At 45.6% G+C, this 132,184-nt stretch overlaps 1 protein-coding gene and 1 pseudogene across 2 annotated transcripts; one reads left to right on the top strand and one right to left on the bottom strand.

Annotated features, from left to right (window-relative positions):
• Positions 1 to 24,158: 24,158 nt before the first annotated feature.
• Positions 24,159 to 122,844, bottom strand: GRIK5 (glutamate ionotropic receptor kainate type subunit 5). Of its 2 annotated transcripts, XM_061596459.1 has the most exons (21): positions 122,825 to 122,844; positions 120,485 to 120,631; positions 83,628 to 83,763; positions 78,133 to 78,297; positions 75,588 to 75,685; positions 73,694 to 73,859; positions 71,467 to 71,645; positions 69,183 to 69,236; positions 59,976 to 60,137; positions 55,300 to 55,452; positions 53,777 to 53,881; positions 52,979 to 53,086; positions 49,536 to 49,739; positions 47,469 to 47,582; positions 45,735 to 45,844; positions 42,258 to 42,431; positions 40,106 to 40,271; positions 36,063 to 36,288; positions 33,962 to 34,090; positions 28,176 to 28,297; positions 24,159 to 25,767 (listed from the first exon to the last, which is right to left on the bottom strand). In XM_061596459.1, exons 3-21 carry the CDS (start codon positions 83,710 to 83,712, stop codon positions 25,411 to 25,413), a joined length of 2,877 nt encoding a protein of 958 aa, XP_061452443.1. In that variant the 5' UTR covers positions 83,713 to 83,763; positions 120,485 to 120,631; positions 122,825 to 122,844; the 3' UTR covers positions 24,159 to 25,410. The 2 variants fall into 2 exon arrangements, with proteins under 2 accessions (XP_061452443.1, XP_061452442.1); XM_061596458.1 differs by lacking the exon at positions 122,825 to 122,844 and having other exon boundaries at positions 120,485 to 120,695.
• On the top strand, positions 109,822 to 109,940 carry LOC133371082 (5S ribosomal RNA; annotated as a pseudogene).
• Positions 122,845 to 132,184: the final 9,340 nt, after the last annotated feature.

Below are 132,184 nucleotides of genomic sequence, written 5' to 3'. Positions count from 1 at the left end.
AGTGTAGTTTGAGAAGGGTGCTGACAGTTGTTAGGAGCCCTATTCCCCTCACAGAGCTCCAATCACCAGAATTCTCTGGAAAGAGGGGCTGACTGTTAAATCACTCTGGCTACTTCCCAGGATTCTTTGGGGAAGCCAGACTGTTTCAAGTGGAATAAATGTCTGGCGTGGGTATGGCCCTGATTAGCCAATCCAAACAGCTGTTAGTCTGGCTTTTAGAACACTGACAGTTGGTTCTTACTGAGCATGCCTGCACTATCATAGACTCCAATGTTATTTTTCTTAAAATAATTAAAAATTAGCCATGCATTTTTTAAACTTTTAAACTGCAGAAGATTAAGGTCAGAGTATGGAGTAAGGTCAGTAATAGGATTACATGTATTCTGTGAACATGGCTGATTTTTAATTAATTTCAACAAATTAAGAGACCACTCACTGAAAAAAGTCCAAGAGGGGTCTGGATTATGTTACTCTACTTTTAGACTTCCTGTATTCTCTCTGAGTGTTTTCTGTATTGCCATGAAAACTTAGAGGCTTGTTAAGCAACTGTTTCTGAATTCAGGACTATAGGATTTGTAAGATTTTGTTTTGGAAAGAACTTATGCGAAGCAGCAGAATGGCAGGGGGGTATTTTCAATTTAACATGGCAGAGTGTGAAAAATCCATGCTGGCTATTGTACACAGCCACTGTTGCGGCTGTATAATTAATATTCCACTGTAACTCATACATTTGGTGTATCTCAGCCCATTTTGTTTTACTGCTGCATTATTATATTATTACTTATGATTCATATTTTTATCATAGTTTATGCTATGAAGGAGCATCTGTTCTGTGATGTTCTCATCCCTAACTTTGTGAGACTTTGGAGGCTGCCTTATGCCAAGGCAAATATTGGTCCTCCTAGCTCAGTATGGTCTAAACCAGCCTTTCCCAACCTTTGGGTCCCCAGATGTTGCTGAACTACAGTTCCCATAATTCCTGACCATTGGCCATGCTGGGTGGGGCTGATGGGAGTTGTTGTCCAGCAACATCTGGGGGCCCAAAGGTTGGGAAAGGCTGGTCTAAACTGATTGGCAGTGACTCTCCAGAATTTCAGGGAGCAGTCTTTCCTAGCCCAAAGTAGAGATGCCAGGAGTCGAACTTGGGCCTTTCTGTATGCAAAGCAAGTGTTCTACCACTGAGCTGTAGTCCTTCATCTAAAGAGGAAGCAAAATTCTAGTTGCCATGGTTCCAAATAAACAATTGATATAAACAAGAAGCTGCCTTACACTGAGTCACACCATTGGTCCATCTAGCTCAATTTTGTCTTCTCAATATTAACCAGCAGCCATTCTTTAGGGTTTCAGAGAAAGGTCTTTCAGATAAAGCTCCACCTGGAGATGCTGGGGAATGGACCTGGGACCTTCTGCATCCAAAGAAGGTGCTCTGCTGGTGAGCGGTCTCATCTTCTGGGAAGAACGGGTTCTGCATGCCACCCTCTTGGATTGTTCAGATTCTGGCGGCAAGGCCTAGGAGGGCCTTCTCAGTAGTCAGACCCTCACTCTGGAATTTTCTCCCTAGGGCAACTCACCGGGCAGCTTCCTTCCCGTTTTAAATCAAGCTGGTTATAACAATTTCTGCTATTGTGCTGTTTGTTGACTGTTTTTTTTAAACTGTTGATGCTGTAAGATTTCACTGAACATTTATATATGTTTATGTTTACCGAGAGCTTTATGTGAACCTCCTTGAGCAAGTAAAATGTTTTAGAATGAATGAATACACATATTTATAATAAAATATTGATGGAGAACCTCAGGCCTGAGAGCCAAATGTGCTCTTCCAGGTCTCTCTGTCTCTCTCTTAGGACTCTCCCCAAGGCATACCCCCTCCCCAGGCCTTACCCCTTACTGGCCGTGCTCTGCCCCCTCCTGAGTGTTTTTGCCTGACTGGAGTGCATCTTTGAACTCTGACAATGCTTCTTGCCTGACAGAGAAGTATGTGGGAGAAACTAGCCTACTGCACAAAGATAAAAGTTGTGTGAGTTGCTCTACCCACTTTTCCTGACCACCACTGCCATGTGCCCCCCAGAAGGTTGCCTAGAAGCGAATGTGGCCCTCTGTCTGAAATTTTTCCCCCACCCCTGTAATAAGCAAGCAAACAGAAGATGAAAAGCCTAGATTGGCTCTAGTGGGGTTCTCAGTGGTCTTCATTTCCACTCCAACCCCTCCTCCCCCCATACAATGGGTGTTCCCAAACCATTCACTTTGCTGTAATGAGATCAGACTACAGTGAGTCAGTTCACAGTTCTCCATCAAACCATCACCCCATCAGTGGAATCCAGGGTAAACATCTCCTATAAAAGAAATGGAGAGAGGTGACAGTGGTTATTTGTTTGCTTGTCTCAAGGCAATGCACCAAATACAATAACAGCTTTTTTAAAAACCACTTTAAATAATACAGAAAACAGCAGCAGACAGAAACTGGAAACTGATAGCTGCCTGGTAACAGTTTACTAGCCCTTTTCAGAGCAAGGAGGGTCCTACTCCCCAAAGGATTAGTGCCAGCTCCATCCTAAACAAGAGCCAGGATTAAGAGCTTCTAGGCCCCAGCATCACTTTTCAGACTCCATCATCCCTCATTTGATCTCCATGGCGACTGGGCAAGGGGGAGGAGTCCATGTGACCCAGAGTCACTGTGGCAACAGAAGGAAGGGGTTTCCATGGCAGCAAGAAAAATGCGATCACTTCCCAATGGGAGGAGGGGCTTGCCCTGGTGCACAATGCCACAGGTTCAGCTGACCTGATATGTGGGAGGATATCCTTTAGACACCCTACATCTGTGAAACACTTGAGGAGGACAGGGGCAGTGGGGATTTCTGAATCCTTCCTCTGTCTCCTAACATATCTAGCATTTCCCCCATCCAGAGCATCAAGGGGGTAAACTAACTCATTTTAGCTTAGGAATCAGCAAGTGTCTAGGAACAAACCCATAACTTTGCACTAGAAAAATGCATGGAGGATAAGGCTATCAGTGGCTACTAGTCACAATGGCTATGCTCTGCCTTCACAGTTGGAGGCAGGATGCTTCTGAATACCAGTTGCAGGGAACTGCAGGAGGAGAGAGAGCTCTTCCACTCAGGTCCTGCTTGCAGACCTCCCAGAAGTTGGCCTCCGTGAGAACAGGATGCTGGACTAGATGGGTCCCCTTGGGCCTGATCCAGCAAGCTCTTCTTATGTACTTATGCCTTTCACAACGCTCCCTTGGCTAGCGTGCAACTGCATTTGATCACATTTAGTCCTTGTTACCCCTAATCCTTGCCGTTCCTGTTCCTCTGTTCTTTCGCCTGTAAGCTCCTGGGGGCAGAGATCTGACTCCCCCCCCCTTTCCTGTTTTGCTGACTCAGTGCTTTACCAGAAATATTAATAGTGACTCTCCGTGGCGCAGAGTGGTAAGCGGCGGTAACGCAGCCGAAGCTCTGCTCACGGCCGGAGTTCGATTCCAACGGAAGGAGGAAGTCGAATCTCCAGTAAAAGGGGTCAAGGTCCACTCAGCCTTCCATCCATCTGTGGTTGGTAAAATGAGTACCCGGCATATGCTGGGGGGTAAAGAAAGGCCAGGGAAGGAACTGGCAATCCCACCCCATATATATGGTCTGCCTAGTAAACGTTGCAAGACGTCACCCTAAGAGTCGGAAACGACTCGCACTACAAGTGCAGGGACACCTTTACCTTTTTTAAATACCACACATGCCATGCATGTTAAGCACATGACTTTCCCCAAAGGATCCTAGGAACAGTCCTGGGAATTGTAACTCTGTGAAGGGTAAACTACAATTCCCAGCACCTTTGGGGGAAGTCATATGCTTTAAATATGCTTTAAATGTGTGGTGTGTATACACAGCCATTGTTGCTTTCAGACAGGAAGAAATAAATAGCTGCATCAACCAATGAAAGGAGTTAGTGGAAATAGCAAAATCATGACAACTGATATAGCCTCTGCCAAATGGACAAGGAAGAATTCGAATCTCTTCTCAGCCATGAATTCACTACTGCCTTTGGGCAAGCTGTGTCACAGCTTCAAATCCCCACTGACAGAGTCGGGGCCGGATTTCAGGGGACCCTCAGCACTGTGCTGTGGATAGGATTCCCACACACATGCGCACATCCCCCGAGCAGCCACACTTTTTTCTTCTGTCAACACTGCTATAGATCTATGGGCTGGGCATTACCTTTTGGGTAAATTCAAATGCCCGCCAGCCCCCACGGATGGGACCCAACTTGGGCTGCTGGTTAAAAGTGTCACAGCCAGCTGCCCACCACGAAAATAGCCATCTGGGGACCTGGCAAAGAGGGTAGTAATTGAGACCAGTGAGCAGCCCTTCTGAGCTGCTGGGGCCTTTGGCCAGTACCTGATCTAGCTGCCCTCTGCATCCAGGCCTGCTCATCACTCCCATTTGCAATATGATGATAATAAAATGGACCTCCCATAGGATTTCTAATCTATGTGAAGTACTTTTGACACTCAATAAAGTACTATGGGCAGTAGTACAGATAGGTAATTTTGGACCCTGCTCTTGATGGCCTTAGTTGTTTCTTCTCCTCTAGATGGCTATGTGTGCTACGTCAGTTGTGAAGCACAAAATTAACATTTCTTTTCTCCCCCCCCCCCGCCATTCTATTTTTTTGGAACAGCCACAACATTCCTGATATGTTAAGAGCAAAACAAACAAAAAGTTTGTCAACTCTGGTGTTTTTTTTTTAAAAAAAACAAATACTCTGAGCATGTGCTGTTTTACAGTTTAAATAATAGCACCATCATAAAAATAAAATAAAAGGGGGCTTCTTTCTGCTGTTCTAATGCTAAACATATTTACTTGAGAATAAGCACCATTTTGTTGTAGAAAAGGATAGGGTTTTTTTCAAGTTAAAATAATAAAATGAGGATCTTTAGCCACATACATGCCTGGCCAGCCCCTGACTATCAAATGTTTTTTAAAAAGAAAGAATAGAAGCCTGCAGCAGCCAGTGTCAGCCCTGGTGGGTCCTGGCATACTCATTTTACCAGCTCCAGTGCTGAGGCCGAACATGTTTGTTGCTGCCCCCCTCATCTGCTGCTGTATGGGTGGTCATTTTGGGTCCCCTGGACTTTGGCCCCAAGATCCAGTCTCAGTTGCACCACTGGCTATGGACACTATTCAGCCAAGGAATCCCACTGGTTTCAATGGGAGAGATTTAAGCATGTGCTTAACTCTGCTGTGGAACTCCCTGGGATTTAAAAGTGCTGAGCTCTGGCTGGATTGTGTCCAATACAGCAACCAGACTTTGACCTTGACCTGCCACCCAACTTTCCTGAAAAGAACTTGCATGCCTTATTCTATGCTGCTGCCCGAAATCCACAGGAATTATATACGCTGCTTCACTGCCTGCACATTGACTTGTAACCAAGCATTCTGTATTTGAGAACTACATTTGATGATGATGATGATGAAGAAGAAGAAGAAGAAGAATCATTTGCAGGACCGTTTGGATACAGTGACATCCCTTTCCTTCTGTTCTCTTGAAGATTGCAGAAGAGATCCATCATGTCTACAGGCGTTCGGCAATGCTCAGGTATCATGCCAAGACAATCTCTTCCCAGTTCAATTTCATTGACATTTGCTGCTTGCTTTCTCCCTTGTGCCTTCCTGTACTCTGGCTCCTCAGTTCTGACCACAGGGCCCAACCATTTCGTTCTTGCCCATTCTTATATTCATTATTTATTATATGAATTTGTAACTGTCCTTCAATAGAAATTCTCTGGGCAATTGCCTATAGCTCCCCCCCCTTCTTCTTCATTTCAGTTCTTCTCAAAGGGACACTTTGCCAAGAACTTCCCATCACAACATCCTCTTCTGGAGTCTGATTGGCTGTGAGCTGCAAACTGCGGGCTCTTCATCTCTATAGCCAAGCCCTCAGCGGACCTTGTCGACGGTGCTGAATTGGACAGCTCCTTGTACAGCTCCATTTATGTTTGAGCAAGCAGGCTGTTCTCCCATTTCTCTCAGAGCACACACAAACATATCCCAACAGGCAAAACCCACACCTTCCAAATATTTATGTGCATCCTGAGGATGGAGCACCATGGACCAACATATATCAGCCCTTCTGATGATGTGACCAGCTTAATTCAGGTACGTGGGGAAACTTTTTCCATCCAAGGCAGTGATGGCTAATGGCTCCATGTCAGTGGGCCAGTGGAATCTGCTCTGGGTTTTAGTCGGAATTTTCAAGGAGCACCTTGGACAGCTCCTGAAAGTTCAGACTAAATCCCGGAGCAGATTCCACTGACCCACTGACATGGAGCCACCAGCCACCTCTGGTCCAAGGACCACATTTCTTCATGGGAAACCTTCTGAGGGCCACATGCCAGTGGTGAGTGGGAACAGAGGAGAAAGTGGGTGGGGCAAAAGATGCTAGTCTTACCCTTGACAGCAGGCTACATTCCAGCCGTGCAAAAGTCATTAAATCTTTCCATTCCCCATGCAGACAAGCAAGGGGCATTATCATCATTCAAGGACATGTTCCGGTCAGGCAAAAGCACTTCAGGAGGGCATGGAGCAATCTGGATAGGGGTGTGGCTTAGGATGGGGCATGGCCTGGGGAGAGTCCCAAAGGCTGGCTAGAGGGCGGTATTTGCCCCCACCCCCCAGGCCTGAGGAAGGAAAACAGGTGCCCTTGTACTAGCAAAACTGGCCTAAGGGCTACTTCACAGAGGATGAAGTTTCCTGCATTAAAGATGTGTGACCACAGGTACTTGGATGTATGCCACACATCCATTGCTGTCTGTGATAAATGCACACCTGCCTATTTCGCTGTTGGACAGTGAAAAAAGCGGATAAGAGAAAAATCAAGTCATTTGAAATGTGGTGTTGGAGGAGAGCTTTGCACATCCCGTGGATTGGGAAAAAGACAAATAATTGGGTGTTAGAACAAATTAAACCAGAACACTAGAAGCTAAAATGATGAAACTGAGGTTATCGTACTTTGGACACATCATGAGAAGACATGATTCACTAGGAAAGGCAATAATGCTGGGAAAAACAGAAAGGGGTAGAAAAAGAGGAAGGCCAACCAAGAGATGGATTGATTCCATAATGGAAGACACAGACCTGAACTTACAAGATCCGGTGGTTTATAACAGATGCTATTGGAGGTCACTGATTCATAGGGTCACCATAAGTCAAAATTGTCTTGAAGGCACATAACAACAACAACATGTGTTGGAGGGAGTCACAGCTGGTCGCATCTTCCCACAACACGTCCCACACAGAATAAAACTGAGACAGAGGAATATTCATCCAAGGAGAAGTTCACACATGCGTGTTCATCAAGAGGCTGACTTGCATGTGTGAAAGAGCCATTGCCTATCAAACCTCTCCAAACTTTAACTTTCCAATAATTGTAGTTCAGGCAATCAAAAATGGGACATTCAGTGATATCAAGCAATGGGCACATGCCAGCCCAGACGTGAGGAGTTGCGTGTCTGATTTGTGTCACTTCTTTACAGGAGAATGATCTGAGGAGGAAATTTGTCTTCTGGGAACAAACTCTGAAGGTCAGGCTAGACTTTATTCTCATAAAATTTGGGCCTGCCCATGGGACTGGGGGAAGGGACAGCTGGCACTACCTTCATAAAAAGACACATCTCTCCAATTTCTGGAATGTAAGAAGAAAAGAAGAGCCCTGCTACATCTGACCATGGCTCCATCTCATTCAGTATCCTGCCTCCAACAGTGGACAGCTAGGTACATTCAGGAAGCCTCCCAACAGGGAATAAAAGCAACCACACTCTCTCACTAATTCTCCTAGTAAGTGGTATTCAGATTGCCCTGCAACCTGGAGGTTCCGCTGAGATATTATGACTAAAGCTGCTGATAGAATAACACACAGCAACTAAAGCTCTCCTCCCAGTCCCACTAAGTGGTAGAACACATGCTTTGCAAGCAAAATATCGCAGGTTCAATCACCATCATCTCCTAGTAGGCCTGGGAAAAGACCCCATCTGTGAATGCCTAGAAAGCTGCTGCCAGTCAATGGAGAGACAATACTGAGCAAGATGGATCAATGGCCTGACTCAGTATAAGGCAGTTTACAATTTAAATCAATCCTTTCTTCAGAACCATGAGGACCAGAATCTTACTTTACGGGAAGGACCATAGCTGAATGGTAGAGCACATGCTTTGCAGGCAGTAGGTTCAGTCCCTGGCATCTCCGGTTAGAGTTAGGAAATACTCCACGCCCCCCCCTTTGTGAATCCCTGGAGAGCCCCTGAGCCAATGGAGAATCAATACTGAGCTAGACGGACCAGTGGTCTGTCTCTGTATGAGACATCTTCTTATGTTCCTTAGCTTGATATTGTCTGCATGGACTGGCAGTGGTTTTCCAAGGTTTCACGCAGGAGTCTTTTCCAGTGGTCAGGTGTAGCATAAGGCAGCATAACCAATGTTTGTGCATGCTCATTTTGCAGAGGTGTCAGCACTGCTGGTGTTGCAGCTGCAAGATTTTGCAATTCTGAAGGCAGGTGGTTTCAGAGGGCACGGGCAAGAGGTGGGGATTTCCCCCATCAGTCCCAAGAAGAAGGATGGAGAGACCAGTTCCTCATTAAGGGATGGAGAGGGCTCACTTTGACAAAGAAAAATGATGATGATGATGATGATGAAACAGGCCCAGACAGAATCTCGTGTGTGTGTGTGTATGTATGATTACTATGCATGGGGAGTCCTATGCATGTGTCCCCCCCCATTAGCACCCCTCTTGCTGTGTGTGTGTGTCTTCCACCAGGGTCTGTGGGTCTGGCTCGGTTTTCCATTCTCCCTCTTTTCCCTCAGTCTGGGTGCTCTTCTGCCTTCACCTTGATTCAACCTTCCCTCCCTCCTGTGGTTGCAAAGCAAAAACCAGGTGGCCAGCCAGAATGCCAGCCCCTCCTGGCTGGAGAGAGGCAGAAGGAAAACCAAACCTCTCCAAGGCACAACTCCCTCCCACCCCCAAACCATCAGCCCTCTGAAAAGTGCACATTGTGAGTTTCCAGCCAGATTCCCTTGGGACTTTGCTTTCAGCTCTGCAAACAGATTGGGTTGGTGATGAGAGGGGAAGTCTACTCTGCAGACCCAAGGCTCCTGGGTTCTGCTGGCAGCTTTGGGAAGGCAATGGCACTAACAGGAAGCCACGTGCATGAGCCAATATTCATACCAGCTATTGAACTGGGAATGGGGCAAGGGTGGGGCAGATCTGAGGACCTGGACTCTTGGGTTTGATCCCCATTTTTAGGTTGCAAGTGGGAAGGAGTGTCTGTCAAGTTGGAGGAGATCTGGACCAGAACCTCTAGGTTAGAGCTCTCGCACTCTCTCAGCAGCCTAAACTACTTCTCAGGGGTGTTGTGATCAGTTGCACCACCAGGGCAGGACTTTGTGGCCGAGGTCCAGGGTCCTATTCAGCAGAAAGAGCAGGAGGGCTGGCTTACCACAAATAAATGAAGGCTTCACATTGCCATCAAAAGGAGGAGGTCATAAGACCATTAAGGTCAGGGTCTCATGATACCTAATTCTACCACCAGTTGCAATGATAACAAGGGGAGAAAGAACCTTGAGTGGTATTCAGCTAAGCAGTGGCGGCTGGTGGCTCCATGTCAGTGGGGCAGTGGAATCCACTCTGGGTTTTAGTCCAAACTTCTTGTTTTTGTTATTGTTGTTGTTGTTACTACTACTACTACCAAGAACAAGAACAACAACAATACTTTTGTTATCCGTCTCTCACCTGCAATGCTGGTCCCGAGGCGGATTACATAGATTTAAAAACAAAGCATACAAAGAACCATATATAAACAAATCCATAAAATCCTTAAAAACATCAGTACGAAGAGATAAAAATTTAACCAAACGCTTGAATAAAAAGGTGGGTCTTCAGCAGTGGTCTAAAAGTAGGAGGAGATGGGGCTGATCTTACCTCACAGGGAAGGACATTCCATAGTCTAGGGGCCATGACAGAGAAGGCTCTGTTGCAAGTATTCACCAACTGGGCTTCAGATGTAGTAGGTATTCACAACAGGCCCTCTTCCCTAGCTCTCGTGCAATGGGCATGACTAATGAGGGAACAACAGGCAGACAGATACCTAGGTCCCAAACAGTTTAGGGCTTTAAAGATCAAAAGCAGCATCTTGAATTGTACTTGGAAGCAAACTGGGAGCCAACATAGCTCTTTAAGCACAGGTGTTATGTGCTCAAAGCAGCTCTTTCTTGTTAGCATTCCGGCAGCCGCATTTTGAACTAGCGGAAGTTTCTGAGTAGTCTTCAAAGGCAGCCCCATGTAAAGCGCATTACAGTAGCCCAAGCTGACTAGGGCATGGGTGAGGGTGGTCAGATCTGAGCGTCCAAGATAGAGTCAGAGCTGGTGCAAGTTGGATCCAGGAGGACTCCCAGATTGCGGACCCCTCTTTCATAGAGAGTGCAATCCCATCTAGAGTGGGCCAACAACCCCAATCCTGGTTAGCATTTCTGCTAACCAACAACATCTCTGTCTTGTCGGGATTTAATTTCAGCTTATTCATCCACGTGCCAAGGGGGTGTCCTAAGTTAGTCTTTAACATGACTGCAGATCCACACCACACATTTAAAGCACATGACTTCCCCAAGAATCTTGGGAACTGTGTTTTCCCCCTCAGAATTACTAATTCCAAGTATCCTTAACAAACCACAGTCCCCATAATTCTTTTAGGGCTTGATCCTGGCAAGCTTGAAAGATAGTCCTGCTAACCTCGGATGGGGGAGACTGGATTTGCCTAGGGCTGAAAGGCACTTTACACATGCTCAAGAGCATTTGTCATTACTTTTTATTCTAAGGGGCTTTCAGACTCTGCCCTGCCCCTGCCGCAGGTTAATGAGGGCTTGGGAATGAGAGGGTTAAAACCACCCCCATCCCCACAGCTCAGTAATGCATGAAAGATTGTGAAACATGTGTTTGAATGTCTGTGAGTGCAGCAAAACTAGAGGCTGCACTCGAAAAATCCAGTCAGACCATTATATTGAAGATTGGCCAACATGTCACAAAATAGCGAGCTGGTTTTGAGTTCTCCAGAATTCTCCATCCTAGGAACATAAGAAGAGGCCCGCTGGATCAAGGGAAAGCCCATCCAGTCCACCCCTTTGTTATCACAGCCAGAGGCCTGTGGGAAGCCCAAAAGCACGGCCAGAGTGCAATAGCCCTCTCCCCACTGGTGATTCCCAACAGCTGGCATGCGGAGGCATACTGCCCCCGACAGAGGAGATGGAACCTCACGCTGGATGTTATGCAAAGCAAAGGGAAGAAAAATTGGCTCCAAGTTGCACAGCCATCAGATCTGCATCTAGAGACTCAAGATGGAGACTGCAGGCTTGATTTGAATCAGTCTCTGTTTGGTGCCAGGCCTGTAGCCAGCCTGAAAGTTCAGGGAGGGGCACCAAAAAAAGTAGCAGGGAGATGTCTTTCTCTGTAATAAATTTAATTGTGGGGTGAGGAATCTATTGGTTGCTTGGGCATGCTTTATGTATTTTCTGAACACCACTGTAGGTTTCTCCCCCCAAAGCATTAAGGAATATCCAGTCTGTGCTGCGATCATGAGGACAAATCCTAAAGGGTGGATAAAGATGGAAAGTGTAAAGGGCAGCTTTAATCTGTATAATTGATTACAAGAATACAGGATGGCTTCTACTTCAAATTACAGAGTGAGATCTCACAAATGCCTCTGATCCTCAAATCGCAGATGGCAAACTGTGATCTCTCTCTCTCTCTCTCTCTCTCTCACACACACACACACACACACACGCACACACACTCCCCCCCCAAAATTAATCACCTTTCCGGAATACCCATCTCTCCTGAATCCTGTACTTGCAAAGAATTTCCCTTTTGTCTCTCGTAAACATGGAAAAGATCACTCCCTTTTTACTGCTCTTCAGTCACTCTGGGGCAGTTAAAGGGAGTCAAGCAGTAACCAATCCCATTAGCTGGTTACATGCTTTGCAAGCAAAGGGTCCCAGGTTCAATCCCAGGGAGGGCTGGAAAGGGTGTCTGTCTGAATCATAGAATAGTAGAGTTGGAAGGGGCCTATAAGGCCATCAAGTCCAACCCCCTGCTCAATGCAGGAATCCAAATCAAAGCATCCTTGAGGAGCCATTGCTGAGTGTAGATGGAAAGATTGGATTTAGCATAAGGCACCTTCCTGTGTTCTTAGTCCCCAGACCCGTATTTGAAAGTTCAAAACAGAGCTGCACGACAGCTTCAGTAAGGGAACAGAAGCTTATATGTCCTTGTACCAAAAATAAGTTGTGGGCTACCAACACTCAACAACCAAGGGACTGTCTCAAGATCTCCAGTCTCTGGTTTGGGGCACCTCTTTGAGATGTACAGATGTTAAAGTTCTATTGAATGGTGTTCCGGTCCTTTGGAACCTGACAGAGGGATAATTTAACTGGCTCCTAACAACATTCATGGTAGCTAAACATCTATTGGAAGGAAAGGTCTATTCCCCCCTCCCCATTGTACAGCAAACAGAAAACATGGCTTAGCTGGCAATCTATGAGAAGATGACCTTCCATAAACTCAAGAAAGATAGGAAGTTCTCAGATAATATTGTATGCAATGGCAAGTGGTGGCTCCATGTCAGTGGAGCAGTGAAATCTGCTACGGGTTTTAGTATGGACTTTCAAGGTGCTTCAGCACCTTGGACAGTTCCTTGAACATTCAGACTAAAACCTGGATTCCACTGTCCCACTAACACAGAGCCACCAGCCGCCACTGAATATATGGACTCCTTATACAGATTTGCTTAAACGTCTGTGCACTGGGTGTCATGAACACCAGCCACTCCCACTTCCCCACTTCCCCTCTCCCCCTCTTAAATGAACACGTCGGTTTTGATTGATTGTGGTTTATTTTGTATTGTTTGACTGTATTTGTTTGGACTTCTTTTTGGAAAATTCAATACAAAACTGTTAACATTTTTTAAGACCTCCAGTCTCTCTCCAATTAAAACAATTGCTTTGTACAACATGCTTTAACCCACAATGACCCCAGATGACACAAATAAGTTAGTGGTGTGTGCACCCCAAACTAAGTGTTGGGATACCACAAAACACACACACACTTACAGGAGAGTGTCCTCTGTGAGATGCCCTAGCTGGCTCTACTTCCAGCCAAATATTTCATCAGCACACAGGACTATCAAGCACATGAGCCCCACGCCAATCACAGTGTGTGCAGAAATGAATAAGGAGCTGGGGTTGCAAACCTCACAGTAAGCTTTGGTCTTCACCAAATCATGCACTGAATCAACCAGGAGATTTTCACCTTCGAGATGCCCTAGATTGGTGTAAGACTGTGCCAAGTATACTGACTCTATGCCATTTTTAAATACTCTGGAATGGATTCCTTAATCTGGAAGAAATGTCACACTCCTGGTTCTGTACCCATGATCATCACCACCAATGAGAACCTTTCCTTTTAATGTGGGGGACCATAGATTTATTTTCATTTTTTTCCTCCAGAGAACTAAAAAGGCATCCCAAACCAGCCATGAAAGAGGGGTCACAGCTCGTGATGGAAATATTTATCCCAGTTCCCCCCCCTCCCCCAGTGAACAGGTTTGATTGGTTTAGGTAGTTTAGGTTTCAAAAGTCTGCCAGACCTGTTTGATCAGCAGAGACAGTGAGACGAAAGATGAGTGTACAGGGCAAGAGTCATAGCTCAGTGGTACAGCACATGCTTTGCATGCAGAAGGTCCCAGGTTCAATCCCCGGCATCTCCAGTTAAAATGATCAGGTACCAAGAGATGTGGAAGACCTCTGCCTAGATCCAAATAGTTGATGCTCAGATATGCGGGTAAACAGCCTGGTGTGGTACACAACAGCATCTTCCTGTGTTCCACCACGGGAAGTGTTGCCTCGCTGCTTCAGCACTCTCAAAAGCCATGATGTGTCTCCAGCCTTTCCAAAGGCCCCAAAAGGAGGAGGGGATGACAGTCTCCATTCTCTTAACTTCTCTGGCCTAGTTGACCGAAGAGGAAACTAGTCTGCTTTCGTGTCGAGATGATGCCTTCTACTGGGGTTCCCCCAGCTAATCCCATCCTCTGTGCCCTTGTCCCATTGATAGCTGAAGGTCACTTGCTCGACATCTGATTTCCATGGCAACCATTGATTGGCAGGCAAGGTTTCAGGCCATCCAGGGTTCTCATACGCAACAGACCACGCCGATGACAGATGAGGCTTTTGGGAAATTTCGCTCGCCAGGCAGGTCACGGAAAGAGAAACACCAGAAAAGGCCATGATGGTGGTGGTGGTGGAACATCGGGACAAGCTCCTGGGTTTCTGTGATGTCTTCCCCCAGCACCAAGATGCCTGAGGCCGTCTCTTTTCTGGAACACGTGCTGTGGGACAAAGAACCTATGCAATCCCCTGTCTCCCACCCTCTTGTCTTCTGTCCTAGATAGAAGGTAGGCTGGGGGAGAAGGGAGAAGGGTGGAGGGAGATCCCAGAGACTGGCTGCTTCAGTAGCTAACACAAGCCTGAAGAGTAGGGATGCTCATTTCTCTCTCCTGGCAACAGCTCAGCATGAGTGGGGGAGGGGAGAAGAGAGGAGGAGGAGGAGCAGCATGGGTGCAGAAAGGGACAAATGGTAGTGGGCAGTCAGCTATTTCTGGAAAGAGACAAAGAGTCGTGACAGTAACCTTTTTTAAAAAAATCCATACATGCAATCTCATATCTAGCTGTCTCATAGGCCCTGGATTATGACATTCCCCCCCACACACACCCCATATCCCTTCCTCAGATTCCCTCTAACTATCCCTTTGCCCTTCAGTCTTGAGCCATATGGTTTATTCTGCCCCCCCCAATCACTACTCCTATTGGGCTCTCTTTCATCATTCTGCCACCAGGTAAAGGTTGGGGCACCATTGGGTTTTGCTTCATAAATAATTGCATGAAAATCTTTGCCCTAGTAGGGCAAATCAGAAAGAAAAAAATGATTTTATGTGGCGGAGAAGAGGCAGGGCTTGGGAAGGATTCAAGCCACCCCAGCCCAATCCTGGGACCGCTGGGTCAACTGCCAACTAACCAGAAAAACTCGGTCTGACATGCTCTTGTGCCTTTAACAGGAGCTTGTTCATACAGAAAAAGTGGGGGAGCCTTTTCCCCACAGCACAGGATCTATACCATCTTCTGCTAATGTGTTCAGATCAAGCTGCTACTGAAGGCACAGCTGCAGCAGCTGGGTGAAAAAATTGGCAACCCCATCTAAGCACACCCATCCTCCCCCAGGGAAAGGTAAGCTAACTCCTTTGGGAGGAAAGGCAGGATATAAATTCAATATACAAATAAAATACTAATGGTCCGAATGGGCAGACTTTTCCCTCTTCCTCTAAGGACTCTGCATTCGTCACACTGAACCTCCATGCCCACCAACAAAGCACATTCAAAGCACATCCCCCCCTTAAAAGAATCCTGAGAGTTGTAGTCTGTTGTGGGAGCTGGAAATTGTAGCTTTGTGAACGGTAAACTACAGTTCCCAGGATTCTAGTGGAGGGGGGAATATACTTTGAATGTGCTTTAAATATTTGGGGTGCAGACAGCATGAGATGCCCTTTCGCCTTCCTAACTCCTGGGCCCCAATTGGTGGGAGGGGAATGTGGTCTAGAGGTATACAGAATTCTCTCTCTCCCTGAGAAGGAGCGTGGGCTGTTAGAGGGAGATGCCCTTTCCCTTTCCCCCCTCCGCCCCCCCCACAGCAGCTGTCCCATTCTTTCCCTGCACGTGTCTCGTCTTGTCCACCCTTAACAGCCAGGAGGCTCCGGTTACATAAGCCTCATACTGGACGTCGCCTCGCTTTTTCCATTTCATGCCAAGAACTCCCGTGACGAAGGGGAGGGAGAGGAGAGGACGCAGGCAGGCAGCTGGTCGATGGGGAAGCCCTCCTCCTGCCCCCCACCTCACAATATCAGATATACCATCACTTCCTCTCTAAACCATGTATGATTGGGGGGGGCGCGGATATCACACACAGGGTGTGCCTTGCCAGGAGCGGGGATGCGGCTGCCGGGGCCGCCATCTGCCCATCGCTCCTCCGCACACGGAATCGCTGGGCCTCTATGGGGTGGGCGGCTTGTGAACATAGAAGGAGCGAGGATGGGGGGGGTACGTTTCTGGGGCCACATCATCGGAAATAAATCGCAGCTTGATCGCAAAAAGGTATAAAAAGGAGAGATTACGGACTTCCTTACCTCTCTGGGGACCTTACAGAGATCTATCGCTCAAGCTTATAGTCCTCTTGTCTCCTCGTGTCCCAGGGGCAAGACCCCTCTTGATGAGTCATAGGAAAATTTGAGTCCCATGATTCAGCAGTTAGAAATGCTGACTGGGCCACCACTGATGAGGCCAGATAACTAGATGGTCCTGCCCTTCCCACCTCCAGGCTATCTCCGCCCTGCCCGGCCCTTCCTCAGTATTCCCCAGTAGGTCCCGACCCCGTCCCCATGATCTCCAGATGTCGGGGTGCTCACCCACACCCCGAAAAATGAGACTCCTAATTAGGATCCCCCCTCCACCAGTACCGTTGGTGTTCTGTCTCCCCATATCTATACAGGCCTTTCCTTCCAACTCCTCCCTGTACGCAAGCGCGCATGTATGTGTAAATGTCTCCGTCCCCGCACAGCCACTTTCATTCTGCCCCCTTTCTTGTATTAAAAGACCAGTGATAGGAGCAGAATTCGACTCGCGCCTGCCCCCGTGTGTTCATCATGAAGATGACCTCGGTCCTTTAAGAGGTCTGGCTTCGTTTCGGTTTTGTTTTGTTTTGTTTTGTTCCCCTTTGCCTCTGAGGAATAAAATAACAACAACAACAACAGTTTATTGTACGATCCATAGACCTCCGCAAAGTCAGCGATATTCATCATTAATATTACAAAAATATAATTTAATATAATACATTAAAATCATGCCTCTGAGGAATAAAATAGAATTTCAGGGAAAGTGCTTCTTCCTTTTAGTTAGTGGATTAGTGCCTTAAGTCATGGGACTTTAGAGTCATCCAGTAATTATTTGGATTTTGTCATCATTACCAGAGGAACATGAAAGGTCAGCCCCCAGTTCCTCAAAAAGGATGATAGGTTGGCCAAAATTTTTCCTCATGGACAAACTAGAAAATTGCTGAAAGTCTTGACTCTTGATGGCCCAATTAATTATTTTTCTGCCTGTTGCAGCAATTCTGCTGTGCTTTGCTAGACGCTGTACGGTTTTTCATTGCATTTCCACTGCTCCTTTTATTTCTTATATATTTTATTTTACTGTATTACAATTTGAATTCCACAGGAATTCATAGTCCCTCTATTTGGCACTGGTTTGGCCTCATCTTGAGTACTGCGTCCAGTTCTGGACACCACACTTTAAGAAGGATGCAGACAAACTGGAACAGGTTCAGAGGAGGGCAATGAAGATGATCAGGGAACTGGAAACAAAGCCCTATGATGAGAGGCTGAAAGAACTGGGCATGTTTAGCCTTGAGAAGAGAAAACAGAGGAGATATGATAGCACTCTTCAAGTACTTGAAAGGCTGCCACACAGAGGAGGGCCAAGATCTCTTCTCGATCATCCCAGAGATCAGGACACGGAATAATGGGCTTAAGTTGCAGGAAGCCAGTTTTCAACTGAACATCAGGAAAAACTTCCTAACTGTTAGAGCAGTATGACAATGGAATCAATGACCTAAGGAGATGGTGGGCTCTCCAACACAGGAGGCCTTCAAGAGGCAGCTGGGCAGCTACCTGTCGGGTATGCTTTAATTTGGATTCCTGCACTGAGCAGGGGGTTGGACTCGATGGCCTTATAGGCCTCTCCTGATTCTATGATTCTATGAAACACAATGTAAGAAATAAAAGGAGCAATAAAATGCAATTACATTCAATATGAGTATTTAGTGCGATGGATGTGCCATCTCCCATCTTCAACCACAAATCTACAAACAGGCCACGGACCACCTGAATGAAGCTTTTGGAGCCTCAGAGTTTGGGAATCCCTGCGCTACACTATCCCAAGACTATAGGAACATCAAGAGAGTCCTGCTGGATCTGACCCAGGCCAAGGCCTGCTCTAACCCTCCATTCTAATTCCCACAGTGGCTAACTAGATGCCTCTTTGAGGAAGCCCACATGAAGACAATGGGTCTACTCATACTTTCACTCCTCAGCCACTGGCATTCAGTGGTATACTGCCTCTGGAATTGGAGGTAATATAGCCATCATGGTTAGTAGCTGTCAATAGCTTTGTCCTCCATGGATTTATCTAATCCTCTTTTAAAGCCATCTAAGATGGTGGCCATCATTGCATCTTGTGAGAGCCAATTCCATAGTTCAATGAGGCACCTTGGTAAAGGAGTTCTTCCTTTTCTCTGTCCTGAATCTCCCACTATTCAGCTTCATTGGATGACTTCATTAGGTCCTTGCAACGTGAGAGGAGTGGTGGGGATGACTTCATTTTATCATAACACTGCTGGCCCTGTCTTAATGAAGGATGTTCATATTTGTATTTATTTATTTATTTATTATGAGATTTGTTAGTCGCATTTGTATAGCACTTTCAAGTATCCAAAGATCTCATGGGCATAATCTGCGTGATCCTCAAAACAACCCTGTAAGTTTGGTCAGTACAGCTTGGGAGGTTGAAAGACAATGGCTTACCTCTGGCCACCTAGTGAATATACGTCAAAGAGATTTTCCTGCTTCACAGCTCTGCCATTACACTAGACTGGAGGAGTCAGTGCCACAGCTCCCCTAAAATGAATGGCAGGAAACTTTCTTTAAACAGGAAAAGAATGGATACTTTTAAGATGGTGTGGTTCAGTAAGATCATCTGTCCTCTGTTCTAATCCAGGGCCAAAAAAAAGAACACAGAGGGGAATTTTGACAGATGCTGCTTCTCCCATCGTAGGGCTACAGAGCGGGGGGGGGAAATGCACCCATTCCCCTTTACTATTTTTGGCAGATTCATGAAGAAAAAGGTTATCAATAGCTATGAAGTACTTCACACAGCGCATAGTTAAACTACAGGATTTGCTCCCACAAGAGGCAGTGATGGCCACCAACTTGGATGACTTTAAAAGAAGATTAGACAAATTCATGGAGGATAAGGCTATCAGCGGCTACAAGCCATGATGGCTCTGCTCTGCTCCCACAGTCGGAGGCAGTTTTATTTATTTTACTATTTTATTTATACCCCGCCCTTCCTTCCAGCAGGAGCCCAGGGCGGCAGTTCTGAATACCAATTGCTGAAAACTGCAGGAGGAGAAAGTGCTCTTGAGCTTAGGTGCTACTTGTGGGCTTCCTGTTGGGGGAATCTGGTTGGCCACTGTGAGAACAGGATGCTGGACTAGATGGGCCACTGACCTGATCCAGCAGGCTCTCCTGATGTTCTTATGAGGGCCATACAGAGCCTCCATATTCAGCATGCCTCTGAATCCCAGTTACTGGAGAACCACAGAGAAGAGCTATTGACTCAGCATCCTGCTTGTGGGTTTCCTATTGGCACCTGGTTGGCCACGGCTGGAAACAGGATGTTGGACTACATGGACCTTTGCTCTGATCCAGCAGCCAGGCTCAGCTTATGTGCTTCCATTCTTACTGTTGATCTTCCTAGGGTGTTGCTGTTGTATTATTGAAGGTCAGCAAGCGTGGATGTGGATGAGTGCCCAGGCAGAAGACCAAGAGGGGCACTTGCATAAGCTGCTGGCACCTTTTTGAAGAAAAAGCATAAATAAATGTGCTCTTGGAGGTGTTTCCCTCACTTCTGAGGCCTCTGAGCAATTTTCTCTAGGTCCTGGCAGTCCTACCTACCAAATCTTTATCAAGATGTAGTAAAAAGGACTGTCCAGGTTACACCTATAAAGAAAATATTTTTTCAGGTTTTAAGAAATAGAGATATCCTATATCACATCTTCCCTTTCGCGCAAACATGTATGTAATATTTTCCAGAGGGAAATATTTCCAGAAATGTTGAAAGGGTGGCAGTAAGAAACAGCAAAGAGCCTTGTAGTACTTTAGAGCATAACAAATTTGTTGTAGCACTTATGCCAAGTCTTTAAGGGGCCACAAGACTCCTGATGTTATGTATGTAATGTTACATGTGGACTCACTTTAGGCTTTAGGCTCAGGGAGTAAAAGGGAATTCTCAGCACCCTTGGCATACTACCAATTTCCAGAGTTGGTTACAAGAAGGTGTGAAAGGTAAACCAGCTTTAAAGTGATAGCTTAAATGGCAAAATAGCTGCAGCTTCCGGACCAACCTCAACTGCAGCCCCACATAGAGCACATTACAGTAACCCAGCCTGGAGGTTACCATTGCATGGACAATAGTAGTCAGGCTCGCTTGTGTGAGTCACCTCTGTGAATGATTTACTAAATGTACCTGCTTCCTACATGCAGGATGCCATGATGTCAATCTGTGAAGGGCTGATAGCGGGTGGTCCATCCTCACAGAATAACACCAGATGCTCACTGCTATCAGATATACGGACAGCCTCTTACCAAATCAGACCAGCTGTTTCAAAGCAGGCAATGGAAGGTAGACCTGCTTAACTGGGAAAGTTGCTACAGCTGAGCCAGAAAGATGGGAGGGCACTCTCTCTGTCCCCGCCCCCTTATAAATGTAAAAACGACATGCTTGGAAACTTGATCCTACTATTGAACTGATTGGGCAGGACTGCAAACCTTCCAGCCTTTGAAGCTATTGCCAATTCCTATTATGCAGTAATCAGAAGAGGATGCCACCTGCTGTTAAAAAGTGGGCACTGCAGAGCTGTCCTCTCTAAAGAATTTGAGAAACCAAATTCTACTGTGCAAAACAGTAAAAGCAAATTATTTTTAACATCTTTTTACAGTTTTGTTCAAAGAATGACCTCAGAAAAATGCATTTCTCTTTTTAAAACAAAGACAGCTCCTAATATTTTATCACACTTGAGCGTGACTAAGAGACAGAACCCAGGATGAGGTTACCCGCCCCTTGAAATCTTGATTTTTAATGGCTGGGTTTAGCCATAGGAGGAGCAGGTTTAGACCCCTCCCCAGTGGTTACTATTCACCCCATGTGGAGGGTAGGTGGAAAGTAGACAATGTCCAAGGTGCTGGGTAAGGATGGGATGTTCTGTCAATTTCGGTTCTTTCAGTTTCTCACTTTTCTAATCTTAAATTCAGTTCTCCACATTTCTACAGCAATTTGCAATTTTTTTAAAAAAATGCTCGTGAAACTTCTTTAGCATTTTAGTGCTAATTTCTCCTATACATTTTTGTAAGCAGTTTTGACTAATGTACACATTTTTGCAAGCAATTTGTCCTAATATAATACATTTTTGTATGTTGTTTTCACCAATATATTCATTTTGTGCACCCTTTCCCCTAATCTATGCATTTTTGTAAACATTGTTTGGTTGGCAAACTGCATCACAAAATTCATGTAAGTGCAAATTTTGAAGGATGGCTGTGTTTCGCTTCCCTTATTGTTTCGGGCAGTGCGAATTTGATAGATTTGGATTTAAATGCAAACTGAATCGAATTTCTTCTCCATCCCTAGTGCTGGGTTAGTCATGTATGCTGTATACACTTCCTTATGGGAATAAATCATATATTTAGTTACATTCCCTTCAAAGTAAGGCACGGAATGATGTACTCTTATCTTGCATAGCAGCATTATTTAACTGCAGATCAACATGATTTAATGGCTGTGCCAATCAATAAGAAGTGTCAAACCATAAAAATGTTCCTCTCCATGGTAAAGAACAGAAATGGGAGCTGGCAAGCTGACTAAAATCAATGGTTTAAATTAAGGATTTCTTCTAGATGATTGAAATCTCAGGCAAGATGTTTTGTTTGAAAGGCCCCCAAAATGGTGAGGTTTCCCTATCATCAGAGTTTGGACATTCTCCCATGAAACTATTCTCCACTACACAGATAATTTCATGAGAAAAGGAGGCTGCGGACCCACTGCACAGAGACCTTACTGGCAGTGAGTTTTTAACAGAGTTTATCTATTTTGGACCGGTAGGAGTGAAGTTTCCAACGCTGACTAGCTGAGCTCAACTGCTGGCACGGAATACTCATGAACATTCTAGCTGCTCAAGAAACAAACCTATAATAATGTTTCCAGTTTCTGTGGGAGAAGGAAAAGTCTGTCTGTCTGGGATTCTTTTTTATTTTAAGAAAGTCTCAAGGTCCCTACTGACAGGAGCAGCATCATGGAGCAGGCCAACTCCTAGGAAAAGTCTTGGAAGTTGGGAATACAGGACAGAGAGCACAGAGGAAAGAAGCTGAGTAAGTCTGAAAACTAGGGTCTTAAGGAGAGGATGTGTGAAGGATGAACTGGCTTGAGAAGGGTCAGAGAAAACTAGGAAGTGAGGCAAAGAAGAAGTAATGAAAGGGGAATTTGTAGGAATATTCCTGTGCTAAAAGTCAGCAGGGCTCACGCCTCAGGGTAAAGAGGCAGACAGGAGAATGAGGGAAAGGAACAACTGAGTTGAAGAACAAGGACCAGGGGACATATTGACCCCTGAAAAGAAGACTCCAACTTCCATCACCTCTGACCACAGGCCATACCAGCTTGAGCTGATGGGAGTTGGAGTTCAAAGCATCTGGAGGTCACCAGATTAGGGAAGGCCAGCACATTTTATATTGGGCATATCCTCTAGCAGTCAGATTTGCGTGCAGAATAGAAGCTTTAAAACACTGGATCTGTTTTTCCCTTGATCAGAAAAACTAACTATATCCTCAGTTTCTCTTGATGCACTCGGGATGAGACCGTTCATGTTTTGTATACAAAAAGAGAAAGTTTCTATCTATATGTTTTCTGTACACGGAGGTAAATCAGCCTCTTTTTGATTAGCAGTGCAGCCCTGTACATGTCCATTCAAAAGGAAACCCCACTAAGAATCAATCAGACAACTGTTGGAAGTATAATTCAAAGCTCAATGTTCTCATTTCTGGAATCTAACAACATATGAAGCCACAGAAAGAGAATGACCTTCCCCTGCCCACTGCCATGGTGGTAAAAATACCAGTAATACGTTAAAATAATTGAACATTTGCTGTCTTTTATTAGAACCTTAAAATCAGCTCCCCGAGGTGGCCTCTTTTCTCTTGCCTGCCTAATGGTGGGGCCGGTTCCATTTGAAATGCCTGTAATGTGTTCACATCAATTACCTCTCCTTTTCTTTTTAATATTTTAAATCAGATTCTGTTACAATTGCCCTATGGATCAGAGCAGGAGGATACACTCTGTATTTAATTTCTATGAGTATGATGAATTGGTTAGATTTAGAATAATTCTGTATTACTTTCAGTTTTTCCCTGTGAAACATGTTTGAAACACGATGGAAAATTTGAAAGACCAGTTTGTCAATACACCTTTGTGCACCCACTGGCTTGTATACAACTACATTTTACTCAGAGTAAACCCACTGAAATTAATGGACCTAACTTAGACTGAGCACAATAGTCATCTATAGCAAAGCATTTCCATTGGCCACACCTGGAGGGGGAATGGGTTGCTCTGCCAATCAGCTGCGAAATCTCTTTGAAGCAATTTTTTTAAAAAAAAACACTCAAGGTGATCGCACCAGGTTTTACAGTAAAAAGGGGCAGGGTCTGACTAGTGTCGTGTGTCCCCTTTTTCAGAAAAGAGAGGTTGAGACGCACTGTAACCAGCAGAACAGGGAGTGAGTCTCTACCCTTAGTCATGCTCATTAATTTCAGTGGACAGTATTCAACTAAACTGTTGTGCTAGCACAAGGATTAGTCCTAGTACAAGCAGATTCCCCACCTTTCCTCCCCTGTGCATATGCCATGCATTCTCCCAATCGTCTCCAAAGGGATAAGGGAACCCTCAGAACAGATAGGGGCCATACAGGAGGGGAGCCAGTAAGAATGTTCTCCTTAGCACTATGTTGAATACAACCCAACTCTGATTAGGATTAGCATTGGATACCACTCTCTGCCTTTGCTTTCTCACCCTTCCCTTCACGAGTTCTTGTTCAAGCTTAGGGCAAGTAAAAATTGTGATGGCCTATGGAGCGGATGGCATGTTTAAGTTTGCATGCCCGAGTCCCCACGATCAGTACAAAACAAAATAAGCCTCTCCCATCACTCGCATAAAAGAATCAAGTATTTTCATGTTTATTTGTCTTTTGGGGTTGCCACTAAAGTCTCCAGTTTTTGGCTTCTATAGAAATTTCTCCAAAAAAAAAGAAAAAAGAATGAAACAAAAATTAAAAAAAGACAGACAACACGTCGTGGGGAGTGGGCCCCACAGACCCAGCCTCGCTCCTCACTATTTTCTCCTTCCAGGATCCTGTGCGGTTCGCTTCCCTCCCCCACCCACACCAAAGTTGGGTTTCTTTGTTATCTCTGTTAGGGGTTGTTTTCTCCCCAATTGCCCCCTTCAGATCTTGGTCCGGTATTCCTCCAGGTTGCTTTGTTAAAAAGGTGGGATCCAACCGGCAGTGGGGGGACCCACGATTCCTCCTCAGAAGGTGGCTTAGTTGACCCTGAGTTCAGTCTCAATCGCCAACGTATGGTTTGCTCACACACACCCCGCCGCCTCCTCACTCATCTTAGGATGGGTTGGGGTCTCCTCACCACCACTAGCCAGTTTTTCCAACAGGGATTCCAACCTTCCCCTCATCACACACGCATATAAAGAAGGCAAACTGTCCCATTCCAGCAAGTGGCCGGAAGTTTCGTTTCCCAGCAAGTCCGTGGAGGGGCAGTGCGGGATTGTCTCCCCCGTTGGGCGCGTCTGCTTGAGCAACTCCCTCAACGGAGTGAAGGAATGGGGGGGGAACAGCACAAAGGGGTCTCCAGGGGGGTAGGGGGTGCAGCTATACTGTGGAAGGGCTAGGAGGAGCTGGAGGGGGCACGGCCCATGTAAGAAGAGGGAGTCTGTGGGGCGGGGGAGATATCTGCAGGGCAGCTTCTCCCAGAAAAGTGGATATTGGTTTATTATCTTTCTCGGTAAGAAAGTCTGGAGTCCGTCTTGCTACAGCGTCTGAGACAGGTGCCCACAGAGCTATCATCCCAAGGACAAGACTTGCCTGGGGTGTGTATGTCTCTTCCCCACAGGAAGTGGGGATTAGAAAAGGACTCTCCCCCTTGGTTTTAGGGAAGAGGTGTGGGCATCCCTCTCCAGAGCACTCGGGGTGGGACTGCAAGGATTTTCCACACTCTACCCCTAGGGCAAGGGACTCTGTGCTGGGGTGAGGGGAGGGGGGTCCCCTCAGGCCTGGGTTCCCAAGTCAGGGCATACGCACAGCGTACATGTCTAACAGCAGGCGCCTCCGCAAGGGAGCGAAGGCCGGGCCAAGGTAGGGAAGGAGCAACAAGCAAGTGAGGGGGTGTCACTCCTGCCCGCTTTGTTCGCGGGGGGTTCCCCGGTGTGGAGTGCCCTCCTTAGAGGGCGGGGCCCCCCGAGGAGGTGGGGGGGCTCCCCGAAGAGTCTGGATGCGCCGGCACTCATGGCAGATGCGGACGTGGGTGCAAGGCCGGGGGGGCTCTTCCAAGAGGCGCTGAGGGCCCGGCTCCGACACAAGAGTCCCCGAATAGAGCTTGCCATTGCTGAGGCGCATCTCACGGACAGAGCGCAGCGACAGCGCTCCTCGGGTGGTGTAGTGGCGGCGGCGGCGGCGGGACCGGGTTGGCTTGCGGCAAGAAACAGCATGGCGCAGCTCCCGCAGCATCTCCTGGCACACCGAGATCTGCAAGTGCAGTCAAAGGAGAGAGAAGAAGCCATGAGAAGATGAATTGGCCAGTAATTGGCCCGCAATAAACTTCCGATTCTGTCAGGCTCCACTCACAACCCCAATGAGATTCTACCTCAGCCCCTTCCCTCACGTTTCCGATGCCCGCAGGTTCTGCTCTGACTAAACTCCCTTATGCCCACCCAGCAGAACAGTATTTTTGAAATTAAAAAGTTGTTGGCAAACCTAGCCTTAAAACCACTGAGCCAGAAACTACAACTCACTTAAATTGTCACTAGATGAAAATACATGTTTTAAAGTCTTCAGTCTAGCTTTAAAACACAAGAGTTAAGGTTATTAAAAATGCCAGTCCTGAGTGGGATCACAGATCCACCTCTGCATTGCGAATGCCCCAGAGAAATGTACAGGGAAAGGTAGTAACATCTGATCCCACTCCTGTTGGATTCCCCTAGCATCTGATAACCATGGGTAGACAACTTCTGAACCTCGGGGTTTGACTTTGATATCCTTTAATAGACCTAAGCTGGATTCATTTAATTCTTTAAAAATATAATTTCTGCAGAAGGCCATCATAACAAACTGTGGCAACGTATTCCCTAAGTTAATCAGCCACTCCTTGAAGAAATCCTTCTGTCCATTCTGAGCCTACCACCTACCAGTTTCAGTTAAATATAGGCACCAATGCCGTTTAAGAAGTATCAGCCATCTTGTGACATTACAGCATGGCAGCCATTTTGGAAATGGTCCCCACTTGGGTAACATGGGGAAACCCTCAAAACTTGTAGCAACCTAAAAGTCTATTTTTAAAAAGACACAAGTGTACACAAAAGGCTTCTGAGGGGTGCTTATCCCCAATCCCACCCATTGCCAACCCAAAGGGAACAGGCCTGGGGGGGTGCAATTGGCCCTGAGCCTGAGATTCCTCAGCTCTGGGTTAGAGAGTGTTGGACTAGGGCTGAGGAAACCTGGGATCAAATCTCCACTCAGCCATGAAGCTGGGTGACCTTATCTCAGACAGTAACTCTCTCTCACTCTCTCAGCCGAATCTACCTCACAGGGTTGTTGCAAGGAAGAACTATGTACACTACCCTGAACTTCTCGAAAGACTTGGATATAAATAGCAATTAATAACACACTGATAACTATGAATGATTAATGGTGTATTTAAAGCACGGATGGGGAATCTATGACCTTCCAGATATTGCTGGACTACAGTTTTTAAATTGTTTTTAAGGATGCATTTAAACTTTGTTACCCACCCTGGGAAATCAGGGTGAAAGGCAAGTAAGTTAAAATAACATTTTTCTAATTATTACTACAACTACAGCTCCCATCATCCCTGACTGGTTATGCTGGCTGGGCTGATGGGAATTGGAGATCAGCAACACTGAAAGGGCCACAGGTTCCCCTTGTCCAATTTAAAGGGTATCAGTAAGAGAAACAGGAGCCAGGGTAACTTGCGTTTAGATTAACCCTTTGACATTTGTTAGATATTAGAGAATCGTGGCATTCTAATCCTCATGATTGCAAAGAAATTGTTCAAGAACTGATGGCTAGAATAATCAAACAATTCATTTGGAACAAACAGCAGGCAGCAACTTCTGGGTGCACGTGCAACCAATAAATTACCACAGAAATGAAGTTTGCATCAACTCACAAACAGCAAGGAGACTGCGCTTTTCTATCACTGGACAGCTTCAAACATCAAGCCCTCAGAAGAGGCCGTGCTCAGTGGCAGAGCATCTGCTTTGTATGCAGAAGGTCCCAGGTTCAATCCCAGGTACGGCTGGGAGACAGCCCTTTCTGAAACCCCGGAGAGCTGCTGCCAGTCAGTGTGGATAATACTGTCTAAGTGCCTTCACCATTTCTTGGCTGGCACATCGGACAGGCATACTGACAGACACCTTGCCATTGTGGCTGGGAACAAGGAGCTCCGTCGCTCTAGCCCCCCGCCCTCCCCAAACCAGCAGTCACGTGCATTGCACGGACTAGCTGCCACCTTGCCTCTTCACCTGACGCATCCAGCATCAGATGCAGTGTGGCCACAGCTGCATGGGCATACTCTCAGAAGGAAGAGCAGTGGCCTGTGCTGCTGCCTCATCTCCTCACTGCCTCCACCCTGTTCTTGACCTGAGGCAGATGAGGTCACTGTTCCTGCTCAGAAAGGAGTGGCAGATCTCCACTCCCCCCCCCCCGGCTACACACACACACTTGCCATCCTGGCTCCACTACCCACCTGATTCTTTTGTCCCTTTCCTACTCTCCTTGTGGCTGATTGACCATTTTAGTGCCCTGATGCTTACTAACTCCATCTTACGCTTTCTGAGGGGCTGACAGTTGTTCCCTTATCCTCAGCCGGCCTTTCCTCCACCCATGCAGGGACTCTCCCCCCCCCCCATCCTCACCTCTTCGTGTTCAGCAGAGTGGCGCGTGGCCCATACAAACTCCATGATAGCAACGAAGACTGCAATGATGAGCCCACAAATCAGCACCACAAAGATGCCTCCAATGTTCTCCATGCCCAGCCCTGGAGAGGGATGAGAAAAAAAAAGAATGATGGGAGCCAGCAAGGCAAGGGCAGAGCAGACACTGCTCCAAGGCTGTGTACACACATAGCACAAGGGTCATTTTTTTTCACAACACACTTTTGAATACAGCAGTTTGCAATTGTACACACCTTCACACGGTAACATCATCTAAAGTGGTAGCTACTACCCGCGTTGTCTGTACATGCAAGTGGGTGCGTTTCCAAACTCCCCTGCCCCTCAATTAGTGTTTCTACAAACCTTTTTTAATTTAATTATATTTTTCACAGTCTTCCAAAAGAGAGGGGCTGGAAACTGGTGTGTTGATATACAGGGATATGTAACGGTATATCCTGAGGTTGGGAAGTTACTATCCTGCTTCCTACTTTGCCTATTTCGGCCATAGACAAGTTATGCATGGTGAGGGGGAGTAGCACAGATCCCTGCAGCACCAGTAGGTCTGCCCCAATAGGAGGTGGCCTGAGAAAGCGCTCTTTGCATGCACACATATATGCAGTGCATTCAAAGCACAAAATGGATTACAACCATTCCGGCAGAATGTGCTTCAGATTGACAAATAGTGTGGGAGAGGGACAATGTGGGGATAATGTCATGTGAACAGCACTCCAAAAAGGTGTATGCATCAAGCACTGAATGCACAATCACCACACAGTGTGTACATGCCCCAAGTTGCCCTGCACCAGCCACTTTTAAGACACTTGACAGCACTCCCAACGAAATACTCCAGACTTGGCTTACTTGCCTAGCAGGCCCTTCTGCCCCAACGTCAGAAGCAGATTGGGATGCATTTGCCTAGAGCAGCACTGAATGTTTGCTTGCAAATATTTTCACCTCAAATACAGCCATTTTGGGGATCCCAAAATCCCACCCAAGGGGAACCCCCCCCCTCAAATGTACAGTTTTGCAAATTAGTTAGAGGATGTTCACAGGCACTAAGTTTCCCTGTCTGCTATTTCCTTGGTACTATTTTTCAGCTCTTCTTCCTCAGAACATGGTTCCAGACTATCAGGGATCAGGTTGTAAATGGTTCGATGTCATAGCATCCCACAGGCAATCAGACGTGACTACACTGCAAAGACAACACTGATGTCAGGTGTGGAGCAGATAAAGATGCATCTCCCTGCCAAAAGCAGGGTGTGTACTCTAGGGATGGGATCCATTGGCCAGTGCAGGTTCAAAAGCATTCTGTCGACCTAACAGGCTGGTATCAATCCAAGAAGATTTATGTAACTTTAAAGTTGACAATGAGGACACTGAACTTGTCAAGGATTATCATTACCTTGGCACAGTCATTAACCAAAATGGAGACAACAGTCAAGAAATCAGAAGAAAGTTAGGACTGGGGACAGCAGCTATGAGAGAACTAGAGAAGGTCCTCAAATGCAAAGATGTATCACTGAACACTAAAGTCAGGATCATTCAGACATGGTATTCCCAATCTCTATGTATGAATGTGAAAGTTGGACAGTGAAAAAAGCGGATAAGGGAAAAATCAAGTCATTTGAAATGTGGTGTTGAAGGACTTCCGGGAAGGTTGACTTCGCTTGTGCCTGCTTTTGAGACGGGCTCCCGCCTCAGAAGAAGCTTATTCAGATATAAATCAGTCAGAACATTTTTTTTTTGACTGACGAAATTTCTCCTGGGCAGGGAGAAACGTAGAGATCAACCTCAAAAGCCTGTTTTTGTTGGGAGGACTGGATTTCATTAATTTATGAGAAAAGGTCCAGCCAGCAATGCCGGACGGACTTCCGAACAAGCTCTATCTGATTAATGCGACACGTTTATCTTTTCTTCAAAGAGAAAACGGACTAACAGGCAAGCACCCTTCTTTCTATTCTTTTTTTTACTTGGTTTAAATTGTTGCAGCAAAAAGAGATTTGTCAAATGAATCAGCTTTAAAGAACTTCTGGGTGAGCTATAACTCTTCTCTGTTATTCACGAAATTAACAGCTTATCTCTGTTTCTATTGCAAAAAGCTGTCCTGGAAGTGCATTCTAAAGATATAAACAGAAGAGGGATTTCTATTCCGAGGAGAAAAAAATAAAAAATATGAACTTTGGAACATTATATTGTCTGGGACTATTCTCTTTTTGGTCTATTTTATTTTGACGAATCTGCTTCTTCACGACGCCACTAACTGTTTTGATGCTGGGAACTAAATTTGTTTTGTATTCTTGAACATAAGGCAGAGATAAGGCAGGCTGCTCTGTTTATACTGTGATGTCATCAAGCCTGGAATATTAACCCAATTGTTGCTGAAATAAGAAGTGGTTCTTCTTTATTTTTGTTTTGTTTTCGTGGTTTTAAAAATGGCAATCAAGAAAGTGGCTGAGAATCTGGAAGTAATTATGTTTCAGAAAATAATGGATGAGATTGAGATAACGAAACAAACCCTGCGACAGGGCAGTAAGGAGCTGAAAATTGAACTGAGCAAAATGACGCAGGAGCTTAAAGAAATAGGGGATCCTGTGAGAGAGGAGAATGAGATCAGAGATGAGAAAAGAAAAAATAAAGGGAAGATACAAGCCCTGGAGATTGGAACAAATGTGGAATTGGAAAAAGATCTGGAGTTTATGGATATTAGAAATAAAATCTACTGTTTGGAATTTAACGTTATCTCTGAAGAAATTAATGAAGATATTAGAGATAAAGTTATCAATGGCTTGGATAATTTTCTGGACTGGAATGACGTGATGGAGCTTGATATAGAGAAAATCTATGGAATTAACTGCAGCCATGTGACAATGGAAAAACTCTCAAGAGATGAGCCAGTGCATTTTGTAAAAAAGAAGAACAAAGATATGACTTTACAACAATATTTCAGCAACTTATTCAGAATTGATGGCAAGAAAATATTTGGGATAGAGGAAATTCCCATCAGACTCTTATTATATGACTATGGCTATGACAGCAAGATTATTATGGAATACTGATAATGGAAGATTGGACACTGAAATTACTGGACTTAACAGGACTATTGAAGATGGAAGATGGAATTAATATGGATAATGGAATAATGGCTATTGAAATTATTGGACCTAACAGATTTTGATGAGATGGATTAATCAATATGTTTATTTGGACTATGGTTATGACAATAAGATTATTATTATTATTAAAGAGATGGATTAATCGACATGTTTATTTGGAGAAAAATTGATAGATATATTTCTTAAAGAATTGAAACCTTTCTTTGACTTTTTGTGGAAAGAATAAAGTAATGTTTATGAGATTTGATGATTAATTAAGATAACTACTGGAGGAAAGTGATTTTATAATATAATTTAAGAGACAGGATTGTTATATATTGTAGACCTATAACTGATCTGCGACAAATGGGAAGTCAACATTTTATTTTTTTGTTTAATCATTTTTGTTTTGTTTTGTTTTTTGTCTTTGAATGTTTTATGATTTTGTTTTGTTTGTTTTATGAAAATTTGAATAAAAATTATTGTAAAAAAAAGAAAAGAAATGTGGTGTTGAAGGAGAGCTTTGTGCATACCATGGACTGCGAAAAAGACAAATAATTGGGTGTTAGAACAAATTAAACCAGAACTATCACTAGAATGTAAAATGATGAAACTGAGGTTATCATACTTTGGACACATGAGAAGACAGGATTCACTAGAAAAGACAATAATGCTGGGAAAAACAGGAGTAGAAAAAGAGGAAGGCCAAACAAGAGATGGATTGATTCCATCAAGGAAGCCACAGACCTGAACTTACAAGATCTGAACAGGGTGGTTCATGACAGAGGCTATTGGAGGTCACTGATTCATAGGGTCGCCATAAATCATAATTGACTTGAAGGCACATAACACACATATTTTAAAGGAAATATTTATTTATTTATTTATTATTTAATTTATATCCCGCCCTTCCTCCCAGCAGGAACCTTTCAAATTATTTGAAAGGAAATAATTATTTGAAAGGAAATATTGATGTTTTGAAAGGAAATAGCAATAAAATTATGATTCTTAATATAGGCATTTTAGAGATGGAGAGAAATTTGATAACAAATCCAAACTGGGCGGAATTCATGCACATCCCTAGCAAGCTCTGCTGATCTGCTGCCCGGTGGTAGCGCCGACAAATCCTGCTTTCAGCAGGGAGCTATGTCTTTACCTGTCCGACAAGCAACCCAACAACACATAAGTATGGCAAGTGGCCATGGCCAATTTCTGTGCAATGGGATGATGGTACTAGACACAACATAGCCCTCCTATTGCCCTCACTCAAAGGGGGTGGGGGAGAATACAAGTATAGCATCTTTGTATCAGCTGAACTGCTATGGTTTCCTCCAAAGCATCTTAGGATTTGTAGTTTGGTGAGGGTGCACAGAACCCTCTGTAAGAGAGCCTAAGTCCCCCCCCCCACTACATTTCCCAAGGTTGCCTGGGGAGACAGGAGATGTGTTACATCTTGGTTTACGTTTGTGGCATAGGGATGTTGAGTGACACAAGCAAAAGCTGCAAGTCTGTACATATGTACACACACACTGAGTTATTGTCAGCAAACTTAGAGGTTATCTTTTCAGCTTTGAAACATGGACGTTACAACAAATCCCAGAAAGATTGTATCAGACAAAACCAATCAGAGCGCAGTAGTTATTTAATAAATAATTCCCAGTACATTTCACTTATCTTCATCAGCGGCTGAGAATAAATTGTTTGCATCCAAACCAAAGGAAGACACTCATTTGCTCAACAGTTAGTTGGACACATTATTGGATCTATTTCTGATATGATGAGATATGTATGATTGGAGGTGCTAAGACACATCCAATACACATTTAAAGTACGAGACTTCCCCCAAACAATTATGGGAACTGTAGCTCTGTGAGGGGGAAAACACAGTTCCCAGGATTCTTTGGGGGAAGTCATATGTTTTAAATGTGCATTGGATGGGATTTAAATGTATGGTGCGGATGTACAACTGCATCTTAATGGCTTTTCTTTCACCATCCAGTCTTTTTCTGCTTGCAGTCTTCTCCTTTACCACCAGAGGTCGCTATACTCAGCCTATTAGCAATCTCCAGAAAACTTACATCTGCTCTGGGCGGGCTGCCACATATGAAATCCAAATTCCACACTGAGGCTCAAACACCCGCAAAGACTGGACCTAACATGCATATACTGTTGGACCCCACAGCTCCAGGGCTTAGTTCTTAGTTCTAGGCCTAAATTATGTTCAATGCCAGGTTTCACCAACCAGCTTCTTTTTTAAGCTGTGTTTTCAACTTGCCCGATATATTTGTATGCGTGAAAGTGAGGGACACCAATCCACACCAGACATTTGAAGCACATGGCTTCCCCCCACCCCAAAGAATCCTAGGAACTGTAGTTCATTAAGGGCACTGGGAACTGAAGCTCTGTGAGGGGTTAACTGCAGTTCCTAGGATTCTTTGGGTGGTAAGTTATGTGCTTTAAATATACGGTGTGGAGATGACCGTAGTCACATATTTATTGAAAACCTTAGAATGTACCCAATGAGTTCCTTACTGTCACCCCAGTGAAATGAGTGGCCCTCACTTAAGGTCCATACATTTCAATGGGTGTACTCGGACGAGACCTTAGTGGGATCCAACCCACTGTGTTGATTGGCAACCTCAGGTTGGCGGCACCCATCATACCCACTCCTCTAACCTTTGGCCCGGTGATCCTCTTCTTTAGGGCACTTGCTTCCCTCCCACCATTTGCGTTTCAAGATCTCCAGACGGTTGTTTTCCTGAAGCTGCAGGATGGCGAGGGTGATCTCATCCCGGAACGGGGAGCCTGCAGGATGTTAAGGAGGCAGATATGACACAGTGCTGTCGGTGATTATTAATCCACTCCTCCTTAGGCCATCACTCAAACAAGCTTCGAAGCAGAAGCTGACATGTCAGCTCCAGCATTTGAGCAGTAAATTGCAGATGATGTCTGATAAGCTGCCTGCTGACTCTGAATCTCATCTACTAGTTAGCTTATTGGTGACACAAGACTCGTCAGCATTTAAGTTAAGAAAGCTAAGGCAGGCATTAGTTAAGCTGCCGCATCCACCTCAAGCTCCTTGCAATAGCATAGTTCCTCTGCACTATATAAATTTACAAGGTCTATCGCTTTTTGAACGTTTCCCTTAATACTGATCCCTGGGTGATCTGCCTCCCTTGCTGCCAAGGTTCACCCCAAGTGAAGAAGGCCGGCATGTTATTTAGCAACTATAAAATAGCTGTCAAGATCCATGTTAGATGAAATCATTGTTTCAAACATTCCGAAAAGACAGATTTTGCCTGCCTGGGTATATGTACGTGTCTGTGTGAGACAGGAGCACTGGTGGCTGGTAGCTCCATGTCAGTAGGGCAGTGGAATCTGCTCTGAGTTTTAGTCTGAACTTCTAAGGAGCTGTCCAGGGTTCTGACACCTTGGACAGCTCCTTGAAAGTTCCCAGAGCAGATTCCACTGCCCCACTGACATGGAGCCACCAGCAACACTGAGGGTAAACGTATGTCTGCATGAGAAATCAAGGGTGCTTCCAGACTGGTGTTTATTGCAAGATTGGTGCTCTCATGCATGCAAGCTTTTTGCAGCACCCAAAGTCACTGACACCACAATGCTAGCCTATATTCCCCTCCCCTCCATTTTAATCCAGATTTACCTTTGTCACGGAAAATCTTATTTCCACAAAACAACTGCTGCCAGCAACCCATTTGCAATATCTCAAAAATCCACTTGCAGATTAAGCCTGTCTGAAAGCTCCCTTAAAAAACCATTCTCATTATATCTGTTTTGTGCTGGATAGCTCACCAGCCATATTTAAAATGGTCAGTTTTGGCCCTCAAAGAAAAATTCCTTGTGACCAATTCACAGTGTCCTTAACTGCAAATGTCATCGACAGCCTGCCACCCAGCTGAGCCCACCCTTATTTGCATCTTTGTGTGTTTCCAATATCCATGCCAATCCAATCCCAAAGAACAGGATTTATGGCTCAGCCCCACAAAGATCTCCTGTGGGGGTCCTCTCTTGCTGACAACTTTAAGCTAAAACTTTCAGATAGGGCCTTGTCTTGGGTATTTCTGGACAATAACGAGGCTCAAGTATATACAAACAGTATCTATTCTGCACAAAAACAGAAGATCAATAACATTAAATTTTAACAAGCATACAAAATCCCAAGGAAGCTACAGGATCTGAACAGGGTGGTTCATGACAGATGCTATTGGAGGTCGCTGATTCATAGGGTCGCCATAAGTCGGTGTTGACTTGGAGGCACATAACAACAACAAACAAAATCCCAAACCACAGTGAATACTAAGAACCCTCAACTACAGATAAAATGTTGGTGGTTCTTTGTATTCTTTATTATGGGATTTTTTATGTGTTCGTAAAATTTTCATGTTGCTGATCTTTTGCATTAGAATAAGAGATTATTTTGAAATGAGTCAGTATTTGATTGTTAGTGAGCTAGTGATTTGCATTTTTATTTTTCTGTTGTGAACCACTTTGAGCATATTTATATGAAAAAGTGGCATACCATTATCATCTCAAGTGTCTTTATTTATTGGGCAGATTGTTGTAAGATTCCTGCAGAGTGTTATCCTGACATTTTTGTACCACACCTAGCACTGGGAGGAGCAGGAATAATAATATTATAACGTTGTTGTTGTTATGTTGGCCCATGCTTCTATGCCCCCAAGCCTTTGATATTTTTCATTGTCTTGCTCTAAGCATCCATGCCAGCTGCTGATTTGCCCCAGCTCCTGCCACTCACCTAGAGGCATGCCGATGCCATAGCCCTTGGTATCCAGCAGCCCCCCAATCTGTGTGAGGTTGCAGTTGAGCCTCCGGTGATATTCATTCATCGTGCTCTCAAGCAGGAAGGCATATTTCGAATTCAGCACCCGGGCAATCCCCTCTTCTGTGCTCTTTACAAAGACACTAGGTTGCTTTGAATGCATGTAATTCCACATCCGCTGATATGTCTGGTACCGAGAATTCTGGTTGGAGAAAGAGATTGGAAAAGAATAGATGCCCAGACATTATATTAATGGATTGCTTTGAGGTTATTGTTTTTTTCACTGGTGAAATACTATTATGATGATAGGCATTGTCATAATGTGGGGGAAAGAACAGTGCATACTGTTCCAGGCATTTTTATTCCATGCTTCCTCCAAAGAGATCAGGGCAGCATATGGGATTCTCCCCCTCGCCATTTTATCTTCATAACAACCCTACAGGGTAGTGTAGACTGAAAGATGGTGATTGACCCAAGGTCACTCTGAAAGCTTTGTGGCTGAGTGGGAACCTGAATTCAGGTTTCACTAGTATAAGTTCAAGACTTTAACAATAGCACCACACAGTTCACTGGTAAATTACAGAGACATAGATACACTACACTCACCCACAGGGTCTCTGTTGCTGGAAACCATACCACACTAATATACACATATTAGACAGACTTTTGTATTGTTACACAGATTATATAGATTATATGTACACATGTGCACGTGCACACACACACACACACACAGAGGCCTCCAGTCAGCTTGGAACAAGCAGCCTTGTAGTGCAGTTTAAGGCTTGCAAAAGAGAGGAAAGGTTTCTGGGGGGATTTTCCCACTGCTGTGCTAAAGGGCTCAGGTTTGAGGCTGGTTGCCAACTTAAAACTTCAGTACTGTACTATACAGGCTGTGTACACACCAGGGTGTTAATGCACATGTGGGTCACACAGACCCAATTCTTCCATGTGCACTTTTGTGCATTTTCACCCAAACCTGAGTGCTTTCCATTTAAATCTCTCTCCATTTTTCCCACCTGCACTAGCAGGCAGTGCTTGATGGGATGTATTTGCACTGTGCATTATTGTCTCCTACCCTCAATTACTACTTCCCCACCGTCTGGAATTTCTGGAAACCTGAGGCCTGTTGTGGGCATGCACACAGGTATTTGCTTTCTTGTGTGTACCCACCTTTTTTAAAAAACAAATCCATGGATTAGCATAACAAACTCACCTTAGCCAAACGTTTCAAGTGTGTTTGACAGCGGGCAAAACGGCCAACTTGTTTTTTTTAAAAAACACACGTTTTCAATTTACCAGACTTGTGCAAAACAGCCATTTCAAAACTAAAAATATATTTGTGTGCTTTGCCCCGCCCCACCACGCCCAGTGCCAGCAGCCCATTGAGAAGCACCTCTCCAGGGCAATGAAAAATGTAATGCAACTTGGAGAAGAATACAGTTCACACACATGCACACACAGCCATGGCAAGACAGGAAGAGTCGTATGGTAAAGAGTGATGTGGAGACATTTTATTTTTTTTTCACCTTTTCCTTTCCTGCCTTCTGTACCTGCGAAGCTCAATTTTATTGTTAATGCAACTGTTTTGCGCAAGAGCAGTACTGCACAAAATAGCTGTTTATAAAAAATAAAAAAAGTGAATGTGACTGTGCTTTTAGCAATAGCCAGTAGAAATAGAGATGCTCCATCCTTTTCTTTGGGTTGATGGAAACGAAATGGCTGCGTTGTGCTCAGGCCTTAGTGCAGTGTAGTGACAGGTGGCAAAAAAAAACCCCCAGCAAAAGTCACCACACATGAGAAGTAAACAAAAACTTGCCCGCACAATGCACTTCAGTGTGTCCAACTTGTGTAACATGTGGTTTTATGCTGCAGTTTTTGGGTAGTCCAGTTTTTTCCACAAACTGGTTATGGACTGACCTGCTCAAGTTCAGTACCAGAGGGGAATGATCACATAATCTATCCTTTGCGGAGGGGGACTGTTATTGTTGTTGTTCTAACAATAACAGTTTTCATTAGTCAAGGTTTTTAAAACATTTGAAGGCAGAACAGGACTCCACGCTAAAAATAAGTTTGCAGTCCAACTGCAGCCTCGCAAAACACAGTAAACCTGAACCCAGATGTGACAAGGGCCAGCACATCTATAGGCGGCAGCTTTGGGGTTGGATGGAAAAGAAGTTGTAGGGCCCTGACTAAAAAGAAAGGCTGTAGGCTTTCCTTTTCACCATCCAGTCTGCCACCTTGTTTGTTGATTGATTTCCCTTCGTTAAGGTCTCCTGGAGTAGAGACTGCTGTTACTGTGGAGACCGGTTGCCAGAGCAACTGAGAGCAAGATAGAATGAGACCCCCCAAAAAAGAAGGCGAAGAAGGCCTGAATAGACTGGTCACCGCCACCTTGGCTACTGTCGCCATGGAAACCTCCAGCCCTGACCTCCCCCCCCTCCCAACACTATGAGTAGTATTGAGGAGTGCACTCAGACGCATGTGTCAGGCCTCATGCTCCCAGCCTTGAGAGACATACACTTTGAATATATTTTCTGAGGTACAAGCCTTTAGCCCCACACAGTATCAGAGAAAAAGCAGACCAGGGCCAGACCCGCAGAGAAGTCCCAAGGGACAGAAGCCTGAGCTTGAGGCTGGGAGTTTATATGAGGGCATTCTGGATAGTTAGACACAGGCAGCTGAAGGTCATCTCAGCGACCCACCGAGTTCATTGAAGCGGCTTTGTGAAGATCTCCTAACCCCCCTTCCGGCCACAAACACACATTTCAAGAAGGTATACAAAAAACACTCTGGAAGTCTGGAGAATGAAAAGAAACGAAAGCCTCTCTTGGCATAACGTTTTCCAGATACAAGAGAGGACAAGGATCCTGCGGTGGCTTGGAAGAAAGAGGGAACTTTGGAAGGGGGCAGATTGTCTTGTACGGATATGAGAACGTGCACTAGCCAAAATCCCCTCTTTTATACAAACTATTAAAGGTAGCAGAGACCCACTCTCCTTTGGGCCTGGTTACGTTTAGAAAGCAAAAGGTGCAGGGGCTCAAGTGGGCCTATGAGCAAAAGCTTCTGCCCTGGAAGCCCCCCCCCCACAGAGAGTGCACAGATGTCGGCAATGGCTAGTCAGTGGTGATGGAAAGGCACTCTCGACATGCTCAGAGGCACTCCGCTTAACTGCTTCTTCCTATTAGCCTCAGAGTTTGAAGCAGGTTCCTACACTGCTCTAGTTCAGATTTACAGTGTAATCTTATGCAACTCTTCTCAGAAGTAAGTCCTACTGAGTTCAGTGGGACTTACATGCAAGCAAGTGTCCATGAAAGTGCTTTTTTGGAATGTTTCCCTTGAAGCAACATCTATGGAAAATGCTGTGTTAGATCTGAATGTCCACACGAGTCAAAGGCAAAGCCAGCAGGAATCTATTCTCCTACTTCTAAGGATATACAGATCACCTCTCTGAATCAGAGCAAGAGTGCACGTAATCCAGTAGTGGCCAACCAGGTGCCGCAAGAAACTCACAGAAAAGTCATGGCGGAGATTGGCATCCCCTGCTGTTTGCCCCTGACATCAGGTATTTAAGAATTATGCTGTCTCTGAATATGGAGGTTCTGTGTTTTTGCTATCAAGGCTAACAATAGCAACACTTGGAACTGACAACAGTGTCTTGAAAAGCTTCTCATATATTACCTCAACATTCAAAAAAGTGTTACATATAAATAATTCCCTCTATTCCCAACTTTAGGGGCAAGTGCCGATCCTTTTGCTGCTAAAACAGCATCCCACGCACACAAGAAGACGGAAGTGGCAGGCTCAGGGAAACTCCCAAGGCTAATGGTAGTATATAAAGACTTTAGGGGGGAAAACTTACAAACAGCCCGAAGATGACTGAGTATGCTCAGTGACCAAGGGATGCTGAACGACTGTTGGAGGAGGAAGCAAGGGAATGGCATGTCGTGGAAAATGCTATTGCTTAGAAAAAGGCAATGGAGGCAGGCGCAGCCACACAGATAAGGGCTGTATCTCACTTGGAAGAAGGTCATTGTGGAGCCAGCGTGGATAGTCCCATATTCAATGTTGGTTTGATCTGCCAGGTCATCTGCTGATTCGATGGGCACCTCCATCCTCTGCACGGTGAGGAAGGCAGCAAGGTTGGCCGTGTAGGAGGAGATGATGATCAGAGTGAACGCCCACCTACAACAGCAGCAGCAGCAGCAACAACAAAAAACAGTTCACACACAAAAGCCTGGGTGGAAGGGTACAAAAATGCTTATTTAGGGATAATAGTGAGAGAAGGGCACTCTGGACATGCATAAGAGGACACCTCTCTACCGATCCTGCAGGGACAGAAAAGAAATGTTGTAGCTAAGGAGATCTCTTTGGTTTTCAGGATCTAACACCAGTTTCAGGATGCTTCCAGACTCATTACTTTCGGGTGGGATTCAATCACATACTGGCAAATTTAGGCTGCACATTTACATTTGATTGGGAGGGGTTCCCCAAAATATTGGACTTTCTGCAATAAGGAAAGTGAGGGAGAAATGCACTGGAAAGAGTGGGATAGCCTTTGCTTTGACGCAACATCATCTAACCTCCCCGCAAACAAATCAGAATGAATGCCCATTAAAATAACCAACATCGTCTAGTCTCCCTGCAAACAAATCAGATTGAATGCTCAACAAACAGATCACCTGGAAATGCCTTCAAAAACAAGTTCCAAGGCTACGTATACTCCCCCCTACCCCAAAAAAACTTGAAGCTGGTTCATAGGTTTTTCTAACAGTTCACATTCCCTCAATTTCCCAAGCGCTAGAAAGTTTACAGGGTCCATTACCTTCTGAGAAGAGGGTTCTACTATCAAGTGAAGACCTTTGTGATATCAGTTGACATTACAACTACTCAGGTTGAGACAAAGGAGCCTGCAAGCTTCCAAAGCAGCAAGCAAACTCTCAAATGGATAAAGCATGCTCCTTATGGAAGAAAAGTTGTTGCCTGCCTACCAGACAGCTGCAAAAAAGCCAGTCTCTCTCCTTCTCTGACTACATTCACGCTGCTAAAATGTTTCTCTCCAGCCCTCACCAAAGCAGGTGGAATATGCCCAGTAGCTCATAATCAGCCATTAAAATCATCTACTGATGCTCATTTAAGTCCTCAACAATATCCATTAAAGAAACACCTTTAGCATTTAGCCTACAGAGGTCATTTCCTCATATGATACAAGCCAACAGCATCCTTGTTAACTGAACATGTCCTACTCACATATACTTAGAAGAAAGGGTCTGTTATGTTTCTCTGATTAAGACTTCTAGTAAATTCTGTTTTATATCTTTGTAGAGTAGGTCACAGAACATCTGGAAAAGGTGCTGAAAAGGGCCTTGGTGCATACAAAAATGGATTCATATTCAGGCTGGCAAGTGATTATAGAATTTCTCATAAATGAATCATCTCCTTTTTAACAAACTGCTCAATTAATGGATCAAATAAAGTTGGATATCACCCAAACTCTGATGTAAGATATTGAATGAAATATAAGACAGCCTACAATTCAATATACACAAATGGCAATTCTTTTTTAGAAGAAATGCGCATCTTTTTTTTCATTTTCTCTTATAACAACATGCCATAATCACAGTAGCCTCCAAAGATAAAGAAATATGTCCTCCATTGACAGTCCTTCTGATTAAATGTTGTCCTCACCAAAAATGTAGGCAATCAAGACCTAATTACCATCTCATGAAAAAAAATCCAAATTCCTAGGAACCACCACCAAACGTTTAAGAGGCACCTATATAGAGGGCTGGAAACAACATTTCAATTGTTTAAACACTGGCACAAAGTTCCTAGGCAGCTGGGGGGATGAACTGCCTAAAATTTTTCCACATCTGCCGTAAGTTCCTGAATACAGTCAGTGGGGACCCCATGTCAGTGGGACAGTGAACCCACTCCAGGGTTTAGTCCAAACTTTCAAGGAGCTGTCCAGGGTAGTTCAAAGCACCTTGAACAGCTCCTTGAAAGTTCGGACTAAAGCTCGGAGCAGTTTCACTGCCCCACTGACATCAGAGCCACTAGTCTCCACTGAATACAGTCCTCGGCTGGGTGTCCCACCTACCACACTGATCCTTTATTGCCCATAACTTTGGTTCCCCAAGCCTGTCATGTGCATGACCCATAGTTGCTCACCAGACTCCACTGACGCAGCGGGTAGAGAGGGCCCGAGGCATGATCTCCGACCCCTGTTGCATGAAGCCCCCAACAGGGAACCAGAGGCTGTTGCCAAGCGTGTACTGGTTTTCCAGTATGTTGTGCCGCTCCCGGAGACAGGGATGAGGGTTGTACCATTCATAGGGGCTCAGCCTACAAAAAAAAAATTGAGGAAAGGCTGACTTACTTCTGTGTAAATATATTTAGGGTCATGGTCTTACGAAGGAACTCACTAAACTACCAGCTGCCAGAGTTAATTACAGGAAGCATAAACCAGTTGGAAAGTGGTATTTTAGACTTCCGGGAAGGGTGACTTCGCTTGTGCCTGCTTTTGAGACGGGCTCCCGCCTCAAAAGAAGCTTATTCAGATATAAATCAGTCAGAACATTTTTTTTTTGACTGATGAAATTTCTCCCGGGCAGGGAGAAACGTAGAGATCAACCTCAAAAGCCTGTTTTTGTTGGGAGGACTGGATTTCATTAATTTATGAGAAAAGGTCCAGCCAACAATGCCGGACGGACTTCCAAACTTTTGCTCTATCTGTTTAATGCGATACGTTTATCTTTTCTTCAAAGAGAAAACCGACTAACAGGCAAGCACCTTTCTTTCTATTATTTTTCTTACTTGGTTTAAATTGTTGCAGCAAAAGGAGATTTGTCAGATTGATCGGCTTTGAAGTACTTCTGGGTGAGCTATAACTCTTCTCTGTTATTCACGAAATTAACAGCTTATCTCTGTTTCTATTGCAAAAAGCTGTCCTGGAAGTGCATTCTAAAGATATAAACAGAAGAGGGATTTCTATTCCGAGGAATGTTATATTGTCTGGGACTATTCTCTTTTTGGTCTATTTTATTTCGACGAATCTGCTTCTTCACGACGCCACTAACTGTTTTGATGCTGGGAACCAAATTTGTTTTGTATTCTTGAACATAGAGAGATAAGGCAGGCTGCTCTGTTTATACTGTGATGTCATCAAGCCTGGAATATTAACCCAATTGTTGCTGAAATAAGAAGTGGTTCTTCTTTACTTCTGTTTTGCTTTGTTTTCGTGGTTTTAAAAATGGCAATCAAGAAAGTGGCTGAGAATCTGGAAGTAATTATGTTTCAGAAAATAATGGATGAGATTGAGATAACGAAACAAACCCTGCGACAGGGCAGTAAGGAGCTGAAAATTGAACTGAGCAAAATGACGCAGGAGCTTAAAGAAATAGGGGATCCTGTGAGAGAGGAGAATGAGATCAGAGATGAGAAAAGAAAAAATAAAGGGAAGATACAAGCCCTGGAGATTGGAACAAATGTGGAATTGGAAAAAGATCTGGAGTTTATGGATATTAGAAATAAAATCTACTGTTTGGAATTTAACGTTATCTCTGAAGAAATTAATGAAGATATTAGAGATAAAGTTGTCAATGGCTTGGATAATCTTCTGGACTGGAATGACGTGATGGAGTTTGATATAGTGAAAATCTATGGAATTAACTGCAGCCATGTGACAATGGAAAAACTCTCAAGAGATGAGCCAGTGCATTTTGTAAAAAAGAAGAACAGAGATATGACTTTACAACAGTACTTCAGCAACTTATTCAGAATGGATGGCAAGAAAATATTTGGGATAGAGGAAATTCCCATCAGACTCTTATTATATGACTATGGCTATGACAGCAAGATTATTATGGAATACTGATAATGGAAGATTGGACACTGAAATTACTGGACTTAACAGGACTATTGAAGATGGAAGATGAAATTAATAGGGATAATGGAATAATGGCTATTGAAATTATTGGACCTAACAGATTTTGATGAGATGGATTAATCGAAATGTTTATTTGGAGAAAAATTGATAGATATATTTCTTAAAGAATTGAAACCTCTCTTTGACTTTTTGTGGAAAAATGAGATTTGATGATTAATTAAGATAACTACTGGAGGAAAGTGATTTTATAATATAATTTAAGAGACAGGATTGTTATATATTGTAGACCTATAACTGATTTGATCTGTGACTAATGGGAAGTCAATATTTTATTTTTTTGTTTAATCATTTTTGTTTTGTTTTGTTTTTTGTCTTTGAATGTTTTATGATTTTGTTTTGTATGTTTTATGAAAATCTGAATAAAAATTATTGTAAAAAAAAAAAAAAAAGGAAAGTGGTATTTTAGATCCTAAATGACTGTAGCCATGAACATCTTGTCACCCGGTCTGAGCAACGCCATTTACCACAAGCTGTACCTGCAATCCCTGGCATCCCAGGTAGGGCTGAGAGAGACCTCCGTCTCAAACCCCAGAGAGCCAGTCAGCGTGGACAATTACTGAGCTAGATGGACCGGTGGGTTTGACTCAATGTAAGGGAGCTTCCTATGACATCAGGCTTTGGCTCACAGCAGGTCTCTAGTAGAGATCTTTTACATCATCTTCCACCTGATCCTCTTTTACCTGAAGATGCTGGCAGGGACTGAACCTGGAGCCTTATGCATGCAGAGCAGGTGCTCTTCCACTGAGCGATGGTCCCTTCCTCAAGCACAACACTATGGAGGATGCATCACAGCCAGCAAAGATGCCCAACTGGAAGTCTCTGGATCGGATGCAGCACTCAAAGCCATTTAATCTCGTCCCCAGCAGCCCTGGCAACTCCTCTGTTTTGCATTTTGCAATGTGTGAACGTATATATCTTCATACAGCGCTGCTCATTGGTAGGTGGCAGTGACTTTCTTAGGAGGTCAGTTCGTGTGGCTAAATTCACTTCTGCCCACCGGACTAGCAGCCCTCAAGAAAGACTACAGAAGCCGGCCACCTCTGCCAGAGGGTACACCAGACTGACCACATAGCAATGACACTGCTAGGCAGTTCAAAGACTCGACGCATAGGACCATAAACACAAATCTGCATATGCTAATTTATACATATAGATGCAGTTATGGAATTTAAATGTCACAGAAGGCAAGTCAACAATTTGCCATCCAAATCACCCCAGAAAAATTTCTCAGTTAATTTATGCACATCCCAGATCACCCCAAACCAGTTCTTCTTTAATTCATTTATCTCCAATTAATTTCCAGCTCCAAATCAATTCACTTCCCCTTTAATTACCCAGTTCATTACCCCCATATACACTCTATATAAAGTTATCTTAAGTGATTCCTTTAAATTAATATCCCATCAGTAGTCCAGATCACTCCACACCCCCGCCAATTAAACTCCGTGGTTAGATCACCTGCTTTGCATGCAGAAGGTCCCCGGTTCAATCCCCAGCATCTCTGGGAAGGGCTGAGAGTGTACCCTACCTGAAACCATGGAGAGGCACTGCCAGTCAGTGTAGACAATACTGAGCTAGATGGACCAATGGCCTGATTTAGTGTAAGGCAACCTCCTAACCAAGAACACTAAGGCCCACACCTCGCAACGCCCCTGCCATGTAAGCAACCTTAGTGTGAAGCCATGATAGGGAGCACTTACCGGGCAGCTAGGAAGAGGACACAGCTGACTGCAAGATAGGCCAGCAGCATGAAAAGCCAAACGGCTGGGGAGAAAGGGTCCAGGAAGGAGAAATACCCTGGTTTGCGTCCCTGTGTAAAGAAAAACAGTAAGGTAACAGGAGAGGCACACTGAACCATCTGCTCCATCACTTTTCAGCCCTAGCCCAGCCTAAGCATTGCCTATCCCCAGTGGTGGCAACTGGTGTCCATTGGGACTGGTAGGCGGAAGGCAAAGAGACAAGCAGTCGGTGGAGCCAGAGCCAATGAATGAGCTCATTCTAGTTTTGTCCCCATCTTCCTCCCTGCTGAGTTCTACAAGAGTAATACTGAGACTAAGGAGGAAGAGCCGCCCTTTCTGGACTGGTTGTAAAGAAGACGTTGAGGCTGGCAGAAGGCAGTCTAAGGCTGGTGGGCCAGCACCCCATTTGCCCTAATAGACCAGTCGCCTTTGCCTATCCCCAATATAGGAAGACTGGGCTGTTTCAATTGGCCTAGAGTGCACTCCAATTCAAAGCTGCCACCGTGGAAGTAGAGCCGGCTAGTGGCTCCATGTTAGTGGAGCAGGGGAATCCACTCCGGGTTTCAGTCCAAAGTAAACCACCTTGCACAACTCCTTGAAAGTTCGGACTAAAACCCGGAGTGAATTCCACTGTGCCACTGACATGGAGCCACCAGGTGCCACTGGAGCCAGTGCTCCTTGCAGTGTTCCTGAAAGAAAAGTGAACTGCTAACTGCTAATTTCATATAGCTACCCAATTAGCTTCAATGCTCTTCTCTTTGCTCTAACACATCTTGAAGGAAACCGGCTTGCTGACATTATATCTGGGATTCTGGAGGCTGTTTCAGAAGTTGCTGACTCAGGGTTGCTACCTTGATTTTTGCTGATTCATGATAAGCCTGGGTGTTTCGGCTATGCTCCCTTGCTGCATTTAAGGGCCTTTCACAAATAACAGGATATTTATTAAAATAACATTCCTCCAAGAAGCTCAAGACAGCACACACCCATCTTTTCTTCACTCCCGTTTTATCCTGACAATGTCCCTTTGAGGCTACTGACTGGTTCCAAGTCATCCAATGAGTTTCATGGCTGAATGGGGATTTGAACCCAGCTCTCCCTGGTCCAAACCCAACATTCTTACCACTGTTGCTTATATTAGCACAAATATAATTTATGATCCATCAAGCCGAATGCAGCCAAGAGCCACATATGGCAGCCTTCCAGTTTGACAGAACTTGCCATTTTTTGCTGTCTTCCTAAACTGGAAAAAAAGAAAAGATGTGTGGGATGGTGTCAAACCTCCACTCTGGGAGAGAGAGTCATTCAGAAGGCAGTTCCTTTAATCAGAATTTCCCATTATCAAGCTTTAACAAGAGTGCACTACATCAAATATAAGGCTGGGTACACACCATACATGTAAAGCCCAAAGAATCCTGGGAACTGTAGTTTACCCCTCACAGAGCTACAATTCCCAGCATGCTTAACAAACAGGATTCTTTGGAGGAAATAGCATGCTTTAAATGTACGCATTAAGTGTATACAGCCTAAGAGTCAAAACCCCACCTACAATCTTGGCATCATCTATTCTCTCAACATAGTTAGTGGGCTCTGTGAAATGAGAAACTGTCTCCCAGTTGTGTCCTTTGCATCATCTGCCCATTTATTTAATCTCTCACTCCTGTTGCCTCCCACTTCCCTAAGACGGGCTACACATACCATGTGTACGCGATACAGGATGCTGATCCCCAGGGTCATGAAGGGCTTGGAGAAGTCGATGACCTTCTCCCGCTCAGCTGTGATGGTGAAAGCGGCCACCGCCAGATCGGCTTTCTGCAAGACCAAAGCACAGTGACCCCTGTCTGTCACTCAGAGAATTGCACATCCAACCTCCACTACTCGCCCCCTGCAAAGAAGCTCTGCCCTCTGCTGCCACTACCCACCAGCTTTTCTAACTGCTCAGAGTGAAGGCATCAGCAATAGATTGTTGGCAAACAGTGCAGCCTCTCTGAAAGAGATGAAAGACCACTTTGGCAGTGGAGGGGGAGGACTTCAAACAATACCTTGGGAGCAGGAAGGGGGTGGCAGGCAAGAGAGCGTTGGGAGGCAAGAAATGCAGCTGCAGGGCAGGAAGGCCAAGTTGGTACTGAGGGTGCATGGGAGAGACACTGAATTTTACATACTGATTTGTGGCAAGTTTCCAGTACCTTTTATAGAGAGAATGCCTTGATCTCTTATGCAGTGAAAACTAGGATGAGTTTACACATTTACTTCTTAGAGAGATTTCCAACCACATGGTTAGGAAACCCTGACATTCTCCCATACTGAATGCATATTTGACATATAAATAGGTCCCCATGCAGTGAAAGAGTGTTATAGCCATGAATTTCTTCCTTTCACATCTTCCTTCGGTATCTCTTAGGGCAGGAGTAGCCAATGTGGTGCCCTCCAGATGCTGCTGGACAACAGCTCCCATCATCCCTGACCATGCTGGCTGAGGCTGATGAGCACTGGGGTCTAGCAACATCTGGGGGGGCTCAGGTTAGCGAATCTTGTCCTAGCGGACTGGAGGAACCACTCAGCTGACAGGCAGAGTTCTTGGTATCACCCTCCAGCAGGGATGGGTGAATACATCTGCTTCAGTTCTCTACATTTCCATATGTTTGCAATTTTTTTAACAAAACAATCTTCATGAAAATTCATAAGCGTTTCAGCACAAATTTTCCTGATAAATACATTTTTTATATGCAATGTCTCCTAAAATACACATTTTTGCAAACAATTTCCCCATATATAATGGATTTTTGAATGTTATTTTCACAAATGCATGTATTTATATGCACATTTCTACCCTACTATATTCATTTTTGTACATATTATTTGGCTGGAGAACTGTACTGAAAAATTTGGAGATGTGTGAATTTAAAAGGATGGCTTTGTTTTGGTTCTCATACTGTTTTGGAAAGTGTGAATTAGTTACATTCGCTTTTAAATGTCAGCTGAATCTAATTTCTCCCTTATCCCTACTAGAACAACAACAGATGGGGAGTTCTCTCTGTGGTCCATGATGTCCTTTTTATTACAGCCCCCTGCTGGAAAAAAAGGGAGGAACCCACAGAATCCACTGCTCATTTATGATCTCCCCAAATAAGTATTAGTTTGGGTCTGAGACTTGGTCTACGCATGCACCAAAGTGAGGTGGTAGAAGAGAGAAGTGGAAGAGTGGATTGCGCCACCTCAGACTCCAGTGGCAGGGAAGGTGTTCCTGAACATTCTTTCACATAAGCAAAAACCTCCCTGAAAGATAAAGCTAGGAATGTTTTAGCCGCGCCCACTCCCTGCTGTGCTGGTTTTCTATTTGCAGGTACAGGTACAGGAATATAGGTGCATTCAAAACTCTGACCATCTGTCTGCAGTCAGAAGTGGTACAGTCCATTCTGAACCTCAAAACCTTACTATACTGTAGACCGGGCCCTTCATTTGGGGGAGAGAGGAAATCAGCAGCAGTAGGGCCTGGAATTCAGAGAAACCCAGCAGACAATGAGCAAATAGCATGGTCATGGCAACTCAGCTACAAAGAAAAGGGACTCTGCGCATGCTTAGATGCACTTATCCTCTCCCACCAGCCTATACTTCTTGTGATGAGATTCTGGATCTGGCACTAAAGCCAGCCGGTAAAAGAGTCCCCATTAGTACTATCCAAAACTACGGTGGGGGAAGCTATCTTTGGGGAAAGTTTGGGCCAAGGAGACCCCATTGGTTCCCCCACCAACAAAACAGCCATACCCTATTAATGAGCTCTCCCACCATGCCGGTCCAAGATCCATTGGGCTCAGGCGCCCCATAGAGGCCATCATCCACCAGTTTGATCTGGAAGCGGAATTTAAGGATATCTGCGAGTTCATGGAGCATGTCCACACAGAAGCCCTCATACTGTTCTGTGCCAGACAGTTCCTGGAAGTTTGCACGGCGCATCACATAGGGGTTCTCCTGTAAGTTAGGGAAGGAAAGCTCTGTCACTTTCGGTTCTCTCCGTTGCTCATTTTTCCACCCTTAAATTCAGTTCTGCAGCGATTTGCGATTTTCATTGTTAAAAATTCTCATGAAAATTCTTCAGCATTGTAGTGCAAATTTCTCCTACTAAACACATGGTTGTACGTGGTTCTGATGAACGTACACATTTGTGCAAGCAATTTCTTCCAACGTAATGTGTTTTTGTATGTTTTCACTAATACTTTCATTTTTGTGCACATTTTCTCCTAAAATATGCATTTTTGTCCACATTGGTTGGAGAACCGCAGTGTAAAATTCAGGAAAGTGCAAATTTCAAAGGATGGCTGTGTTTCGGCTCTCGAAAAGTGCTAATTTGACAGATCCAACTTTTAATGTGAACTGAATCAAATCCCCCCCTTGCCACCTGTGAAAGAGGACAGGGAGACAGCATGAAATCCACGTGTGTGATGCATCTGCACTTGTGCCCTCCAAGTTCTAGCAGAAGGCTACATGCAAGTTTCATCAAGGCCTTGTAAATTTTGGACAGGCAAACCTTGATTCCGAGAAGGTCTAAGAGCAAACCCCGTTCCTCGGCCACCCAAAACAAAACGCCAGGGACCTTATATGAAGGTCTATCTCAGTCCAAATGTTCAATGGCTTCCATCAGCAGCCAGCCAGATATCTCTGAAAGCTTACAAACAGGGCTTGAACGTTGTGTTGTGTTCTGGCAGCACCTGATATTCTCATATTTATATATGCTTCCTCTGTGTGTGAAAGGTCAATTTTGCTATCACGGGAAGCAACTGCTAGGAGCCACTCTCCTCCTCTGCGAATGTGTCTGACCCAATGTTCTTCAGCCTTGGGTCCCCAGAGGTTGTCAGACTACAACTCCCATCAACCCCAGCCAGCTTAGCCAAGGCCAAAGATGATGGGATTTGCAGTCCAACATCTGGGGGCCCAAGGTTGAAGAACAGCGGTCTAACCCTTTTTGTCAGTCTAAGCAAGGGGCCGACAAGATTTCTCGTGGCAGTGAATTCTGTAAATAATTATGCACTGTGTGCTGCAGTACTTTTGACGGTCCTCATCTAGGGCTGAGTCAGAATGACCCTCTCCACAGCACCACTCTATTTGTGGGGGACAGGAACAGCAGTTTTGACTCCTTCTTTCAGCAGGAGGGAGGAACTATCTTGATTGGGGGAGCACTTTACCTTTTACTATCTTCTGTCTTTTAAAAAAACAACTCTCACACTCTCTACACAGCACTTTATTCTCCTCCCAGCCGACTCTGGAGCCACACTATATATTGACAGAAGACAAAGCTAACTAAGAACCTAGTAAGAGTCCCACGGAATCTGACCAAAGGCTCATCTAGTCCACCATCCTGGTCTCCCAGTGGCAAATCAGATGCCTATAGGATGACCGCAAGGAAAACCCAACCGCACTCTCCCAGCTTTTGATACTAAACAACTGGTACTGCAAGCTGCATCACCTCCAACAGTAAAGGTAGAAGATGGCCCTTTTGGCTAGTGGCCATTCTCAATTCAGAAGCACACTGCCTATGCCAGTGGAAATAGAGCACAGCCATGAGTAGTCGCCAATGGCAGCATTATCCTCCATGAATCTGTCTGATATTTTAAAGCCATCTAAGTTGGAGGCCAGTGACCATTGCTGCCTCCTGTGAGAGCAAGTTCGATAATTTAATTACGCGCTCAGGTTCCAGCATCTTCTGCGAGGAGAAAAATGGCAGCCACCCTCCCTGAGGAGGAGCTCTGCACAGCAAGAGAGCGCTTGTTGTTTGTTTAAAAAAAGACAGAAGGTAATAAAAGGTGAACACTCACCCCCAGCTGTGCAGGGTAATCTTCCCCCGCCCGCAAAAAAAAGCTCTCCTCCTCTTTCTGAGCCAAGCTGCACCAATTCAGATCACCCCTATCCTGAACCAATCAGCTAAACTGAATTATCCCGAGCACCAGGACTGTATCCAACACTAGTCCTTCTCAGAGTAGATCCTCTGAAATTAATGAACATGGCTAAGTTAAGTCCATGAATTTCAGTGGGACCACTCTGAGTAAAACATAGCTTGAAACAACCCATAGGGTGGTAATTCAACACGAGTCCTATTCAGAGTAGACATATTTATGTTCATTAATTTCATTGAGTCTACTCTGAGCAGGACTTAGATACAACCCATAATATTTGAACTATGCCCTCTCCTTAGACCAAGGGTAGCCAACATGGTACCCTGCAGATGCTGCTGGAGTCCAAACTCCATCATCCCTGACCATTGGCTATGCTAGCTGGGGCTGATGGAGAGCTGGAGTCCAACAACATCTGGAGGGCAACATGTTGGCTACCCTCACCTTAGACAGATGTAAAGAAGAACAAGCCTCTTAGATATTGAACACCAGCCCTGCATGACCTGCGACCAAGGAAGCCAAATATTATTCACTGGGGCTAGCCAATGGCAGTGCCCTCCAGGTGTTGTTGGATTCCTGCTCCCATCGGCCCCTGCCAGCATGGCCAATGGCCAGGGATTATGGGAGTCCTAGTCCAGTAGTATCTGGAGGGCACCACACTGGCTACCCTTCATAAGCCATGCATGGCAGGCCATCAGGGATTCAATAGTCCTCCTGTTTTGCTGCCTGCCTAAGACTGCAAAACCAAGGGGTGTATTATGTATGACCACAGTACATGGTGAACAGGATTAACAGAATCAAAGATTGAGAATATTAATATATCATTAGACTCCAGATGCAGCACACAGCCAGGCAGCTGCATTTTCTCCTGCCTATTCCCTCCCACTCCTCTGTTTGCTGGGCAGCTTAGCTGGAGCCCTGATCAATTGCAGCAGGTTGGAGAGGTAGGTGGACAATGAGGCCACGTCAGGATGTTTAAAGGTATCACGAATGCTCTCCAGTGTTGAATCCGGCAACCCTAATGTTGAGTGGGCTGCTTTCTGCCCTATAGCTCATGAGCTGTGGCAAGCCAGCTTTAATAGCCATGCCAAAGAGGGAATTTCAGCAAGGGTAGCATTTCTCATCCTGGCATGACAAGCTTGTTAAATTTTTCTCCTCTACACAAGTTCAGGAGCCTAGTCCTTTGGGACTTGTCACCCAGGTGATGTGCAAACTTGCTTGTAGAATTCAACTCAAGGCCCAAGAGATTCCTTCCAGGATCCCCCTCCCTGCCCTTAACAATGCCAAGGCAAAGGTGCAGCAAAAGTGTAAGACAATGCTTACTAAGATGGTGGTGACTGTCAGATTCTTGTTGGCAAGGCTCTCCGAGACATTGATGTCCAGGGTCGTGGCATTCATGGCAAGAGTCCTGTTGGAGTACCACACCCCGATCTGTAGAGAAACGAGAGTGTGCGAATGTCTCACTACCCCAGGGGTCAGAAACCTTTTAAAGCCCAAGAGCCACATTATCTTCTGGGCAACCATCCAGGATCACATGCCAATTGTAGGTGGCACCAGAGACAGAGGTAGGCAGAGCAACGGATGTAAGTTTCTACATACACACATCTCTGCCCTCCATCCATGCAAGCAGGAAGCATTATCAGAATTCAAGGACACAATCTAGCCAGGCAAAAACACTCAAGGAGGGTGTGGCTGGGGAGGTCCCAAGGGCCAGACAGATAGACTTGGGGAACTATATTCACCCCCCAGGCCTGACATCCTCACCTTGCACTAGACTGATTGTGTGTGTGCCGGTGGGTGGCGGTGGCAAAGGGGAATCCATGACAAAGGGACCGAGAATTCGGTAACATAAGGACGTCTGTAATTCTTCACACTGAAACTTCAGATTTTGGAATGAATTGGAAACCTGACATAATTTCATTCCATCCTCTTTTTAACTTCCTTGCAACATGAGCGCACACTGAACTGCAGCCTGAAGCCTCTCACGGCAATCAGATATTATAAAACAAGAGTCGACGATGCAAGATAAGGAGCTATACTCTCAGCTGCGTGATTTGGGTTGCCTTGGCTCAGGATCTGGACTCGGAAGGAAGGGCGAGGTATGCAGAGCACCCCTCTTACCTCCCGGTGTCCGTGGCGGGCTTTCTCCAGGATTCGCAAGGTATAATTGGTTCTCTGACCCTTGCTGTTGAACTCCACGCGCCCAGTCAGCCCATCATACTCTACCTGGCCAGGGATGGAGAGACAGAGATGGGAGTTGGAAGGGGGAGGAGAAGACAGAGAGGGAAACAGGAAGAGAATGAAAGATAGTGAGACATGGCCAGTCTTGGGTGAAGTCCGTAATCGGCTCAGAATGGCCAACACTGGATCCTTGCATCTCTTAGATTCACTGATATTTGGGAACTCTGGGTTCCTGTGTGTGCCATTTTAAAGCATCTGCAGACTGGCATATGAAGGAGATATCAAAGATACAACATGCAGATATACTTTTTAAAAAGAAATTATTTTTCCAAAACAAAAAACAAAAACAAACATAATTGATCCTGCCCAGGAGACTGGCAGAGCAGATGTGATGTCCAGAAGCCTGGAGATCATCGCTGCCAGAGCTCTGGCTTCTATTGACTGAAATGGGCTCTTCTTCCCCATTCACTGGCTGGGGTTGCAGTGATGTCATGGAATGTTCATAAACATTGTGAATTGCTCAGCGGGGGCAGCTTCTCAAAATAAAGGGTCTACGTACAGAAGGAGCTGTGCACTGTTAGCAGGAATGGGTATGAAAAGGCAAAGAGGGGCCCTGACAGCTACCTCAGGCAGCAGAAAAGGAGGCAAGGCCTGTAATGATGGGAGAAGAAGGTGCAAGCATTTGGTAGGCCATTCTGAGAGACCAGGCAACCCGCATCAGCTACCTACGAGGTGCAGATGTCTATCATTTGGAAATTAAGCAGAACACCTAAACAGAATTCAGTGGTGGCTAGTGGCTCCATGTCAGTGGGGCAGTTGAATCCGCTCCTGGTTTTACTCCGAACTGAAGCTGAAGCACCTTGGACAGCTCTCTGAAAGTTCAGACCAAAACCCAGAGTGGATTCCACTGCCCCATTGACATGGAGCCACTAACTGCCACTGTACCTCTACAGTGGAATACTTAAACATGTCCATCTAAGAATAAAATGACAAATCCTACCCATCCCACTAAAAGATGAGCACTAAAAGGCCAGAAAACGTATTTCACTACCCTCCCAATTAACCATCAAAAGCCTGGGTAAACAGAAATGTTTTAGCCTGGTGCCTAAAAGCAAGCAATGATGGTCCCCCACTTCCTTGGGGAGAATATTCCACAAACAAGGAGCCACTACTGAGAAGGCCTGTTCTTGTGTTGCCAGCCTCCTCACTTCTCTTGGAGAAGGCACACAGACAAGGCCCTCTGATGACAAACACAATGAGAAATAAAATACCGGGCCACAGTTTTTCACAGAGAACTTGGATCCAGTTCTCGTATTTGCTCAAACTCAGGCCAATGTTTGTGCTATGTTTGGGGCAAATCTAATCCACACAAGTCAGTCTCAGGACACTCTTCATCATGCATAAAAGGCTAGATATATTATAGGAAATGGAACTTGCCCATTGCAAGCAGAGTCATATCTCACCATGCGCAAGTAGTTCATGAGGCTGGTTCCATGCTGCCAGATGTTAGATGAAGTGCAGGCCAGCGGCTTGACCCCAATCTCCTGGCTGCGGTTCAGCTCCCGCACAGCACTCACCACCACATGCACCGCATCAAACATCAATGCTGCTGACAGCTGGAGGGGAGCAAATAATACAGCCACTCTTAATTATCAGGTGGCCTGGAGGGTGGGGGCCCTATTAGTATCATCATTAATTTATTATTTAAATCATTTTTATCCCACTCTTCAGCAAATAAGGCTCCCAGAGCACTTCTATAATAATAGTAGGTCTCTGCCCTCTAAAAGACACAACACAAAAGGAAAAGGGATTGGTAGGGAGCAGGGTAAAAAAAAGGAAAGTCAAGCATTAGTTTTAAGTTATGAAGTTCTTATATGCGTTATTTTTACAAGGCCAGGGCAATGCAAGCACCTGCAACTGTTCCTTCTCTGGTTGACAGATGGAACCAGGTTGGTCTTCCACTTGCTGAGATGCTCTTCCTGGGTCTCTAACCTATCCTTTCAGTTATAGTTTTGCTTCTATAACAATGCTTAAACATCTATGTAGCAGCAAAACTGGAGGTGGATTAAATGAGTCATTATCGAGTTCATACTCTAAAGCTGAAATTAATGTTTTTCTCAAAAGGACAGCCACGTATCTTAAAATAAGAATTTTACATTCTGCATTAGGGATGTGTAAAATCCCTCAGAGAAACGTAATTAACCTTAATCAAAACTATTTTCACTTTCCTAGAAATTACTCAGATGCTTTGTCAGGGGAGGCATAAACAATATCACTTTGTATTTCACCTTCGGGAAAAATCTAATGCCAACAGGAATATGAAAAACATCTGTGAAAATTTTGCTAGTCTTATCAAAACACTGTTGCCCGAGGAGGATCCTTCATGTTTATTTCAACTCTTCTTTGGCTGAAATTTCAATAGCACCTTTATTCTGCATGGATGTTCAGGTTTCAGTGATGGTTTTCAGTTTTCATTAAGTCTGTGTATGTCGTGTTAAAGGCTGCAATCCTATATACTCTTACCTTTTTTTTTTTTCAATAATTTTTATTCAGATTTTCATAAAACATACAAGACAAAATCATAAAACATTCAAAGACAAAAAACAAAATCAAAAATAGTTAAACAAAAAGAAAAAAAAGAAAAAAAAATAAAAAATAAAAAATAAAGAGTAAAATATTGACTTCCCATTTGTCAAAGATCAAATCAGTTATAAGTCTATAATATATAACAATCCTGTCTCTTAAGTCATATTATAAAATCACTTTCCTCCAGTAGTTATCTTACTTAATCATCAAATCTCATAAACATTACTTTATTCTTTCCACAAAAAGTCAAAGAGAGGTTTCAATTCTTTAAGAAATATATCTATCAATTTTTTTTTCCAGATAAGCATATCGATTAATCCATCTCATTACTAATTATGATAATCTTATTGTCATAACCATAGTCAAAATAAACATTTCAATTAATCCATCACATCAGAATCTGTTAGATTCAGTAATTTCAGTAGCCATTGTTCTATTATCCCTATTAGTTCCATTTTCCATCTTCCATCTTCAGTAGTCTTGTTAAGTCCAGTAATTTCAGTATCCAATCTTCCATTATCAGTATTCCATAATAATCTTGCTGTCAAAGCCATAGTCATATAGTAAGAGTCTGATGGGAATTACCTCTATCCCAAATATTTTCTTGCCATCCATTCTGAATAGGTTGCTGAAATACTGCTGTAAAATCATATCTCTGTTCTTTTTTTCAAAATACACTGGGTCATCTCTTGAAAGTTTTTCCATTGTCACATGGCTGCAGTTAATTCCATAGATTTTCTCTATATTGGGCTCCATCACATCATTCCAGTCCAGAAGATTATCCATGCCATTGATAACTTTATCTCTAGAATCTTCATTAATTTCTTCAGAGATAACATTGAGTTCCAAACAATAGATTTTATTTCTAAAGTCCATAGACTCCAAATCTTGTTCCTGTTCCACGTTTGTTCCAATCTCCGGGATCTCCTCTCTCACAGGGACCCCTGTTCCAGTCTCCAGGGTCTCCTCTCTCACAGGGACCCCTGTTCCAGTCTCCAGGGTCTCCTCTCTCACAAGGACCCCTATGTCTTTAATCTCCTGTGTCTCCAAACAATAAATTTTGTTTCTAAAGTCCATAGACTCCAAATCTTTTTCCTGTTCCACGTTTGTTCCAATCTCCGGGGTCTCCTCTCTCACAGGGACCCCTTCCAGGGTCACCTCTCTCACAGGGACCCCTATATCTTTAATCTCCTGCTTCATTTTACTCAATTCAATTTTCAGCTCCTTACAACCCTGTCGCAGGTTTTGTTTCGTTATCTCAATCTCATCCATTATTTTCTGAAACATAGTTATTTCCAGCTTCTCAGCCACTTTCTTAATTGCCATTTTAAAAGAAAAATATAGGAAAACCACTTCTTATTTCAGCAACAATTGGGTTAATACTCCAAACTTGGTGACATCACAGTATAAACAGAGCAGACAGCCTTATCTCTCCATGCTTAAGTAAACAAAATGCAGTTCCCAGGATCGAAACAATTAATGGCGGTCGTCAGGAAACAGATTCGTCAAAATAAAATAGACCAAAAAGAGAGTAGTCTCAGACAATATAATATTCTTCAAAATAAAAATCTGGAATAGAAATCCCTCTTCTGTGTATATCTTTAGAATGCAAATCCAGGACAGCTTTTTGCAACAAAAACAGAGATAAGCTATTAATTAGTGAGTAGCAGAGAGAAGTTATGGCTCCCCAGTGAGATGTCAAAAACCGATCAATCTGGCAAATCTCTTTTAAACAGCAACAATTTAAGTCAAGTAAAAGAAAAATATAGAAAGAAGGGTGCTTGCCTGTTAGTGCGTTCTCTCTTAGAAGATAAGATGAACGTTCGCTTTTCCAGATAGAGCTTGTTGTTAAAAATCCGTCCCACCTTCGTCGGCTGGACCTCGTCCCATAAATTAATGAGATCTGGTCGTCCCAACAAAAATAGGCTTTGAGGTTAATCTCTTCGTTTCTCCCTACCCGGGAGAAGTTTAATCAGTCAAAAAAAAGAAAAAATCTGACTGATATATCTGAATAAGCTTCTTTTGAGGCAGGAGCCCGTCTCAAAAGCAGGCACAGGCTAAGTCACCCTTCCCGGAAGTCTCAATCCTATATACTCTTACCTGAAAGTAAGTCCCACTAGAAACAAAAGGACTTGCTTCTGAGTAGACAGTCATAGGACTCCACTAGTAAAACTGGTTAAGAAGGTGCACATTTCCACCAAAAAAAATCAAGAAAACTCAAACATAATACCGTTCCTCTTCCAACAAGGAAGAGAGAGAGACAGACTGTTGTATTCACTGTTGTTTGCTAAATATTCATTTACTCTCACTAGCATAGAATTCGTTTTGGAAGGAAAATCCTCAAACTTTAATTATTTTTTCTAAAGAGGCAGTTTTAAAATGTTTTCAACACTTCATTTCTGTCCTGGCTTTCAGTCACTGGGCACACTTTTGAAGAGAACACATTTGAATGACTGTGACCCATTTAGAGTCTGATGGAGGCTCATCTGCCTAGTAACATCAAGAGAGACATCACAGTCTCTGTACAAATTTCAGTAGGCAGAGGTGAACATGCAGCATGTCTGAAAACAAATGAAGGGGGACAAACATCAACCTACTACCACTGAAGATCCTCTTGTTGTCCCAAGTATTGTCAGGGGTGAGCTGATGTTTGGGCCACAGCCAATGGCCTTTTTAACTCTCCCTGTTGAAACCAACTAAGAGATTAAAGGTAAAGGTGTCCCCGCACTTGTAGTGCGAGTCCGACTCTTAGGGTGACGTCTTGCGACATTTACTAGGCAGACCATAAATATGGGTTGGGATTGCAAGTTCCTTCCCCGGTCTTTCTTTACCCCCTAGCATATGCCAGGTACTCATTTTACCGACCACGGATGGATGGAAGGCTGAGTGGACCTCGACCCATTTTACCGGAGATTCGACTTCCTCCTTTCATTGGAATCGAACTCTGGCCGTGAGCAGAGCTTCGGCTGCGTTACCACCGCTTACCACTCTGCGCCACAGAGGGCCTTTTATTATGTCTTCATTCATTGCAATAGGCAAATGGCAATACATGTGTGTGCATTGGAAGGAACCATTTGAGATCATTCTTTGTGAATATTTGCAAAGCCATCAGAGGTTATATGACCACTGCTAAAAAAAAAAATGCTCACAAATCCGCAATAGCTTTCCAGGTGAAAAGATGGCAGGCATTCACCTATCACTAAACATAACAGAGGAGAAGCCACTCCACACATTTGTGGCTGATCATTCTGGTTGATTCACTTCCAAAGCTGAAAGCATCACCTTTAAAAACCCCTTCTGCAGTTTTTGATGGGATTTCTCCTGCGGACACTCCTCGCACACACCAGCAGAGATGGGTGGCCCCGATGTCAGTGGGGCAGTAAATCCCCTTTGGGTTGTATTCCGAACTTTCAAGGAGCTCTGCATCTTAGATGAAAGCACCTTGGAAAGCTCTTTGAAAGTTCAGACTAAAACCCCAACTGACATCGGGGCCACCTGTCTCCACTGGGAGAGTGAAGACACGCTTACCCTTGCACTGGGTTGCCATACTTACCGCAGGCCCCGGGTAAGGGCTGAGTTCACAGTTCTCCCGCCACGACATGTTAAGGCTGCGGACGAACTCCATGTAGAAAGGGTGGCTGGTGTTAAACATGGAGAAGCCCAGGACGTTGGAGTGGTCATCTACAATTTCATCCAGGTGCAAGATTGGGAAATCCTGTAGGGCCGAAGCCATAAGGAAAAGAGAAGCAGAAGGAGAAGAAGAGATGGCGAACAGCCATAGAGTCAGGAAAATGCGACAATACTCTTCCTCCTCCCAGTTTGGCTATGATTAATTCTTCAACCTGAAATTTAACTTATTTATCTCTCATTCATATGTCTTTTTATGAAAGAGAATGGCTTACCCAAGGCTACCCAGAAAGCTGCACAGCAGAGCATGGACTGAACCCAGGTTTTACTGGTTTGAATGCAATATTCTTTCCACTAGGCCACACTGCCTCTCTAGATACCTGAGACCTTATAAACCCAAAGCAGGCACTCTCTCAGTGAGGTACAACTCCTCTATGTGTCTATATTTTTAGGGGGCATTCTGTCTTCTAGATCACTGTTCTTCAATCTTGGGTCCCCAGAAGTTGTTGGATGACAGCTCCCGTCATCCCTGACCATTGGCTAAGCTTGCTGGGTATGATGGGAGCTGCAGTCCAACAACATAGGGAGTGGTCCAGGGTTAAGAGTGCGGCACGGTGCACAAATGCATTGGGCTTCATAATGAAGCAAGGGGCATCTAATGTCACAGCTGTGCAGCACACGTGCTAAATTATATCATAACTTACCAGCTACAGTATGTACGCCTCCTTTCATATACAAAATTCAAACGGAGATGTAAAAACTAGATATTTTTCCAAGGGACTGCAAACAAGGGACAAGAATGTTTCCAGAGCTGCTGCCTCCCTGACAACCATTCCATGAAGGCACTGCTTCCTGATCTCACTCTGAATTGTCTTTGTAATGTCATGATATAGCCAAAATCTGACTGGCTACATGGCACTGCAATATCATTATGTTTATGATTCCTGATTCATTGGGATCAGCTCAGGGAAGGAGGGTAGCCCGGGATGAAAAATGGTGTCAAGGCATAGCAGCAAGGGGAAAACCATGCCTGTTAACAGCTGCTGAGCGTTCTGGCCTAATGCTAGATCCCATAGAGAACACAGCTCAGATGGCACAGGACCATGGATAGCTTCCAGTGAGCAACTTCCTCTGACAAAGATTGGGAGCATCTTTCAAAGCATCTGCCCCCAGACTACCTCTCCCAGGCTCTGCCCTCTTGTGGACAACTTTAGAGCCTGAAAGAACCAGCCCTCTCCTCTGTTCCATAGCCTGCCTCCTGGTGTGCTCTCTACGCCAACAGACTGGTGAAGGCCGCATTCACACCATATGTTTATATCACTCTGTTTCCACTTTAAATGGTCATTGCTTCCCCCAAAGAATCCTGGGAAGTGTGGTTTGTGATGGGTTCTGAGAGTTGTTAGGAGACTCCTCTTCTCCTCACAGAGCTACAGTTGCAGAGTGGTTTAACAGTCAGGCCCTCTTCCAGAGAAGTTGAGGGATTGTAGCTGTGTGAGGGGAGCTGGTGCCTCCTAACAACTCCCAGCACCTTTCACAAACTACAGCTCCCAGGATTATTTGGGGGAAGCCATGACTGTTTAAAGTGGAATAAATGTATGGTGTGAATGTGGTCAGTCATGGCTACCCTCAAAGTGTAGTTTGTGATGGGTGCTGAGAACTGTTAGGAGACTCCTATTCTCCTCACAGAGCTACAATTGCCAGAGTGGTTTAATAGTCAGTCCCTCTTCCCACGGAAATCTGGAAATTGCAGCTCTATGAGAGGAATAGGGGTTTCCTAAGAACCTCCTTCACAAACTACAGTTCCCAGGATTCTTTGGGGGAACCCTGACTGTTTGAAATTGAATAAATGTATGATGTGAATATGACCAGGTGTGGGAGAAGCAGTAGGTTCCTCAGGCTCAGGGGAAGGTGCCCATGAGGGTCCTGGCTCTAGCCCTACAGATATAGGAGGTTCTTCTGGGTCTCAGCCTCAGTTGTCTCCTGATCTCCAGCAGCAAACTCAAAGCCCAGCACCTCATCAGGCTCCTTAGCTGGAGACTATGCAGTCTTTGACTCCAAGCAGTGGTGGCTGGTGACTCCATGTCAGTGGAATGCCTTGAAAGCTCAGACAAAAACCCAGAGCGGACTCCACTGCCCCACTGACATGGAGCCACCAGCCACCACTGACTACGTCTTGACTGCTTCTGGACTCTGGGGTTGGGACAATAGCAAAAATAAAAATAAAAAATACACCTGTCAAGTGAGACCACTAGTCCATCTAGAGCAAGACTGTCTGTACCAGACTTCCCCAACCTGGTGCCCTCCACATATTTTGGAGTACAACTTCCTTCATCCCTGACCATTGGCCACACTGGCTAGGCCTGATATGGAGCTGTACAACATCTGAAGAATACAAGGCTGGGGAAGGCACTGACTGGCAACATCACTCTATAGTTTCAGATGGGACTCTCTGCATGCAAAGCACGCTCTTTCCCACTAAGCCACAGCCCTTCCTCAAAAATGTTGGGGGAAATGTGGTTGCAATAAATGTGATTTTTTTAAAAATGACACTAATGTTATTTAGCCCCCCCATAAAATGTAATTGGATTGATTATTTTTGATAAATGTTGGCAATGCAGACAACTCCGCATATATTTACATATATTATGGCAATGTGAGAAAATTAAAATATATTGTTGTTCCATGCTACTTTTAACAAATCATGGAGTATGAATTTCAAGATGATGCTTTGAGAATGTTGGTAAATTACAGTATTGGAAAGGAAATGTAAACAATGTAGGTGGGTACAGCAATCCAACTTAGGGGAAGCCGGTGTAAGTTGCGCTGGAGGAAGAGAAGCCAGTGTAAAGTTCCACTGCATCCAATTGCCATTCAGGAGCCTCTGGCTTGGCTGAACGCTGGCTCAGCTGGGAGCTGCGCACAGGGACCAGAAAGTAAAAGGTTGCTCTCCCAAAAATCCCTACTGGGGAGTAAACTCTCCCCATTGACTTCGATTGTAATTATTTTCTTAAATCAATCTTTTTCCCAGAGTAATTTTTGCCTGGACTGGGACCTGCAGGAGTGCTCTGAACACATTGGATGTGGCCTAAGTCCCTCTAGGCTCCTCTCCTGACATGCTCCTTTTTCAAGGTTTATGCTGGCTCCACTTGTGCTGGTCTCAGCTGAGCCGGCTGGGTTCCAGCACAGCCAGCCTGGCCTGCCCTGCCTGCACCCTGGCTCAGCTGGGCTGAGGGACTTATGCCAGCATAGCTCGGCTGAGCTGGGACCCAGATGGCTAAGCTGGATTTCCTCCGCATCCAACTCCCCTCAGCACAGTATAAATGCGAGTTGGATTGTGCCCATGGTCACTGATATGCTTACAGCTTCTAAAAGAAATTTATTAATTGGGGGTGTCGCTCTTCCGTTATCTGATTAAATTTTGTTTACTTTTTTGAATCTTGGATGTAGCCATTTTGAAGAAAATCAAATGTATCATACTTATTTTGTTAAGACACTGCATGATATTCATATTGTTTTGGAACAATAAGTTTCATGATGATGTGCAGCCTCATTCATGGCTTACTTTGACCTAAAGATTAATTTGTCTAGAGATATTTTTCTCTTTTTCTATTCCTCTAGAATACTGCTATTTGTTCAATAATAGAAATAATATTAACTTTATCTTCAATTACAATCCTATATCCACTTGCTGGGATGAAGCCCCACTAAATTCAATGGGACTTATTTCTGAGACATGTACAGGACTATGTGTTAATACTTAAATAATTCTGATTTTCTGTTTTCTTTCATTTGTCTGCGGTTTTTTATTTGTGTATCGTCAGTGGACTTGTCTAACACTAGAGTGGACAAACAAGTCTATGATATTTTAATGTCCTCATACTAATATTAATGTTACCAATGCTACTGACTATTTTTATATCGGTAGTGACATGAATATAAGATAAAAAGAGAATGATTGTGACCCCGCAAGTGTGTCTAATGCTTAATGCATCATTTCAAGTAGTTTAAAATGAACTTTGTAAATTCTTGCTGCCTAAACAGCTTGCATAGCAATCTTGCTTGACTGGATTGTTACCAATGATTTTATAGAAATATTAAAAAAGAATGAAATATTAGTTATACTGTATGCACTCTCGCCTTAAGCTGGATATTGCTAACCTCTTGTCTTTGCCTTTGTCACCCTGTTCTCCTCAGCTAGCTGTTTCCTCTTAGCTCAGTGTTTTCTAATCAGGATTTGCCAACTGATTAGCTATTTCACCTGCTATATTTCACCTGCTTTACTCCAATTTCTGGAAGAGTAAAGAAAGTACTTTAAGAGGGAGGAATTTGGTTGTTAGCACTGTTAGTATTGCTTGCTGACATGAAAAGATGAACACATAATGAAAATAGTGGTGGAATTTAAAAGCAGTCATTTGGCAAGTCGCAGGTAGGGAACACAAAACATGCCCTAAAGACAAGTGTTTTGTGGAAACTCATCATTTAAGAAATGCTGACATCAGTCGGTTTAATATCTATGTGCATTTTTCCTTTCTTCCTACTGCTGCAAACAAGAGGACGACGACAATAAACCTGCACAAAAAGGCACAGTGAAGATTTTGGGGAGAACATGTCAAGCCACTGAGCCCCCTGTTTTCACTCCTCCCAAAATTCACAAGCGAATATTCAACCCTTAATGAACCACTTCTGAATACCGCTTACCATGAAAACCCTATTCATAGGGTCACCGTAAGTCAGAATCAACTTGAAGGCAGTCCTTTTTGTTTCAATGAAAGGTGTGCAATGCCTCTACTGCTTACAGCTGAAATTGTTTTTCCTCCCCTTTTAAGTGAAAACTGCAGCACACCTTTTTAAATAAAAATTTGGTGCAATCTTCAGGGGCCAGAAAAAAAATGCTTTGGGGGTGCGATAGATCTTGCCCTCAGGATAGCAATGCATCATCACCAGCTTAAACAGCACTACTCTTTTCCAAAACTGCTGACAGATTGCTATAGATTCAGGGCACATGAGAGCTGGTGAAGATCCCTCACTCAGGATTCACGGCAAATGTTTAGCAGTGCAGCAAGAGCTCAGCACAGCCAAGATCAGTAATGGCAGCACTGTCTGTAGGGGAGTAGCAGACTCAGCCAGTTGCTCCCACTGAGCACGGATGAGTTACATTGGGAACATCTGGCCAGCCATATGCCTCCGGCTGGGATCCCATCAAGTCTGATACAGCAAAAAGCAAGGTCAACCCCGGTCAGGCCCTGAATGGGTGAACAATTTAATCAGCATTCTTACAGGCAGTAGCTTTGAACTCCCATCTTTTTGGAGTATTCTCTTTCCTTGATGACATTTTTATTAAAAAGCACAGGGATTTTGTATTTGAAGATCTGTCTAAACTTGAATTTGAAAATAAATAATTACATCATATTATTGAGGACCCGCATTCCTCACTTTTGATGAGGAAAGCTGGGTACAGGTTTCCTGCTTCAAAAGAGTAGGAGTTTAAAGAGCAACATTATATTCAATGACCTGCTGATTTAATGGAATCCTTCAGCTTTTCAAAGTTTTCAGACTTCTAAATTCTCAGTCATGCCAGTGCCACCTGTAGAATCTAATATGCTCAAATATAGGTATTAAGTATTCCATTTTCTTACTGTGTTTCAACTGAGGAAAGTTATGCTTGTCAGTAGAAACTGGACAACAGATGGGAGGGTTTAATATCCACCATCTCTACCAGGCATTTTCCTGCTGGCATTTTCCAGTTTCCCCTTTTCCTTCTAATGGCATTGTGAATACATTTGTGTGACTTTTTGGCCTTGCTGTATTATTCTCATACTGTTTTTTATTGTATTATTGTATTTTATCTCATCGCGTTTTAACTGTTTTGTACGTCGCCTAGAGTGGCCTTTGGCCAGATAGGCGACACAGAAATTAAATTTATTATTATTATTATTAACTACCACTAGATGGGGGACTTCCTTTTGAATCATCATCCCCACCGCCACTACCATGGCTGGCCAAAGGCAAGCGGTCCATCAAACTATGGAGAAGGAGAAATAGGCAAAGCCTAAAACGAGGTAGGTTCAGTTCCCTGCCTCCTAAGTCAGGGCTCAATCTTGGGAAAACAATATGAAGAATTATTACTATTGCATTTCCAAGGTTTGCTTAAAACAAGGACAATTTCCCAGCTCTTAACTTGCAATTCCAGGCAACCCTACTCTAACAAGGGTAAGGTGGTTTATCCAACCGACATGGCAGGTAGATTTCTGTTCTATATTCCTGGTTCAGGGATCAGGTTCTACATGAGGGAATGTAGCCAAGATTTTGTGTAGCACAAGACTAGATCTTTCAGGTGCAGGATTCGGTGCTGAGCTCAAAATTCCGCACCCTGAGAATCTCAGCTTTTGTTTTCCTACAAAAAAAAAAGCAGCCACGGAGGGAGGGTGTCAGTGCCCTGCAAACCTACTCACCTCTTCCCATGAACAGTAGAATTGTGGCATGCTGGCAATTATATGCCCTTTTGCATAATTTATGCAGGTGGTAGCATTCAAGTGAGCTTGCCACAGAATATGCATCACTTTGGTACAAAACTATAACCTTCCCCTCCCTTTCTTCTTTTTGTAATATACACAGCCGTAGGCACATCTTTTTTTTTCTCCTATTGTCGTCTGAGGCTTTTCTTCAAGTGCTCCCACCTTTGAAGGTCAGGTGGACAGCAGCTAGGGACAAGGTCTTCTCTGTGGTGACATCTCAGTTGTGGGAAACACGCTGCCCCACTCCACCCACCTCTCAGAAACGCAGGGGCTGACACCCATTTTTGAATGTGTCAGGTAAACAGGACTCTGCTTCTGGCCTTCAGTGTTTAACTTGTGTGTTCTCAGATTAATTGTCACTTTCTATTTCATACTGATTTTTATTATCATCATGTATTTTATATCCCACCCTTCCCCCCAAAGGAAGCCCAGGGTGACAACAAATGATAAAGCACTAAAAACATCTTTTAAAAAAGGGATCTTTAAAAAGTCCTAAAAACAGGCACTTGCATGGATTTTTACAAAGTACAAGGGAGCAGGTCCCTGCCCTGGTGAACTTGCAGCCTAGAATCCAACACAAGGGAGGCAACGGAGCTGCGGCAGGGAGCTGTTTTCAGACTGAGGGCCACATTCCCCCATGGGCAACCTTCCGGAGGCTGCATCCAAGTAGTGAATGGGATCAGAGGCCAAAACATGCAGAGCAATGGATGCGACTCTTACCTCTGCAAAGTAGGCTCCATTACATCCCTGCAAAGGCCAAAGGCTTCCACACACACGTCTCTCCCCCTCTCCATCCAGGCAAGCAAGGGATATCATGCTGATTCAAGGACATAACCAGCTTAGCCACTTTGAGTATTATTGCAACAGAAAAGCAGGGTACAAATATTAAATCTAACCTAAATCTAATCCCCCTCCCCAAGAATACTGGGAACTATACTTTGCTAAGGATGCCAGGAACTGTAGCTGTGGGTGGGTGAACTACAGTTCCCAGGGTTCTTTGGGGGAATCCACGTGCTTTAAATGTATTATGTGTACACAGCCACTGATTTAAATTCATCAACAATTGCCAAGAGCCAGTTTGCAAAATGATTCTACCTGGATCAGGCTTTTGGTTACCAATGCCTGTTCAAAATCTCCAGCGCTTTCACCTTAAAACAAAAAGAAGGAGGGAAAGTCCAAAATCTAATCCTTTGAAAAGGCTGCACTGAGCATCCCATCGCTGCAAGGAGGAGAGGCACATCAAAAAAGCAACATACCCTCGAGCTGGATTTCTATGGTGAGGTCACCTTTCATCACTGCAAAAAGAACTGCTGAACCAGGTCCAAGGTTTCCCTCCAGCAGAGGAGAGAGGAACTAGATACGAGCTGCAGCCCCAACACAGGTTTGCTGTTGAAAACAGCAGCCTCCCAAACCAATTCCGCCTCCCTCCCCCCCAAAAAAAAACATTTAGTTCCTGAAATACAGGACATAATGTTATCCTGCTCAATAAACACATGACTTGATGATGTCACACAGCAGGCTTCAGGAAGTGCAAGCAGAAGGGGGGAAACTGGGCCCAGGAGAGTGTGTGCACCATCCTAGATGAGAGATAGGGGTGGCTTGATACATGGTTTTTCGGTTTCTCGCTGCAGGATTAATTGGAGTTCCAAACGCACAGCCAGGGTAAATTATTGGTACTTTGTGATTTTTTGCTATTTAATATTGTTTTGATTGATTTAATGTATTTTCATTGCATATTTATTTTGTATTATGTTCTTTTCTGCTTTTGGGCCAAAAAGAGGTAATTCAATGAACATTTGGGGGGGGGGATCACATCTGATTCTGCCCAGAGTCCCCTGTATTTTATATGAGATGGGACTGGGTTTTATGGGGAAGGGAGAGGGGTTCTCTGCTCTACTGGCTGCAGAAGAGCACAGAAAATAATGTGCACCGAAAATAATGTGCGGAGTGCACCTCTTTCGCATCACTGCATAAGCAAAAGAAACTGCCAAGAAACCAAGTGAAGGCATTTCACATCAGAGAAAACAGCCTAACACGGAGGCTGAGAGAGGGAAGATCGCAGTTCAGGAAACTGCCTTATACTGAGTCAGACCATTGGTCCATCTAGCTCAGTACTGTCTACACTGACTGGCAGCAGGGAACATTCCCAGCCCTGCCTGGAAATGCCAGGGACTGAACCCTGGAACCTTCCCCAAAGATAACACAGTACCAGGAAACCATCCAAACTAAACATATGACACTGTTCTATGACATCACTCCACTGGTCCACCCAGCCCAGTATGTTCTACTCTGACTGGCAGAAGCTCTTCAGGGTGTCAGGCAGAGGTCCTTCCCAGTTCTGCAAATGATGACGAACCTGAGATCTTCTGTATACAGAGCATGTGCACTGCCTCTAAACCAGAGTTTGGAAAAGTTACTTTTTTGAACTACAACTCCCATCAGCCCCAGCCAGCATGGCCACTGGATTGGGCTGATGGGCGTTGTAGTTCAAAAAAGTAACTTTTCCAAGCTCTGCTAAACTAAGTGTCCTCTCCAACGTACAACAAGGGTGAGATTTGCACATGTGCAAACACACACACAGAGACTCCTTTGGCTGTCACCACTGTCACAATACTAACCATGGTAGTCAGGATGTACTTGTAGAAGGCAGTTGTCATCCCCAGCTCTGAAGCCTGGAAGAGGAAAGTCAGAAGGAGAATCAGTTTCCGTGAAGGACTCCTAGGCCTGTGAGCTCCTTCACCAACAGTGGCCTGTCAATATTCACAGACTATGGTTTGCTGCAAGACTGAAACTTCAGCAGAAATTGGATTCTGGAGCAGACTCCAGAGCTGGCCATTCACTGGGTCTTGCCAGATGGTCAATATCCTTCCCCTACTATTTTGCTTTGTTTTGCAGCCCAAAGTTGGCAGTCTTACTGAACCCTTGGTAGGTTGCCAAATATGCCATGTGAGTTCTAATCAACTGGGTGGGTCACAAGTAGGGATGGGAGGCGGAATTCGATCCAGTTTGCATTTACAGACAATCTATCAAATTCGCAATTTCCAAAACACGAGAACCGAAACACAGCTGTCCTTTGAAATTTGCACTTATCCGAATTTTGCAATGCAGTTCTCCAATGAAACAATGTTTCCAATAATTCATATATTAAGGGAAAGTGTGCATAAAAATGAATGTCTTAGTGAAAATAAAATTCAAAGCTGCATTATATCAGGAGAATCTGCTTGCCAAAATGTGTTCATTATTCGAAACCGCATATAAATTAAAAGAAACATGAACTCCAATGTTGAATTTTCGTGAGGATTTTTTTAAACAAATAAATCACAAATTGCTACAGAACTAAATTTAAGACTGGAAAAATGAGAACCTAACAGAACCAAAACTGACAGAGCCTTTCATCCCTAGTTATAAGTTATGCAGACCTACTGACTGCATCCTCCTAACCTCCTGCAGCAGCCATGAAAGACCCTCCTCAAGGTTGCCCCCAATCTGAAAACCAGCAGACCACTCAGGGTTTTTTTTTTACTTGCTCAAGATTGTGGCTGTGGTTAAAAATAACTATTTGCAACCCTCCAATGCATTTTAACTATATGTAACCCTCTAATGCATTTGAAGTCACAACTGATCCCAAAAGGGTATTAACATGTTAAAAAAAGTTCCCCCTAACCAATGCCACTTCATTCTCCTACAATAAATGGGTTGATTGTTCTGTTGTGTTTAAACCTTCCTGTATTTTAATCCCCTCAAATCCCCATTTCATTGGGGTCTACATGATCCCAGTAGCAGTTACGATTTTATGGCTGTTGCTTTAGTTTACCTCCTGAAAAAAAGTTTTAGCAGCTCTGTATTGTCCTTTAACAATCTATGAGTCTGATGTTTACAATTTTCAAACTGATCTTTTAAATATATATTTTAGACTTACAACTGTTACTTAACTAGGATAGGTGAGCATCCCCCTGTCCATCTCACAAGCTGGCGTCGGGGGCGTCAACCCCTTAAGGACGCCCCCGTCACCATCTTTGGTGATGGCAGGCATGCACACACAGTGACGTGCTAATGTGACAGGATGGTGAGGCGGATATCTGTGGTGCCTGTATTGGGGGACGGGTGCCTGGGAGCTCCCACTCTGTGATCCTTTGCACGTTGGGTCGCATGACCCAACCCTCCCACCTTAAGAAGAGGCCCCTCAGGGGTCCCTTGGCCAGGGCCCAAGGCAGAATTAAGGGTCACACTGCCCACGCCGACCAGGGCTACACTCACACCATACATTTATTCCACTTTAAATAGTCATGGCTTCCCTCAAAGAATCCTGGGAAGTGTAGTTTGTGAAGGATGCCGAGAGTTGTTAGGAGGACCCTACTCCCCTCACAGAGCTACAATTCTCCAGAGTGGTTTGTCAGTCCATCTTCCCAGAGAACTCTGGGAATTGCAGCTCTGTGAGGGGAATAGGGGTCTCCTAACAACTCTCAACATCTTTCACAAACTACATTTCCCAGGATTCTTTGGGGGAAGCCAGGACTGCTTGAAGTGGAATAAATGTGTGGTGTGAATGTGATCTAGGTTAGGACAAAAAGTGCCATGAACTTCCCTATCGCTACTGGAGGCTGATCCATTAGGGCTAACGGGGCACTGCCCCACCAACCTCAGCCAGCCCCCACCTGCCTGCCTTCTTACTTAACAGCCAGTCCAGGGGGTGGCCCTGGCTGTCAGCTCCATCCTCTGTATTCTCAGGCTTGCCTTCGTAGAACTCAGCAGGCAGGAGGATGGGGACACAACTAACATGAGTTGGCTCTGCCTGTCATTGGCTTTGGCTCCATCTACCCTTGGCCTCCCTGGTTCCGGCCCTACCAGCCCCAAATAGCACCAGCCTCCGCTGCCCACAGCAGAGCCCCGCCTGTTCCTCACCTTCTTGAGGATGAGATAAGAGATGGAAGCATTGGCATCAATGATGATGGTTGAGATCTTGTCATCTCGGATCTCCTTGAGCAGCGGCGTTGGATCGTTGGTGTCGTCTAGCATCCGGATCGACAGCGTCTCCTTGGAGATGAGAAACTGACGCACTAGCTCCTCCAATCGCAGCAGGCCTGATGGGTGGGAAAGGAACAGGAGGTTACGCCAACATTTTGCTCAAGCCAGAGCCCAGCCAAACAATCTGGCTTCAGTGCTCAGGACTTGGCCCTGGAATAGTTCAATCAGGACATGAAGGCGTTTGTACGCCTCTCCTTATATATATTTTTGTGCCCAGTGATGTTGGTACAGGAGGCCCTGTTTTGCATCCTAATTTTGAAGGAGGCGAAACCTGCGGGCAGTCAAAGCAGGGCCTTCTCTGTGGTGGTACTATGGAGTGGGTGCCTGACCAAGTCTACCAGCATTCAACACTGCAGGAAGATACAGGAGCTCTAAGTATGTTAGTTACTCTAAATGTGTTAGAGCCAAACTTGGCATGAAGTTGAATGTGTCTTTTAGTTTAACATGCATATTTAATTTTAAAAATGCAAAAGAGCAGCTGATGAGGGAAGGTACTAATTATCAGTATCACAGCTGGCAGGGAAAGGAATATTTAACACTTTCCTTCCTTGCTGCAGTTCCTGACAAAAATCACTCCTCCAAAGCTGCTACTTACTCTCATTAACGTTTCCCAATAGCAGTCATTTTTATCAAAACCATAGCAGAGAAAGGGTTAAATTCCCCCCATAGCTATCTCCTGCAATCCATTATCTGTCACACACACACACACAAAGCATCTGCTATTTGCAGTTTTTAAAAAGCACATTAATTGCAAAGGCATATTTAACATCACATCTAGTTTGGTCCTGACAAGCCACAGGGAGTGAGTGCAGACAGCACCACTCCTTTTGATTATACCCAACTGAAACCCAGGGAAGGAGAAGATATTATCCATTCAGATTTATGGGGGCTGGGGGGAGGCAAAGCCCCTCACCATTTACTTTCCATACACACTGCAGAGCCCCACTTTCCACACAAAACAAAGCCACCCATGCAGGGGAGAGAGAGAGAGAGAACTTTTGTGTTCTGCCTTCTTCTGAGAGCCATTTTCTATTTTTCTTCCAGTCCTGGTGCTGATGGGGCCACACAACACTTGCAGCAAGAATAAGCAGCAGCAGAAGCTTCTGTGCTAATTTCTGGAGATGAGTTCTTCCGTGTTCTGCTTAAGACACGAGCTAAGATGGTTTTCTCTGCACCTGAAGGCCACCTTCAAGGGGAGAGTGCCTTTGAGTATGTGAAGAGAGCTCTCTCTACTCACTAGGCCGCGGTTGGGGAACCTTTTCCAGCCTGAGACCCACATTCCCTTTGGGGCAATTTTGTGGGGGCCACCTCCAGTGGTGGGCAAGGCCATAAGTAAAAGTGGGCAGAGCAACGAATACCTTTGTACAGTAAATTAGTTCAGTGACTGCTGGTGGCTCCATGTCAGTGGGGCAGTGGAATATGCTCCAGGTTTTAGTCCAAACTTTCAAGGAGTTGTCCTTCAGTCCAACTTCCAAGGTGGACAGCTCCTTGAAAGTTCGGACAAAACCCCAGAATGGATTCTACTGCCCCACTGACATGGAGCCACCAGCCGCCACTAGGTTAGTCTCAAGATGCACTTACACACCCCTCTCTATTCTCCACCCAGGGAAGCAAGAGTTCGAAGGACATATTCCAGCCAGGCAAACATACTCAAGGAGGGTGCAAAGCATGGCGGCTTGGGGAGGGAGGTAATGGCTTGGGAAGAGTCCTGAGGGCCAGATAAAGAAACTTGGAGGGCCACACACAGCTTCCAGCCTGAGCTCCTCCGCCCCTGCACTAGGCAATACAGCAAACTAATATGCCTAATCTAGGCAACGTTCCGCATTAAAAGGGAATTGCTTTCAGGCAGACATAAGCTCCAGATCAATCAAACATATCCTAGACCAAGGCTGACCAGCTAGGAGGCTGAGGCCAGATCCAGCCCATTTTTTTTAACAGATCACCAATAAAGCCAGATGTAGGAAATGTTGGAAGCACTCCTTTCATGACTTGCTTCTTCATGAGATCTGATTGGCCATCACTGGCCCCTCCTTTGGAAAATGGCATTCCCCTCCCCCTTTGCAACCTCCATTCCCCACCAAAGAGCCCAGCCCCATTTTCTCACATTCAGCCTTTGCGCAGATGAGGCTAGCCGAGGGGTAGTTGAAGGACTTGAGGATGCGGGAAACGGCCAGGCTGACGTCCTCGTTGCTGGGGTACAGGCTGACGGAAGCAAAGCGCAAATATTGCAGCTTGGGGGTCTCCTCGGGGCCCACCTTAACGTGGGGGATCTAGGGGAGAGACAGAAGTAATTGGCTTATGGTGCTGATGACACAACACTCCCTAGCCCTTCCTCAGCAGCTGAGAAGTTTCAGGTAGGGATGTGTGAGAAATTCGATTCAGTTCACATTTCAAGCTGAATAGATCAAATTCGCATTTTTGAAAACCATCGGAACTAGAACACAGCCATCCTTTGAAATTCTCACTTATTTGAATTTTGCAATGCAGTTCATCAACCAAACAATGGTTACAAAAATGCCTATGTACAGGGAAAGTGTGCATAAAAATGAATATATGAGTGAAAATAACATACAAAAATGCATTATACGATGAGATATGGCTTGCAAAAATGTGTACATTAGTCAAAAAGGCATACAAAAGTGTGTTTATTAGGAGAAATAGGCACTAACATGCTGGAGAATTTTCACGAGGATTAAAAAAAATTGCAAATTGCTGCAGAAATGTGGAGAGCCAAATTTAAGGTTGAAAAAATGAGAAACTGAGAGAACCGAAATTGACAGATCTTTCCATCCCTAGTCTGAGGATACAGGAATTCTTCATTCAGATCAGATTCTGCAGAACACAAAACTCTTATGGCTATACTAAATGCTACAAACTAAGCACTTTTACATAGCATGCTTAAAGCAATCAAAGTTTTCTGGGACATCTATAGTATACTGGGTGGGCTGTAGTATCAGATTTTCCCCCCTTTCTGTCACCAACTGAAGAAAGAGGTTAATTTAAAAAAATCAGAGGAAATGACAGATCTGGTAGGACAGAAATGAGAGGGCTGGAGGCTGTAATAAATGAAGAATGTATTTATTTTGACTGAAAGCTCGTCATAGACCCTCCCCCAGCAGTTGCTAAAGCTTTAACCTTGCTTTTCCAGGCCACCACGTGGTCTAGAAACCTACTTATTCCTTTAAAAAAAAAGAGGGGGAAAGGACACAGCAGGAACTTCCACTTCCCATAGCCATGCAGATTCCTAAATCTGTCTGCATCTTTGGAGTGAAGGCCCTACACCAGCTCTGTGCCCCATTTGCACTATGGGACTCCAGCATGTTCAATTTATGATTTACTAACTATATCTATATTTTGCCCAATAATACAGGTTCTCTGGGCAGTTAACAGCAAAGGCCATACAGACTATTTATTCCACTCTTTCTTTCCATTCAGGAAATTATAGTGCTACAGCTGAATCGGGGGAACCTTTTTCATTCTGAGGGCCGCATTCACTTCTGGGCAACCTTCCGAGGGCCACAGTGGCGGGTGGGGGGCCAGAGGCAAAAAGCGAGCAGAGCAATGAATGTACATTTCACCTTTGTACAATAAGCTAGTTTCTCTCTCCTCCATCGAGGCACAATTAGAGCTGAAGAACACATCACATCCTGGCAAAAACACTCAGGGTGTGAAACAGGGCTAGGTCTGGCCTAGGGAGAGTTCCGAGGGCCAGAGAAACAAGCCTGGAAGGCCACATTTGGCCCCTGGGCCTCAGGTCCCCCACCCCTGTGCTACAGGATGAAATACAAATACTGTAGGCCATGGGCTGATGGGCTGGGGCCTAGCAACATCTGGAGGACCACTGGTTCCCCATCCCACCCACCCCATGCAGGCTATTAGACTGGTGTGTGTTTATGGTGGGGGGAAGGAGAGAATTCAATGTTGTGGCCTCCACCAGAATCCCAGAGGTTTATCACACCCACAGTAAAAGCAATGATGGATACATAAGGTGCCATTACCTCTTTCTCCCCGCAGATGTGGCTGACAATAGAAGCAGAAGCTGGGCTGGATGCCGGGCCCAGGACCGAAACCACACCTTTGGGCAGGATCTGACACACTGTGCAGGGAAAAAAGAAAGAGAGAAGAGGTTATGCACACTTATCTTTATACCCTCAAGCCCACTCGCAGGCTTGTGCCCCCATTACCCAATCAAAGCCAATCTGCCCCTGCACGCTTAACCCCATGCAATTCACTTTTTCCCTGGTCATCCTACGATGAGCATGTGAACATCACCGCACACTGACTCTCACAGCGAGCCTAGAGGGTATTTGGGTGCCTTGGCCATGACCCTCTCCATCTACCCTGCTGCCCCATATATCTGACCAAACAGTCTGGGTCACCCTGCAAAGGCTGCACCTCTTCCCACCTGCTCCCTAGGGGTCCTTTTTAAGAATGGTCCAGGGGCCTACACCGGCCTCACAGCCACAGTTTTGTACAGGCAGCCTGTGGCAAGAGGGAATGCACTCTCAGCCTTAATATTATTTATCATCGCACAAAGCTGACCCCCATGCAAGGAAGGTTAGAGAACTGAGACAGAGCATGACATATTAAAAGCGACCTGCTCCTTACACACATCATCCTCTCTTTCCTGAGGCTATACCACTCTCATAGTTTTTTATTGTTGTTATTGATAGCATTCGTACTCTGTTCTTCAGCAAAAAAAGGCTCCCAGAGCGGCTTACATACAAGCAATTAAACAAGATAATCCTTGCCCACATTCTTACAATCTAAAAGACAAAACACAAAAGGAAAAACAGACAAGGAGGGAAGAGGAAAGAAGAAGAGGGATAAACGACCTCAAAAGGTCATTTAATCCAACCCTCTGCCAGTGCAGAAAATCTTCTACTATTTCATCCCCAAGAGGTAGCCATTCAGCATCTGACTGAAGCTCTAAAACAAAGAGAGTTCATCATCTCCTGAGACAGTTCATTCCATTGTCAAACAGCTAATACAGTTACAAAATTCTTCCTAAAATTTAGTCAGAATCCCCTTTCCTATGATTTGATCCTGTTGTTCAGGCCCTATCCTCTGGAGTATAATAAAACAAAAATGCTCCATCATTCACGTGCAAATCCTTTAAATATTTGAAGATGGGTCTCCCATTGCCTCTTAATAGTCTCTTCTCCAGGCTAAACCTGCCCAGCTCCTTCAATCTCACTTGAATGCCACTTTTCCCATGGTAAACCGCAGTGAAAACAGCTCGGAACATCAGGAAAGTTTACATAACAAAATACAGCAACATAAGCCACTAACAACTGAAAAACATATCAACACAAAGCAGCCATGTAAGTATTGATAGGCCACTCAAGACATCTCATATTAATAAATATACACCAAGATTAGACAATAATAATTCACACTAAGGCCTAACAACGGTAGTACGAAAACAAAATCCAAGTAGCAGCCAAAAACTCCCCAAAAACATGTTCTCCAAAACTAAATTTTGCACCCAATAACAGCCCCTACACAAGACCTCATTCTTATGGTCTTGACCTCCACCTGACGCCGCCCTGGGCTCCTTTGGGAGGAAGGGTGGGATAGAAATGAAAGGAATAAACAGGTGCTTTCAGAAGCCAAAGCAGTTTTCATAATGAGTCTGTCAAGGCCAGGTGAAAATGGGCCAGACAGCGAACAGGAAGCAGGATTCACAGCTAAATTGTCCCTATCATATAAACCGCATCTTCCTGTTTATCTGCCCTCTTTATCTCCTCTAACCATTGGTGACACCTGGCAGGTGAATAGAGGGCAGTCGACTGGTAGGGCGGAGGGCAGGGAGACCAACACCAGGTGGAGCCAGAGCCAACTAACTCTAGCTTTGTCCCATCTTTCTCCTCCCTGCTGGGTTCTGCAAGGCATAGGGTTACCAGCCGTACTCTTTTAAGAGTACATGCACTCTTTTTGAGATGGTGCAACAGCATACTCTTACTTTTCACTTATCGAAGCCAAATGTACTCATTTTGAAATGACAAAATGATAGTAACCCTATCAAGGGCAACAGTGACTAAGGAGGCACAAGCTGGTAAGCAGTGCCGCTTCCTGGACTGGCAGAAGATGCTATTGGCACAACATGCCAATAACAAGACTGGGAGAGGGATTTTCATTGGAACCACAGTGGGAGGGAAAGGGTTAACACACACCTCTCCCTGCACACTGTGTTCCTGATCTCTCTCTCTCTCTCTCACTCACACACACGGCTGCTATTTCAAATTTCAAAAGGAGGTGTGCACTGCCAAAGTTCACGCTTAACGTAATGTGTGGTTTGGCCCTGATAAACGCATGATGGAGCGAGAGCCCACATCAAGTGATGCATGAAGTTATAAAAAAATACAAAGTATTATTCTTGTAACTGGCACTGATGGCATCACTGCAGTCGTCACCCTTTGCCAGGCAAAACTGCACCTCCTCCTCCTGTGAGTTTAGTAGATAATTTCACAATTTCACACTCCAGTTTTATGCACAGTGGATAATTTCACAGACACACACACAGGGAGAGAGACAACGTACTGGTGTCTGTGGTCTCGTACTGGCTGTCCCGCTGCAATTCAAAGATCTCCACCTCCACGCGGGCTTTGGCGGGCACTTCGATGATGCTGTTGATGTGCTCACGGGCTAAAGCTAAGGCCAGTCGCTCTCCCCGGCCACACACCGTCTGGTCATCCAAAATGGCGGCTGGTCACGGGACAGGGGCAGTGGGGAGGAGGAAGAAAAGGAAGACGTCAGTCACAACAACCCATCCTACTCACTGCAGAAAGCCTTTCCTCTGCCAACACCGCTTGCGGGCAGCACGTGGCCTTTCTCACCCACCTCCACAAAGGCAGAGCTCCAAAGTCTCCCTAAGAGTCAAGGCAGTGGGGCTGCTGCCCGTCAGGGTTGGTAGCAAGGAAGGCAGGGGCCCCCAAAAGGAAGTGGCCAATGACAGGCGGAGCCAACTAATTGTAGTTTTGTCCTCGTCCTCGCTGAGCTCTACAAGGGGAGAAATTTGAAGGTAAGGGGGAGGAAACTGACAGGCAGGGCCACCCCCTGGACTGGTTGTAAGTAAGAAGGCAGGCAGGTGGGGGCTGGCTGAGGGCAGGCTGAGGTTGGTGGGCCAGGGCCTCATTTGTCGCAACGGAGCAGCCTCCTCTGCGTCAAAGGCATGCCTGGCTTGAACCTAATTTTTAAAACCACGTTCAAGGCTCTTGCGTTGATATACAAAGCCCTGAACAACTTGGGTCCAGGATGCCCCAAGGACCCCCCAAGAGTCTTTATATCCCAGCCCAATCACTGTGATCATTCAGAGGAGTGCTGTTAGTTGTCCCCCGTTTTACAGTGCCTGGCTGGCCTCAACTAGAAGTCGAGCATTTAGTGCCGCCGGTCCCAAGCTATGGAACGCTCTTCCGGCAGAGATTCAGTTCCAGGAAATCCTCCTTATCCCAAAACATTCCCGTCCCCCAGAATCAACATCACTTACAACCAGTCGAGGGGCTGGCGCTTCCTGTCACCCTCCTCGGTCTCAGTTTTGCCCTTGTAGAACCCAGCAGGGAGGAGGATGGGGACAGAACTAGAATCAGGCAGCTCTGCCTGTCATTGTCTCTGATTCGACCCACTGTGGGCCGCTGTGCCTTCTGCCCTACCAGTCCCAATGGGCACCAGTCCCCACCACCTGGAGGTACAGCTGATGACCTTTTTCAGATGTCACCTCCAAGTTAGTTGCAGCACCTGATTCCCTGGCAAGATAGCATCAGCTGCTTTCTCCAGCATGGGCACAGCTGGTGGTGTTAAGTGTTGTGTAGCAGTAACTATTTTCACCGCCTCAGATGCTCCTCTGCCTTGAACAAGAGCTTAATGTGTAGATGTTTGCAGGTGACAGTGCTTAACTGTGCTATAAAAAGTTCCATCTGCTGTTTCTGTTAACCAGCTGCTAAATGACAGCCAGGTGGTTGTTATTTGCTGGTCAGATAGCAAACGTGCAATGATGGGAGCAGGGGTGTAATGCCAAGGGAAGGACTGTGCAGGTGCTGTAGGAAGCAGGTGGTATCCTCTGAAGGCACGTGGGGAAGCTGCCTCACTGGAGCTAAGCTGGTCTTGGTCTGGTCTGGTCAGGCCAGGCCATGGATGGGAGACCATCTGGGAATTTTATGTACGTTGCCATGAGCTCTGTGGAGGGAACATAAGAAAAACATGCTGGATCAGGCCAGTGGTCTACCTAGTCTAGCATCCTGTTCTCACAGTGGCCAACCAGATGCCATAATAGGAAGCCCGCAAGCAGGACCTGAGCGCAAGAGCAACCCCCCCCCCGGCAGTTTCCAGCAACTGATATTAAGAGGTAGGGTTGCCAGGCTCAGAAGAACTCTTGGTTGCCAGGCCTAGCCTCCAAGAGGTCTTCTGTATCTTTAAAAGCTGTGCAGGGGGAAGGGAGAATTCCACCTTGTGGTTTTTCCCATTACAGTTGCAAGAACACCTGTACTTGGCTGACTTTCTGTTCTCCTAAAGATACAGGATCAGTCTCAGGCCCTGAACCTGGCAACCCTATTCAGAGGTATACTGCCTCTGACAGTGTAGGTAGAACATAGCCATCTTGGCTAGTAGCCATTGATTGCCTTATTTTCCATGTATTTGTCTAATCCTTTTTTTTAAGCCATCCAATTTGGTGGCCATCACTGTGTCTTGTGGGAGCGAATTCTGTAGTTTAATTCTATGTTGTGGGAAGAGGGGAAGGTGGGATATAAACAAAAAGAATGGATAAATAAAGAATGTGCAGGGCAGACATGGAACCCCCTTCTCCAACGCCCCCATGGGCAGCCTTTCAAAAAACGACGTAAGGGTACCTCTAAATCTGCCACTAAAAAGACATCAACAGCAGTGCATGTGAGGAGGAGAAGGGGATGGTACTCCCCCAAGGGAATGCTGTTGGCAGGGGTGGGAAACCTTTTGCAGCCCGAGGGCTGCATTCCCTGCTGGTCCACCTTCTGAGGACCGTCCCCTTCGCACTTTCCTTGTTCACAATTTTTTTTTAATTTGCACATTTAACAAAGAAAGGAAAGAAAAAGAAAAAAGGATAAAAGATAAAATAAAAACCTTCATGCCTTCCTTGAGAGCACTCAGTGGCATCTGTAGCTACTAGTACTAGTGTCGTGCAAGCAACCCCATGTATTGCTCTGCCAAATTTTTAACCCCTGGTCTTGCCCACCACTGGCATCTGGCCCTCAGAATTAATTGGAATAATTATTGCATTAATTGCAATAATTCATTGGATACTGAATTATATTTGATTCATGTTGTGAGCCAGTTTTATAGCCATTGAAAAAGACATTTTGTGTCGAAACGCGTCTGGCTGGACCATCTTGAAAACATCCTCACCACATTAGAATTTGATTTCTCCTACTAATCTTGTTCCATATCAGAAACAATATTCATATTTATATATTGTTTTTGACATATATTTTTGTAAAAAACGTTTCATGTTTGAATTTAGATATATTCTGTTATATTGATGCATTCTTGGTTTATTTCACCTTATTATAATAAATATTTTCAGGATTTATACTGCTACATTCACCTTAATTTTTTATTTTTTATTTTTACCTTTGGTATTCATTAAGATTCCATCCTACTTGTTTTGTTATCAGCAAACATGACCATATCATTGCTCATCCCTCACCCTCTTGACCAGTGGCAGCTGGTGGCTCCATGTCAGTGGGGCAGTGGAATCCACTCCGGGTTTTGGTCAGACAGGTCCTTGAAAGTTCGGAGTAAAACCTGGAGTGGATTCCACTGCCCCACTGACATGGAGCCACCAGCCGCCACCTGTTACAACACTCCCAATGCTGGCTCCTCCTGTCTCAGCACCTTCCTCAGACGGTGGGGGCAGACTACCCCTCTGAGCACCACAGCTTTCCAGCAGCAGTTGGAAGATTTAATTATTTCCTTCTGGCTTTGGAAGCTTTAAAACTGCAGCATGGAGACACCAAGAAGATAGCAAAGCCCGTTGAGGTTTGTCCATTTTGGATGGATCCTGCCCACTTCAGTCTTGGCCTATGAGATCTTGCCCCAAGGATGCAGCCCCTTTTCAATAGCAACTCTCATTGGAGCAGAACTGTTGGGGAAGAGCGATGGGGGAGGGGGTCTAGCTGCCAATTGGTTGGATACTCAACCCACAGATTTATACAAAGATATTATTGCCTCTGCTTGTTATTTTATGTTGCCTCTGTTTGGGTGGAGATGGTGGTGGTACACCTCTGTGAGAGTGTGGAATTCCAACGGAGGGCTGTGTGGAGTTTCTCCCAATTTCTTGGCAAGAGCTTCAGTTTGGGGGACAGCAGCCTGGGTAGGAGTAGGGCTGTTGCCCATGAACACACATTTGTTTGTTTACATTCCATTTATGAATCACTTCCCCCGAAATATCTCAAAGCAATTTCACAATAGAAACATCAGCAATGAAAGCAATTACACCACTTCATATACCAAAGCAATTATAACAATTTAAAAAATAATAATTAAAAACATTTTTGTATGTAAAAACAATTTCAAAATCTCATGCAAATACAGGCTGCATACACACCAATACATTTAAAGCACAATATTTCCCCTGAAGAATCCTGGGAAGTGGCATTTGTTAAAGGTACTGGGGACTGCAGCTGTGTGAGAATAAACTACAGTTCCTAGGATTCTTTGGGAGAAACAGTGTGCTTTCAACGTGCTTTAAATGTATGGTGTGTACGCAGCCACAGACTGTGATGAAGATCTCCACTTAAAGGACTTGTCTGAAAAAGGAAGGTCTTCAACAGGTGCCAGAGATGATGCCTGCCTGATGTGCAACAGGAGGGAAGTCCAAAGGTTAGGTGCCACCACAGTAAAGATCCGATTCCGATATGGTTCCGATATGGAACAGACCTCCTGTGAGATGGCATCTGCAGGCAGCTCTCTCCTGCAGAGCACAGTGATCTATCTATCACATCTGTGTGATTGGTGCATGGGAGACTGGGTGCTTGTTAAAGTATGGTTCACTTGTGGGGATTTCTATTGGACCAGGGTCCTCTTGAATGCTGGCTGTGTATTTTAATGGGACTGAACAGTGTGAATGTCTATGGAGTGTGTGAGTCGTGGATTAAACATAGAGATGGGTGAGAAATTCAATTCAATTCACATTTAAAGCCAAATTATCAAATCCGCACTTTCTGAAACAACACAACAACTGAAATACAGCCATTCTTCGAAATTTTCACTACTCCAAATTTTGCAATGCATTGTCCAATTAAGCAGTGTTCAAAAATGCATATATTAAGGGAAAGAGTCCATAAAAATGAATATATTTAGTAAAAATAACATGCAAAAATACATTACATGATAAGAAATGGCTTGCAAAAATGTGTATATTAGTCAAAACTGCCTCCAAAAATGTGTTTAGTAGGAGAAATTCTCACTAAAATGCTGGAGAATTTTCATGAGGATTTTTTGTAGAAAAAAAAATCTGCAAGTTGCTGCAGAAATGTGTAGAACCAAGTTTAAGATTGGAAAAAGTGAGAAACTCAGAGAACTGAACTTGACAGGTTCTTCCATCCCTAGTTAAATGTAATAATATTTAGCTTACTTGTTACTGTTTTGTGTTAATTGTTTTATTGATGATTTGTTCATTATATTAGCTATGATGTTCTGTCCTGTTGCTACTGCTATTGTTTATTGTTTAGAAGCTGCTTTGGGATTCACTGAAAGCAGCATAGAAACGCCATAAAATCAAATCAGTAGGGCTTTCACGCGACCCCTTGGAAAGCCCTTCCCCACCTCACTCTGCAATCTTGATTTATTCCCCCTGCAGCTGTATGCAAGCAAGGTTAGCAAATGGAGCTGCCAAACAGACTAGACCAGACCCAGCCATCCCTGAACGATCCATCATTTCCAGAGTTAGGTTGCCCCTCAATTCTTGGCTCCCAGCCCCTTCTAGCCCAGCTGCCTCGCCCCTCGGATCACCTGCCCTCAGCAAGCAGCCCTGCAGACCAGCCCCCTGTGGGTTTCTCTCTTACCCATGCGCAGAGATGACAGCACCTCAAGGCTCTTGTGGGCGAAGCCGAGAATCAGCAGCAGCAGCAGCGCGGGCAAAGCCGGCATCTTCTACCCCTCCTCATGGAGAATGTTCGGCCGTGGCCTCCGCGCTGCCACCTGCAGGAGGGACAGAAAAAATTCTCCCCATGAGACACCCCTTGTGGCAGCGCATGGAACAGATGCAATGAGTTTGGCACAGCGCCTCCTACTGGACACAACTATCATGCTCCCTTACAGGACAGCACCTCTGCTGAGCAGACCCTCTGAAGGTACAGACGGAAGCACCAGGGATCTCAAACACTTTCCTTACAAGACATTCAGGAGGCAAAATGGAGACCCTTCAATACCCCGAGAGTGCTGGCACTGCACCTCTTGCTGTTCTCCTCCACGGTTCCTCTCTGTCCCCTTCCAGCTGGAGCCGGCAAAACCTCTTTCGACCCAGAACGGGAGAGGAGCAAGGTGGACAAAAGGGCCAGCAGAGGAGCAGGGTGGCTGCACTTCGTTGTCTTGGAGTATTGAAAAGGTAAAGGCAGAAGACCTGCAGACAGTGCCAGCATGCAGCAAAGTCAATCAGCGGCTTGGGGCCTGGGGATGTTCCTGAAGGCCCCACTGAGCCACAGATGCCATGCAACCACTAATCCAAGATCCTGGCTGCTGTTGTGGCGCTCAGGGGATGAACGAGGAAGACAGGTTAAAGGTTCCAGAAGTGAGGGAACGTAGCAAGCTGCCTTATTCCAAGGGAGACCACTGGCCTATCTAGCTCAGTAATGTTTACACTGGCTGGCAGGGCACATTCCCGACCTGACTTGGAGATGGCCAGGACTGGACTGGAGACCTTCTGCATGAAAAGCTGATACTGTGTCACTGGGCGACAGCCCTTAGGGAGCTGCCTGATACTGAGCACTCGGGTCCTGCTTGCGGGCTTCTCCCAGGCACCTGGTTGGCCACTGTGAGAACAGGATGCTGGACTAGATGGGCCACTGGCCTGATCCAGCAGGCTCTTCTTATGTTCTTATGAGTCAGGCCATTGCAGTCCCTAGCTCAGAACTGTCAACACTGACTGGCACCAGATGTCTGGGGTTTCAGGCTGGGGACATTGCCAACCCTACCTGGTGGTGATGCAACAAGACATGCTTGTTCCTGCATCTCAAGGGAAGAGAAACCTAAAAGGTCTCCTCTTCAAGGGAGGAGTGGGAGAGGAAGTGCGGTCAGCAACCCTAAGAGTATCAATCTAGTACAGGATGGTAGATTGACACAGGTTAGTAGGGAAAGGACAGTCTAGGAAGCGTGGAGGTTTCTCTCTCTGTCTATTCTTTTCCAGGCATATACATCAGCCTTCAGTGCAAGCTGAGTTGCACCCCAACACTTCCAGCAGTCACAATGGAACATAGGAACATAGGCAACTGCTTTATACTGAGTCAGACCATTGGTCCATCCAGCTCAGTAGTGTCTACACTGACTGGCAGTGGCTTTCCAGGATGGGTACATTCTCCGCCCAATCTGGAGATGCGGGGGATTGAACCTGGAACCTGTGGTATGCACAACAGATGTTGTACCACTGAGCGACAGCCCTTCCCCAAGAGGGCTTGTCCAAAGCCCTACAAAAGCACAAAGCTCACTTTAGTTTGCAAGTACTGTACAAGCAGATACTGCTCAGGCTCTCCCCCACCAATGGTAGCTAGCTGGTGCCCATCTGGAACTGGTGGGGCGGAAGGCAGGGGTGCCAGAGGAGGTGGAGCCACAGCCAATGACAGGCGGCGCCAACTAATGCTAGTTTTGTCCCCGTCCTCCTCCCTGGTGAGATCTACAAGGGCAACACTGAGAGTAAGAAGACCGACAGCCAATGCCGCCACCCCCTGGACTGGGTGTAAGTAAGAAGGCAGGCAGGTGAAGACCACCTGAAGGCCAACTGAGGTTGGTGGGGCAGGGTTCCATTTGCCCTAATGAGCCAGCCTCCACTGTCCCCACCACCACGCTTCCGTATCATTTCATTTATTCTTCTTCCAAGGAGCTTGGGGGAGACGTGTACACAGTTCTCCTATACTCCCCCATTTATCCTCACAACAGCTCTGTGGGGTAGGATAGACTGAGAGAGAGGCAAGTGGCCCAGTATCACTCAGGGAATACACAGCTGTACGTGAACCTAGTTCTCCCCTGGTTCCTTCTGTTTCAACACTCTCAACCCAGGGATGGGGGACCTGTGGCTCTCAAACTTCCATCTTCCCCTAACCACTACCTACTTTGGCTGGGGCTGATGGGAATTGGAGTGCAATGACATCTGGAGGGCCACAGGCTCCCCAGCTTGGCTGAAAGCACTGCAACCAATGCACCAGGCATTTCATTAGCACACAACAATCTGCAAACATGTGCTTCCCTCCGTTTCCATCCAATGTCTTGCCAAAGAGGACCCCCTAGTGCAGCCTTTCCCAACCTTTGCGTCACCAGATGTTGCTGGACTCCAACTCCAGTCAGCCCCAACCAGCATGGCCAATGATCAGGAATGATGGGAACTGTAGTCCAGCAACATCTGGGGACCAGCAGTTTGGGAAAGGGTGTCCTAGTGAGCTCTTTTGCATGCCCCCTTCTACACTTTCCTGGGCAGAGTCTATCCTGATCTCGCTGCCAGACTAATATATACACGTGTGTGTGTGTGCGCGCGTGTGCATGCGTGTGTAAAATATAATTTTTACCCTACTGCATCCCATCCCAGTCACCCTACTTTTCATCTTGGAATTCTTGCATTCTTTGGCCACATACCATCATCTGACTCCAGGACTAACAGCGAGACCCCGCTGATTGCCTACTTGCTCTCTGCAGCACAGTGCCCCCTTGTGGCTGCTACATCCAACACTCCCTGAGTGCTCTAGGCATCCTTCCACAGCTGGTGCTGCAGAGGAACCAACATACCCTCCTCCCCCTTTGCACTTGATGGCGGTCCTGCTGAGTCAGCAACATCCCCCCCATCCTTGCGCCGCGTTCACCTTGAGCATTAATACTTATTTTCCCTCAGCCTCAATCAAGCAAACAGCGCAGCTGAGGTCTGCCCAAGGGGAGAAGTGTCAGATTCTGGCCCCTTGCACCCTTTGTGTGCCCTTTGTTGGGGGGGGGGAGTGCGATAAGTGGGGGTTGGGGGAAGGGGTCAACGCTGGCAAAGAGGTGCTACACTTCAAAAGCACATCTTGATGCCAGGAAAAAAGATTCCTGTAGATAAGAGCCAAGGAGAAAAACCTCCAGCTGAAGCAGCACATAATTTCTAAAATGAGAGGCATGCATGATCAGTGCTCAGAAGCATCATGCCTCTGAGCGCTGGTTGCTGGAGGGCAAGCAACAGAGGCAAGGGCTGGGGCCCTCAGGCCCTGCTCTTGGCCTTCCCGGAGGCATCTGGCCAGCCACTGATGGAAGCAAGACTCTCCTTGTGTTCTTACGGAGGTGCCAAGTCTCTTGTGCTGGCTAGGACTAGAAGGAGACATGCCATCTCACCAGGACTCAAGCTGAGCTTCTGCCATCACCGTGGCACCATGACAGATAAAGGAGCATGTCATGAAATTCTCCCTTCTCTGCAACCCTTCAAGTGGCAGGAGACTCTGCAGCAAAACTGACTTCAGTCCAAAGGCAGACTTGGATTTTTCTGCATCACAGATCAAACTTTTAAAGATGTAGTTCAGGGGTGGGAAAAATCTGGCCCACTTGCCAATCTTGGCCCACCAGGAGGACCAACTTAGCCACTGGCGAAGCAGACCCCTGCTGAGTGGAGTACTGTAGTATCCATTGATTAACTGCTAAGTGGAGAGTTCAATCCTGCCTGACTGGTGGGCGGAACTGCCCATCTGTCAGTCGTGTGACATCAGATGACTGACAAGTCAGTGACTTCATCCACCTGCTCATGTTTGTCCATGGGGGGGGGAAGAGATAAAGGTCAGTCTTGCCAGTCCAAAAGGGTTCCCCATACCAGGTGTAGTTTGAAAACTGCCTTGGAAGGGTTTGTATTTGCAATAAATACATTTGCAAAATTAACTCTGAGATTGAAATTCCAGACATCTTTCTAATTTTCAAAAAGCAAGTGTGGGATGATCCAGATTGGGATTGGGTGTGGTGAGCAGGGGGTTTAACCCTTCCTCCCATGCCTTATTGCCAATGAATTTCACCCCCAGCTGCTGTTTGTCTCAAATGGAACATGGCAAGGTGTCTAATACCTAGTCCAATGACTGCTCGATCTCATTCATTCATTGGTGATCACTTGTGGCCGAGTAAGATTGTCTTCCAAGATAAGGTCTTTAACGGTGCGGCCCTAAGTGACTGTGGAGGCCAATTCCGGATCCACACAGCCTCCCACAGTGAGGACATAGGTTTCCAGATGGAAGACAGTTATGATGAGGATTTGCTTGACATCCCTTCTGCTTAACTCGTTTGTACCTTTCATCCTGTACTTGTGCTTCTTCAAAGTCCATAGCACCTTTGATAATAGCTGACCTCCAATTGGGACGCTCATGGGCCAAAGCTTCCCAGGTCTCGATGCTCATGTTACATTTTTGTAGATTAACTTTAAGAACATCTTTAAACCTCTTTTGCTGTCCACCGATATTCCGTTTTCCGTCCTTAAGTTGGGAGTAAAGTAGCTGCTTTGGAAGACGGTGATCAGGCATTCGAACAACACGGCTGGTCCAGCAAAGTTGATGTTGGAGGATCATTGTTTCAACACTGGTAGCCTTTGCTTCTTCCAAAACACTAACATCCCAAGTAATTTGCAGAATTTTCCAGAGGCAGCGTTGGTGGAATCTTTCAAGAAGTTGGGAGTGGCGTTTATAAATGGTCCATGTTTCACAGGCATGCAGTAAGGTCGGTAGTACAATGGCTTTGTAAATAAGAGTTTTGGTCTCCCTGCAAATATAACTCATTGTTGTCTAAACCAGACTTCCTCCAGATGTTGATGGACTCCAGCTCCCATCAGCCCCAGCCGGCATGGCCAATGACCAGGGATTATGGGAGTTCTAGTCTGACAACATATGAAGGGCACCAGGTTGGGGAAGGCTTTGCATAGCACCGCTCTCCAGGGTTTCAGTGCAGGGAGGCTCTCCCAGCCCTGCCTGGAGATCCTGGGGATTGAACCTGAGGCCTTCTGCATGCAGAGCAAGTGGTCTTCCACTGAGCTGCAGCGCTTCCATGGCATGCCTTCAACTTGTTCCAACTGGAGCAAACAGCAGGTTCAGGGAGATGATTTTCAACAATAAAAGGGGGGGAATGTGAAACCCCTCCGTCCATGTTGCAGTCCAGACACTGATCAGTTCCACCTTTTCTAAAAGAGAAGGAAACCCATTGTGTTCAAGGCGCAGAGCTCCCACAGCACAACTAGTTTGACCCTGAAGCAAAAGGACAAATTGACCTGCATTCTGTCTTATCTCTGCTCAGGACCGGGCTTTGGGGTTTGTTTTTAAGGGCACACAGAAATGCTAGAGGAAGGCTCTGAAAGCTGGTGCTCAAAGCTAGAGTTTCATCTGGAAACCTCCAACGAAGGAGAGGTCTAAGACCCCCCTTCCAAGGCAATCTGTTCTACCCTTGAACAGCTCCTCCTGTCTGGAAGTTCTAGCTAATTTTTATTCAATGGTACTCTAGAATGGCCAGCAAGCACCCTGACCAGCAAGCTCTAACTCCAGTTAAGGCCTGAGCTTTATGCTAGGCCTTTACACTGCTAGATAAGACAACATCTGTTCCCCCTCGCAAATTAATTAGGGATTAATTTTAGCAGAGGCCTCTATGTTGAGACCCACATCTAGCTTTCAGCTGCAGGCTATGGTGGCTGGTGTCCACTTAGAACAGGTAGGGCGGAAGGTGGAGAGAATAACAGCAAGCAGAGCCAAAGCCAATCACAGGCAGGGCCAACTGATTATAGTTTTGTCCCCATCCTCCTCCCTCCTGAATTCTACAAGGGCAACACTGAGACTGTGCAGACTGGCAGTTAATTGAAATTGTTAAGAAGTAAGAGGGCAGGTAGGTGAGGGCTGGCTGAAGGCAGACAGCTTGGTAGGGCAGTGGCCCACTCACCCCAATGGACCAGCCCGCACTGGCAGGGACTCTCAACATTGGACTTTTAAAATTATTTCCTACATTCATGAGCTGGCCAGAGAGAGGAATGGCTCTAAGCCAAGCCCATGTAGCCAGAAATGTGGTGAGGAGGCCTCAAGGGGGTGCAGAAAGTCAAAAGGGGCCTCAAAGGTCATCTAGTCCAACCCATTCCAGATGCAGGAAGCCTATGAGTACAACATCCTTGAGAGGTGCCTGTCCAGCTTCAGTTTAGAATCCTCCAATGAAGCAGAGGTCTAACACCCTGGGCTCCTGCTGGGAGGAAGGGCGGGATATAAATCAAATAATAATAATAACGCCCCCCTTCCAAGGCAGTCTGTCAACCCTTGAATAGCTCCTCCTGTCTGGAAGTTTCAATTTTTAGTCAAAAATCCTCTTTCTTATAATTTTTAACTCACTGGTTCAGGTTCTCCCCTCTGGAGCAAAAGAAAAGAAATTTGCTTCATTATCTATGTGACAGCCCACCAAAATATTTGAAGGTGACTATCATAGGAAGATGAGGATCATTTCAGAACAGCCAAAACATAAACTTAAATAGCCTAATATATTTAAAGTTATTTAACTTTATTACTTATTAGTGAGCAATTGCGTAAAAAAAAAAGATTGCTTACACACTTTCCATTCCGTCTCCACAACCAAAAGGGCTAGAGTAAGAACAACTAACATAGAGCCCTCCAGGTGCTGCTGGTCTACAACTGCCACCATCCCTGACTATTGACCATGCTGGCTGGGGCTGATGGGAGTTGTAGTCTAACAATATCTGGAGACCATCTGAGCTTTCTTTTTCTTTTTTAATGGAAATCAATTGCTCTCTTTTTTTTTAATGCAAGCTAAACATCCAGAGAAAAGGTTGGGCATGCCTGTGAAGGAGGCAGAACCCCAACAGTCCACACTGGGATTTATTTGGGAAGGGCCACAGCTCAGTGGTAGAGCATCTGGTTTTCATGCACAAAGTGCCAGGTTCAGTGCCAGGTAGGGCTGGGAATGTACCCATCTTGGAGAGCACTGCCCATCAGTATAGACAGTACTGAGGTGGATGGACCAATGGTTTGACTCAGCATAAGACAGCTTCCTATGTCTCTATGTTCTCTATGTTCTCTATGTATTGGAAGTGCTGGGGTGCAACTCAGCTTGCATTGAAGGCTGCTGTGTTTGCATGGGAAAGAGCAGACAGAGAGAAACCTCCATACTTCCTAGACTGTCTTCCCCCTTCTAACCTGTGTTGATCTACCTTCCAGTACTAGACTGATACCCTTAGGGCTGCTGACTGCACTTCCTACTCCCTCTCCTCCCTTGGATCTCTCTTCTCTTGAGACGCAGGAACAAGCAAGCATGCCTTGTTGCATCACCACCTTAGTTAGCCAGGACTAAGGATCTTTCCTATCAAACACATACTTCCTTTAATAAATGCCAGTTTATTGTTTTCTTAAAAGAGTCTCAGTGTGATTGTATCCAGGGTAAAGTGTGCTCCTTCAACAGCAAAGGTGTAGTCTTTTGGGGTCTCAGGGGGGGGGTCTTAGACCCCTTACTTTTTGGGAGCATGGTCCCAGCAGGGACCCTATGTCTCCAGCATCCTATGAGTCAATCAGCATGAAATGGGAATGAGCCATTGAGAAGAGTCTTCTAACATGCTTCCTAAATAAATAAAATAAATATTTTATTTCTAGGCCGCCTATCTGGCCGCGGCAGCAGCCACTCTAGGCGGCGTACACATAAACAGAATATAACATATATACTTCATATAACACAAAAATCAATATAAAATGAAGCTAAAAACCACCCATAACTATGGCAGATAAGATTAGACTGTTCCCGGGGTCTTGTAGGCCTGCCTGAATAGCCAGGTTTTCAAGGCTTGGTGAAAACTTGGCAGGGAGGGGGCATGGCGAATATCATAAGGCAAAGAGTTCCAGAGGGTGGGGGCCACGATTGAAAATGCCCTCTTTCTGGTCCACACCAGCCTAGCTGTTTTAACCGGTGGGACCGAGAGAAGGTCTTGAGTGGCTGATCTTGTCAGGTGGCATATTTGTTGATGCTGGAGGCGCTTCTTCAGATACACTGGGCCGATACCGTATAGGGCTTTAAAGGTTAATACCAACACCTTGAATTGGGCTCGGAAGACAACTAGTAACCAGTGTAGATCTTCTAACACCGGAGTGATGTGATCACGGCGACAGCTGTTCTTAATCAGACGCGCCGCCGCGTTCTGTACCAGCTGTAATTTCCGGACCGTTTTCAAGGGTAACCCCACGTAGAGCGCATTACAGTAGTCTAAGCGAGAGGAGACCAAGGCATGCACCACCCGTGGGAGAAGATGGACAGGAAGGTAGGATCGCAGCCTCTGTATTAGATGTAATTGATACCAAGCTGCCTGGCTCACTGCCAAAACCTGAGCCTCCATGGACAGCTGGGAGTCAAGGATGACCCCGAGGCTGTGGACCTGGTCCTTCAGGGGCAGTTTTACCCCATTTAGCACCAGGTCTATATCTCCTAACCTTCTCCTATCTCCCACGAGCAGCACCTCGGTCTTGTCAGGGTTTAGTTTCAGCCTATTTCCTCCCATCCATTCACTTACTGACTTCAGGCACTTGGAAATGGTCTCCACAGCCAACTCTGGTGAGGACTTGAACGAGAGATAGAGCGGGGTGTCATCCGCATATTGGTGGCACCGTGCCCAAATCTCCTGATGATAGCTCCCAGCGGCTTTACATAGATGTTGAATAGCATGGGGGAGAGGATAGAACCCTGTGACACACCACAATTGAGAGGCCAAGGGTCTGAAACCTCGTCCCCCAATGCCACCCGTTGATGTCTGTCTGAGAGATAGGAATGGAACCACCGTAAAACAGTGCCTCCTAATCCCATTCCCTTCAGACGATCTAAAAGGATACCGTGGTCCACGGTATCAAAAGCCGCTGAGAGATCCAGGAGGACAAGGAATGCATGTTCTCCCTTATCCAACGCCCTCCTTAAATCATCTACCAGAGCGACCAAGGCTGTTTCAGTTCCATGTCCAGTCCTGAAGCCAGACTCTTCTGCTGATTGGAGCCAATCAGAGTGAAAGGAGGGGAGTCAGCCACTGAGAAGACTCTTTTTGGTAGCCAACACTCTCCCCTTTCATGCTTATTGGTTGCTAGGGATGTCTGTTGTTGTGGGAGAAGGCATTAACAAGGATCTCATTCTCAACCCAACAACAACAACAACAACAAAGGCTGGAGGGCTTTGACTATCATGAAGGGACCCTGCACTTCTGAATTTGCCACCACATTCAAGAGGGATCCTGTTACAGTTCAGCTTCTGCCAGCATTCAGCTCCAGTGCTAACAGTGATTACAGTCCTCCCCTGAGAATGTACAGAGTCCCTTTTCTTCACTGCTGAGAAGCCACAGTCAATCCGCACATATCAAGGATGAGACGGCAGGTCTCCCAGGGTACCAGAAGGGCACAGCAGCAAGAGGATGGGCTGCATTAACATTGTCAGGAACCAGCAGCAGGGACTTCCCCAGATATCAGGGCCCCCTGCCAGGCACTGCTGTGGGGAACCTCACAGTTCACAAACTGAGTTCAGCTAATGAGGGAAACAGCTCTTGTACACCATGTGGCAACTGTTGCCAGGCAATGGGAAGCTGCTAACTAGAATGCCACGGTTGCTAGGTAAACCCATCTGCAGCCTGGCTGCCCTTTCTAACCTTGTTGCCCCCTCCTTCTTCTAAGGATGGGAAGTCAGCGGCCGTCCCCACCAACAGAATGGAGCATGAAGGCAGATTTACTACAACACATGCTCAATGCTGCCTTCCCAACCTGGTGTCCTGCACACTCATACCTTCTGGGGGAAGAATGACAGTGATGGGGGGGAAGGATTCACTGTGCAATCAATTCTTTTCACTCATTGTGCACAGTCCTTATACAGATGCATGGGGGGGGAGGATATTGTCCCTGTCTTTCCTTCTGCACTAATGTAAATGTACTGCCTTCAAGTCGATTCCGACTTATGGCGACCCTATGAATAGGGTGTTCATGAGGCTGAGAGGCAGTGACTGGCCCAAGGTCACCCAGTGAGCTTCATGGCTATGTGAGGATTCGGACCCTCATCTCCCAGATCATAGTCCAACCCCTTAACCACTACACGACACTGGCTCTCCCCTTCTGCCCTAGCCATGCCTATTCAGGATCGCCAGTCCTCTCTGTGCCCAATGCCAGGAGACTTTATAGAAAGTGATAATCTATAAGCAAGAAAATGGCGGAAGGGGTAGAGGAAGAATCCTGAAAAGACTTACCACACTAAGGGACTTTCTCTCATGCTTGATGTAACAGAGCAACATGGCTGCATAGCCCTCTGGAATAACAAACAGGAGCATGCCCGAGAGCATATAAAACACCTTCCCCTCCCTGATGAGCAACCACTAGCCACTTCCCACACCTTTGTTATTAAGGGCAGATGGCAAGGCAGTAGGGCAAGCATGGAGAACCTCAGGGCCAGGGACAGCCCTCCAGGCCTCTCTCTCTGGCCCTCAGGACTCTCCCAGGGCCGATTTTAAAATTCCTTTTTACAAAATGTGTTTTTAAATTTGTATATTTGTTTTTAATGTTTTTAATTGTTGTAAACCGCCCAGAGAGCTTCGGCAATGGGACTGTATACAAATGCAATAAAAAAATAAATAAAACCCTCTCACTGGCCCTGGTTTGCACCCTCTTTGGGTATTTTGGCTCAGATGGACTTGACCTCTGCTAATGCCACTTACTTGCCAGGATGGATGAGAGCCATTGTAGTGTAATGGTTAGGGTGCTAGACTATGCCCTGGAAGATTAGGGTTCAAAAGCTCGCTCAGCCATGAAACTCACTAGGTGACCTTGGATCTAACCTACCTCACAGGGATGTTGTTAGGATAAAATGAGGTGGGGAGAACAATGCTTGTACACCAGCTCCTTGGAGGAAAGGTGGGATATAAATGATCTGGCCGCGGTGACACATGCCCTAGTCACATCCCGTTTGGATTACTGTAAAACAATCCACATGGGGCCACTTTTGAAGAATGTTCAGAAACTTCAGCTGGTCTGAAGAGCTGCCGGCAGATTGTTAAGTGGGGCTGCCTACAGGGAGCACACGACTCTTTTGTTTCAACAGCTCTACTGGCTACTGGTCTTTATCCAAGCACAATTCAAAGTGGAGGTTCTGACCTATAAAGCCCTATACGGCTCAGGTCCAGGCTATCTGACCGACTGTATGTTCCCATATGAGCCTGTCCAAGCTCTGAGACTGTCGGGGAAGACCCGTCTCTCAGTCCCACCACCGTCATAGGCACATCTGGTGGGAACAGGGGAGAAGGCCCTTTTGGTGGCTGCCCCCAGGCTCTGGAACTCCCTTCCAGTGAAGTTAGACTGGCTCTCTCCTTGCTGTCCTTCCGTTGGCAGAAGACTTTTCTATTTCAACAGGCATTTGGGAACTGACTGCAAGGGCTATTAATAGGCTGCTATTTTACTGATTTGTGTGCGTGTGTGTGTTTAATCACTATATTTTAAATAGCTTTAATTCTATGGATAGTTTAATTACACTTTTTTCTGTATGTTTTACTCATTTTTGTAAACCGCCCTAAGTCCCAGTTCTGGGGAAAAGGCAGGATTATTATTATTATTATTATTATTATAAAAAATACAGAGGGGTGTGTGAATGATACCAGCCTACTGCACAAAGGTAAAATTTACATTCATTGACCCGCCCACCACTGGCATGTGGTCCTCAGAAGCTTGCCCTGAAGGCAACATGGCCCTCAGGCTGAAAAGAGTTCCCCGCCCCATTCTATGGCACCCAGATGCAAAAGAGGAGCACAGGGCTCTTGCACCTACAATAGTTGTTACAAAAGGGCAAATCCCAGCAGGTGGAGTTTTGTCATACAAGCTACACCTGCTGAAATCATGTCTTCTACCCCACTGTTATAGGCCCAGGAGCCCTGACTTCTTTTGCATCTGGATGCCCTACAAGGCTCTTTTGTAGGGCTAAGGTCCTGGTACCACATTTTATGAACACAGTCGTATACCCATTTTCATTTCCTGAAACTTTTAAAGCTTACAGTTAGCGGAGGTTGGTCTCCAGGTGGGCAAGGGCAGATAGTGCCCCGCTAAACTCAGCCTGTCCTCAGCCAGCCCCCACCTTCCCGCCTTCCCACTTAACGACCAGCCCAGGAGATGGCACTGCCTGGCCAGCTCCTCAGTCTCAGTGTTACCCCTTGCAGAACTTAGCAGGGAGGAGGATTAGTTGGCTCTGTCTGTCATTGGCTCTCTGGCTGGGCCTGTCATTGGCTCTGGCTCCACCTCTCTGCCTCTGTTGGCCTCTCTGCCTTCCACCATACCAGTCCAAATGGGCACCGGCCACCAATGCTAACACCTTATAGTATTCCTGCATCATAGCTAAAACTCTGTCCCAAACCAGACTCGCTTCCTTTCACCTCAACTTTTCAAGGTACAGGAGTGGCTTTCTGTGCATATTGCCCCAGGCCAACCCTTCCTGGCAGACTCAGATTCTTGGATTCTGCTCTCCAGGGCTGCTTAAGAGAATATTTAATGCCAAGTTCTTCCTCATTGACTTGCATGAGTGCCATTCATATTCACAGCACATTGGAAAATATATATATATTTGCATCAAAGTTCAAACTGCATCAGACACATTCCTTCCCCCACCTTCAAGCCACACAGGTGCTCTATAGCTGGGAGAACTGAGAGTCTGCGCTCAGCCCACATTCTAGAGGCCATTTTCAGCTCCTGTACGGCAACAAGCAAGACCCAAGAGGAATGCCTGTTGCCTCATCACAGGAGCCGAGAATGCACCCATAATCGTCTGCAAAGTCAAACGAATTCATGGCAGGCATGCAGGGGCTCCTAGGTAAGTTATTTATTTATATATTACATTTATATACTGCCCCATAGCCAAAGCTCTCTGGGCAGTTTACAGCAATTAAGTTAAACTTATGTGGGAAAGGATTTATTGATAAGAAGGATTAGGCTAAATTGCTATTAGCCATGATTGGCTATGCGCTGTCTCCATAGTCTGAATACTGGTTGCTGGAAACCACTGGAGGGAAGAGTCCTGTTGCACTCAGGTCCTGCTGCGGCCTTCCCATGGCCACTGTGAGAACAGGATGCTGGACTAGGTGGGCCATTGGTAGCCAGGCTTTTCTTATGTTCTTAAGAAACTTGAAAGCAAACGATGACATCACTGTGTTTCCAGTGACATCCTGTCAGCCAAGTCTGGTATTCTCAAAGAAATCTCAGAGACAACATTTTCTTCATAATTTGCCACCATGCCAGGTGGGAAGAGCTTCTCTTGCTAATATTAGGCATCTCAGGCTGCTGTTAAAAAGACACAGGAGCAAAGGGTCTGATAAAACAGTGGCAACCCAAGGAATTTAAAGTACAGATATCCAATCAGCAATCTGGAGACTGTTTTTCTCTTTAGGGCTGCCAACGCAAATGGTGAGGCCTGAGGTGTACTCAACCGCCACTACTGAGCAGCTGGGGGGGGGGACATCCTTGCCTGAGGGAGAAGTTAGGCATCAGCCAAGGAAGGGGGCAGTTCTATTGGTGCTGTTATGTTGTATAGATGCATAGCTGCCAAGTGGTCAGCTCACCCTGTGCTGTCCAGTGGTGTCAGTGCCCTCTGCGTCAGCCAGTGAAGGACACCGCTTCCCATCCGCCTGGTGCTGACAGAACATGCCCCATGCCCAGGCTGCTATCTTGTGTCAATGGACATGGGAGAATTTTGATTCAGTTCACATTCAAAGGCAAACCGACCTAATTCACACTTTCCAAAACATTGCACAAACCAAAACACAGCCAGCCTTTGAAATGCGCACGTAGCTGAATTTTGCAATGAAATTCTCCAACCACTCCAATGTACAAAAAGGGATATATTAGGGTAAAGCATGCATAACAATGCATATATTCATGAAAACAACATATAAAAATGCATTATGTTAAGGAAAATTGCTTTGTAAATTTACGTTAAAATGTGAACATTAGGAGAAATTTGCAACAAAATGCTGATAAATTTTCAAGAGGACTATTTTAAAAAATCACAAACTGATGTGGAAATGAGAACTGAGCTTATAACTGGAAAAATGAGACGCTGAAAGAAACCAAAATGGACATATTTGCCTGTCCCTCCTTGTGTCTCTCATACTCAGCTGCCCTCAGTGGCAACCAGGCCTAGCATCACAACAAGGCATCCCTAACATCCTAACCCTAACAACCGGCATCTTTGGGCAGCTGCTGGTACCCCAGCACCCCAGCAGGGCTCACCGCCACAGATGCTTGCTGCAGGTCTCCCTGCCCCATTGGAACTCAGCGGCTGAACCTGGACAGCAGCCATTTTAGTTTTCCACCTACATCAACACCCAGCTATGGTGTCACTTGTGGGGGCATTGTGAGCAGGCCCATCCAGAAGACATTTTGCCAGGAAGCGCACTTTGCCTCCAACCCTGAGCAAGCCCTGGTGGCAACAAATGTAGTGGTTACAGTGTTGGACTGGGACTTGGGAGACCAGAGTTCAAATCCCCACTCAGTCATGAAACTCATTGGGTGACCTTGGGCCAGTCGCTACCTCTCACCCTAATCTACCTCACAGGGTTGTTGTAAGAATAAAATGTTGTGGGGGGGAACCAGGTATGCCACTTTGAGCTCCTTGGAGGAATTTAAATGTAATAAAATAAACAAATACTGCCTCAGATCCCTGGCCTCACTGGCCATATCAGCAACTTGAAAAGGAAAAATAGCTATTGGCAACCTTAATGCAGAGGTATATTGCTGGGACTAAAGACACAGGAACAGAGCTTAGGGCTGCCAACGGACCAAAAAAACATCAGCCTGGCTCATCCTTGGGCCTTCAACAAAAGCTTCCCTTGCAGACATCAGCAGGTCCAGGGCTTGCCCTATCACTAGGCAGAGCAAGACAGCCACCCACCCATTCCTCTCTGCTGGTGCACAGAGCTGTATGTGTCCCACATGACCCTCCTCTGTGCCCCGTAAGCTAGCCTGCGGACCCCAGAAGCTGTGGAGAAGGACACTATCCCACACTGCTAGTACTGAGGTCAGATTCAGCGGCCAGCTTCTGTATGCCAAATGGGATGGGACAGGTGAGTAGGGCATCATCTTGTCCTTCGCCTCAAGCAGCAAAATGTCTTGGGCCAGGTCTGAGCAGGCCAAACTTCCCCACAGCACGGGGATCAATGTTATCACTTCCTAATGCCTGCACATGAAGCCATAGTTAGGCACAGCTATGGCCAGGCGTGTTGACAAACCGGTAACCTCAGTGCAGCCAGTAAAAAGATTAATACTCAGCGCTGGTGGAGGCGGCAAAATCAGGCCTGCTGTTATAATATTAATCATATCATTGCCTTTCTGTTCTTTCACTAGGCACAGCAAGGTTGGGCCTAGTGGGGAAAGCTCAATTGTTTGTTTTCTTGACCTAGTCAGCTTTCCCTGTGATGCAAATTGAGAAGTCAGGCCTTCAAGGACTCTAAATTACAGCATTTCATCTTTTTCTTTAAAAAGAAAAAAACACGTTAAAGCGCTGTTTTAAAACCTTGCATGAAGGCTCCCCAGGAGAGATTTAGGCTGAAGCCGTAGGAAGGAGGAAGGCTTGTTTTGCAGGGTTTACTGCAGGACACCAGGGCTGCACTGAAGGAAGAGCAGGTGTGCATGTAAAGTTGCCAACTTCTCTTCTGGCAGGGCTCCTGTGCCTTTGGCAGCTGTGCGACGAACAAAAAGTTCAACAAGTGAAGCTTCTACTGGCAGGGAAATGCAGCAATAAGGAAAGCTTCACACTTATTTTTTGCTGGTTACACAGGTGTTAAAATGGACAAGAGCTCTGCCAGAAATAATATTAATATTAATATTAATATTAATATTAATATTAATATTAATAATAATATTAATATTAATAATAATATTAATATTAATAATAATATTAATATTAATATTAATATTAATAATAATAATAATAATAAATTGGCAACACCATGGGCATGAGAAATAAGAGCTGTTTATGACTGCATACAATTTGTCTACTATTATTTGTGCCCTGCTAAGTCACACCCACATGTGGGCGGGGCATGAATAACCCAATGAGTCAGGATCAGGGCCAGCCCAGGAAATTTTGCTGCCTGATGCAAAAGAAACAATGGCGCCCTCCCTCCGCATTCTCTGTGGACTGGCAACTAAGGATGGAGGAGACATTTGATAACAGACAGCAACTAAAGGCAAATCTACTTTCCAAAACCACATACAAACTGAAGCACAGCCATCCTTCAAAATCTGCATTTCTTTGAATGTCGCAACACAGTTCTCAGGCCAAGTAATGCGTACAAAAATGCATATACTAGGGTAAAGTGTGTATATAAATGCATGTGCTCCTGAAAATAACACACAAAGATGCATCGCATTAGAGAACTGTTTTGCAAAAATGTGTGTATTAGGCAAAAATTGCATACAAGAGGAGAAATGCGCACTAAGATGCTGGTTTTCCCCCCTGTAAGGATTATTTTTAAAAATCGCAAACTGATGTGGAAATGTAGATAAAAGAACTGAAGATTGGGGAGGAAATGAGAAACAGAGAGAAACCAAAATAGACAGATTTGCTCATCCCTCCTGGCAGCAATAGCATCCTTCACCACACCTGAGGCAGCAGACTAGTTCAGGGCCCCAGGGCAGGCTGTGTCACTTGTACAGCTGTCTTCCAACAGAGGGAAAGAACCACAGGCTCAGGAGCAGCAGCCGGGGGGGGGCTACCACTTCTGGGGGGGGCAGCATCTGCCACTTGAGGTGTTTGTCTCACTCTGTCTAGTGGTAGAGCTGGCCCTGGATGGGGCACAAGACCCTTCTGGGGACATGAGCACAACCCTCCTGCCCTGCCTGTCTTCTTCTGGGAACAGGGGCGACAGAGAGGGATAAGGGGGCTCCCCTGCTGAACTCTCATTCCACCAAGAACCTGGAACGGTTTCTCCACTGCCACCTTCTCCCACATGGCAACTTGTACACCAGTCTGCTGCATCACAACTTTCTGGGTCTCATTAATTACGCAGTTTGCACAGCACTTTTCAATGCACAAAGCACTTCATACAATATTTCATTTGTCCTCACATAACCCCGTGAATCTGTTATATATTTATTCCCACTTCAGTCAACAACTACTGAGTTTGAGGAACTCCATGGGTAAGTATAGAGAACAGAGGCCAAGTTCTCCATCACTCAGGTCCAGGACACGCATTCAGCAGGCAAAAGTGGTCACGCTCATCCTGGACTGTACCGGTGCAAACTGCAGGTAAGGGATTGTCTATGTTAAAGCTCTACTCTCACTCACCCCTTTTAAAAATAAATATTTATTTATCTATTACATTGATACCACGCCTTTCTTTTCATGATAGAAACCCAAGGCGGCTTACATACGGTTCCCAAGCGGTCTCCCATCCAGGCACTGACTAGGCCTGACCCTGCTTAGCTTCAGCAAGATGCTGGCCTCCAGTGCCTTCAGACCATAGCCTGGCACCTGGGATTAAATAAATAAATAGTGCTTCCATGTATATAAAACTAGCATGTCAGGCAGGAAAGTTAAATTTAGCTTCTCCATGACATGCTAGAAAAGGTTCCCCACCCCGCAATCCATGAGGGATTATTCAGACATGCACCCCTCCCACACACACTTTAATAATACACTTGCAGCCCAAAATGGTATAGTCCAGGGAAAACTTTACAGCTTAATTGTATTAACTGGCCCTCAGGAGCAGCTATATATATATATATACACACAGTATATATATATATTATATATATATATATACACACAGTATATATATATATATATATATATATATATATATATATATATCAAGAGAGACAGTCAGAGAGAGCACATAAGGAGGATTTTGTAGGAGGCAAAATAAAAGATCCTCAGCTAAGAAATGAGATAAAGAAGGGACGATAGAGTTATAAATAAAGCAAGGAGCTGCTATTTAATGTGAGTAGGTGGGGATGAATTAGGATTCTCTGACATGTCGGTTTTCTATTTATAATACACTGTTTCAATCCTCTTTTGTTGTTCACCTACTTGATCCTCCTTCCCCCACCAACCCTTCCACGTCTGTCCACCTATCTATTTATGTGTGCGATAGCTGCCATGTGCCCCACTTCCAGCACAAGTGTTCCGAGGGCAGGTCACAAAAAAGAGAGCAAAACAATGCAGCAAGCCTTCATGAGATTAATAAACAGCAGAATAAAACAACAGCTCAGAGATAATAGGAACACAACAGATAGAGAACTTCTGTAGCTGCTGAAAAGATTAACCACACATATACATATTTTTTTTAAAGCCTGGGAGAATTAAAAAGGCCTTCACCTAGCACCCAATACCAATATAAGCACCAGGTGAGTCTCCCTGAGAACATTCTAAAAAAGGAGTACCCCAGCCCACAAGGCTCTCTCCTTCAGAGACTGGAATATGCCTCCCTCCTTTGGTAGAATAGTGGTTTTCAACCTTCATGGAACATTTTCCACATTGGTTTTATCTGCTGAAGAATCGTTGCTTTGTGGCACTCTCAGAACATGCATGGCATCAGGTAAGCCTGTTAAGTCTCCAGTACCAGAGGGAACAAGCCTCCAAATACCAGTTGCTGAATATCCAATAGGAGTGTGCTATTGCAAAATCCTGCTTGCAGGCTTCCCGTAGTGCTAGCAAGACTCTTCTGCAGACACGGGTTTCACATTCCAGGAGTCTTGTGAATTAGGACCTTTAGACATTGGCAATAGTGCATCTTGGCAGATTTACCCAGTAACCTATGCTCACACAGGTCTTAAACATGGGCATATTTATTGAGCATACACACAAAGAATCAAAACATATACATTTAACACTTCAATGGGGAATAGCTCAGTAACAATACATATCTATTGACATCAGCGGGGATAGCTCAGTAACAATATTCATGAAGGAATTAGCTACATAAACCTAATCCTAACTAAACTCACATACACACTCGGCATACACACACACAAAGGAGCAAGCATATAAGAGGAGATGGGGGGGCGGTGAGTTCAGTGCATCTGAGGAAGGTACACTAGCCTGCCCTTTCTCTCTCTCTCTCTCTCTCTCTCTGGGCTCACTTTGCAGACACGGCCTCAGTCAAGCACAGCTGGGCAGGGAGGACCAGAGCATGGCTTCTGAAACACAGTCACACACACAGTCAAAGATAGGCAGAGGGAGCAGATGTGGAGGCTACGATTTGTAGGGAAAGGACCTCCAGAAGACAGGATAGAGAGCAAGATATACCTTTGCCAATCTGGAAGTAGACCTGGAGCACGTCGAAACTCCTGGGTCATGCAAGAAAACAGCAAATGCAGCAGGCAGACCCTGAACTGGCTTCTTAGATCTCTGCTTTGGCTAGCAAAGGTCCAGGGGAAAGCAGGAAAAGTAGTGGAGTCCTGAAAAGGGCCTTCAAAGCAGTTTCAGCAAGCGGGGACCTCTGTTTCAGCAGGCAGGGGTCCAGAAATAGTAAATGAAAAGCAGGGAAATCAGACCCCTGTGTTCTGGCTGTCTAAGTGATTCAGCAGGCAATTTCAGGTAAAGTGATATCCGGCAGAGTGGGTGACCAAGTCCTAGAGCCACGATTCAGCAGATGATTTCATAGTGGAACTGGGCAACCAGAAGCCCAAATCTGGCTCTAAGAGTCCAGTTTTTATACCTTTCTGGACAAAATCCTCAAAGGAGAATGCAGAATTGATTGGGTCAGGCAGGTGTCCTTCCTTCATTTCCATACCTATTTTGAATCAAATGGGCTTTTCTTTTGTGAAGACAGGTGGTGGCATTCACCTTTTAGCTAGCTTGATAAGATTTGAACAATAGGCTCCTCTCTTGAGGGCCAAACTTTTGCAATTACTTTTGGGATTGCATTGATTGGATTGCCAAAGGTCATGTCCTGTGCATATGACTGGCAACATCCTCTAGGTTGAAATGACAGACTTAACTCTTTCAACTATTTTTTCTATCAGGTCTCAAGCAGTCTCTTTGCAAAATGAACCAAACTGAAGCCATTTTAAAAATCATATAGGCCATGTTGGAGTGGAGTGTGTCTCAGGTTTATAGGCTCATTGCCAACCTGCCAACCGTAAGTATCTGGCTGGCCATTGTGAGAACAGAATCCTAGGCTACATCCGCACCATACATTGAAACCTTCCTCTTTCAACAAGACTTTTAAGTAGAGACTTTATCCCAGTCTGCATCTGTGATGGAATTGCTTTTTTAAGATGTTTCTAAAATTGGGTTTTTTTAAAGATGTTTTGTTTTAATATGTTTTTAAAGATGCTTTGTTTTAATATGTTGTAAAGTCTAAAGCCTTTTTAAGATGTTTTAGTGTTTTTGTTTGCTGCCCTGGGCTCCTTCTGCAACAAAGGATTGGATATAAATTTCATAAATAAATAAAGCACTCTTATACCACTTTAACAGCTGTAGCTTTCTCTAAAACATCCTGGGAATAATTGTAGTTTGCTAAGGGTGCAGAGAGTTATTAGGAGACCCGTTCTTGTCACAAAGCTACAATTCTCAGAGTTCCCTGGGAAGAGGGATTCGGTTTTAAACCACTCTAGGAACTGTAGTTCTAAGAGGGGAATAGAGGTCTCCTAACAACTCTCAGCATTCTTTAAAAAACTACAGTTCCCAGGATTCTTTGGGGGAAGCCATGACTGTTAAAGTGGTATCATAATGCTTTCAATATATGGTGTGGATGTGGCCCTAGACTAAATGGGCCTTTGATCAAATCCTGTAGCACTTTTATGTTCTTGCCATGGCCTCGTGACAAATGAGTGTGTGCCTTACCTAGAGTTCACCCCACACTCTCCTGAGGGCAGAAAAATACCTCTAAAGATAGGGGTGGTGGAATAGTTCATGTCTTGATATCATTACAATATGCATCTTCCCAGCTACCTAAGGCAGCCAATGGGGTGAGATTGGGGGGGGGGAGACACTATTACAGCATAAGGACACAGGGTAAGTTGTATTAGACCTGAAATGGGGAACCTGTGGCCCTCCAGATATTGTCAGACTACAATTCACATCATCCCTGACCATTGGCCATGCTGGCTGGGGCTGATGGGAGTTAGAGTCTAACAGCATCTCGGCAGCCACAAGTCCCCCATGTCTGGGGGCAGACATTATAGATGGTGAAGATGAAGAACTCAATATGGGTCTTTTTTAGGGGGGAAACTGCTCAAAGGGTGAGGATGGGTTTTAAGCTCAGCAGTATTATTATTTATTTGTGACATTTTTGACTTGCCTTTCCTCGAAGGAGCTCAAAGCAGCAGTGGGAGAGCCCCTCCAAACATCCTTTTATTGTGCACTCATGATGATTTCAGCTCATGATGTTATTGGGACAGTTATCCACAACCCCACTTTTAAAACCATTTGTGCCTGTCAACATTTCAGAGAAGTCATACTGCTTTGCTACCAATAAGTGCAACTCCCATAGCTCCCTGCTGAAATCCTGTAACTGACTACAAAGGTTCAGGGGGACGTGTCTCACTGTTGTGGAGCTATAGTGCAAGAGTATCGTACAACAGAAGATCTGCCTCATGCAGAAGGTCCCAGGTTCAATCCCTGGCATCTCCAAGTAGGACTGGGACAGACTCTTCCCTGAAAGCCTGGAGAGCCGCTGCCAGTCAGTGTAGGCAGTACTGAGCTAGACAGACCAGTGGTCTATCTCAGGATAAGGCTGCTTCTTATGTAATAATGGAATGACACTGGGAAAGCGTCACAGAACAACTAATATAGCAGAATGATGTGTGGATGGTCCACTAGTGCACTATTATTGCATCAATGACATGTTGCAGAATACGCCTGTCAAAATCACCAGTCTGGAGGGGCCCGTAATGTCCCCCCCTCGCTTTCATCTTTGCAATAACTAGGGTGGGCAGATGCAAATAGGGAGAGGGCTCCTGCATCTTTAACAGATTTGTAGAAAAGGATGTTTCAGCAAGTCTTGAAAGCTGCACCTGCTGAAATTCCCTCTTCTGTACGACTGTTAAAACTGCAGGCACCTTAACATTTGGTATGATTCTATTAGATTTGTTCACATGAAAGAATACAATAGGAATCCTCCTCCGCATTATGCAAAAATGTGGAATGCTCAACCAACACTTTATTTACATGGCATAAGCTTGGTCTTCTCTTCTATGCTTCCTTTTTATGATTATGTTTGTACCGTAACATTATTACAAATGTGTTTTTTCCTTGCTCGCATAGTTTGGGAGGAATTTATGTGGTGGGACTGTCAATTGCCCTTGCAGTTATTATTATTATGGGCTTGGTTATTTTGTGTTTCTTCACTGTAAGCAGTTATTTCTTTTGTACCCTGCTGAATGTGACAATGTGAAATGAACATTGTTTGCTTATTTATATATGTTCATCCCCCAAAAAAGTGCAGGAGCCTATTCTTCTTTTTCATCTGGCTACCTTAACAACGGAGACCCAGTGTGGTGTAGTGGTTAAGGGGTTGGACTACAACCTGGGAGACCAGGGTTCGAATCCCCACATAGCCATGAAGCGCACTGGGTGACCTTGGGCCAGTCACTGCCTCTCAGCCTCATGAAAACCCTATTCATAGGGTCGCCATAAGTCGGAATTGACTTGAAGGCAGTACATTTACATCTGCCTTAACAATGACCTGGTAAAGTAGGTTAGGATGAAAGAGAGCATCTGGCCCACAGTCATCCAATGAGCTTCATGGCCAAGTGGAGATTTGAATCCACATCTCCCTGGTCCAAGTATGACAGGAGTCAACTTTGTGAGGAAGGTGACCGATGAGAACGAAAAAGTTGCTGGGGGAAAGGGGGCAACCTGGTTGGGCAACAACAACAACAACAAGGTTTTCTGAAGCCGGTCCAAAAAGAAAGAGATCTAAGAAATTTAAGATTGTTTTTTAAAACTGTGTAATCAAGAGAATGTTTTTTTTAATTGCTGAACTTCTTGGCAGACCTATAAATAATTATGCTGACTATTGCAGCTGTTGCCATACATTGTGCTAGATGCTGTATGATTTTAATTGTAGTTATCGCTTCTTTTATTTCTTATATATTGTATTTCACTGTATTCCATAGAATTCAAACTGAAATACAATAAAACACAATATAAGAAACCAAAGAAGCAGTTAAAATAGTTAAAAATCAGTATGATGTGCCATCTCCTGTTTTCAATCGCAAATCCACAAACATGCTAGAGACCACCTGAATGGAGCTCATGGACCACTGGTGGTCTTTGGACCACAGTTTCGGAACCCTTGATCTAACTGATTAATGCTCCTTTAGTTTCTGTGAACCCGTTTTCCCTGGAGTCAGTCCTGTGTTTCATGTAACCAGTGGCGGTTGTTGGCTCCATGTCAGTGGGACACTGGAATGCACTCTGGGTTTTAGTCCAAACTTTCAAGTAGCTGTCCGAGGTGCTGAGGTGGATGCCAGTGCCCCATTCCGTGAAAGTTTGGACTAAAACCTGGAGAGATTCTACTGCCCCATTGACATGCAGCCACCAGCACCTTGGCCAGCTCCTTGAAAGTTTGGACTAGAACCTGGAGTGGATTCCACTGCTCCACTGACATAGAGCCATCAGACACCACTGCAAGTAACGCTTCCACACAGTGACTGCACACAGGGAAAGAACAGTTAATGATGGGGACAGTAAAACCTGTCTGGCATTATTGATCTCCTCACTGAGGAGCCCCAATAAGTTTCCAGAGATTTCCCAGAACTTCATTTGAAAACCACTGGAGTAAAGCATCTATTATCTAAGCTGTGTCCATGAAATAAGACAGGGTATAAATCAGGCCGCCTGATTTTATGGATGCCCACAGAGCACATAATTCTGGGGCAAGCTAGACAGTGTCTTATTTGTATCTGTTGCCATGTTGCGGTGACCTGCTTGGGCACTTGGCCATCATGCTTTAGAGATAATCCTCATGTGTGCACAAAACAGTTTTTCAGAGACATAAAGGCAGCATGATAGAAGTATTGCTGCCCATGGATACACAAATTCATGTTTCCCCAGCCCCATTGTGATTCCTGGTCAGACGTTTTGAATATCTTCCCTTAAGTTTCCATAATTCCTTCTGCTTCTAAAGATAATTCAGCAAGGCACAAAAGATCTACTGCAGTCCATATCCATTGGAAATTCTACTGAGTTCCTTTCTGTCTACAGACATTTCACCAGATATTTTTCACATTCATTCCAACCTAAAGCTCACATGCTTTAGGTACAATCCCTGGCATCCCTGGTAGGGGGGAGAGACCCTTGCCTGAAACTCTGGAGAACTGCTGCCAGTCAGTGTAGACACTACTGAGCTAGATGGACCAATGGTCAGACTCAGTATAAGGCATCTTCCTATGTTTCTGTGTTAGGGGACGAGCCGTAGCTCATTGGTAGAGCATCTGTTTTGCATGTAGAAGGTCCCGGTATCAGGTAGGGCTGGGAATATCCCCTGCCTGAAACCCTGGAGAGCTGCTGCCAGTCAGGGTAGGCAATACTGTATAACTCGGTTTAATGCCACTTCCTGTGTTCCTAAACCAACCTCCATAGCCATAAGGGCCAGAGCAGAGATGGAACTGCGGCCCTCCAGATACTGTTGGGACTCCAGCTCCCGACAGCCTCAGGCAGCATGACCAATGATCAGGGATGATGGAAGCAGTAATCCAACATCTAGAGGGCCACAGGTTCCCTATCCCTGGACTAAATACTTGGTTTTTGGAAGAAAAAAACCCTAAAAATATCAGAAGACTGAATTTGCTATTGAACATTTCTGTTTTTTCTAAGCTTGCATGAAATGATGGCATAATCATGACCCTATTCTGGGTTGCTGGGAGCCTTAGCCTCAACGTTCAAGACAAGTAACAATATAACTTCACATTTTATCTTCGCAGCAATCCTGTGAGGGAGGACAGGTACAGAGATGACAAGTTGCCCAAGTCTTTCCAGGTCAGTTTCACGGCCCATCAAAATGGTAGAACAGGAGTCACCCCCTTAAAAGGCAACCCGTCCAGTGACTCCACCCATGGTCACTATCTCATTATTAGAAGGGGCCATGTTGCGGATTGAGCCAGGGCCAGCCGGCAGCAATCACAACTCTAAATCTGATTCACTCCTATATGAGCCAAGACACAGGCAAAGGGCTCCTTTAATAGTACACCCACCCACTCCTGGTGTAAAGGGAAAGGGCTTGAACCAACTTCTCCTCCATATGCACCTCCATTGCCTGTATCTTGGTTCATGAATAAAAGTCATGATCTGAGCCACATTTCTGGCCTCTGTCCCTGTCCGTTTTGGCAGAGAGACCCTGAAGACCCCTTTGCTTACACTTTGAACTTGCACATAGGACCTAGCAACTGAGAAATGGAGAAGGAGCACTTGGATTCAGCCTCTATTACTCTTACTATTTACACTGGGGAAAAGGCAGTCCTTTGCTTGCATCTGAGAATGTTGTTGAGATACATAGCTTTTCTTTGACTCCTGCCTGCCTGGGATGGAAGCACAGCCGGGTGGGACAAGAGAGAGGGCCTGCTGAGTGATGTGCCCACCTTGCCCCATGAAGTGTGCTCAGCCCCCTCCCTCATTTTTTTGCTAGCTATTGAAGATCCTTTTGTTCCAGCAGACTTTTTTTAAAAAATGAAGCCAGCCAGTCTTCCCCGGCATGATGCCCTGCAGATATTGTCAGACTCCAAGTCCCATCAGCTCCAGCCAGCATGGCCAATGTTCAAGGATGACGGGAGTTGTAGTGCAACAGCATCTGGAGGAAACCAGATAGGGGAAAGCAGTGCTTCTAAGATTTATATTTTCTTTTCCTGCAGACCCAGTCCCTTTTGCAATCATTTTCCACTGCTTTTTCCAAACTTGTAATTTTTGTAGAGTATTAGCCACCCTGAGTGGTGCATTTACACTGGAACGGCAGGCTATGAACGCTCTAATAAATCATTTGATTGCTTAAATATTATAGTTGTTGTTGTTGTTGTTGTTAATCACCTGCCCTTCACCCTGAGGTTCCACAGCAGGTTACAACAGTTTAAAATACATCATTAAAGCAGTGGCTACGGCCATGCTACCCTGAACACGCCTGATGTCATCTGATCTTGGAAGCTAAGCAGGATGAGGACTGGTTAGTACTTGGATGGGAGACTGCCTGGGAATACCGGGTGCCGTAGGCTTAGAAGAAGGCAATGGTAAACCACCTCTGAATACCGGTTACCATGAAAACTCTATTAATATATCCAAAAAAGATTCATAGGATCGCCATAAGTCATAATCAACTTGAAGGCATATAACAACAACAAAGCAGTGGCAGCTGACGGCTGCATGTCTGTGGGGTAGTGAAATCTGCTCTGTGGACAGTGAAACACCTTGGACAGCCCTTTGAAAGTTCGGTCTAAAACCTGGAGCGGATTCCACTGCCTCACTGACATGGAGCCACCAGCCGCCACTGATGAAAAACAACTTAAAATCACATAAGGTTTGAGCTCAGACTGTTGCGGTACACACCCAGGAGAAGGTTAAAGCGCCCTTTGCCCATATCACACCTGTGTGGGAGAAAGCAACCAAGATGCATACAAAGGATGGGTGGGCTTCCACTTATATGGGCCCCTGAATTACTGCTCATCCCTAGATAACTTAAGAAGGGACCATGCTGCAGAGAGAGAGAAAGGTACCCACATCAGTTCAACCCGTGGCGAGGCAGCCGTGGGTCATGTGCACTCACCGACATGCACAAGATTCCCTTTTTTCGGAACGCCACAAGGCTTTCCTCGCAGCCACCACCACATGCCAAACTGGGCATGAGAAAAACATACTGCAAACCTGGCTAATTTGCTCTGTCAAATGTTAGGAGGCAAGTTGTATTACAGTTGGAAGTCCCTGATTAGTTGCTGGCAAAGCCCTAGTAAGAGTTTAATGGGATCAAAGGCCTCCTGTGCTTCTAGCTGCAATAGGAGACGGCGGCTGAGATAATCAGCTTACCAAGATGCTGGCAGTGGCTGTGTCCCCTGCATGAACACACTCCTTAGACCAGTGACTTTCACCTTTTCCAGACACAACAGGCACCTTTAACCTTCACCCTGCAATGCAGATGTGTTCCTGATGAAGTGATTGTGCTGACCAGTGGTCTAATTCAGTGTGTGTCCATATACAATTATATAGAAAGATCTCTTCAGTCCTAGGTTCTCAGTTAACATTAAGGGATATCTGTGACCACTTTGCCCACACTATTCTCATTGCCCCCTGCAGTTACAGAGGAGACATATGAGGAGGGCGTTGGATAGGGGAGAATATACCTTCCTCGTCCTCCTAGATCTCTCAGCGGCTTTTGATACCGTTGACCACGGTATCCTGTTGAATCGCCTAGACGGATTGGGAATGGGGGGCACTGTTTTACAGTGGTTCCGTTCCTATCTCTCAGGCAGGTGTCAACGGGTGGCATTGGGGGATGAGGTTTCAGACCCTTGGCCCCTTAACTGTGGGGTGCCACAGGGTTCTATCCTCTCCCCCATGCTATTTAACATCTATGTGAAGCCGCTGGGAGCCATCATCAGGAGTTTTGGGCTGCAGTGTCACCAATATGCAGATGACACTCAGCTCTATCTCTCATTTAAGTCCTCACCAGAGCTGGCTGTGAAAACCATGTCCAAGAGCCTGGAGTCCGTAAGTGGATGGATGGGCGAGAACAGGCTGAGGCTAAACCCCGATAAGACCGAGGTATTGCTCGTGGGTGACAAGAGAAGGCTAGGAGACATCAACTTGGTCCTGAATGGGGTAAGATTACCCCTGAAAGACCAGGTCCACAGCCTAGGGGTCATTCTTGACTCCCAGCTGTCCATGGAGGCTCAGGTTTCAGCAGTGAGCCGGGCAGCTTGGTATCAACTCCATCTGATACAGAGGCTGCGACCCTACCTTCCTGTGCATCTACTCCCACGGGTGATACATGCCCTGGTCTCCTCTCGCTTAGACTACTGTAATGCGCTCTATGTGAGGTTACCCTTGAAAACGGTCCGGAAACTGCAGCTCGTACAGAATGCGGCGGCACGCTTGATCAAGCTTAGCCGACGCCGAGATCACATTACCCCAGTGTTAGTAGATCTACACTGGCTACCAGTGGTTTACCAGGCCCAATTCAAGGTGTTGGTACTGACCTTTAAAACCCTATACGGTTTCGGCCCAGTTTATCTGAAGGACCGCCTCCAGTATCACCAATCAGGCCGCCTCACAAGATCAGCCACACAGGACCTCCTCTCGGTCCCACCAGTCAAAACAGCTAGGCTGGTGCGGACCCGGGAGAGGGCGTTCTCAGTTGTGGCCCCCACCCTCTGGAACTCTCTCCCTTATGATCTTCGACATGCTTCCTCCCTGATGAGCTTTTGCCAAGCCTTAAAGACCTGGCTCTTCAGGCAGGCCTACAAGAACCTTGGGGTGGATTAGGTTTTTGTTGTGTTTAGATGTTTTGATATTGGATGAATTGTATATTGTATTTTAATTCTGGTTGTAAGTCGCCTAGAGTGTCCATTAAGTCGGACAGATAGGCGACTAACAAATAAAATTTTATTATTATTATTATTGCAGAGAAGTCAGAATAGACTAACATCTCAGCTCTTATAAAAAAACCTGCCTCTCTGAATAGCCAGTGGTGTGCATCCCCCAGACACCTAAACAAAGAAATAAAGACTTTGTAAGTCTTGAGATGAAGGGGCGACTGTGGCTTAATTGTCATGCGAGGTGGCAAGCCCATGTTGCTGTGCCACAGGGGTGACCCTAAAAAACAAGGGGGGAACACAAAATGATGACAAAGACCACTAGGGGAGCACGGATATGATCCATGCTATATAGGAGCTTTTCATCTACCACGACTAAAAGTTGCAGGGCAGGAAATATTCTGAGGGAGCCTCTGCTACGTCGCACTACCTCTTGAAATCACCCCTGCTATACCACTTCAGATTGGAAGTGGGGAAGTCATAAGGTATGTAAGACACTACCTTATACCAAGCCAGATAGGGGAGAGTGCTCTTTCGCTCAGGTCCTGCTTGCGGGCTTCCCATGGGCATCTGGTTGGTCACTGTCAGAACAGGATGCTGGACTAGAAGGGCCACTGGCCTCATCCAGCAGGCTTTCTTATGTTCTTAGATAACATATCCATGGGGAACTCGGTAGCACAGCTGATCCCACCAGAAAGCGAAACTTGAAGTCAGCACCTATCAGCTGATTGACGCTGACTTCAGGCTCACTGGGATCGGCTATGCTATTGCAATACTCATGGGGAACTTAGTAGTGCAGCCAACCCCTGAAGAAAGTGGAGCTTAAAGTCAGTGCCGATCAGCTGATCAGAGGTAGTCAAACCCCGTCAGGCTTGCCACGGTACAAAAAAGAAATATCATAGCAATGTCATCATAGTGATGACACAGTGATGTCAGGTGATTGACAAGTGGGTGGGTCCTATCTACCTGTCATAATGGCCTGCCAAGGGTGGGGGGAAACTAAGATCTGACCCACCAACTGGATCCAGTTCCCCACCCATGATCTAGGGGCTCAGTGTTGTACAGCTGGCCAGCAGCTCTCCAGCGGTTTTCTGCAAGCAAAGCATGTGCTCCAACAGTCAGTGAGCTATGCCCCTTCCCTGTAAGGCCAGAGATGGGGAACCTGCGACCCTCCAGATGTTATTGGTTCTTCAACTCTCATCTGCCCCAATCAGCATGGCCGATGATTAGAGACAACACTGGGAGAGCCACATTTTCCACATGCCTGCTGTAGCAGGCAATGTTTGCCTATCCCTCTATACCAGCCTTTCCCAACTAGTGGGCCACCAGATGTTGTTGGACCACAACTCCCATCAGCCTCAGCCAGCATTGCCAATGGTCAGGAAAGATGGGAATTGTGGTCCAACAACATCTGGTGGCCCACTAGTTGGGAAAGGCTGCTCTATACCAATAAATTTTTCTGCACTAAAAAAAAAAGCACATCTGGTAGAAAGCTAGGCTTGATGTCTTCACCTCAACATGCTGGCTTTCTACATGCAGGGATTGATCGATACTGATTGATTGCCTGGAAGAGTAATCGTGTTAGCCTCCACCTCTATTCTGAAGTGGTTCAACTGATACAGGTTTACCACCTCAATGGAAATTAAGCTTCTTTTGAAAACAAAAGCAGCTTCTAACCAATCACTGAATCAAATGGCATGAAAGCAGAATCCTTTAGGTCAGCTTTGCATTTATGCACTATAGCCTAGTAGTCACAGACAACAAGGAATTGCATGCAAGTGGGAAAGCTGGCTGGCAGAGGAATGACTCTTGTCAGTTTGTATGCTGGGCACAGAGGAAGAAATGTCTGAAAGTTCAGACATGTTTTGTCTATGGTCACTTGTAGCGAGAGGGCATTTTGTACACATGCTCAGAAGCACAGATGCCTGCTATTAAAAACTGATTTGGAGCTGAGCCCTGTTGCAAATTAAGTTGTGACTCTAAAAATGCTACTACGAGAGAAAGGTAATCTGATTTCCTCTGCCACAGATATAAAAATCTGAAGAAGAAATCCAAAACCATTTATGACAAACAACTCCCTTCTCTAGGAACTTCCCAGCATCACGACAGGGCAGTACTCATCAACTCTGCTACAGCCCAGCCTCTGCCCCCAAGGAAAAACAAATGTTATAATCCAAGAAGTCACATACAAGTCTTCAACAAGGATGGAAAGATCTGTCCATTTAAATTCTCTCAGTTTCTCATCTTTCCAACCTTAAATACATTTCTGGAGCAGTTTGCAATTTTTTAATTAAAAAACTCCACAGGAAAATTCTTCAGCATTTTAATACAATTTCCTCCTAATAAACACAGTTTTATGCAGTTTTGACTAATTTTGCAAGCAATTTCTCCTAATATATTTTGTATGTTACTTTCACAAATACATGCATGTTTACGTATACTTTCCCCTAACATCTGCATTTTTGTAAACCTTTGTTGGAGAACTGCATTGCAAAATTCAGATAAGTGGGAATTTTGAAGGATGGCTGTGTTTCAGTTCTCATATTGTTTCAGAAAGTGCAAATCAGGTAGATTCACCTTCAAATGCAAACTGAATTGAATTTCTCCCCCATCCCTAATACACAGCAACATCACTTAGACAGCAATGAGAATTTTGCGACGCAACAAAACAGAAGGTAACACATGTTGAACCTCATGATAGTCAGCAGTAAAGCTCTTATTAAACAAACTCCACACCTCCATTTTCTCACAATGACCCCTGCTTAGGCTCATGCAACCATCAGGCATATTGTAGTCCCTGGACACCTCTTGAAGGTATGCTGGGGGGGGCACACATTCTCACCTTGCCCTTTATAAATTGCTTAGCGAGCAGACCTTACCAGTTATAAGGCAAGACTTTTGAATTTCACTACAAACCACTCTAAAATACAGGTGAGCCAAGCCCAGCTTCAACAGCTGGCAAAGTTGGGCATTTGCCAGTGCCCCAAAATTGGCAAAGGGGCCAACACTCCAATGCACCCCACTTCTCACTTTCTATGGAACAGCCAAGAGGATCAGAGAATTCTCTTGTTTGGACGCCTCTCCCTCTTTTGAGTTTAGGGGATGAGTTACCAGGGTTGGGGGTGTCTTCATGTCCAAGACTTGAAGATCAAAGGAAGCGGCAAGCCTCAAGCTGGCGTCGCAAAGTATGTATTTTAGCTTATGAAGAATGGCCAGTCTGTTGGGACTGTGGGTCTTCCTTAAGGTCAAGGGGTCTTCATGTGTCTTCAGTCCGTATTATGCAGGCAGTAGAATGAAGCAGTATAAATCCTGAGCTGCTAAAGTGGATCATACCATTGGAAGCCACAAGAAGGGGTAAGGGAACAGACCCATCTCTGCCCCAAGTAGCTTACAGTCTAAATGTAGGCTGTGGGACAGAAAACAAAGGGAAGAACATGGGCACATGCCAATGTCTGTGCTCAGCCTTTGCTTCTCTTGGGGATGGAGATGGAGGGGTTTGGCCAAAAGCTTCATAGATAAGATAGAAACCTGGCACTTGGGGCAGGGATTTTAAAGAACAGGAGAGAGAGGGAGGTGGCACTAAGTAAGAGTTTTTTTTGGGGGGGGGGGTTAGGTCCTTTTTATGTGCGGCCCCCATGCTGAAATCCTGCTCTGGGTCCTGAAATCACCAAAGTCATAAGCATCTCTGTCCCCACCAGCTCTGCCTGCAGAATTTGACCCACTAAACTGAATGTAGTCCCCCCACACTCACACACACACACCTCACTGTGTTCTGCAAGATGCTCAGCAACACACACAGACTCTCCATCCCACGCAGGAAGCAAAGACAAAAGGTTTCTCAAAACCCTGGTGGGCCCTCCGGAAAGGGCCGCAGCTCAGTGATAGAGCACATGCTTTGTCTGCAGAAGGTCCCACGTTCTATCCCCAACGGCATCTCCAGGAAGTGCTGGGAGAGACCCCGGCTGAAAACCTGGAGGGCCTCTGCCAGTCAGTGTGGACAATGCTGAACTAGATGGACCAAGGGTCTGAGGCAGTATAAGGCAGCGTCCCGTCTTCCTACGCACCGCTAGTGAATTGTGATCAGCTGGGCAGAGTCACAAATTCTGTGGGCCCAATCCAGATCCAAGGGCAGGAGTGGGGAACGTGCAGCCCTTCAGATGAGGTTGACTGGGGCTGATTGGAGCTGGAGCCCAACAACATCTGGAGGAAGACAGGGTCTGCCCACCCGTGTCCTCGGAATGCCTCTGGGAAACAAACCCCTCTTGCTGCTACATTCCAGCTCTGAGAAACAGCCACACCAAGAAACATTCACATCTCAGGAGCAAGTGCCACATGGGCTGCAAATAAGCAGCCAATTTCAAGACCTGGAGCTTTCCATTGCTCCACTCATGGACACGATCGCATCTTCCCTGCTATATCCCGCCCCTTCTCCCCAGGAAGCCCCATCACCCCAAAACAGCAGCTCCTTTGCTCCCCAGGAACCAGAGTGAAGAGCCTGGTACCATTCCTTTCCTCTCCACTTCCTGACCCACGCAGAGACATTAAAAACACACCCCATGAACCTTTCCGCCCCACTTCCCAGTCCCACTCCGTCAAAGCCCCAAGAAAGCTTTGACACTGAGGTCGCAGCAAATCCACTGTGGCCGTCACAGCAATTTGGTGCCTGACTCAGATCCGTTTCTTGAGCTCGGTGCGGCTGCCAGGGGGATGGGAAGATGCTAACCGGGACAGGCAGGGTCAGAGCTTTACCCCACTCTTCACCACCCGCCACCCGCAGCCCCAACAGCTGCTCAGCTGGGATGCTATGCGCCCAATATAAAAAGGGGCACAGGCTTGCAATGGGGAGGAACAGCAGAAGAAGGCAAGAGGCATAATTGCAGCAGAAGGTATAATTCCCAGCTGGCTAGCAGGGGAGCAGGAAGTGGAAGGTGGGAAGAAGGAAAAGCAGGGGGGGGAGCATCTGGGCACTGTGTGGAAGCCTGATGTGATTTGGAGCCTCATGGAAAAGGACCCATTCATTGGGTGCCTTGGGGATTGTTCAGGGACATCATGGTGGTGCCACTAAATCATTAATAAGTTGCTTCCCTTTAACAGTACCTCTCCTCAGATCTGCTACCTGAGACGGGCCACCTTACCCTGCCAAGTAATAGTAGAGCCGGCTCTTAATGCAAAGGAAAGTGTTGTATGTAAGATGCAATGGAGAGGGAATCACGTATGGGATTCAGAGACGTCACACAGTCGCAGAGAGAGGCAAGGGGAGCAACTAAGAGGGTGCGCATGGAGAGTGGGTGGGCAAGCGTAAATGACATTGCATGAGCAGAAGATTGTGGCTTGCCCGGGGGAGGGTGATTTGGGCAGAGTGGGAATAGAAGAATGAAGACAAGCTGGGATCACAACAGAGCAAGCAGGTGAATCCAGGAGAAAAGGAAACATAGTCGCAGCTGGAGGAGGAAGAAGAGGGATTGCACAGGAGTCCCCCAACAGGTGGCACGTGTAGGGCAGAACAAATATATCCAATGGTCACATTGGGAGGGAAGGGTGACAGAAGGCAAGAGATAGGTCACTGGGGGTGTTTCCAAAGGTTTAGACTCAGGGAGAGGTGTGGGCTGGAGATTCAAGGAAGAAACGGGGCTCGTAGTAGGATGAACAAGGAGGAAATGAGGAGAAAGTTCCTAACATACCTGTAGCAGCCATGCAAAAGAGAACATTTCAGCAGGTGCAGCTTGCTTTGCAAGGGAGGAGGGAAAGAAAAGCTGCACATTGAAATTCCCTCTTCTACACAGGTATTAAGGACACCGCATCCTTTGCAGTTGGCTACTTTGGCCTGAATACAAATCTGGGTTTGTAGGGAAGGGAGATCAACGTCGAATGGCTGCTTGAGGGTGGGACGTTTACTCAGTGGTACCATAGAGATCATGCTTTGCAGGCTCAAGGTCCCAGGTTCAGTCCCCAGAATCTCCAGTTTAAAATAGTATCAGGTAGCCTGTGATGGGAAAGACCTCGGCCTGAGAGGCAGAAGAGCTGCTGCCAGTCAGAGTAGACAACCCTGGGTTAGATGGAACACAAGAACATAGGAAGCTGTCTTCTACTGAGTCAGATCAACTGGTCTATCTAAGGCTGTGGGCACACTAGCAAAGTGTTTCCATTAGCCACACCTGGGGGGGGGGCAACGGGTTGATCTGCCAATCAGAAGGAATTTTAAAATGAATTTTTAAAAAATGAGCTCAAACTGATCCCACCAATCCCACCAGGTTTTACAGTAAAAAGTGGCAAAGTTTGACTAGCGTCATGTGCCCGCTTTCAGAAAAGAGAGGTGGAGACACACTGAATCAGCACAACAGGAAGTGTGTCTCTACCCTACCCTATTGCCTTTACTGAATGGCTGTGGGTCTCCAAGATTTCAGGCAGGAGTCTTTCCCAGCCCTACCTAGAGATGCTGGGGACTGAACTTGAGACCTTTAGATGTTCAATCACTGGGCTATGGCCCTTCACCTAATGGACAAAACAGTCTGACCTGGTATTGGGCCGCTTCCAATGTTTCAAAAGCCTTCCTACAGGATTCAGAGAAGAAGATGGGACTGTAGGAGCCGTTTTGTGGGGACTGAAAATATCAGGTTCTGGAAAGGGAGTGGGTGGTGAAGCTGACAGTCTCCAACAAAGGTGTCCTGGGCAGAAAGAAAGGGAGTGTGAAGAATACGCTTGAGAGGACGCAGAAGGAAGCATGCCTAAGACCATGGAAGAAGAAGGGGACTGCTCAGACAAGGCATTTCAGGGAGGGAGGAACCAAAGAAGGAACTACGTGGGGTGAGGGAGCTGGAAAGAGAGGGAAGATGTTACATGACCACACGTAAAGACTAACCTGATAACTGCTGATTTAGAAATTATAGTTACAGAGGCCTACTTTACAGGGTTGTTAAGGATTTACCAAAGTAATATATGTTTCAAACACTCTGAAGGGGTAAGTGAAACGGGGAAGGTGCTGATGGAGTTGCTGACACAACAGAGAGGTTTACAGAAGGGCCAGGAAAGGTCACGGAATGAGAGATGTGTTTCCTAAAATACTGTGGGGTGTGAAAGAGGGTTGTGTGGGCAAAAGATCAGGCTTGCAACTAGCTACTTGCCAGTGGCAAGTAAGAATGGCTCAGAGACAAAACGGGCCTTTGTAAGCTGAAAGAGAGCTCTTCCTCCCTCCCCACCACCTCCAACCACCAATGTGCCACAAAGGATTGGTGTAGGCCGATGTGAGGAAGTGGGCTGATAAACCCAACAACAAAAATGTGGGCTAGTAACTTGTGGGGGCTTAGCTCATCTCCTAAACATGCGTTCATTAGCTGTCCCCGTATCTCCATTTTCCAACTGAGTTAGTTAAGTCAGCCTCCCCTACAGAAATAGAAAGGGCGTGAATTTAGACTATCATCCCCGCCACAACCACCTCCTCTGTTATCGGGATCTGCCTTTGTGGTTGCCATGTCACTGCAAAGGAGTTCCTCTTTAATGCCACCATCACCACCACCCATCTCCACTGACTGACACACAACACACATACCACATCCCTTCCATTAACAAGAGAAGGAAGACCAGGAGGCCTGGTTGTGTAGAAGGCCCCAGCAGATGGGCCTGGCTAGCAGATAGAGCCTAGGCCAACTGGGAGACTAGCAGCTCTTTGGCCTACATTGAGGGAACGAGAACAGCTAGGCCAAGCGAGGGAGAGAGGGAAAAGCCCAGGGGTATTTGGCTACTGTAAATAAGTCTCCTCTAAAGCAAGGGTGATAAATGTAATAATTCATAGGTTTTCCATGCACTGGGGAGCTAGGAAGTGAGGTGAGGTGAAAACGGAAGGCAAGAAAGACATGGCCCATGGGAAATGATGGATGGTGCATGAGAATGGACAGGCAGAGAGATAGTCTGCATCCAGCTGAGTGACATCTTCCCCGCCGGCACCCCCAGTTTCATAGCCCCCAGCTCCACCACCTTCTGTGTCCTAGCGACTTCGTCAACTCGCCAGTCTTCTATCACTCAGCCCAACCCCAACATCTGAAAGGCAACTCCCCAAAAACCCAGCAACCCCCTTCTAATCCCTGTCCCCCCCACCCAAACCCAGCTGCAACCTCCAGCCCCTTCCAAATTTCCCCCTTACCCTCACACATGCTGTCAGTGTGGAAGGAAAGGGGCACGATAAACAGAGAGGACCCCCCCCCCAGAAAAAAGGTAACAGTGAAGTATTCCAGACTTACGGAATCCGTGAACTGCGCCCCCCGGCCTCCTTCTCCTTGCAACTCTCCCTCTTTGGGAGGGGGGAGGCCCACTTTTCTTCGTGGTCGCCTTTGGGGAGAGACAGCCGCGTCGCCGTTCCCCCCTCCTTTTTCAAAAAAAGCCTTTATCTGGAAAAAAAAACACCGGTAACCCCCCCCTCCACTCTGCTCCCTAGAAATCTCCCTTCGATGGAGAATCCTTAGAGAACTCTTGGATCACCTCGCCATCCGGAAAGCCCCCCACACCGCAAGGCTCGAGAGAAGAAAAATGGGTGGGTGGGTGAGTGGGTGGGGAAGGGGAGTTTAGACTAGAGGGGTCCTTTGCTCCCAGGGGGCCTTGCCCCCCCCCCACCTCTTACAGCCACACGGTGATGCACAGCAAGTTCAGGGTTGTATGGGGATCTTGGAAGAGGGGGCTAATCAGATGTCTCAGGAGTCAAAGCCCCATAGGCCCCCTCCTGTCCAGGGGGAGAGAACTGTCCGTAGAAGAGGAAACTCCCCATGTCCGTCTCTCCAAGATGCAGCACCCCCCCTTTTTGGGGGGGGTGACTGGGACCCCCTTCCTGTGCCCCCCTTAATTGAACACTATCTCCTTTTTTCCCTCCTCCTGGTTCTGAGAACAAACGTTGGTCCTCCTTCTGCAAATTGGGTGGGAGCGACGCAGCCCCCGCCGCCGCCGCCGCTCCTTCCTTCTCTCTCTCTCTACGGTTCTTCAGTCATTCGACGGCGGCAGGCTAGGTGGAGGCGCGAAGAGATGCAATCCGCGGTCCACGTCTGGATCCTCCGGGGTGGTGGTGATGGGGAGGGGGAAAGAGATATCTCCGGCTGCCCCCCTCCCCCAGTTACCACCCACCCCCCAAAGCCAGGCGGGGGGAAGGACAGAGGCTTAGATCTCCAGACTACCAAAGCCGCAGCAGCCGAATCGTTCCTTTCTCTTCTTCTTCTGCCCCCCTTTTCCAACTACACCCCCATAGAGAGTGGGGGTGGAAGATGCGCGGAAGTGGTGGTGGCTAAAGGGAGGGGGGGTTCCTTTGGGGGTGTCGAGGCTGGGAGGGGCGTTGGCCGCCGAGAGCACTGCCTTTTTTCTCTCTCTCTCATCAAGCTCCCGCTGCCGGGAGGAGGGGGTGGACGGGGGGGGGGAGAGCGCGGCGTCGGCGGAGGGAGAGGGAGGGGGGAGGAGAGAAGCGCATTGGCATGCGGTGCAGCGCTTCGCCGGCGCGCACAGAATCTTGATGAAGCTCGCTGCGATCCGGATTCACTCCGGAGGCGCGGGTGTGAGTGTAAGCTTTTATTTCTACCTTGACACCTGTTCGTTTCTACCACCGCCACCCCCATACCAAAACTCAGTCTTAGGAAGGGAGGATTGTAAATAATAAGAATGCCTCTGAGCATGTGCAAACTGCCTCTTCTTTAACCAGCACCTCGCATTATAGTGTCAAAAGTATTATTTAATTTCTTGCCCGCCCTTCACCATGAGAACCCAGGAGGTTTACAACAATTTAAAAATACCGTTTTAAAATCAAATAAAACCAATCACAGTCAAGAGAACACGGTGAGTCCTCAAGTATGTTTCTCAGGTGTCAAAGGCCAGGGTAAAGAGATGCGACTTCAGCAACGGATAAAAATGACATAATGATGGTTCCAGGTGCACCTCTGGGGAGAGGAAATTCCAGAGGTTGGGGGTTGCTGCTGCCGCTGCCACCCCGGCTTCTGAACTCAGCTCCCCACAGAAATGAAAACTATTTGTTTGTGACATTTATAGTCCACCTTTATAACCCTCCAAGGTGGTGCACATGATTCGCCCCTCCCCGTTTCATCCTCTCAATAACCCTGTGAGGTAGGTCAGCCTGAGAGACAGTGACTGGCCCAAAACTAAGCCTCTGTAAACCAAAGCTTTCCTTCACATTCCTTCCTAAAAGTTTGCCTCAGCTTCTCCCCAGCCAACCATGCCCCTTTTGGGTATTGTGTTCCCGCTTTCTACCTTTAGATTTATTTATTTATTTATTTAAACGTATATACCGCCCATACAAGCATAGCTTTCTGGGCGGTTTACAAACTAAACTTAAAACAAGAAAAACAGGCACACCAATTGTAAAAAATACAAAACGTTTTTTTTAAAAAAAGGTCTAAAAACTAGGATTTAACAGAATATAAAACCAGCAGGGGAATAAGTTTGTGCAAGGAGATGAAACAGGAGTGGGAACCGGTTTTTTTCAGCTAGAGGGGCAGCGCATTCCTTCCTGTACAATCTGGCCATGGTGCATGCCTGTGGTGGGCGGGGCCGGAGTCAAACAAGGGCAGAGCAAGGAATGTGATTCTTACCTTTGGACAGTAGTCTATGTTCTTTCCACGCAAAAGTCAGAGGCTTCTGTGCACACCCACATCTGGCAAGCAAGAGACTTCTGTGTACACACCATAAGTTTAAAGCACATTCCCTCACAAAGAATCCTAGGAACTATAGTTTAATCCTCAAAAATGTAAATGTACTGCATTCAAGTCGATTCTGACTTATGGCGACCCTATGAATAGGGTTTTCATGAGGCTGAGAGGCAGTGACTGGCCCAAGGTCACCCAGTGAGATTCATGGCTATGTGGGGATTCGAATCTTGGTCTCCCAGGTCATAGTCCAACACCTTAACCACTACAACTCACTGGTTCAGAGCCATAATTCCCAGCACCCTAACAAACTACAGTTCCCAGGAATCGAGGAAGGGATGTGCTTTAAATGTATGGTGCATATGTAGCCTTTTATCACAGATCATGGACACCTTCCAGCCAGTCTCGACAAAGGCATAAAATTTCGAGATACTCTAAATAAGTGCATTAGAACAGTTAGTCATGAAACCAGCCAGAGGGCAGTGACCCTGGCCTTAATCTTAAGTGACTTGGTGCAAGATGTACGTGTTGTTGGACCAGTTAGGAACAGCGACCATAGTGCTATCGAATTCAATGCATTTGTAAATAGACAATTGCCCAGGAAGTCCGGCGCGTTCATATTTGACTTCAAAAGAGGAAAGGAAAGTCAAGAGGGTCAAATATCTCAAGAATGCTTGGGATTGTTCAAAACCACAATAATAGAAGCTCAGCTAGAACATATCAGTAAAGGTACCACTAGGACCACCAGTGTGGTTAACAAGCAGCATGGAAGCTATCAGAGGCAAGATGGCTTTCTTCAGCAATGGAAGTCTTGTCCCAATGAGGAGACCAAAAGGAAACGCAAACTTTGGAAAAAGAAATGCAGGCAGATAATGGCCTGGTTTCCACATCGGGTTAAACCAACCTATACCTTAGCACAGGCATGGGGAACCTTTTTCAAGCCTGAGAGCCACATTCCCTTCTGGGCAACCTTCCAGGGGCCACATACCAGTGGTGGGCGTAGCCAGAACAGAAGTGGGTGGGACAATGAATGGAAAATTTATCTTTACACAGTAGGCTAGTTTCCTCACATACTCACACTCTGTATCCTCATCCACAACATACATTGAAAGCACATGGCTTCCCCCAAAGAATCCTGGGAACTGTAGTTTGTTAAGGGTGCTGAGAATTGTAACTGTGTGAGGCGTAAACTACAGTTCCCAGGATTCTTTGGAGAAAGCTGTGTGCTTTAAAAAGATGGTGTGGATGTGATCCCCACAAGCAAGAGCCATTATAAGAGTTCCAGGATATTCCAGCCAAGCAAAAACACCCGAAAGTGTGAAGCATGGCCAGTGAGGGGGTGTGGCCTGGAGAAAGTCACAAGGGCAAGACAGAGAGGCCAGGAGGGCTACATTCAGCCCCTGAGCCCAAGGTGACCCCTATCTGCATTCGCGGGACAGTGTTGAGTGCCCTCCTCACTAACCACAACCTGTAAACAAGGTTTGCTCTTGATTACAGCTCATGGTTTGTGCAAAGAGAGCTTTTAACTGCAAGCCCCAATTTGGACAACATGCTAAGCCAAATCTTGTGTTAGCTTAGCATGGTGCAGCAGCAAACAAGCCTTTTAAGTAGAGACCTTATCCCAGCCTGCATCTGTATTGTAACTGTTTTCAAGATGTTTTTAAGATATTTTTCAAGATGTTTTTAGCATTTTATCACTTGTTGTTTGCCACCCTGGGCTCCTTTTGGGGAAAAGGGCAGGACAGAAATTTAACAAACAAATAGGATAGGAAGGAACAAAGCGTCTGGAAGCTCCTCTCTAGGAACCCACACACTTGCCGGTCCTGCTGAACCAGCAGTGGGGAATATGACTCCCACCAGCAGGGTATAAAGCAGGGACAGGGGACCTGTGGCCCCTCCAGATATTGTTGGAGTACAAATATCAGCACATTCCTGACTATTGGCCTTTCAGGCTGGGATGCTAGGAATTGGAGTTCACCAGCATCTAGACCAGCCTTTCCCAACCAGTGTGCCTCCAGATGTTGTTGGACCACAACTCCCATCAGCCTCAGCCAGCATTGCCAATGGTCAGGAAAGATGGGAATTGTGGTCCAACAACATCTGGAGGCACACTGGTTGGGAAAAGCTGATCTAGACAGCCACAGGTTCCTCATCCCTGGGCATAAAGAAGAGGAAGCAGTAGCAGCAGCATCAAAAGCCATCTTCTCCTACTGTTGCTCCACAGCAACTGGTATTCAGCAATATACTGCCTCTGAACATGGAGTTTCCATTTAGCCGTGATGGTTAATAGCCATTGACTGAAAGGCCTATCCTTATCCACGGCTTTGCGTAGTTTAATAATTATTTTGTTTTTGTTGCCCAACTCTCACCTGGAATGCAGATCCCCAGGCGGTTTACATAGATTTAAAAATACAAAGTGCACATAAAACCACACAGAGATGTCAAAATACAAAAACATACATAAACAAATCCATAAAATCCTTAAAAACATCAGTACAAAGGGGTTAAAATTAAACCAAATGCTTGAATAAAAAGATAGGTCTTCAGGAGCCATCTACAAATGGGAAGAGGCTGATCTTACCTCACAGGGGAAGGCATTCCGTAGTCTAGGGGCATCTAAGGCAACAGCCATTGCTACAAAGCTTGTACACCACTTTGATGACTCTATCCTTTGAAGAGGTCTATAAATAGTAATAACAACAACAGCAGCAACATCTTGGTGCAGAGCATTCCATACATCAACTTTATGTTTGGTTTTGCCACCAAACCCCTCTTCAACACCTGCAAATATAAACAGGTGAGCAGGGGATTTCAGAAGCCCTCTGCAAGCAATCAGTTCAGACCTGAGAGGTAGTGTGGTGTGGTGGTTAGAGTGTTGGACTAGGACCTGGGGGACCAGGGTTCAAATCCCCATTCAGCCACGAAGCACACTGGGTGACCTTGGGCTAGTCACTGCCTCTCAGCCTAACCTACCTCACAGGGTTGTTGCGGGGATTAAATTAGGAGGGGGAGAACCATGTACGCCACTTTGAGTTCCTTGGAGAAAAAGTGGGATATAAATGCAATAATGGATAAATAAATAAATGTAGCAAAAGCGATCTGCCCCTCCCCAGGCAGCCCATTGGGTAAGGAGAAAGAGGGAGAGGTGAGGAGAGCATGAGAAAAGGGGGTGGGGGACAGAGAAAGGAAGTGGCCCTGGCCACAGTCTGCATGTGGCCCCCAACAGATTACCCCAACAGGAATACGGCCCCCAGCAAGAAAAAAGGTTCTCCATCCCCACAGTAGAGTACAGTAGGGCCCCACTTTACAGCGCTTCGCTTTATGGCGCTTCGCTAATGTGGCGGTCTCAATTAGATGCAATTAGACTAAAGCCCCACTCATATGGCACTTGTTCCACTTTTACGGCGGTTTTCGGGTGTCACGTGCCATTCTATTCAATGAATTCTGCTTTTTGGCAGTTTTCGCTTTTCGGCAAGGGTCCAGAACGTAACCCACCGTATGAGTGGGGCCCTACTGTATACAGGAATGGAATAGGATGGATCAAAACTGGGAAACTGGGGCGGCAAGAGAAAAATTTTGTGAATGGCAAACCCCTTAAATATCTGAATATGCTTGTAGTACCATCTTAATCTTTTTCCCGCCCTTAAACGAAATGTACCTCTTTCGTCACTTTTTTCTGGCAAGCTCTGCATTCTAAACCTTTTACCATCTTGGTCTCCGGTGGCCTCTCTATGCCCCTTTCCTTTCACATGCAGTGACTTCTCTGTGAAGCACCCACCTCCTCCCAGAAATTCTGTACTGAAATGTTAAACCAGGATGTTTGCAACTCAAACACTTGACTCTGGTGGGGGAGTGAGTGTCTTTCGTTTCAATGTATTTATTTTGTCCTGCCTTTCTACAAATTGCACTCAAGGTGGCTTGACAAAGAGTAGAACATCATAAAAGCACAATAAAATATAAAACGCATGTGACAAAACACATAACAGCAGCCAAAGTCAAACTTGCCGAATAAAAGAGCAGTGCCATAAAACCAGTAATTCAGATATTGCACTGCCAGATCTAAAACATAAACTAAAACCAAATTTAATGAACTGACAAATACACCAGCTGGATAGCCACCTGTCAGGAATGCTTTAAGTTGGATTCCTGCATTGAGCAGGTTGTTGGACTCAATGGCCTTATAGGCCCCTTCCAACTCTATGATTCTATGATCAGAGTTAAACCCCAAATGCCTATTGATACAGGATAGACTTTGCCTGGCACCCAAGGGCAGCTACATAAGAAGAGCACTGCTGGATCAAACTAAAAACCCATCTAGTCCAGTATCCTGTTCTTACAGTAGCCAGCCAGGTGCCTATGGGAGGCCTGTAAGCAGGACCTGAGTACAACAGCGCTGGCTTGACTTGTGATTCCCCCAGCAACTGGTATTCAGAGGCATGCTGCCCCTGATTCCGGAGATGGTACACAGGGCCAGCACCAGACTGCAGTGGGCCCACAAAGGTAGTGGCAGTGTGTGGCCCAGCCATGTCAGCATGCTGTATGCACATGCCTACAATCACCAAGGTTGCGGCGGGGGGATGTTGATGACCGCATCGCCATCTTGGGTAATGGCAAGTACGCATGCTGACATGGCCAGGCTTATTTAAGCCCCAGGTGGCGGCAGTGCAACATGGGAAGTACTGCAGCCAGCTCGTGGTGATGGGGGGTTGCCTGAGAGCTACACCCACCCAGCCCCAGTTGCAGAGGCCCCTCTCAACTGCTGGACCCTTGGCTAGTGCCCAACCTGGCCACCTGCTGGCACCAGGCCTGATGGTGCACAGCCTTCATGGCTAGCAGCCATTGATAACCTTATCCTCCATGAATGTGTCTAATCCCTTTTTAAAGCCATCACTATATCCTCTGGGAACAAATTCTATAGTTTAACTATGCTCTGTGTCCTATAATACTAGAACCAAGTGGATGCTGGAAGATTCTGTACAATTTCCCCAAAATTCACCTTCATTGGATGACCCTGGGTTCTAGTATGTGAGATTTCTTTCTATCCACTTTCTCCACACCAAGCACCATTTTATACCCCACTATCATGTCCCCATCTTGCTTGCCTTTTTTCTAAATTAAAAGACCCCCAAATATTGCAATCTTTCCGCATAAGGGAGTTGTCCTAGCCCCGTGGTAATTTTAGTTGCCCTTTTTATTTATTTATTTATTATTTGATTTATATCCCGCCCTTCCTCCCGGCAGGAGCCCAGAGCGGCCTTTTCTGACCAAGTATCATTTTCAGTTAACGTGGAAGCTCTAATAAGAGGGTGGGGGAGAGGGAACATAGGAAGGTGCCTTACACTGAATCAGACCATTGGTCCATCTAGCTCAGTACTGTCTACACTGACTGGCAGTGGCTGTCCAGGGTTTCAGGCAGGGGTCTCTCCCAGCCTTACCTGGAGATGTGCGGATTGAATCAGGGATGTTCTGCAAGCAAGGTAGATGCTCTGCCACTGACCCACAGCCACATCCCCAACTACGGTTGTAACACAGGATTCCAAATGCAGCGCACCATCAATTTGCATAATGGCATATGGTATTGGCAGTTTTATTTTCAATCCCTTTCCTAATGATCTCCACAGTGGCATTTTTTTTCACAGCTGCTGCACACTGGGTCATCATTTTAAGTGAGCTATCCACAGCCCAACAATCTTTTTCCTGATCAGTTACCAGCAATTCAGATCCTATGAGCAAATATGTGAAGCTAGGATTTTTATTTGCCCCAGGGTGCATCACTTTACACTTTCTTACATTGAATTGCATCTGCGGTTTGAGGGCCCATTATGGAGTTTGGAGAGATCCTTTCAGACGCCCTCAGAAGCCCTTTTTGTTCTTACCACCCTGAAGAATTTGGGGTCATCAGCAAACATGGCCCTCTCACTGCTTATCCCTTATCTTATTGACCAGTGACAGCTTGTGGCTTCACGTCAGCGGGGCAGTGGAATCCATTCCGGGTTTTAGTCAGAACTTTCAAAGCTGCAACACCTTGGACAGCTCCTTAGAAGTTCAGACTAAAACCTGGAGTGGATTCCACTGTCCCACAACATGGAGCCACCAGCTGCCACTGCTCTTGACTTTCCCTTTTAACTTCCATTGTACCAATCCCCTTATTTATTTTTAGAAGTTTCCTCTTGTGAAGACAAATGTGACTGGCTTGGACTTTCTTACATATTTACACTTTACAGTTTTATGCCACCTTTCCTTCAAAATGCCCAGGGCAGTTTAAATGATGCTTTCCACTTTATCCTCACAATCACCACCTTTTGAGTTAGGTTAGCCAGAGAAAAGCTGCCGGACCTAAGATTGCTCAGTGAGCTTCATGGATGAGTGGGGATTTGTATATAGGCCTTCCCGTCTTGGCTACATGCACATTAGTTGTTTCAAAAGCAGCAGAACCGTTTTGTCTGGCAGTGGCTTGAAACGTATTTGTCCACAGCTGGACATATCTCCTTTTTCCATTGCTGATGCCAGCCCTTTTTAGACCACCTACAACAAAGTTTTGGGACAATCACTGCCTGAGCCTACAGCTAAGTGTTTTCATTGGATAAACCTGGATTTGCAACAGAGTTTATGGCCAATCAGTTTCGAAGTCTGTGTGGAGCTAACTTCAAGGTAAAACATACTTGATCTCCAATTTCTCAGGCTTTGGAGTAAAAAGAGATGGAGCTTGAGTAACATATAACCAGTACAACCACAGGTGTGTTTCCATCCCTAGTCTGATATTCCAAACACGGGCTGGTCACCTGTGGCAACTACTAATTTCCAGACAGGCAGCTGCACCGTGCTAGCCCTCCACTGCAGATGTTTTAATGTGAAACCAGAAAATGGAAATGTGACAAACACCTGTATAATCCAAGAGCATTCATTGGCAGCAGGCCACCCAGATGTTGCTGAACTACAACACTCCTCCGCGCTAGCAAGCATGGCCAATGAGCATGCATGATGGACACTGCTGTTCAGCAATATCTGGAGGGCCCAAGGTTCCCCCACAGCTGGCCTAGAGCTAGGGCAAGAGTCCTGCTGGCCCTCATGACCTCTGTCCCACTGCAGATGCAGCCCTGCCTGTCAGTTGCTCTCCTACGCTTGTGTATCCTGAACACAGTTTTATTCCCGCTACTCCCTAGCTGGCCATACCTTAAAAGCATTTTGCAGGGAAGCCAGAACATAATTTCCTTTATTTCAACTCATTCTCTCCATTCTTTTCTTCTTGACTTCCTCGCTGCCGCCTCTCATTTCCTTCACCCTCAGCAGCACTGCCATGTCTTCCTGCTGCAACCTGTCAAAATGGAGTTTCAAAGCAGGCTTGGAAACTGCGAATTCCAAGCGCGCAACCCAGGGCAAGACCTGCTCAGTGTGTGCATGCATTCCAATTCCATGCAAATATATATTTTATTTATTTATTTAAGTCTGGAGCCTGCTTGATTGCGATTGGTGTAAGACAGATCGATTTTAAAAGAGAGAAAATCAGTGATGAAAGTAAGCGGGGGGGGGAGAATTGCTTGCAGGTACCAATTTGATTTCATCTTTAACCACAACCCATTTAGGATCATCACCTTGCTCTGATAGAGTGCTAGAGAACTCAAAAGCTTGTCACTGTTTTGTAACATTTTGATTGATTCTAGTATTGTCCAGCTGTGGATTTCGGGAATGTTCTCTTATGGACTAGCATGACTACACCTTTGCTTTTTATGCCCCTTGTTTAAAGAAATAGAGCAAATAATATTATGTAACACAATACCTTTGGGCAGTGGCGGCTCCATGTCAGTGGGACAGGGAAATCCACTCCATGTTTTAGTCCAAACTTGGACAGGAGTTGTCCAAGGTGGTTTACTACCAGTCTCCACTGCCTTTGGGCATGGACTGTGTGCTGTTCTATGAGCAATGAGTAAAAGCAGCCTGTCCCCATTACACTCTTAATAAGGAAGCAAGACCTATCGTAGGGCTGCCATGCAGGGCTGATTCAATTTATTAGTCGTGTCTGTTGATTTATACTAAAAGTTTCAAAGCTGCACTGGCACTTTTACAAGTGCCATATAACATTTGTTCTGCATTTGCAAGGAATCAGACCTTTGGTGTGGCAGCCCCAACACTTTGGAACTTCCTGCCCATTGATATTAGGCAGTCACCTTCGCTGTTTTTGGTGCCTGCTAAAAAGTTTTTTTGGTTAACCAAGTCTACCCAGACATGTATTTTAATAGGCAATTTCAATTTCATATTATAAATGTATACTTTTAAATGCTGGCTTTATTTGGGGGGGGAAATAGTCTCCCTAGTTTTTATCATCTGATTTTATCTGCTATTTTAATGTATATATTTTATATACACCGCTTAAAGACTTTGATGATTAAGCACTATATAAATTCTGTTAAATAAAGTAAAGCAATTTGCATTAGAGGATACTAAAAATTATAAAATATATTAAAACACGTAGTATCAGTCAAGACATACAGTTTAAACTGGGCTTTAGTGAACAAGTTTCATTAAAGGTGCCTGTAACCTTTGAGAGGGCTGTGGGTGCCACTCACAGAACGGCTGCCAATGGAGTACATTAGACAGTACAATCACTGCTGCTTCTCACCTGCACCCCCCAAACTACCCCATGCTTACCATGGGAAGTCACTTATGTCCTGCTGGCCCCAACTGTGTCCATATAGCTATTTTCCCCAATGCGAACCCTAAACCAAAGCATAGGCTGCCATCCTGTACTCACTTACCTGGAAGTAAGTCTCATTAAAACACAGACTTAGGCTGCAATCCAATACACGCCTACTCAGAAGTAAGCTCTACTGGGTTCAATGGGACTTATTCCCTGGTGTGTATCAGACTGCAGCCTTACTTGTGAAGTTCACAAGTATATCATTGTACTGTTAGTTATCCAGTGAATGCTTACTATGTGCCTGCACAGCAGAAGACATCCCTAAGCCTCTTTATAACGTTTGCAAAGTTCTCACATTTCGCATTTCCCATTTGAGAGAGGATTCTTCAACATCCACCTGCACATATTGTGTAATAGTACTTACAGAAAATAACTTCTAGGGAGTACCTGATCTCACACAAACTCACCACAGTAAAGATGCATCCTGTTTGCTTGGAAAAAATGAAAGGCAAACTACAGAGATTCCAAGGACTATTAGAAAATAAAAGAGAAGGAAAAACAGCTCTTTAGAGCCCTAAGGATTCCTACTGCCCAGTGTCCAAACAACTCATTTATTAATCATAGCTCTGACTTCACTCACTGGATAAAAACACTGGCACGCAGGAGCAGCC

Source organism: Rhineura floridana, chromosome 15 (assembly GCF_030035675.1).
Source record: "Rhineura floridana isolate rRhiFlo1 chromosome 15, rRhiFlo1.hap2, whole genome shotgun sequence".
Taxonomy (NCBI): Eukaryota; Metazoa; Chordata; class Lepidosauria; order Squamata; family Rhineuridae; genus Rhineura; species Rhineura floridana.
This window is presented reverse-complemented; position numbering and strand designations above follow the sequence as displayed.

What these genes read in the sequence shown, in the direction of transcription:
- GRIK5 (XM_061596459.1), bottom strand. Translation starts at nt 83,712, where the DNA reads ATGCCGGCTTTGCCCGCGCTGCTGCTGCTGCTGATTCTCGGCTTCGCC. An exon ending in CTTATCTCATCCTCAAGAAG is followed by an intron (nt 69,237 to 71,466) that starts GTGAGGAACAGG and finishes TTCCTCTTCCAG; the next exon opens with GCTTCAGAGCTGGGGATGAC. An exon ending in TGGCATCGGCATGCCTCTAG is followed by an intron (nt 34,091 to 36,062) that starts GTGAGTGGCAGG and finishes AACATCCTGCAG; the next exon opens with GCTCCCCGTTCCGGGATGAG.